The sequence below is a fragment of the Magallana gigas genome, chromosome 7 (assembly GCF_963853765.1).
Source record: "Magallana gigas chromosome 7, xbMagGiga1.1, whole genome shotgun sequence".
Taxonomy (NCBI): Eukaryota; Metazoa; Mollusca; class Bivalvia; order Ostreida; family Ostreidae; genus Magallana; species Magallana gigas.
The window spans coordinates 32313513-32457691 of NC_088859.1; the positions used below are offsets into that span (position 1 = coordinate 32313513).

General features: G+C 33.5%; 9 protein-coding genes and 2 long non-coding RNA genes across 22 annotated transcripts; 5 read left to right on the forward strand and 6 right to left on the reverse strand.

Moving 5' to 3' along the window:
* The first annotated feature begins 10508 nt into the window (after window positions 1–10508).
* LOC105344176 (pancreatic triacylglycerol lipase) lies at window positions 10509–25216 on the forward strand. Its single transcript, XM_011451844.4, has 9 exons — window positions 10509–10647; window positions 16149–16311; window positions 16741–16903; window positions 17553–17778; window positions 21970–22224; window positions 23866–24099; window positions 24521–24626; window positions 24709–24894; window positions 25078–25216. The coding sequence occupies exons 1-9, from the start codon at window positions 10602–10604 to the stop codon at window positions 25151–25153; spliced, it is 1455 nt and encodes a 484-aa protein (XP_011450146.3). The 5' UTR covers window positions 10509–10601; the 3' UTR covers window positions 25154–25216.
* Window positions 25217–25350: 134 nt separating this feature from the next.
* LOC105344174 (uncharacterized) lies at window positions 25351–30531 on the reverse strand. The gene is made up of 3 exons (XM_020073660.3): window positions 30269–30531; window positions 26249–26356; window positions 25351–25760 (listed from the first exon to the last, which is right to left on the reverse strand). The coding sequence occupies exons 1-3, from the start codon at window positions 30413–30415 to the stop codon at window positions 25617–25619; spliced, it is 399 nt and encodes a 132-aa protein (XP_019929219.3). The 5' UTR covers window positions 30416–30531; the 3' UTR covers window positions 25351–25616.
* A 3957-nt stretch (window positions 30532–34488) lies between these two features.
* On the forward strand, window positions 34489–55981 carry LOC105344173 (tuberin). 5 transcript variants are annotated; one of them, XM_011451842.4, is made up of 40 exons: window positions 34490–34756; window positions 35095–35181; window positions 35350–35460; window positions 35552–35631; window positions 35747–35811; window positions 35904–36036; window positions 36395–36443; window positions 36986–37111; window positions 37425–37501; window positions 37606–37729; window positions 38001–38144; window positions 38403–38558; window positions 38756–38859; window positions 38980–39061; window positions 39424–39579; window positions 39778–39915; window positions 41482–41610; window positions 41739–41851; window positions 42119–42254; window positions 42456–42581; window positions 42881–43024; window positions 43332–43521; window positions 43718–43811; window positions 43928–44030; window positions 44322–44455; window positions 44568–44723; window positions 45047–45483; window positions 45812–45969; window positions 46167–46329; window positions 47953–48006; window positions 48656–48699; window positions 49384–49956; window positions 50196–50282; window positions 50406–50592; window positions 50969–51108; window positions 51789–51867; window positions 52033–52047; window positions 53422–53448; window positions 55407–55498; window positions 55828–55981. In XM_011451842.4, the coding sequence occupies exons 1-40, from the start codon at window positions 34631–34633 to the stop codon at window positions 55975–55977; spliced, it is 5289 nt and encodes a 1762-aa protein (XP_011450144.3). In that variant the 5' UTR covers window positions 34490–34630; the 3' UTR covers window positions 55978–55981. The 5 variants fall into 5 exon arrangements, with proteins under 5 accessions (XP_034313760.2, XP_011450144.3, XP_034313757.2 ...); XM_034457869.2 differs by lacking the exon at window positions 47953–48006 and having other exon boundaries at window positions 34489–34756; XM_034457866.2 differs by lacking the exon at window positions 53422–53448.
* A 3753-nt stretch (window positions 55982–59734) lies between these two features.
* LOC105344172 (uncharacterized) lies at window positions 59735–60840 on the reverse strand. Its single transcript, XM_011451841.4, has 4 exons — window positions 60682–60840; window positions 60446–60519; window positions 60205–60336; window positions 59735–60106 (listed from the first exon to the last, which is right to left on the reverse strand). The coding sequence occupies exons 1-4, from the start codon at window positions 60782–60784 to the stop codon at window positions 59795–59797; spliced, it is 621 nt and encodes a 206-aa protein (XP_011450143.3). The 5' UTR covers window positions 60785–60840; the 3' UTR covers window positions 59735–59794.
* A 2385-nt stretch (window positions 60841–63225) lies between these two features.
* Window positions 63226–70238, forward strand: LOC105344171 (uncharacterized). Of its 2 annotated transcripts, none has more exons than XM_066066814.1 (6): window positions 63226–63512; window positions 65547–65786; window positions 66097–66197; window positions 68325–68424; window positions 68736–69233; window positions 69399–70238. In XM_066066814.1, exons 1-6 carry the CDS (start codon window positions 63467–63469, stop codon window positions 69977–69979), a joined length of 1566 nt encoding a protein of 521 aa, XP_065922886.1. In that variant the 5' UTR covers window positions 63226–63466; the 3' UTR covers window positions 69980–70238. The 2 variants fall into 2 exon arrangements, with proteins under 2 accessions (XP_065922886.1, XP_011450142.3); XM_011451840.4 differs by having other exon boundaries at window positions 66097–66198; window positions 68329–68424; window positions 69399–70237.
* A 1270-nt stretch (window positions 70239–71508) lies between these two features.
* LOC105344169 (sodium/calcium exchanger Calx) lies at window positions 71509–90110 on the reverse strand. Of its 7 annotated transcripts, none has more exons than XM_066066813.1 (14): window positions 89894–90110; window positions 87264–87477; window positions 82075–82829; window positions 80955–80984; window positions 79778–79810; window positions 79375–79439; window positions 77049–77225; window positions 75788–75984; window positions 75431–75669; window positions 74961–75193; window positions 74699–74804; window positions 73304–73482; window positions 72811–73140; window positions 71509–72494 (listed from the first exon to the last, which is right to left on the reverse strand). In XM_066066813.1, exons 3-14 carry the CDS (start codon window positions 82799–82801, stop codon window positions 72246–72248), a joined length of 2565 nt encoding a protein of 854 aa, XP_065922885.1. In that variant the 5' UTR covers window positions 82802–82829; window positions 87264–87477; window positions 89894–90110; the 3' UTR covers window positions 71509–72245. The 7 variants fall into 7 exon arrangements, with proteins under 7 accessions (XP_065922885.1, XP_034313762.2, XP_011450138.3 ...); XM_034457871.2 differs by having other exon boundaries at window positions 87264–87486; XM_011451836.4 differs by lacking the exons at window positions 87264–87477; window positions 89894–90110 and adding an exon at window positions 86947–87168.
* A 1869-nt stretch (window positions 90111–91979) lies between these two features.
* On the forward strand, window positions 91980–113984 carry LOC105344183 (tolloid-like protein 1). Its single transcript, XM_034457886.2, has 18 exons — window positions 91980–92361; window positions 95616–95886; window positions 96074–96336; window positions 98304–98424; window positions 99582–99760; window positions 102423–102656; window positions 104633–104842; window positions 105631–105744; window positions 106962–107107; window positions 107724–107919; window positions 108216–108338; window positions 108464–108624; window positions 109016–109199; window positions 109428–109553; window positions 110449–110790; window positions 111182–111359; window positions 111769–111841; window positions 112672–113984. The coding sequence occupies exons 1-18, from the start codon at window positions 92229–92231 to the stop codon at window positions 112822–112824; spliced, it is 3207 nt and encodes a 1068-aa protein (XP_034313777.1). The 5' UTR covers window positions 91980–92228; the 3' UTR covers window positions 112825–113984.
* A 1852-nt stretch (window positions 113985–115836) lies between these two features.
* On the forward strand, window positions 115837–120725 carry LOC105321270 (R3H domain-containing protein 4). The gene is made up of 7 exons (XM_034457887.2): window positions 115837–116000; window positions 116929–117089; window positions 117417–117532; window positions 118059–118215; window positions 118851–118936; window positions 119173–119314; window positions 119561–120725. The coding sequence occupies exons 1-7, from the start codon at window positions 115939–115941 to the stop codon at window positions 119665–119667; spliced, it is 831 nt and encodes a 276-aa protein (XP_034313778.2). The 5' UTR covers window positions 115837–115938; the 3' UTR covers window positions 119668–120725.
* A 2622-nt stretch (window positions 120726–123347) lies between these two features.
* LOC117684696 (beta-1,4-galactosyltransferase 4) lies at window positions 123348–133759 on the reverse strand. Its single transcript, XM_066067121.1, has 8 exons — window positions 133464–133759; window positions 132917–133035; window positions 131282–131359; window positions 130698–130927; window positions 124779–124969; window positions 124524–124646; window positions 123671–123766; window positions 123348–123498 (listed from the first exon to the last, which is right to left on the reverse strand). The coding sequence occupies exons 2-8, from the start codon at window positions 133029–133031 to the stop codon at window positions 123372–123374; spliced, it is 960 nt and encodes a 319-aa protein (XP_065923193.1). The 5' UTR covers window positions 133032–133035; window positions 133464–133759; the 3' UTR covers window positions 123348–123371.
* LOC105326559 (uncharacterized) lies at window positions 127142–128756 on the reverse strand. Its single transcript, XR_010707951.1, has 2 exons — window positions 127951–128756; window positions 127142–127727 (listed from the first exon to the last, which is right to left on the reverse strand). It is a non-coding gene; the product is annotated as an uncharacterized lncRNA (long non-coding RNA).
* Window positions 133760–136037: 2278 nt separating the features above from the next.
* On the reverse strand, window positions 136038–137734 carry LOC136270109 (uncharacterized). Its single transcript, XR_010707812.1, has 3 exons — window positions 137152–137734; window positions 136972–137038; window positions 136038–136824 (listed from the first exon to the last, which is right to left on the reverse strand). It is a non-coding gene; the product is annotated as an uncharacterized lncRNA (long non-coding RNA).
* Between the last annotated feature and the right edge of the window lie 6445 nt (window positions 137735–144179).

The window sequence follows — 144179 nt, forward strand, 5'->3', positions numbered from 1 at the left end:
TTTAGAACCATTTTAACAAGGCCTTGGACTTTCCGTAGGACGTAGCTATCATTTCTTGCGTCAAAACATGTTAAAAATGACGCTGGATTCAAGTGAAATATGCACCGATTGCGTAGTCTTACAAAACTGTAGCTCAAAAGCCAGACAAATCGTGTTGATTTCAATGAGCTTTCACTGAGTGGGCAGCAATGAAATAGACAGGCATACGTCACATTGCTGTTTGACACAACTACCCAAAGTCCAAGCTCCTGTTATAATGGTTTTATATAATGTTTACTGTTGTTTGACATGGGTGCTCATCCGCAGAAACTGAAAACTTAGAAAGGTGCAGCAATATGCTGCAACAATTTTGTCGCGGAGCTTCCAGATTTGACCTCCAAAGATTCATTGAATTTTGAAATGGGTCAGAATATATAACTAAAAGACGGGAAATTGCTAAACTATCTATTTTGTGAACATCAGTACACTTCAATCTTGTACCACTCTTGCACACACATTTTCAGAAAATATATATATAGCTTGTAACGAGGACTCATATACTTCCAGAATTGAGTAAAAAATACACTGAAAAAAATCATTTATTTCAGATGTTATTATAATAAGTAAATGGAATGCAGTAGTAACGGATATCGAGGTGAGCAGAAGCTGAGGGTCTATTAATAGCTCCCGGTCTGAAAAAATTCGGATGGACGACCTGGGAGCTACAGTGCCTCCCATAGTAAAAATCTGCAATTTACGGCGCACAAAAAATTGCGCTAGTTTTGGACTGATTAACCTTATTTACACACAAACTCTGTGAAAAAAAAATTAGTACCATTAAATTATTCATGCAATTTTCTACTGAAATCGTCTCTTTACTTGCCTCAGACTTTCCCCGAAATGCGGTTCCCGACCTGGGGAAATGATGTATGTTAAATTCACGTCGAGATCGAGAATCGTCATTTTTAAATGTAAACAAACTGCACCACTTCACTTCACGGGACTGTTTAAAAGAATATCAGAGGCAAGTAAAGTGATATCTGTAGTAAAAAGTCCGAAAAATTTTTTTGGAATCAAATATTTGTCCAGAATGTGATCGGAAAAAAGATTCATCAGTCCAAAACTAGCGCAATTTTTGTGCGCCGTAAATTGCAGGTTTTTTTTTTTTACTATGGGAGGCACTGTAGCTCCCAGGTTGTCCATCCGAATTTTTTCAGACCGGGAGCTACAGACCTGCAGCTAGGTGAGCAGCACCCATTAGCAGTTTCGAAGAAGCATTTCTAATAACGACAGTGCTACAAAAATTACAAAATATTTTCATCACGGCAACAATTGTAAAGCACTTTAATTAATGATTTATACAGAAGAAAAATTAACGATTTCAAATTGCGATATCGATTGCAATGTTTAAATGCTATATTTAATTAAACAGGTATCTGAATTGAGGATTACATGCAAAAGTTTTTCAGTTCATGTCAGTCCAGAAAGGGCGAGAAAATTAATTAGAACTTGAGTTCAAATTCATTGCATATTATATACGTATATACATGTAATAAAATATGTTTTAATCATTTTAATAATTAATACATACTTGCAAATGGTTAAAGTTAATACAATACTAACCTAATATGTTTTTGAGATATATAAAAATATCACACAGATATTCCGAAATGATTTGATACTTTTAATTTTTAAAGCTATATGAGCTGCAATTTTCATGTTGAAATTTTATGTTGTTATTTTCTGCTAAAATGACAAAAAATAAAATGGCTTTTAAATTTCTGTTTGCTTTATTTTTGTGGGAAAAGCTGTTATGAAGCCTTAATTGAGGCAAAATTGAATTATTGTCATCCTGTACAAAAATTGATTTGCTATATATTCCTTAGAAGAAAAATCTTTCTTCTGACAAAAATTAATGATTTTTTCAAATCTTATTTATCATTAAAGTTTAAATTACATGCAGACTTATCATTCTAACAGGTCTTTGAACCAAAATAATTTTTTTAAAAATACAGCTCATATTGCTTTTACAATTACAAATATTTAATCAATAAATGTCCAAGTATTTTAACGTATTAATAATTGACGCCTGATTGGTAAAAAAAAAAATCGAAAGTCTCTTCGTTCAATATTTCTTTTTATTTTGCCGTTTAGTTAATAACTGTTATTAACTGCCTTTTGTTCATAGAGAATATATATAAGAACAATGAATTTTTATTCCGTAAATTGATATAAATATGATCGATGGTAACATAGAAATTCTAATGATTGGAACGATATGGCGCATTGATGACGTCACAGCTATGCACTGCTGCCATGTTTGCATATAGCAACGCAGGAAGTCTTTGCACTAATCCACTTGAGATGATGGAGATACAAATTAAACAATTAAAACATAACAAAGCGCTAATGTTTTCACCTCGCGATCGGTTTTAGTTTGATCAATGACTATCATTTTTGGCAACAAAATGGCAGAATTTCTCGCGTGCGTGGGAGAGCAGATGTCACGAGTAAAACATCTAGAGATCTTACGTGCTCTCTTTTTTATATTTCGGTGTGTTAATATGTGCCAGTCTGCCTCGGTTAATTTCATGGTTCATTGACTACCGGATTTGCACTAATCACACGTCCTTAATTAACGAGACCAAATTTGATACGTTTTCCCAATGGACATTTTGTACTATGATGTTTACATACGGCGTTTGAAGAGCCGACAGATTCTTACACAAGAAACGCCTCCTCTGTCATCTGAACAAATAAAGCATTTCCGGTTCTGTATGAAGTAAAAAAAAACAAGTAACAAAACGTGTCAGCGTATTTTTTTTTTTTGGTTTAGCGTGTTTGTTCTGAAAATCTTTGGTTTTTCCAAAAATCAGTCCGGATGTTAATAAATGCTTCAAGGATATATTGCACAATAAGCCCAACAAGGGATGGATATTTCATCTTTAATTTAATATTTAAAAAAAACATATTGAGAGCAGAAAAATAACATAACGCATTGAAAGACTCCATTACAAATCATAGATATTGTTCTGTATTAAAGACTATTTGCAGAATTGGGTCTATTTTAACTGGAGGACAGTTTGTCCAAGGTCATGACGGGAAATCCGAACAAAATTAACAGTGTCAATAAAAATCTGTGTTTTCTCATTCGTAAATGTTGACTGTTAATTTTTCCATTTGGCACATAAGTGATGCTTTGAATTTGGGAACTACGTCATCTGAATTTGGTTATCGATAACAAAAGGCAACAAATGGCAAAAGAGCCAAGTGCGATATTGTCCATTTTTGATTTTGATTAGATTCTGTTACATGTTCAATGCATATTTGTAGCAAAGTTGATTTACATGTACAACGCGGGACGTGTGAGAAACCTTTAATCTGATTAATGTTCTAAAAACTTCGATACTGAATAATGAATTTATTCAATACTGATACAACCAAATGGTTGTTTAGGGTTTTTGTTGTTTTTATAAAACCAAATTTTGATATTTTTAATCAATAAAAATAATCTTTGCAATTTCTTAATTCCTAACAATGTTTTTTTAACTAAACTGACTGATAAGAACAAAGTTGTGTTTAATTTGAAATCATTTTCACGGCGTCTTTCCTTTATTTTAAGACTGCGAGAAAATAGTCTAAAGCTAATTTGCTCGTTTGTTGTTGTTGTTGTTGTTGTTGTTGTTGTTTGTACATAACAAGATTAAGTTTACTAAGATGATATTGTAAGAGGTAATCAATAATAATTCTATAAACAATAGATTCCGAGCAGATTTTGCATAAGCAAGTAAATTGATACAAAGGTAAGTGGATTACAATACTTCTATATCGTCTTGTCTGACACAACGTTGTGGCGAGGAAAAACCTGAGATCAAATCGGTGCGGAGTTACACCATTACTCATGGTCCCCGTTCTTTGTAATATAAGAGTTCCCATTACCGTGGATGCATTTAATTTTAAAAACGTTGAAACGCTTTCTTTGGTGTGTCTTGAGGATTGTGAGATGTCGAGCGTTACAGAAAACGCTACGTTACCCGAGTCTGCGGAATATTGATTTATTAATTTGATTTTGAATCTCTACGTTCCTTCATAGCCAACGTATCAATGTCGAATGTAAATCAAAATACTATCAAATATGAATAAAAAATTTTCAAATAGATATTAAATGTAAATTAGCAGGACTTTTAGATTGAATACAATATATAAATATGTTTGAAATTTAAGTCTTCATTGTTGAGTTAGTTTTTTAATATACAGTTTATATTGTTTCTTATTAAAAATGGGTATGGTCACAATTAGGGCTTAAAATCGTAAATTTTACGTGTTAACGATGCCTTATTAAGGTATTTTGAATTGGTAACTAAAATTTTAATGGCAGTTGTCGATTTTTGTAAACATATATTGGGTGTTACGAAATCTACATGTAAAGCAACTGTTTATGCTGAGTTGGGAAAGTTTCCTTTGTTTTACTACAGAAAATTCACATTAATCAAATACTGACATAAATAATTAATTGATATATTCCAACAACTATATTTTGTTAAATTGTTTTGACAAATTGTTCGATGATGTTCAGAATCATAAGAAAATCAGTTGGGTGTCTGATGTTAAAGACTGTTTGATTGATTTAGGTCTTAACGAAATTTGGAATGAACAGAGATGCAATGAAGGTGCATTATGTGTTATTAAACAAAGAATATTATCAAGCAAAACAAGAAATTTGTGCATGTAATGAAAATTCCAGTAAATGTTCATTTTATCGAAACCTTATTTCACAACATTGCTTACAATGCTACCTTACAAAATTCATACCTGCTAAGTTTCAAAAATGCATTTCAAAAATTAGATAATCTTCTCATAATCTTGCTGTTGAAACCGGTCGATTTAATAGAACCACCAGAAATCAGAGAACATGTATATATTGTAATATGAATTGTGTGGAAGATGAATTTCATTTGATATTGGTATGTCCTTTGTATGATATTATACGTAAAAAATGTTTAACCTTATATTTGGAGGAGACCTTCAATGTTCAAACTTAGGCAACTTTTAAGCTCAGAAAATGTCAAAATTATGAATCTTAAAAAGTATATAAAAATTATAGCTTAGAATTATAAAATGATTTGTTACCAAACAGGTTTGGTTTGCATTGATTTTATTATGGTTAAAGCTTCGTTAAATAAGATTTAATTTTCAATTAAACGCTTTTTTATTATTTGTCATATCTCATTCTGGTTTTAAAATGATTCTTGTATCTTCTATCAGCAATTTATACGTAAACAAAAACATAGCAAGAGCCTAAATTGTATGACTGTCATATTGTAAATTTTGAATTTACATGGTGGGTGAAATTGCAAAATTCACAATATGATTAATAGTGATATAACAAACAATATTCCTCTGTTTCTTGGTTGAAACTTGACAAAAAATATTTTGATTGACCATTTGAAAATCTAAATTAAAAAATTTGACTATGCCCTTTCAATCCATTGTTCATAAAGGTAGAAGAACTTCGACAGACGTCACTTTGACGATTAATTCTCGGATAACTTGTCATTTCTCTTGAATTACAATTTCAAACAAAACGGACGTCATCTCATTATTCTCATGCAAATAAACACGGATTCCTTTAGCATTAAAAAAATCTTTCATTAGATTATATTACCACAAAATGTCCCAAGGTATCCGCAAGGAGAATATTAACATCGACCGTACAAAATAGAGAGTAATACACAAACGTAAACAAGATGTTACAAACAATAAACAATTCAGGCCGTATACACAAGACCATACTCTCTCTCTCTCTCTCTCTCTCTCTCTCTCTCTCTCTCTCTCTCTCCTAATCAAGCTCGAAGATGTACGTCACTCCAGCGTTTGATTATTCTACCTAATTTGATCATCGGGTTTTTTTTCTCCACAGGTTTAGATGGTAGATAATTAATTTGCTACGTATCACAGGCTACTGACATTAAGCACCTACAGACAAGAGGAATGTTCTAAACATTCTCTTCTGATTACATGTGCACAATTGGATACTATAGATCTTTTGTTCTGAAGCTACATGTACTTTTTCATGTTCTTTTAACTTTAGTTTTTATTCAACGTTTATTTAACTATCCTAATTTTTGGAATGGATCATGTTTTGGTATATGCTGTCATTATCTTTCATTACCTTGCATGTTCTGATAATTCGCCTACGGATAAAGAAAAAATAAATAAATAAATGAACTTACATTCTAATTACAGTAATATTCTTTCATTAATGTTCCACGGGTGGGCGTGATACAATAACTCCAACATGAGAATGTTTTGTCCTCTCGGCTTGAACATATTTAATTATAACCTGATCATTTAGATGTGGTCTGAGAAAAGACATTTTTATATTTTCTCCATCTCTGCTCAACGCGAAACAAAACAGAACCCGAAGCTTATAAAGCAAGACTACCCTTTTCCTAGTATCGTCCTGGATATTGCAGCTCGCCATAATAATCAACTAACGAATCAACCAAGCAAACTAAATGAAAGATAAAATAAAAAGTTATTTAAGGAACATTTAGATATTTACTAAAGATTGCCAAAACTAGAAAATTTGAATCGTTACTAGTAGTCTGAGCTTTCATAACTATGAGAGATTGTCACGGATCAATCGAAATAATAGGTAAAAATAAGAAATTAGTTGAAAAACCATAAACATTTCTAAATCTTATTTTAAGAAATATGTAACGCGATGATAAAATAACCTGGGTGAGTCATGTGATTAAATCATGTATGTGAATTTCAAAGGGAGTGAAGCATTTATAACTGATATCTACAGACAATGAATAAAAAGAGTTAAATAAAAAAATATTGTTACTTTGGTTTAGAGTATCTTAGATGATACATGCATATTGTTATGGAAGCATTTTACCAGATTGGTTGTCTCAGTACTTCCCTGCATCCATCTCTCCTCCATATTTTGATATTCTTTACCAAACTTTATCACTTATATTCCGTAAAGTGAAGAATTCCAGAGTATCCATCCTTTAATAAGCCCCCAGTGTTTAAATTAGGTACATACTTTGTCAGTGTTTGGGTATATTTAAGCAACAGAATCTTGTATATTTTGTGACATTTGGCTAAAAGGATCAAAATACCCAAAAAACCAATGCTTTATCAATATATCAAAAATATGTGCAGGGTGTCCAAATTTAGTCCCGGTTGATCGGACAAATTATATTTGTTTTTATTCTGTTTACCTTGGAAAAGTATGGCATGAAATCGTGCATAACTTTTTACCTGTTAAAAATTTTTGCACACAGCGTATGAAATTCCCGCCATTGAAATCAAGGTTTAATGGCCCATAATTGAAGAGGGATAGGAGATAGGTCATAATTTAATTGTTTTACATTAATACTACAATCATTTGTATACAATAGTGTATATATTACTTCTATATAACGTAAAAGACCTAAGGACGCCCCTATATGAAGAGTGATATGAAGATTTAAGGTCTTTCGGTTGTCGCATGACGTCATCAGGAGCATTTCGGAATATTTTACCATTATCGGCTTTAATATTAGTGTAATGTGATTCATGGTTCTGTCAATACTTCTAGATTGATATTAGTTTTTAGCACACTTTACGTTATGAAAAGTGAAATGCCAATAATATTTATCACTTTAAATAGTTATTTGCGTTGGAATCGCTGAATTCAATGAAAATATGATAAAACCGTACATAGGCAAAAATGTACATGTACAGACACTTAAAATGCAACATTTTTTGCCCAATTTTTTAGTGAATATGAACCAATTTTCAAAAAGTGATATTTTCTGTTCCTAAACTTTATTTTTTCGTTGTCGAAAATTAAAAATGGGTCAACATGCACTGTAAATGTGATAGCTCTATATACTGGCAAGTTCAAACTGACTTAAAATGGTAAAATATATAAAATAAAGGATTATGATTAATTTCTGTAAAAAAAAATTGCTTTTTTGTATTAAAATCAGTAAAAAAAATATATATATATATATATGATGTTTGATTGGGGAGCAGTCGTCGCTATAATATATTAATTACTCTAATAGAGTACCTGTGCTCGCTCCTACAGCATAAAAAAATATTTGCAACATACCAATACTGTAGCTCAGTTTGATTCCTCAAATTTAGACCAAAAAATACATGGATTAAATCATAAAACATCAAGGGTTGAGAACCTTAAGGTAAAGGGTTTTATACAATCGTACTTCATAATTTTAATTTTGAAGAATACGTTCACATCCAGTTAACTGATTCATAATTAGTTACGTAATGTTAATCTTACTGCGCAGAAACGATAATTTCAGGACAAATGGCAGAGAAATAAACTTTGAACAAAAAGATCCTTCCGAAATTTTATCTGTAACTCACGAATTTAATAAAGTTTGCTAGATTTTAAAATACACAAACTGACGTATGATATAACCGCCGAAAAAACCCACTTATTTAATTGGTTGCATAACCATACTACGCAGGCACTAGGAACAGAATCTCGATATGGGAACAATCTGCAACGAAAAAATGTCCTGTAAAGAGACCATTGTTTAGCTGTATCAAAACAAACCATAACACTAATCTCATCAGTTTATTAAACTACTTAAAGAGTCAGTACTGTTTGAAGTGTTATATTATGTTTGGAGCCATCTGTTGCACAGTTTTGTAGTGTTTTTTCGTGTCGACCGTAGATCGATCAAGTAGAAATCATTGATAAATGCGGAAAACCAGAGGAACTTCCTCAGGTTAATGATAAGATATCACTGTAATGAATTTCGTGTCGGATTAGGACGGACAAAATATTTCCGGCGTGGACGATTGTCAATGGATGCACGGTAAAACCCGCGGAATGATTGAAGATGTTCAATCATGGCTGATAATTGCTAATATTTGAATTGCAAACGCCGATTTATTGCCTTCGCTTTGTGGTTGAGTTATTCAGGTATTGTAGAACATTAACATCCTTCCTTGAATGCAGTACACGGGAGCGACCCGGTGGATGGTCTATTTGTGCTTTGTGTGGGTGTTACAGAGACCGTACCTCTGTGATAGGTATCAATACTGAAAATAGAGCGTGTACGTTTTTGTTCTCGACAGGTTCATTTGGGGATTCGTTTAAAATCTGTTTAAAATCTTCAAGATTTAGCGCATTTAAAACAACACAACCCCACCAACCGAAACGATGCTACGTTCCTGAGAGAGAGAGAGAGAGAGAGAGAGAGAGAGAGAGAGAGAGAGAGAGAGAGAGAGAGAGTTTACTATCAAAATCGTGATCAATCCTTAAACATTGGAACGTGACCTTCTTTCATGACTTTTTGCGCATTGCACTTTTGCTACGTGGTAATTTTCATTCCGATTGACGTCTTCGAGAATTTAAAACAATTTTTAATTAATCGTGTCAAACTTTAATGATTATTTAATGTAACTTGATTTTTTTTTATTGGATAAGTCGCTTATATTTACGGCGCCTAGATTAATTACGGCATGACTCATCTTGATGAAACATCTTCAACTAGATTATCTTTCTAGTGTTCATTCATTCAACGTGCACGTTACTTTTATATACTTGAATAATTCTGATTCATTTGAAAATTTGATAACAATTTTAAAACCTATTAAAAACCATCCCTGTTTGCTCTCCCTTAAAAACGATATTTGAACAAAAGTATGTATAATATATTACCAGTTTTTATCTAAAAAAGAAAAGCTGTTGGTATCATTTACTATACTCTGTCCCAAGATATCCTCAATTCACATTTTGCCTAATTACTCGATATTTATAAATACCTCAAGGTTCAAACAATGTTCATTCCAAAGTATAAAATTTTTTCCAAAATTTCTCAGTTGAAACACCCCTGTTAGCTTATCAGGTATCAATACACGGCTAAAAAGTGTGATGTCTACGGGGATTTTGTATTGTAGCAAGCCCGGATGATTACGTTGAAAAATTGCGCGAGGTATTCCGAGTGACTTCCGAATGGAGAAAATATGTAAAAATTCCCCATTATAAATCTCCTTAAGAAATCGGTTTTCGTTCCTATGAAATCTTCCGAGTGAAAAATGATAGTGTTTGAATAAAATTATTTTGGAAATTTTCCCTTTCATCTATTTCAATTGTACTCCTTTCACATGTTTGTGTATTTTTATAAAAATCGTCCAAACGTATTATAAAAAATATCTTGGAACAGACTAAATAATATAAAATTAACAGATGCAATGACGCAAAAAGTCTTTAATACACCTTTTTAAAAGAAAAATACAGCGCCTTTTCAAAAGGATTAATAACACGTTTTTTCTAAAATGCATAATAACGCCTTTCCAAAAAGCGAAATACACCTTTCCAAGTGGCGTAACACGGTAAGCATTGTATCTAAACTAACTGTCGATACATATCGTCTTATATACATATTGCATTTGAATATAAGACCTTGAATTTTTTTTTAGTTATGGAGAGGGGGGGGGTGTTATTATTGCATATGGTGCACGCTCGTTGTAATGTACATGTACCAACTGTCATGATAAGAAATGTTTCCAGTAGAAAGTCAGTCTAACAGAAAACCTTATCTCTGGTTACTTTTGTCTACCTTTGCCAACAAGAACACACCGGGAACATGAGGACACTTGTTGTATCTGCGCTATTCGTTGGCTGGTCAGCTGGTAGGTCAAACTTTAGTGGAAAAAAAATTCAGTCTACTATATTACATACCGGCTCATATTTGTCTTTTCATCTATTAGGTCGTACATACAGAAGCTAAAGATATTTTTCATCAATCCGAACGTACAATTTCCAGTTTATCTTGGTTCTGCTCTTCGCTTTAGATTAAGGTTATTGAACTACTTTTATAACCAGTATTTGTCCGAGACACGTGATCGAACACGAGGTATCCAACTGCTACTAAATGGATTTGATGAATATACATTCTGGTTTGATTAATGGAAAAACTTCTTATTATAAATCGATTTATTCATTCAAATTGTATTCATCCTGTTCAGATTTACATATTTTGACCATAATTGTGCGAAGACCGTAAAATTCTCTGACTCAAGCGTCCAAACGATCAGCAGGTTGCATGACAAATTATCCAGAGTTTCAAGGCATAAACATTTCTACTGTGTCATCCTTTTTAATTTTTTTCTCTTTATTTCTACACGTGATCAGCCATTCTGAATCAAATTTAAAAAGGAATTCCCAATGACAGTTAAAAATCCCGGAAATCTGGTGACACGGCCGTTAATGAAATGCAATCTTACATCCGCTTCCTGGTAACATACAATATCCCGTGAATGAATTCGACTGCACAACATCAGCGAAATGTTGTTTATTGTTGAGATTAGCATGGTCGCAACAAATTGATTTCCGATGGTTGCACTATTGTTCTGGAGACTGTCTGTTGTAACTTTGCATGATTAGTCAATTCAAGCTCTGTTCTACTGTTTTCAAATGAAACATCCTGGTAAAGGCACTGTCTCTCCGAAACAACAGACGACCTTGCTTTGAAGTATTTTTTATTGTAGGTAATTTGCCGTATAAAACATAATTGAATTGCATTTTATAAGAGTATACAGAAACCTTGGGATAGGTTTTGTGATTATAAGTGTTATTTAAAGTAGATAAAAAAAGCGATGTGTGTGGGACAATGTGGTACAGAGAGAGAGAGAGAGAGAGAGAGAGAGAGAGAGAGAGAGAGAGAGAGAGAGAGAGAGAGAGAGAGAGAGAGAGAGAGAGAGAGAGAGAGAGAGAGAGCTTTGGAAAAAGGAAAGAGATTGAAGCTTAGGGCAGAAAGAGGAAAGGTAGAGATTACATGCATTTACAAACTAATAAACATATGTCCAAAAGGAATCGCAAGGAGTATTTTGTTTGGATATGGAATACATGTTGCTTTCCAACCCCGTCCAACCCACCCAATTTCTATGTTCCTGTTGAAATTCTTCTATATCAAATCAGTCATTATGTACGAGTATAGACAAAGGACCCTATCCTGTACTTAAAGAATTTAAAAAGAGGATTTTTTTTTCAAAACAATAATTTAGACTGATACACATTGATGAAAACAGTAATTAGTTGTTACAAATCTTACAAATTACACTCTTAGACAATTTTAACCTTTTTTTTTAAATTAAATACTAGAAAACTGAATTGGTTTCTTGAAATTTATCTGCTGCAGAAACATGCTTGTGAGACAACGTTAGCACTTCTAGAATAATGAGCATGCATAGTGTTTATCAACACAACAAAGATGAAAGCATGTTGACTCCATTTTTTAAAGTATTTTTGGGGAAGAAAATAAGATCCCCACTGTATTATCAATGTTTACAACTTGTATATTAAGTCTTAATAATTTGAAACAGAAAAGGGTAAATTTCTGTGAATTATTTATTTCATTGAAAATTAAATCATTATATATTGAAGTAGACTGTAATTCAAAAACATTCTCGCATTACAGTTCTGAAAGGTAATGTAATGAAAGAAAATATTCAGAAGTTTCATAAAGAGGTGCAAGAGTAATTGGTACCCATCCGACTATACTTGTATAACCCTATTCTCATAAATATATATTTTCTATGTCACTACCTTCATATCCCAAATGAATCAACAAAGAAAGCATTTTATTGTTTAAGTATACACAATGACAAATGCTTCATATAGAAAAAATGGAGAAGTTTTATAAACGGTTACATGTACTTTAAGTTGGGCTCAATGCGTAGGCAATGGATGTAGCAACGGCACACGATTACCTGATGCTGAATGCCCAGCAGTCAAAATGGTTCTTTGTAGAAATTGCATAAAGAAATGTGTGAGATTACTTTATGTCATTTTGTAAACAAAATATGATACCAAAACACATCAAAATATATAATGTGATATTGTATAAAGTTACACTCAACTTAAAAGTTGCATCAACTTGCTAACAGTTCCTACCCACGTTTAACATCACATTGGATATTGTACATATAGTTTTTGATAAAGCAGATCGAATGAAGAAACCTAAAAAAAAAAACCCAGAAAAAAACAAAACAAAACAAAACAAAAAAACAACCATTAACAACAACACAAAAAACAATTTGAAAAGAACAATCAGTATGTCATGATATTGAAGGTGTAAATTTACGTCGCTTAACTTGTTTGTAAGTCCAAACAAAAATATTTGAAGAGCCCGGTTTTCAGTATTTTCAGTACTTTGATTTGATAAATACATGTGATTTTAGTATCACATAGAGCATTCTATTAACAGTTAAAAAAATCTGTAATTTTTTTTCAGTTTTATACTATGAAGCCCATTGCAAAAGAAAAAAATGCAGATTTGATCGAATATTGTTTGATGATAGATGTATATCTGATGATTTTTTAAATGATTTTTATTTGATTACAGTTGAGAAAAAACAAAATTTGAAAATATCATAATATTATTAAATGGCAAGAATTTTGCAGCAAGTCATTTCTGCAAACTCCTGAGACGAAATCTTTCAACTTGAAATCGAAGTCGGGTTAACCAATTTCTAAAATGCGTTTTGGGTGCTGAAATGTGTCGCAAAACAGATTGCATTAAGGCGATTTCCTGTGTAGATACAGTAAATTGCGGTGTAACAATGACCCATTGAAAGGGGTACGGTTGCAGGAGTCATTAAACTAACCAATCAGTGGAAATAGTTGACGGGAATGACGTCACTAGAGTCTGAATAGACAGGGTGTGATTTTTTTCTTAATTTCTGTCTGCAGCATTCAATATACACAGAATAATGGAATGACGCATTGACTGTATATCAAGTACTTCATTCTGCAGCAGTTAGTATCGTATATCACCATTGTCACGAACTTCCGATTCGCTCATCAAAATTATAACAATCCAACATGGTGTCGTCTTTAACACATCTTATTTCTTACATAATAATATGTAATTTGCAAAAGGGTCTCATTTCCAAGTTATACAGTGCAATAGCAAGGACAGTGTTTTTTTAAATGTTCATGAATATAGGACAATGTTCTTTACAATATGCATGAAACTTAAAATATGAAGGTTCGATGGTCATCAAATTAACAACAAAATTATGCCTTAAAATATTAAGAATATTTTAATATGATATCTATTTTATCAGTAAAAAAAAAGATAAAATATCATGGCACGTTTATTGATTGTGTTCGAGACCGAGCACCTACAGCAGTTTTGCAACGTGAAACACCACGTTGTATGAAACGCGCGTTTGGAAGCCTAATTCTTTGATAATCGTTGGTAATTCGATCATGACTTTGTAACTTCTAATTCGTGATTGCAAATTATCTTTTGTGGAAAAATTCCAAGTTTAACAAGATAATTCTTAATGGATTTTAATTGTGATGTACAAAACATCACCCATCGTCCAAAATCTGAAATTGTGCCTGACATTTTGCTAAAAAATTTACTTGCAACAGCGAATTGCGAAGCGTTTAATACGTTTTACACACAGGAACTTCGTGACAATTTCAAGAAAGATACTGCCAAAAATAATTGCAACTTTAGGAAAAATGTAACTCTACCAAAACTTAAGAAAAGATGGTTTCACATTGAGGAACGACAAAAGAGTTAATTTGTTTTTCTGCTCAGGAGAGGCAGACTCCACTATTAAAGTAATAAGACTGCTTTGCATGAGTGCTGAAAATGATTTGACATAAAGAATATATATTTACAAAGATCATGGCGGGTTTTTGTTAATAACATCATTTTAAGCTGATGGCGAAGAGAAAGTTGAATGTACTGTCAGCCAGTTTTAGGAGAGATCACATGAAAAGATAATAATGCTTTTGATAAGAGTGCACAAAAGCTAAGCATATCAGCTCTGCCCTTCAACCCAATCGACAGAATTAATCGAAATGAGAATCCTATTATTCAAAGGCGTGTGTTCTTTCATCAGGACCAGTAACCTATCATCCTTACTCAGTGATCAAGGCTTGGCTATCTTATTGACAGGATTAATGAAAATATCTATGTCCATGATTCCGATAGGTTGTTTAGATTGACTTCCATATCTGCCCCGGTAATGGTTTTCACCATTATATTAAAAAAGAATAGAATTTCATACGAAGTTTTGTTTATAGAGGAAAAGTTATCTGTTTACGATTCCGTGAAAATTGTTCTAATTTGAGGTTTTTTTTCGTCAGTGACATTGAATTATCTTGAAAATCAAGAATTGTTTCCTATAGAGTTACTTGTATATTTACACGGGGAAACGGTAACTTTTAGTAGAACATGTATTATTATATTTTTCTTTGTACATTATAACTCGTCATTAAATAATTTCATATATTTCCGAACGCATTTGGAAAAAAATGAAAAATTCTCTTCTTACAGCTAAAGCCCGATGAACATTATGTTTATTTGCACATCGTCTTGAATCTCTACATTACCTATATTTATTCCCCTGCTTTGTCATCGTTTTATTTAACACTAGGCCGGATCGTTGTACTCAGCAGGTTGTTAATTAAGTTTACCATTTTCCTCTGAGCAATATGCAAAAGCAATTCATAAAAAATATATTGAGATTTGGCTGCGTGCGAAAATAAAATAATCCGGGCGAAATTACTTTTTTTGAAATATGAATTACTTTTCCAAGGAATTTTCTATAAAGAAACACAAGGTACAGCTGTTCTCAGCTGATTAGCTACTTCGTCTTTTGTTGGAGTTACGAAGACAAATAAAGAAAAAAACAGAATATGACATGACACAGCTGTTCATGTAATTTGCAATAAAGGATTAAATGCAAATAATAGGATACAGTATGTATAGATCTGCAGATTGTCGAAAATAACATTGAGATTATTTTAAAAAAGAAACAGAGAGAAATACATCTGTAAACACCACATCTGAAAAGAAAAATGGAAATGGTATACTGCATCACCCTTCTTATAAATATGACCATCATTATCAGATAGTGTGTTATTGTCTGGAACTAAAGAGTCGTCTGCATGGTATAACTCTATTTCAGCTGCGTCATTTCTGATAATGAGCATTGTTGCATGCATAAAAAATCCTTTTCAGTTCATAATTTTGTCCATGTGTGAAAAGAGGGGGAGGCGGGGTAAGGGTAAACTTAGTACTTTCACACACGCATGTATTACATGAACCACAATCGTCTGACCATGATAATTCCGGAGCAATCGAAAAGATTTTCTTTTATCATTTTAGGTTTCATTCTGGATAGTCTGGTCAGTAAGCTGGACCAGAATGTGTGTTTTGGAGATTTAGGCTGTTTCAGCACTGCTCCGCCATTCAGAAGTGTAGAGCGACCAGTCGACCTGTTACCAAAGAGCCCCACAGAGCAACAAATTAAGTTTTACCTACATACAAGGTACGTGTACACATATAACAGCAACCAGAGATCACTCATAGTTTTAAACACCTTTGTTTAATCGCATATATATGAAATTGCATTGACTAGATCAGTGCATTGATTGCGAGTGTCCATCTTAAGAGGGTTCGATGGTCGAGGCCATTTTTAGCCTGTATTAATCTCCTTTAGAAGAAGAGCTCTATAAAAAGATTTAGAAAAAAATACCTACATTTAAAAAATAAAAATATTTAGATTTTTTTCTTTAGTGAATAACAGTCTATATCCAAGCAAATCATATTTTAAAATGTTAGGATGATCACATGATTAATCTGTTGACCATCCAGCCTCCTTAATGACAATAAAAAAAATCTATGAACAATACTTTATATAGCATGAACTATCGTTATTGTTTTGTCTTTGTTCACAAAACTCGGTGTTTGGTTCTAGGGAATCGCCGTCCACGGCTTCTGAGGAAGAGATCCAAGTCGGGAGCGGGGTGGGAAGTACTCATTATTCCGGATCCAGAAAAACTAAATTCCTGGTTCACGGTTTTACCCATCATGGACATCGTCAATGGCTCCTAAATCTGGCCACGGCTCTCCTTAACAAAGTAAGCAAGGATTCCGCAAAATACAATATTGATAGTTGAATTTGGTTCTATGTAGAACCATTTTAACAAGACCTTGGACTTTCAGTGGGGTGTAGCTATCTTTTCCATGCGTCAAAAACAAGTTAAAAATGATGCGGTTTCAAGCGAAATATGCATCGATTGCGTAGTCTTAACTCAAAAGCCAGACAAATCTTGTTTATTTCAAAGAGCCATGGCTGAGTGGCCTTCAAGGAAATAGACAGGCCTACGTCACATTGCTGTTTGACACAACTACCCAAAGTCTAAGCTCTTGTTAAAATTGTTCTAATACACATTGTACCCCTTGAACGCATATATAATTGAGGCCTGTAATTGTTCATGATCAGTTTGATTTTAATCGACTTATACTGGTCAAACGATTTCCTTATCATTTAATATAAAATATTTTTAAAGGATATATTTTCTTTCTTTTACTATTTTAAATAGTGCTTACATAACTGAAATACGTTTGTATGCACATGAATTCTCCCTGATGACCATTGCAAACGTCGAACGTCACAATTAAACACAAAATTAAGTGATGGCGAAATAGATACTTTACTAGCATTGGTCTAAGGCCAATAGGATGTTTGCTGCTGTTGATTTTTTTCAGGTTCCCTTTTTGTTGTAGGAGGATCTGAACGTGATCATCGTTGACTGGGGTCACGGCGCTGGGATCCCGTACGCTCAGGCCACAGCCAATACCCGGGTCGTGGGGGCCTTGATCGCCCAGCTGATCAAGGAGTTGACGCTAGTGGGACCCTCGCTCACCGACTTCCACATCATTGGACACAGTCTGGGAGCCCACATCGCTGGATACGCCGGAGAAAGGTTACATACTTTGGGACAAATTACAGGTACAAAGCGGAACTACGGTAACCTGCCAACCTGTAGCTAGCTATCTGCAACGCTTCCTTTATTCTCCCACGTTCTATTGACAGACAGACTAAAAACTGAAACTTTAAAGAAAATGTAAGATGCTATATAGATCTTACACACGAAAGTCTTAAGAAAATTGAACTTGTTTTCCAAGTACATAATAGGAACTGTTTTTGTGAGCTAGACAAAACAAGAAAAGTAGAGAGTGATTAATCGATTTTCTCACTTTGGGAGATGTGCTTAAATCAGTTTTAAAATGGGACACCCACACGGTAATAAAACCATCTTTGATGAACATTTTGACAATTTTTTTGGCTAATTATTTAAGTGGTCATGATTGGTTTGATATAGCAGATTACAGAAAATTGTCGTCAAGAAAGCAGTAGATTGGCAAATTTGAGTTTCAAATGTATCTGCAAACTTGTTGTTTCGGCTGTGGCTGATAAACATTTACTTCAAACGGAGTATTTAAGTTAATGATACATGGCAAATGATTTTTAAGAGAAAAGAATTAAAGCAAAAATTTGCACTTGTGCATGTATATGGAATTTCCCTTTGTTGAAATACGCCATAGGAATGGTGTGATATGAACATGAATATATCAAAGTTCAGAATATGTATTTTTTTTGTTCTTTGAATAACCGTTTCAGTATGGTAGGTAATCAGGAGTTGGCCTTGGTGCTTATTTGAAATGTGAGACACATGGAAATGCCATCATTATGAGCCCAAACCACAGATACCTGACGTTATATATATTTTTCTCTTAATCAAAAACGTATACCAGCTTCTTCCTAATAATACAGGTGTATCATTAGGTAGAGAATATATTTTTTATTATGAGAAAAATATACAACGCCATGCAGGTGCCTGTGGTCCAAACAAAGTTTACGTCTAAAACTAATGCAGCGAAAGACGATATGCATTTGTATCGAATTAAGATGTTTTCTAAATAACTACAAAACCTAGATTATTAATAAAGATTCTTAATTTGTGACGACTGCAAGATAATAAGATTTCTCGCAAGCACAAACCTACCCTCAAGCACCAATTTGTTTGTAAAATGATACTCATTCCGTTCTAATAGAGCTTATGTGCTGTTGTTTATAGATTAAGAAAATTAAGCTTCGAATTCTTTTGTTTTTCAATAAGCAAGAGGAATCATCATAGTGCTGTCAGCTAAAAAGTCAATACAAAGCCATCTTACATGTATACTGAATATTTTTACACGCATATTTTATTTCATGCGTTTTACCAAGCTAAAACCGATATTTTCTTTGGTCATTGTATCCAAATATCAAGCATTGCACAAAGACAAAGAAAGCATGCGGACAACTGTATCAAATATACTAGTAACCCATACTCCAGGAATCACAACTAGAGATGATGCATTCCGGGTTACCATACAAGCTCGCGTAAATTGTGTCTTTAGCGGTTCTGTTTTTGTATAGATTGTTCGCTAAGTATGAATACTTAGCTATCCATTTTCCTGATCGGTGAAACAAGAGATGTTTAAGAAATTAAAATAATTCTAAATTGTTCTCCAACCACAAGTGTCGCGTTTCACTCATGAGTTTATTATGTACACCAAACCTCTTTGGTAAATAAATGCCACACATGCTTGACGTCAGTAGGCAAAGGACAAATCTTAAACCTTGGGGACACCAGTCTGCTATTTTTTCACACTTGGGATTGGCAATTTCTATTTACAGATGATATTTTGTTTAAAAAAAACAACAACACACAACTAAAAATTGAGTTTCAATACCATAGTAGTGGGACACAGGAGATTTTTCGTACGTACGTTTGCTACTGCGGCAAGAGGAAATATGATATCCCTTCGTTGGACATTTTTCTATCGACACACGTAAATCATCCTACATCAATGACAGTCGGCAAAAACAAAGGAATGTTTCGTAATGAAGGCATTTAGGGACCCCATTAAAGCAAGAAGGAAACTTGCCCCCGGATCTCTATGTGATTCAGCACGGGAAGGACTCGAGTCTTGCAGGAAATTCTCAATAACATGAGACAGGGACCTCTAACCAAGGCAGCAATTAAACATACACAAATTACTGGAAAATATTTTAAAAAGCTGCACTTTTGCTAATAATGACCTTAAATACAGATCGCTTTCACGAGGAAGCGGGTTGCAGGATTTGGAGACCATTTATCATGCGTTCTGGGGGAATCGGCTGTGCGTTTTATCGGATAATGCTTTTGAAGTCTTTGCACCCGTTTATGGTTCTTTGATGAGTTTATTCAAAGCAGTCGTTAAAATGAAAGAAAATGGTCTCCACTAGAGAATTTGCGAAATTATTCATGAACGTCGGTGTCAGCGCGTCTAATTGAGTCTAAAGAGGTCAGTCTCAAACCTATGAACGACTTGCCCATCACGATCAGCATACGCCGCTCTCAGATTGTTTGGTAAATTATTTAAATCTTTTCATTGCATATCGAGATGACAGAGTGCTAAACAATGCTGCATCCGTTTTGTACGACTGTTTAGCAATAAAACCTTATGTTAATAAGTTTGTTTGTGCCTGCAATATCCTGCATGTTTTGTTTAAGCTTTAATGGGAACGTTTTCGAAAAAAAAGTCAAGCTCGTTTTGAAGGGATGTGGAGATCTGTACAATGCATTCTTTAATATCAACTATGGTCTACTGAAATAACAACAGGTGCCATTTGCCTCTCCGGGAAGCAGAAAACTGTTTACTAAACCAAGAAATGACAACGTTACTTAGTATATATATATATATGCTTTGTCATGTATGATTATTAACGGTTTTGTAATATGATTACAGTGCAAGTCAAGTTCAAGTCAAGTGTCAACAGATACCCCCTGATTAAACTAGATTCGTTGGTCGCTCTTCCTGTACAGACATTCAGTTTTAGACGCGGTTTGTTTGATTATTGCATGGTTTTGACCATCGTCTTTGCAATGCATAATCATCGTTTTTTGTTTATGTCTTGTCTACTAAGTTAAGTTATCTTGTTTCGTTAAAGAAAACCCAAATAACTACTAAAAGGCATATATTCTGTTAAAACTTTGGAAACGGAATCGGCACTGCAATAGAACAAACTGAACAATTTCCCTCTCATAAGAATAATAAAAGTTGTGCCAATTTTAATTTTGATTGAAATTTTCATAGGTGAAAAGGGATATGGTCTGTACGTGTACGTATATATATTCATACAAAAATTGTAGAAAAATTTAGACGAATAATGTATAAATTGTAGAAAAAGTTTGACAACTAATATCATCAAAACCGCACACTAGGCATAAATATTCCTGTGTTTAATTACTGCTGATTATACAGTAAATACAAATGACTCGTAATTGACCTTTTTCATGTGTTAGAAGTTGATTTTGTGGCACTTATTGGCAAATGGAAGCAATTAAAATGGTCCGTCTGACCATGATTCTGGAGTGTGAAAGGCTTGTTCTATTTGCGATGCTTAATGATCCAGTCTTGTATTGGAAAGGAGCATCACAAATCCAGAGATGTACACACATCGCAACCAGCAATCGAGGTCGCCGTCTGGTATTTTTGTTTACTTTCCTACCGTTTAATATTCTTTTAATTAAACCATTTCTCCGTCTATTCTTAGGTGAATCAATTTCGAAGCTTTTGAATTACTAAGCCTTTCTTATTAGAACAAAAAAATAAACAGTGTCTATGGTTCTGGTCTTGGAGAGGCCCATGTTTTTCAATAAACAAACTCTGTCACAGTTCCCATGTACCGTGTAATGACTGAAAAGCATGATTGGGTGAAGTGGTACAAATAAGCAACTCGAGGTCACCAAAAAGCAAAATAAAAGCCAATTAACCTTCATTGGTTTTAATGAGAGAAACCAAATTGGACTTAAAATAGCTCTTCTTTGGACGACTCGTATGAAATATTGTGGCGTAGCTTTAAATTTAACAACTTTGATTTCTGCTCAGGTTCAATTCGATTATTAAATCAATTTCAATGACAGGTGAATGGAAAAAGGCGCAATTTGGGACGTAAATAGAATTTTAATCGATACGAACACGTCGTATTGGCTAAATTTACCGTTTCTTAATCATCGAGTCCACGTGTTCTTACCTAAGCATTCTTGAACTTGCACGCCAAGCTCAAGAAAGATAACTTCAGTTTGACATTTTGGTTGAAACTTTTCTGTAGGTCTCGATCCAGCCGACCCATACTTCCAGGGAACTGATGTCCGTGTGAGACTCGATCCTAGTGACGCAGACTTCGTTGACGTCATTCACACCGATGGCTCCAGCATTTTACAGCTCGGGTTCGGTACCATGCAACAGATGGGTCACGTCGATTTTTATCCTAACGGAGGTGCCCACCAACCGGGGTGTGACGCCGATTTTATGGGGACGCTTTCTCACACCGTCTGGGCTGCTGTCACTCAGTTAGACACCCTAGGTATCAAACTAGATCAGAAGCTACCTAATCACTATTGAATGAATATTTTCAACGCTAAGTTTTGATTGCATTTCAATAATCATTAACTGAAGGAAAACCCAATGACCAAATCCTTTTTTTTTTATTTAAAAAAAAAGGTTGATTGCATTGGCTAATTAAAAAGGGTGTGACAACCTTTTTTTTTTTTTTTTTTTTTTTTTAGATGGAATCATTCTTTATAATTTCTAAGTTAATTTAAACAGCTCATACGTTAACTATAAAGTGGTGATTTTAATGATAACGTATGAATGTCCATATTTTTATGTTAAAAATTTAACAGTTTAAGATCACATTGAGATCACGGCCAAGATGGCTTAGATAGCAGATAAAATATCATAAAGGATGAAATTTTAATAAATTATGAACAAAACACCCTACCTGTTAAACTGTAATTTGTATTATTATTAGATATTATCATAAATGAAATAACCAAACGGGTTTATGAAATATTTCACAGAAAAAATGCATATTTTTGAAATTGGTGTTTTTTTTTAGTTGATATATATTTAAACAAATACTAAAGTGTTATCTAAAATTAATCTTGCATAACCAACAGAAGACTTCTACATGTATATCTCTGATGTATTCTTCCTAACAAAAGTAATAACCGGATGTTCTTAGTTTTGTATAAAATTTAAAGTGGATGCGTGAGAGCATGACTCTTCCTTAAATTCATTGCTGTGAAATTTGGAATTTCAGAGTTACATACATGTATGAATCAATTCAAAGAAGATGGGTCGATAAGGCGTGTAAAATACCCATACACAGTCGGACAAGCTACTGAAAAAATAAAATATCAATAAATCTGATATTTTATTTGAAAAATCATTGAAAAATCATTTAAAACAATATAAATTTAACATAATTTTATCATTGGTTTTTAACCTATAAATATGTTCAATACTTGGAATATGTTGACTCAAACAGGCGTATACGTATCAAAACCTAGAAATACTGTTATTTTTTAGAACTTCAAGGCATTTTCTTTTATAGAGTGGGTCTGTGCTCCATATTTTTCTCATAATCTAAATAGGTCTTTTGGAAAACAATTCGATTTCAATCAACAAAAACGTGGAGATATGACCCACTATACATTAAAAATATCATTTTGTGTCCCAACAATTGAACGTTTTGAAAAAATAATACAAGTCCGTAAATTCGTGGTCAAAGTCACACATAATATTTAAACAGCAAACTTTGTTGTGTCTGAAATGGCTCAGAGGTTAGAGTACATGACATAATCTAACCTTATATATAATAATAGGGTTTTTATGTTATGGGTTCGATACCACAAAAATTTCAAGAATTTTTTTTTCTTATCTTTTGTTAAATATATTAAAAACTGAATATAGTTAGAAATTGTGCTTTTGCAAACTTGTATTATAATATATTTAAATAGATTTAATTGGGAAAAAACAAATTCAAAATTCTATCTCACTTTTAAGCCAAATGGGCATTTGCGCCATCTTATCCCCCCATCTTCTTTCTTTTGTTGAATTTTCTTCAAAAAGCTCGCAAAAATTGCAAGTATCAGTAATTATGGTCAAAACCAAAGATAAAATGTTTTAGGAGGACATGATGTTCACTTTTTTTATTTGATAGCGGCGGAGGGCGCGGTGGCCTGCAGTCACGAGAGATCCTACATCCTGTACACAGACTCTGTGAGCAATAATTGTCCATACACTGCCTACCCCTGTACCAGTGGCTCCGAATACGCCGCCGGACATTGCCTGTCATGTACCGGAACAGGGTGTTCAGAGATGGGATATAATTCCAACAACTTCTCCGCCCGGGGATCTTTTTACCTTGACACTGCATCGATCAGTCCATTTTGCGGTAAGAAGAATTGGCACAAATCAACTACTGTATATAACTTGTTGGTATTTATTTATTCATTTTTTAAAAATTGATTCGAGGTCAAGGGAAACGCACAATTTTGGGACAGGGGATATCTATCTTTACTTTTTATATTTTATGTTTTTAAAATCAATATTCAATTGATGTACCCATTGCGAGTTGAAAAAAAGATTCGAATTAAAGAGGATTTTAACTTTTTTGGCATTAACAGGTTATTTCAATATAAAGATTAGTGTATACATGGCTTTTAGGGGTACTTTAGCCCTGAATAGTAAATATAAATAGTATTTTTAGTAGTCTATGTCCTTGAAAGCATAAAAGAAATTCTGAATGTGTGTAATTTGAATACACATACGTAAAACATTAAGTGGATGTGTTATGATCAAGGTTTATGTTTCAGAGTTCCATTACCAAGTGAATATTACTGGTAGAAATAACATGGATGGGGTCATAACTCTAGTTCTGCAAGGCACCAACGGCAGATCTGCCAACATTCCACTGATGGCGTACGTTAAATACTAGCTGATGACGTAAGCATTCCAATTTGATAAGTTTGTTCTCATTTCATCACAACCATCTTATTGATAGGGACAACGAGGTACACACCAAAGGACATATTATCTCAAAGTTCATCAAAGTTCCTAATGACATCGGAACCCTGACCAACATCGCCTTGGAGTACGACAAGACCTCTAGTGTACTGACGGGGTGGGCGTATCCTGATGATTGGCAGCTAATGGGCGTGAGCATTTTCAGCGCCGAAGAACAGAGAATGTGAGTAGCATTAAACTACAACAGTTACTATAGTTTTCTACTTGTGTGATTAAATCCGGATGTAGAACTTTCCTTGCGGTTACTCTTCCGTTTAGTTTTTTTTATACAAGGACGAGGTTTTTCGTTTATACGATGTCTTTATTGCTTTTTTATTCATAAGTATTTGAAAATACCTTTTTTCAGGTACACATTTTGTGCCTACGGGAAAACTCTGACAAGTCACAAGCCAATAGCCATGGGACTGACAGGAACCTGCTAACTATGTGTGAATCATGAATGAATTTCGACGACATATCCATTGTATTAAATCTGAATAATGTCATTTTCCATAAACTTGGTCTTTTTTGGAAAGTTGTTACTCAGGGCACAGACTGACCTCATTTTCCGTAAAGATCATAAAAAACCAAAGGATTGTCGTTTGTAGCATCTTAACACTTATGTTCGCGTAATATCACAAAAATTTACTTTATCCATAGTAGTGGTTTTTCGCATTATTAGTTAAAATATGGAATAAGAATTAAGATAAAATTATTTGAAATTTTATACACACATACACAGAAAATATATATAGATATAAACAATAGAAAGTTGTGCGATTAGATTTACGTTATAAAGTTCAAATTCGTCTTACATGTACGTGAAAACATTTTAAGTACTGTAAATCTGTATTTAGAAAGATTCTCGTTTTGCTAAACATTAATACATGAAAAAAGTTTATAATTTCAATCACTAGCGACCTGCGTTGCACTTTGTGTCTCTTGGGTACCCATGCACTGTGGGTGGTAGATTTCTGTGTGGATCCCAGACTGACATGCGCGAATGGGGGACCTCCCCATGTTCACGCAGCGTCCTCCGACGAGTGTAGTCTAAATAGAAGAAACAATTTAGGAGGATATGTTTAAATATATATGTAAATATTATTTCAGAAACATGTTATTGATAAAAACAAATCATAAACGACAAAATTCCAGAATGATTTGGTATAAACTTAGAATACTTAAGAAACAGAGAAATAAAAAGTGATTTGGCACAAATTTGGATAGTCCTCCTACATATGAAATATATCAATTAACATTTAAAGGTATAAAATCTTGCATCTCATAATATTTTTTGATAACACGGCTAAAAGTAATTCATATGTCGATAAGCATATAATACTAGTATTCATCTGAGTTTCGTTCTATACGATCAAAAGCTTACTTTCATATTAACTATAAAGTTTTTACATATATATCAGGCAACTCTAGTTAAGATGAATTTTATTGTTGAAACTAACATCTTACACTTCCCATGCTTCTACTTTTTCGAAAGTCTTCGTTTTATTATAACATTCTACAGTTTACTGTCTACATACAGTTTCAACTTCCATGTAACAATTGACCTCTTCCGGTGTGGGTGTTCTGGGAATGAAAGCACGAGGAATATGCCTGGTAAATGCGTTCATATCAAAACCCTCCAAATCCTGAAAAAGATAATAATTATGTAAATTACAAGTAAAGGACCCTATGCTAGTAATCTAAAACAGACTTTTTTAAAATTCTCATTATAGAATTAAAAAACATAGGTAATCACAGATTACAAAGCTCACCGAGACGAGGCATCACCCTAATGAGACCACCTTTATCATATTATATGAAAATCATACTTTATGATCTTGGATATTCATGGATTCTGTTTTGACACAAAATCATATATCATCTGTTAAAAAATTGTATGATAATCATATGTTCATATATTTATCAATATAATAACATAAAATTAAATATTGCATCCTATCATACTTACAATATATATCATATAATACAATAAAATACTGTAATAAACAAAGATGATATTGTAAATATGAAATGACATTGTATTGTGTTAAACCTTATTGTATTTGATCACATAATACAACATTATTATATATAATACAATATTGTATTATATGAAACAATATCATATTACATAATACATCATAACATTGAAACATATGATATTATATTGTATAAGAAGTACAATATATTGTATTGTATGATATTGTATAATATTTGATAATTAATATGATATTGTATCAGATGATACAATATAATTTGATATAACATTGTATCATATCATGACAAATGATACAATATTATGTGATAAAGTAAAATATTATATAATACAATATTATACATACATATTGTATAATATGATACAATAATATATCATATTAACCAATATCATATTATACAATATCGTATGATACGATAATATATAATATTACAATATCATAAAATACAGTTTTGCATGATGTAATTGTAAATTACAGAAACCAATATCATATTATACAATATCGTATGATACAATATAATATTATATAATATTGTATCATAATATACAATACTATACAAAACAATATCATGATACAATATCATATCATAAAATATCAAAAAATTGATACAATATCATATCGTATCATATACCTTTTTACAATATAACATATGATATTATATTGTATCATATTAAACAAAAGTGTTTCATATCATACAATACTTTATCATAGGAATCATGTTATATCATTTAACTGTTCCAAAAAAACTAAACCTCATCCAGCATCCGAAACCTATGGCTCAGATTCAGCATTCAAGTCCGTCAGGTGCAGTATACATAAGACGCATCTCCATGCAAGTTTGGTGAAGTTCAGACCAGTAATAAGTCAGATCTCATCATCAGAGGGCACTAGCAATTAAAACTTAACCTGCTCCAGCATCCGCAACCTATGGCTCAGATTCAACATCAATGCCTGTCAGGTGCATCTGTATCATAAGACACACCATCCATTCAAGTTTGGTGAAGTAAAGACCTGTTATAACTAAGATATATTTTTTAGCATCCTTGATAATGGAGATCAAGCTCTGCACCTGAATCTTCCTCTGTGATTCATTCATATTACAGTTAAGTCAACTATGCAAGTTTGAAATAGTACTATCATCTATTAAGCATGTGACCTGTTCCAAAAAACTTAACCATATCCAGCATCTGAAACCTATGGCTCAGACTCAGCATTCAAGCCTGTCAGGTGCATCAGTATCATAAGACGCACCATCCATAGAAGTCTGGTGAAGTTAGGACCAGTAGTAACTAAGATATCATCATCAGAGGGACCTGCAACAAAAACTTTAACCAGCTCTAAAAACCTTAACCCCCTTCAGCATCTGTAACCTATGGCTCAGATTCAGCACCCAAGCCTGCCTGGTGCATCAGTATCATAAGACACACCATCCATGCAAGTTTGGTGAAGTATGGACCAGCAGTAACTTAGATATTGCTATCAAAGGGCACCTGCAACAAAAACTTTAACCTGCTCCAAAAACCTTAACCTCCTCCAGCATCTGAAACCTATAGCTCAGATTCAGCACTCAAGCCTGTCTGGTGCATCAGTATCATAAGACACACCATCCATGCAAGTTTGGTGAAGTACGGACCTGCAGTAACTAAGATATTGCTATCAAAGGGCACCTGCAACAAAAACTTTAACCTGGTCCAACAACCTTAACCTCCTCCAGCATCTGAAATTTAGGACTCAGATTCAGCATCCAAGTCTTTCAAGTCCATAAGTAGGTCCAGATGCATCATCCATGCAAGTTTGGTGAAGATAGGACAAGTAATAGCTTAGATACAGGACCTGCAACAAAAACTTTAACCAGGTCCGGACGCCGACGCCGACGCCGACGCCGAGGGTATAGCATAAGCTCCCCCTGACTTCGTCTCGGTGAGCTAAAAAGTAAGAATATATTATCAGTGAAACTTTTTTTCGAATCAAATAAGTTGAGATAATATTTGGATATACATGTATAAACTTTTTTAATTTCTTTGTTATCGTTAATTTTCCACTAAATTTGTCCTCTCAAGTACTGCGTGTTGATGTCTTATTCATTTTAAGAGCCCGAGTCAAAAAATTCCAAAATTATTTAAAAAACAATTAAAATCTACTTCTGGTAATTCCTTTATTAAATTACAAAAAATATTGAACAAGTGCTGGTCATAAAGTGCACGTAACAATTTTAAATCAGTGGGCAACATACTTTATAACTTTACCTCTTTAAAAATTCAATTCTTAGGAATATTTTTTAAAATCTAAATATATTAATAATTTTTAACCATTTTATTTCTACGTCGTTTTAAATTATATAGATCTTTCATCTTTTTTAAAACTGTTTTAAATCAAATTTGAAATAGATAAACTAAATTTTTGCTTTTCTTGAATTATGTTTTCAATCGAATGGCTTATAAACTACTTTTGGAATTAATTTTCGTTTATTTTATTTTTATTTAAACTCATTTTCATTTATTTCAATATTGACAAGAGCCGGAATGTCATAGCAATACAGTTCTGCTATCTACTAGTATTTATTAACCTTGAGGGGTAAAAAACTCTCTATTGAATTATTAAGAAAAGCATTTCAACCTAGATTCAATTAACAAAATTAATAAAATCTACTAATTTCTTTATCAATACAATATTGAAACAAGTGTTAGTCAAATAGTGCTCGTAACAATTGTAAATCGGTGGGCAACATTCTTTATAACATACCCTATTTGAAAATTTCTATTTTAATGCAAAGTTTTAAAAATGTTGATACTTTAATAATTTTTAAATTATTTTTTCTACATCTTTTTAAATTATAGCTATCATCTTTTAAAAAAAACTTTTTAAAATCAAATTTTGAATAAATAAACTGAAAATTTGCTTTCAATGAATTATATTCTGAATCGAATGACTTAAAAATAGTTTTGGAATTAATTTTGGTTTATATAGTTTTTAGTTAAACTCATTCTATTTTAATCTATTTCAATATTGACAAGGCCTAAATTGTAATGGCAATGCAGTTTGACGATCTACTAGTTTATATTAACCTGACGGGGAAAAAAGCTCTCTATGGAGTTATTTAAATAAGTAATTAAACAATATTTAATTTTAAAGACGGGTTTTTTTTAAAATCATCTCTAACTTTTTGTTTATGATTTTAAAATTCATAATGAAAAATTGGTTATCAGTTGACCTAGCGTTTATAAGACATGGAGTAACAAATATGTCAATTTCCTTGGAAATGATACTTATGAAAATAGTTGATATCCATACATAGAAATAAAATGATAAACAAAAAGTAATATCGCTTGCACAAACTGCTGTGAGTGACTTTATTACTAATTTCTTAATTTAACAGATTTTTTTTTTTAGAAAAAATTATATTTACAAAAAGTTTATCTAAATAAAAATAAATAAATAGATAAATAACTGAATAAATCTTGTATATTCATCATATCGTTACAGTTAATGATTAATTAACAAATAAAAAAACTTTTTAATTGTTTAAATATAGATTCATGTATGTTTTACTTGTATACTTACATCGATCGACCTTTTTATTGTTTTTGCGTCTTGCTTTTTGCTTTTCTGTGGCCTTTCAGCATCTGCAGCGTTTTCCGATCCAAACAAGTTCCCAATCATAAACACGAACAGAGTGAACACCAGAATAGATACGTTTTTCCACTCCATGTTTGCCCTGCGCGTGGCTTGACTAAATAATAAAATGTCTTCGGACTTCTTAAATTACTCTCTGAAAATTTCTTCTCTCTTTGAAGACCTAAAGGGGAAAGAGCTTGTGTCAGACGAAAGGGTTATTTATAACATAATGATTTATCCCAGATTAGGTTGTTTTGATTTTTGTCGTAGTCTGTTGAATTAAAATGAAAAACAATACTCTGTAAGGTATGCAGATTAGCGAAAATTAAGCGCTAGTCGATGGAAGCGATGAATAAGATAGGGAACCAAACCTACGCTAATGGGAGGTTATCTCCCTTGTGATTGACGGTTCACCGAGGAGCCGATGGCATTCTTAAGGCGATGGATGAATTAGCAGCCCAGAAATAGTTACGTTACAAAGACGGGTTTTGATTCCACTTGCACAGAGTTCATAACTACAAAGAGATGTTGAAAATAAATCTACACGAACAAAAGTCTGTGATCTCTAGCACATTGCGAGTTCAAGGCTGACAACTCCGTATAATTTGAGGGCTGGAAGAACGCGTAGTACTGTTGACGAGGTGCTCCGATATAAATATTGATGTTTTATTGAGATAAGTTTAATTAAAACAAAAAAGAGGCTGTTTGGGTGAATACATCATTCTTATTGCGGCGGAGCTGATTCGAGATCTTGCAGGGTACGAGCACGAACCTTTGTTTTTTATGCATGTCATGGTGAATCAATACATTATACAAGTCGGTGATATCGCCTGTTCAGCGAGATATCATCCGTATAATTCCTTTTTAATTGTGCTTTAAAGAACAACGTTAACAAATGATAGAATTGTTTACTGTCCCGCGCCTACCTTAAAGTCGTTTTTATTGTTGTTTAACTAGAATCTTTATTTTTATTTACATAGACAATTTATTTCATCAAATATGAATCATTAAGTCTGACAAAGAGAGATAACTCTGTAATATGGATTTTACAAATAGAACTATAGAAAACAAAACAATACCTTCAAACATCTTTCCATAATGTCAAAATAAATTTCCTTTGACCATGTATTTGATAAAAAAAATCATACTGAAGATTTTTTTTAATTTGAATCTTGTATTCAACTCAATGATTTAAAATCAACTCTTTTTCTAAAAAAAAAATGGTTTATTTGATGATTTATGCGGGTTATGAAGGTGGCAACATTGCAGAAAAAATGTATTTTTTCTGCAATGACCGCTACGCTCATAACCTGCATGAATCATCAAAAAAGGCATTTTATTGTTTATGATTAAAGGGACATGGTCACGATTTTGGTCAAATTTTATTTTTCTGTTTTTTATTATTTGCAATTCTTAAGAAATGCATTTCTAAGGATCAAATGAAATTTGGGTGCCAGTCGTTGGTTTTAAGCAAGATACAGGGTTCACAATTCTTCGTCATGTAAACAAGGCTCGTGCCCTGTTTTTGTATACATAGGTTTAATATACCAGTAAAAAATCTTTTTAAAGCTGGTTTGTCCATCTTATAATTCATTTTAAGCATAAATAAACAGTTCCTATATATTAACACATTTATTTTAGGTCTAAAACTGGAATTTTCACTTCAACATTCAAAATGTAAACAAACGCTTTGTTTACATAGCGAAGAAATGTAAGCTCTGTTACTCGCTTATAACTCATCAAATGACACTCAAATTTTGGTTGCCTATTAAAAATGCCTTACTGAAGCATTGTAAACATTAAAATCTAAAACATAATTTTGACCGAAATCGTGACCATGCCCCTTTAAATCTTTCTTTTAACAAATCAAATTCATAAATTGATTGTAAAATGTAAGTTAAATTAACTAAATTACTGGTAATTTACATCAGTACGTTAGCTAAAAGAAACAGCCAAATCATCTCCTTTGGGTATTTCGGGCAGTCCGTGATTTTCCTTAGGTCGCTACATAAACGAGGCGTACAGATTTCAGTCCTGTTAGATGTAAATGTATGTACCAAGGGCCCGTTTCATAAGGCATACTTAGGACTAAGTTATATCTTAGGAAAGAACTTTTTCCTAAGTTCATTACTTATCAGTTTCACTATTCTTGTCTTATCTTATGAAATTCCTAAGTTATGTCTTAATTTTAAGACAGGTAAATCGATGTCTTAGGAACAAACTCAATACGTCGACTGTTTATTTTGTATTGAAATAAATAACATGCACATTAAAGTTGAACAATAATACAAGAATACGCAAATCACTAGGACTTTTTCACTTTACTTCTTAACTGAAAACTTTAGAGCTATCAAAATATACATATATTTCTTGGATTAACGTCTCTCGTGTAGACTTTAATTTTAACATTTTTTTTAGATTATCTGGTCGCACGCGCAGATGGGTAGCAGGTATTGTTATAGCTAGTGCACTGATGATAATGAAATTTGTCATTCCCGAGAATCCCTGATATCTTGAGCAGTTTGATAAAAACAGGAATAAATACTAAGTAAAACTCAATTACAGAATGACTGAATGATTTGTCCTATTCCTCCACCAAATAAGCTTTTCCTTTACGAAAGAAATTTGAGGTGTTTTCTTTGCGGTGGGGTGAGGGGTTCTTTATTTCAGTTTTTGTTGGGAGGGGTAGGAGTGACCTGTAAGTGATTTAGGTATGTCGATGTTAAATCATCCATGGGATTGCTGTTTCATTAAGAAATTGTTGTCGTTTATCCTCGCTTACTCTATCAGTCAAGATGCATTTATTTGCGGTCTTTTGTAAAAAAACAAAAAACAAAAAAACAAACAAACAAAAAAAACATTCTTATATCAACCATTACAGGAATATACCGTATACTGCGATCTCTCAAATTAAAAAAAAAATACAGTTTTTAAAGAATATACGTATGGGTATATTACGTCATTTTTATCTACTCGTGTATGCATGTGAAGGTAAAATATTGTACATAATTTCAGTACATGCACATAGGCACTACACTATTTACACTCTATTTACACGTTTTAAATTTTTTTTTCTAATTTGTTTCTAGGTGAATAAGGGAATGAGTTTTTACGTTTACTTACAAAGTTTAAATCCGTGACATATTGAAAAGAAATTTACATGATCGATATACTAGTAATTTGGGAATAAACGAAATGATTTAAAAAGTGGCTTACAATGTATCTTAAGATAAGATTTAGTCAACTGCGTTACGCTAAGAAAGTTTTGTGAAACAGCTATGACAAATCTTAGGAACTTCCTAAGTTATAACTTAGGCTTATCTTAACTTCTATCTTAGGAAACATCTTAGGAAATCTTTGTGAAATGGGCCCCGGGTGTTTAACTTATTTGATAACAACTTGGTTTTGATTTGAAAAGGAAGGATTTTAATTTTTGTTGCGAAATTAGCTACTTTTTTCAAGCACCATCATTGCACATGGTGTTCATATTAAAAAATTTTTTTAGCAGAATATCAATTAATACAAAATAATGTGTACTATTTTAAGTATGTGATCACGAAAATAACGAGGGGTTATCAGTTCATGGACTAGGCAACGTATTAACCTTTTAAGGTATGAGTTTGACATCTATTACCAATAAAGGCGCTCAATTGATTTATGCATCGCAATATACATTTATGTCCAAATACTTTTGTATTTTTTTTTGATGGTGACAATGTACAAATGTACATTCACATGTAACATCAGGGGTTTGAGTATATTAGAAAGAAATATATAAATATATAAAAAGAAATTGATAATATAAAAAAAGAGATTTCGTGTGGTTTCAAGCAGCAATTATCAAATACATATGTAATTTATGTCCGTATGAATCTGAACAGCGATGTCCAGTTGATTTGATTTTTGTGAAAATATTCAATTGAATTTGCTTCAGAATTACGTGCTAGTATTGGAATAAAAAAGAAATATATTGCACAAGAACATGCAGCGTTCACCCGTCTGGTTCGTGAACACCTCCTTCCTGTCATTAGATTTATTACCGTATCACTACGAATGACTCACACAACATCGCAGACAAGTTCACGTTTTATTGGAAAAGTAAACTTTGCGATTAAATCATGGGATAACTTGATATTTATTTCATCATGAAATTATTTTTAAGTGAAAGGCATTTATCATGCAAAGATAGAATTAAGCGTGTACGTGAAGGTCCCTTATCCTCCATCTAAATTTACATCGGGATCGGTGTTCCTGGTATGAAAGATACTGAACAAATTCGAGATAAAAGAGGGGTGCGAAGATAATGAAATGGCAAAGGAGGAAAATTTTAAAAGCAAGTTGAAGAATTTATTTGGCATCAAAGAGAGAACTAATGCTGCATCATTTCACCGTCCACAGACAAAGGAATTATTATTTACTCCAGAGATATTAAAGGTATGCACATGCATTATATGTCGTATCTCATTATTCGACAATTTCGTCATCATGTAATGCAATCTTCATGTTCTTTTTAGTTGATTCTATTTCAATCTGCATTTTTTAATTCTGCGTATTTAAAATGAAGATTTGTCTGTACAAATTACCAAAGATTTTAAAAGGAATGCAAAATATGCTGACTTTACATTTTCATTGAGAAAAGCAGGGACGTTTAGTTAGTATATACGTCCATGAGAAAAGGCTAAATACAGCTAATAATTAATCTTAAAAAATACCAAAATCTTTATTCATTTATCTGACTTTTTCTCTCAACCGAATTGCTTACAATCCTGTAGGATATTGGTCCAGAGAGTCCAGCAAACAACAGACTGAAAACAATACGAGAATTATGTGACATTGTACAGCAAAAGAAACTTGAAGAGGTCAGGATCAAAAATGCTCATTACAATTTTTCTTATACTGTATACTGTGGTTTCCTTCAATTTAGGTGCTAAGTCATTTCACGAAATTAAATGGTCATCTTAGTAAAATATGTGACAACAAATTTTATTGAATGGACCATATTGTCCCGTCATGTATTTCTTTAACAGAATGCAATAGAGGCATTGTGGTTCAGTGTCAAAGACCTACTGGATCAATCGGTGAAAGCAGAAAACCGCCACACAGCTCTCCATTTCATTCAGTGCCTTGTCGAAGGACAGGTAAGACAGCCTACTGAGTTACGATTCTGCTTAAATTCTTTTGGTGTTATCTCATTCAAGAGAGTATTACATGTGCCTTTTTGGTTGACAGCTTCAATACCTAGGCATATTGAGAGCTCATTTCTTTCGAGTTGTTAGACAGCTGAATGTACCTTGTGACTTACCTTACAGGTAATTATCAGTCAAAACTAAGACTTTGATATTGCAGTTTTATAAGTTAATGACATAAATATATTTAAAAGATGTTGAAAGTTGCTTTTTATATAAAGTCAATTCTCTCTTACAGAATAGCACTGTTCAAAGTTTTAAGTGAAAATGGGAAAAATTTGCAAGAATTTGAAGAATCAGCAGGTAGTTGCTCTTTCCATGAATGTGATATCTGAGTTTCTTTTACTTACTTAGAATGCCTTTCAAACACATGCTTTCATATTTGATTTATTTAGGTCCCTTTCTGTTGGAATGGATGCCATCTGTTGTCAATACAGAGAAACTTGGGGAGTTTCTGAAACTCTTGGTCCACGTTATAAAGTACAATGCTGCGTACTTGGATGAGGAGGTGGTGGCAGGACTGGTCAAGTAAGGACTCTACATAGTACTTGTACATGTACTTACAGATGTGTTGTGTGTATTGATCAGTCTTCTGATTATGACTCATTCTCTGTTTTGTCATTGATAAGAGAGAGAACTCCTACAATTTATATTGAAATTAAAAATACATGAAGACATGTTGCTATCCAGTAGTCTGAATTCATGATTTTAAAGATGTATACATGCATGTATTTCCTTGAAATTCATTTGTTTGTAGAGGTTTAAATCATTTAAGATATATATATTTTTTTTAAATGATTCACTCTGTATACTTCATAACTAATAGCCAATAAATTGATTGATTATCTTATTTTGCTGAAATAATGACTGTTGTTTTTCTGAATAGGAACACATGTGTTTTGTTAAACAGAAGAAGACCTGAAGAGGATGTGACAGTAAGGATTCATTTGTAACACAAATTGTGTAGTATTTCTGACAATACACTATTTTAGGGGTTGATTAAGCTTTTTTAGCATTGGTGGTTAAAGTAATATTATCCAGACATATACTTACAAATTAGAATGTATTGATGTTTCAGTTATATACACTGCAGAAAAAGATTACATGTACTATGAAAAAAGTGTAAATTATATAATTCGCTAGTTATAGAATTAACAATTTTACTTACCGCAATACATTCACATTTTATAAGACTGAAAAAAAGATGCAAATATGTTGCATTGACAATATCCTAGAGTTGTTTAAATATATAAACTTTGGTTATCTTTTACTATGTTTTGTAATTTGAACCATCAGAACATTTATATTACCAATATTTTAAAAAATTGTATGAGTTGTCATTAAATCTTATATAGTGTGATAATTTTCAATAAATTCTTGTCATTTGGTTGTAAATTATATTACTTGGATGCCCTTTTGTTATTTTGTTACAGATTTGATGACATTTATTATGTAATTTCTCCCTGTTTGATTGTAGTTGTGTTTAGATGTCCTGGATGTAGTTCTGTGCTACAGTTACCTGCCCACAGAGTGTCTGGTCAGCTTTATCTCTGCTCTCTGTCACACTGTCAATATCTCCAAGTTCTCAGAGGCCAGCTGGGAGGTAGGTTATCACTGACAACACTTATAATTAGGCTGTTACTGATATCACTTGTAATTAGACGGTTACTGATATCACTTGTAATTAGACTGTTACTGATATCACTTAAGCTGTAACTGACATCACTTGTATTTATTGTACTTAATCTGTTACTGATATCACTTAATGTAACGAGGCTGTCACTGATATCACTTGTATATTTCATTTGATTGAGAATCTATCTTATTTACTGTGTTCTCCATGTACATGTATTGCTGTTAAGTGTTGTGCACTGTTTTCTAGTGTGCCTGGTATATCTGTCTCTCATCTGTTTCAGTTAATGAGAAAGTTACTTGGCACACATCTTGGACACAGCAGTATTTACAACATGTGCTGTATGATGCAAGATGTCAAGTTAGTCATTCTTTGCATTCTTTCATGTAAATCTGATTTACATATTGTATAATTTGTTACTGAAATGGTAGAAAATACAGTAAATTTGAAATTTCAAATTGTAGAAATGTCCAGGACCAGGAACTACTGAGGGGGGTGGTGTACTTTGTGGGCATGGCCCTGTGGGGCTACAGGAAGGTCCCCACCCTCAGGCACACCTTCTCCTCCGTGCTGCCATCTTTCTTACAGGTAAGACCTAAATACAGGTTTACATATCATACCTGTAGTTATGTACCAGGTGTACCGAACAAAAACTGCAAGCTCATTATTCTTTCATTTTGTTGTTGACATAAGGATCTATGATTGTTTATATAAAATGGTTATTTCTTTCTTTTCATTGACTTCTCACAATTAGGCAAAAATTTGATAAGAAGAATGACTGCTGTTTGATTTTCAAACAAAATGAAATGATCCTTTTTACTCACATGATAAACGTCCTTATACCTTGATCATTAAACAGGTGCTGCACACAAACAGCTTTATTGTGGCCCACGAGGTGGTGCTGAACATACAGCGACTGGTCCGTAAGTACGGCAAGGACCTTCAGCTTGTCACCTGGCACATTGTATTGGACATACTGGAGAGGCTGCTCAAACTGACAGAGGTACGCTAGGCCCTCAGTAGAAAGATCATACATGTACATGGAAATCTACTGCATAAACATAAACTCTTTTTGATGTGAAAAAGATCGTTGAATCAAAATTTGCAGGTTACATTAAAATCTTGATTTAATGAATGTGAAAGAGGTTATGAAATCTAAATGTTTTTAGTGTTGAAATTGATTTATTTTTTCTTGTATATGTGCATCCACTGCTAAATGTTTAGTCAGTAGCATTTAACAGATCTTATTTTTCCTCTGCAGAATCCGACATTTGCTCAACCATCCTATGACCCTCGGCTTCAGGCCGACCTCCATGACATTCTGACAAACATTGAACAGCTCCACGCCCAGGGACAGTTCTCAGGCTGTATCACCAGATTCTTTAAAATCATTGAAATGTGTGCCAACAAGAGACCGGTAAAATTTTAAAAATTTGTTTGATGTACTCTGACCAACCCATCAAAATTGCCCCAACCCAATAATTTTTTTCAGCATTTTGAATTTTCATTTTTTTTTTAATGATTGACCATATCATATTAAAAACACATTTAGAAATTTACTAGATTTATTAATAGACAAATTTAAATGTTTTTGAATTATTTCCCTTTTGACAGGAGAGCTCTGTGACCTTACTGATAGAACACCAAGCTCAACAAATCAACCCTTCCAAAGAAAACTGGGTTACACACCTGCATCAGCTGCTGGAGAAATACTTTAAGTATGTCCCATTTTCATTCTTGCTGTTTTATTCTTGTAGTTATCTATATTCCTTATCTGCTTGCATCTAGTTGGGGTTTGTGTCAAGTTAATTTTTATAATGTGGTTTATGACTGTACAGGAATGAAACCAGGACTCAGATACGGGTGAAGGCCCTGGATAAACTAAACCTGGTTCTCAGCATCAACAAACACATTCATGAGGTGAGAATTTGTTTCGGAAGGATTTAGAAAACAATATGAATAGTACTCCATATACATGTATTAATAAGTTTTAAGAGTGATGTTTAATGCTTTATAAATAGCCAGTCCAGAGAAAAGGTTGTCTAAATTAAAATAGTGGAAGTTGTGAATACTAATATTAGTTTCCAAAAACCTTTTAATCCTTATACTTTGACCATTGCTTTGAATTATATTTGTGCAATTAAAACCATCACATTTGGTACTTTTTGAGAAATTGTGAAATTTTAACACAGTGGAATTAAAACGACTTGCAGTATAAACATACCAGTACTGGAGTTGGACAATAGATTTGGTAGTGCCTATTCCTGTGATTTCTTTTGTAGGATGTTTTGATCAATAGAGTCGTGTTGCCCCACCTGTGCCATATAGAGGCTGATCCTGACCCTCAAGTCAGGAAGGTAGCAGCAGACATGTTGCTGTTGCTGGCTAATGGATGTACTCCATCTTGCTTTGTGGAGATCATGGCAATCATAGAAAAGGTTACTGATAATTATTTAGAAATTCAGTTCCCTGCTCTTTTGGTACAGCTTATAGAAAATACATGTTTTTCAATTGAAAAAAAAATTAACCAAACTCCATGGTTTTCTAAATGATTTGCACATACATTGTAAATTAAATTTTTATTTTGTTTTAACAATTACTTTGTCATGATTTGATGGTTTATTTGATTTTTTCAGTTGATTAACCGGCCCCTTTCGGCTCACCTTGCCTCGCCCTATCCAAAGGTGGAAGGGTCGGAGGTCATACATCAGCTAGAGGAACACCAGCTGGAAGATGTGAAGACAGCCATGTTGGGACTAGTGGAACTCTTCAAGGTTAGGGAAAGCAGAAAAGTTCATAGGGCAATATGACAAAATGGATGATGTAAATTTTGTAAAATTAAAATTTTCTCAGGACTCAAAATTTGTATGATGTTTTCCATATATGTGTACAAATATGTTTTAGTATTTGAATATTTACTTATGTTAAACTTGGATAACATCGCCAATTGATAATATATGTAGAATTAATATAATATGCCAAGATAATAAATACAATTAATTCATAAATCAAGTTTAATAAGTGAACATTTACCAATTGGCCTCTAAATAAAAAAAAATTTATTATGTAATTACTCCTCTGGGAGTTTTATTCATGGCATCTTAAGATCTAGATTTGAAATGAGGTCTTAGCATTGGTTATTAGGGCCCCGCAAGGATTTGCGGGTGCCCTATAGTAATCACTCTGTCCGTCCGTCCTTCTGTCCGTCCGTCCGTCTGTCACTCTTCCGTCCACAAATTTCCTGTTTTTTTCTAATAACTTTTTTTATGGTTGCCCAATCAAGTTCAAATTTGGTATGGTAGTTCAGTAGGCAGAAATACATATTTTGATGCTAAGTTTGGTTCTCTATGTCTTCTGGTTTGGAGCTGGGGTGGTGGGGTAGATTCCTAACTATGCATAAGAAGAATGGGCAAAGAGAGATAACTGCTGAGAATGAATGGGCAAAGAGAGATAACTGCTGAGAATGTTACCATTGTATACATGGAAGGCTGTGCAATATTTGTCCTTTGGGATTAATTAACCTTCCACAGGAAGAAAATCCTAAGCTTTATCTTTATCTGTCACATTGAGATTAATTACTGCACTGCCTGTGTCTGCAAATGAACTTTGTTTTGAAGTTAAGGTCAATTTTGAATGATGTGTAGTATTGTGTACATTCTTTGAAATATGGATTTGAAATATAATATTCATATTTTTTTTGGTTAAAATACCGTACACAATGATTTATGATAGTTTTATTGAATAGAGGCAAAGCCTAGGTATCATTGCATTGGTATCAATTCTTTGTTTTTTTAACAAATTTTATTTCATCCCATGTTAACCCACTTTATCCCGTGGATATGACTCATTGGATATTTTTTTGATATTCCACAGTTGTGACTTTACAATGGGATTTGCCTAGGCATAATGAAGTAAAAATAATGTAGAGTTTTATAAACAGTGTAAACATTGATTGCGGTGTATAAAATATGGCATAAATAGAATCTCATGATTTGTAGTATAATATGATTTTTATCCAACTTGTGTGTTTTATCCCCTCACTAAGGCTCAAGAAAAAAACACTTTAATTGTTGGATGAAAATCATATCCAACTACAAATCACGAGATCCTATATATTCCAGTTCTTTACATCTTCTGCCGGGCATTTATTTTTCATCATTGTTAATATAAAGAGGATGGAATTCAAAGTTTTTTTCACTTCTCTATATTAATTGTCATAGCGGGGCCCTTCCTGACTGGTCAGTTTTCTAGTTTGGAAGATTTGATCAAAAACCAATATAAAATTCACTAAATTTCACGATGGATGATCTTTGATTGGACATTGCTTGTTTGTCTTGTAGCAAAAATTATATACAGACCCTCCCAGCCATTGCTTGAAGATCTACGATCTGTTGCTGCTACACATGAAGCACCAGTACACCGAGCCCAAAAACTTCATGAGCCACACCGCGGTTCAGATCAGGAAAAATGTAAGCAACTCTTGTGCTGGTTGGTATATTTAAACCAAATTTCAACCAGAATTTAATTTTGTAGAATTTGAAATTTAACTTTTAGGCCTTATTCTATCAGAAATGGTTTTGTGTGTGTTTTTGAACAGGTTGTAGAAGTGCTGCTTTACATGAGAGCCGACAATCTGTACAGACTTGGATTCATAGACAAGAATGTAGATGCCCACTTAGCATTTAGTCCATACCTCAGCTGTGCAGAAGTGTAAGAGAACATCAGTACATATACATGTCATTGTTATGATCAGTTAAAGACACAGAATCGGAAAAAAAAGCAGCAATTTATTCATTTTGAAATATTTTTCATGAATGCAGATCATGATAAAAGAGTTTGCTCTAACCAAATTGAATGTTCTTTTATCAACATTTGAATGTTTTTAAGTACAAAGTAAAAGTTGTACATGTACATGTAGCATCAAGCGGAGCTGCTAAAACATGTACAAATATGAAAACTTTTTTTGGTTCATTGTAGACAACCAAACTTCAGTGAAATGGAAGAAGAGGAGAATAATTCCATAACCACGGACACCGTGGCATTCATGTGGTCAGAGTCCGCCTACCTGGACTATAAAAAGTCATTTAGTCTTTTCTTGTCCTGTTTAGAAAATGTAAGTACAGCAAAATTCAGACATGAGTGTTTGTTTGTATGTTTGTTAAGGTTAAAATGTTGGTTTTAACTTCATATGTCAAGGGTTATTGTACTCTTTTACAAGAAGGTGCTCTGAATTATGAAGAGGTAAATTTATGTGGAAAAGTATGCAATTCAACCTACCTGTAATATAGAGATGAAATGTACTTGTTGTTTCCAGGACAAGGACTGGGAGGTGTTGGAGCGAGTGCTGGTCAACCTGCCCCTCCTCCTCCAGAACAAAACCCTCATACTGTCAGCCAACCATGACCTCATCAACTCCCTCTGCCATCAACTCTGTGCCATGGTATGTCAAAACAATAGATGTCATTATAAAAAATCTTTACTTTAGATTGATACAATTACATCTTATCATAAAACCTGTCCATTTTATCTTTTTGGGATTTCATTACGATAGCCATTTTGTCCACCCAAGCTCATTTTATTCATTCTTCTGTAGCAGTGTCTGTTAATGAGCTAAATAAATCTGGCTATTACAATATATGCAAGTTTAAGATTTATTTTCATAATGTATTTTGAGGGTTTCAGTCATTGCTTTTCATCGACAGGAATATTAAAAATAAATTTTACCCCATTTTCATACAGGTTAATGACCGACAGCTGAATTTTCCTGAGAAGCTTCATGGAACCCCATCAGGTAAATTCACCCGGTCCGACTTCCACACCTTTGTATTCCCTGTGCTGGCCTCTATGGTTTCCTATCACAAATATCTGGACAGAAATAGAGCGGTAAGTGAAGGCAGGGGAAGGGGGATGTGTTTTTGTTCAAAGCTTTCTTTTGTAGAAATGATCTCTCTTTAAACACAACTTGGACTTAACTTTTCCTAGTTGAAAGAGAAGAAAAATCACATTCATATAAATAAAATTAAAGGTTAAGATGTGGTATCTTTAATACCATGATACTGCAGGTACTTGGATGTATCTCAAATTAATTTGATTTCTACGTTGAATTTGAGACAACAAGGTTTGATTGTATCTGCAATACAGCAATGTCTCTTCTGTTTGTATGAAATGAGTCTATTTGTGCATCAAACAGATGGAGATGATAAAGTGCTTGGAGTTTGGACTGGTGTCAAAGTGTGCCAAGACCTGCACCAACTCGCTGAGGATCTGTACCCTGGAGATGCAGGATGTGATGATGCGGCTCCTCCCCTCAGTGCTGCTGCAGCTGTCCAGAATCTCCGCCACCGTCCACATGGCCATTCCTGTACTGGCGTTCCTATCAAGTAAGGGGGGACAACGTTAACACTGCTAATATAAACATGGTATAATCGCAACAGAAAATGAACAGACTTTAAACTCTTGCAATTACATGTACGATAGAAAATCGTCAGATTCATTTGAACCTCTGTGCAAATGTAGAATTTTAACAAATACAGTTTACCTTAATCAAAGGTGATTAATTACTTTTTGAATACACAGGTATTGTAAGACTACCACGCATGTATGCTAATTTTGTGGAAGAAGAGTACCGCAGTGTGTTTGCTATAGCCCTGCCCTACACCAACCCCTTCAAGTAAGTCAGCCTCACTGTACACCATATCAATCACGTAAGCTAAAGATGAAGTAATCAAAATACTTATTAGATTTGATGCTCAGGTATTAAACATGATTTTTGGATCCTTTTTGCAGGTTTAGCCATTACACTGTGTCTTTGGCCCACCATGTTATAGCTATCTGGTTTATGAGATGTCGTCTTCCCTTCAGAAAAAGCTTTGTTAAGTTTATCCAAAAGGTAATGAGACTACGTAAATAGCCAGGAAAAGAGTATATACACAATTCACATGTATATAGGTAATTAAAAACAAAGGTTCAAATTTTTAAATATTAATGGGTTTTGAAACTTTAAAGATTAATGGGTTGAAATCGAGAGGAAAAAATATTACTTTAAATTAAATTTGTTCAACTCAAATTTATTAAGGAGAAAAACTAAATTAATACTATTTGACTTGTCATATCTAATCTGTCATGTTGAAATTCCATTTTGTGTGTCGCTTACAACAAGCTTCATCTTGTATTTTTTCAGGGTTTACAAGCCAACATCATACAACAGTTTGAAGAGAACGCCATTATTCATCAGCAGCAGCAGCAGCAGAATCAAAACCAGGATTCCAGTGACCGTAGTCGATCCAGCAGCTTCAACGAGGCCGCATATAGAAAGTAAGCTTCGAGTCCAAAACAGGTGTACTCATTCTGTAGATTCCTATTTAAACACTTTGATATGAACAGCGGATTGGGGAATTAAGTGCTTGCATAATGTTAACCTTCACAGCCGCAAGAGAATGTACTCTGGGTCGGCCATTTCCCGCCAGAACTACCAGGCACCTGTAGACAACAAGCTGTCCCAGTATCACCATGAACTGACAGAGACCTGTCTAGACGTCATGTCTCGCTACACTTACGGCAATTACAGTGCCATCCCAGCAAGGTAAGAGGAAGTTGGTTCTATGGGTGCTGAACCTAAACAATGGAATTTTTAATAACGATTTTAATGATTTTTTATAAAATGTTTCAAGATTGTTGTAAACATGTTATAAATGATGAGTGTATGGTACAATTGGTTAGTTTTTATTTAGAGGTTAGGGGATGGGGGGGGGGGATTTTTATGTAGACATTTAAAAACAATAAGATATACCAGTACTGAGTACTGGGTATGTAGATTTTATATATCTTGTGGCATCTGTTGTAGACTGTTTTCCAATCCTTATTGAATTTAATCTATGAAAATTTGTAAAACGCAATCTTTTGTAGATCACCTGTAGCAGAGTTTTTGTTAGCTAATGGCCAGTCTCAAACGTGGCTGCTTGGAAATAAGGTTGTCACCATAACAACCAGTGGGGGTGGAGGAAACAAGTCCAACAACGCAGGGCTGTGTGACAAATGTCTTGCTCTCTACCAGAACAATGGAGAGCCACCGGAACCAAAACCGGCACCACCTTCCACCTCCACCCGAAGGCGCCACAAGTCAGCATTTGTTACTCGTAGTGCTTCGACTATAGAAAGCAAGGCCAGTACTGACGACATTGGCATTCAGCCAAGGATGTCGTTCGATGACATGATGAACAGTCCAGGGAGTACCCCGGAGCATGAGGTAGCTCAGGTAGGGGTCCAGACTGGGTCCTCTCTCTCTGACCACACCCCCACAAAACTTGGACTAGAGACAGAGGCTATGGAGGCCTTCCTTATAGGTAAGGACTTCCTTTCCTTGTCCCTAAATATTTAAGAGTCATCCATACATTTTGAACAAAACATTAAAAGTGATCATTACCAAATCAATAATGTATCACAAACTTCATAGACAAGTGATTTCATTGAACCTCATCCCCTTGAATCATTAAAAAGTTAATTATCCATGAAAGTTTGCCCCTAAATATTTATATGTTTCCACAGTATTCAAATACATGTACACAATATACTATAAGAGATGTAAATTTTTACAATGTGCACTCCATTTATGGGTATTCCTAGTAAACCTCATATTTGATTTGAAAAAAAATCATTCAACTTCTGTTTTAGGTATACAGAAAAAGCATACCTCTGATGGCAGAGTGTTTCAGAACAATACTTGTTCCTGTTGGTGCACTGTATGGGCAGAAATCTTCATTCGAGGTCCAAGTGGCAATGTGGCCTGGATGATGCGCATTGAAAATGACCCATCTCACACATCCATGCAGGTAATAACTCAAATTTGGCACTATACATTAAAATGAAATAAAAGTTATTTATGCATCAACTGACATTTTTACAACTTTGACAGTGGGTGGAATGTAAGTCTTTTTGATTATCTTTATGCACTGAAGTGCCTTTGAACAAATACATTTAAATTTTACCACAACATGAATCCTGCTAACTTTATTTTGCCATCTGTTAGGAGTCCCAGGCCCCAGACATTACCATGTTATTTGCATCCGTTCAGAAGAAGGAGCCTGACCTGGAAAGTCTGCACAGCCGCATAGAGAGTGGAAGCATCGGGGAAGCAGAGTACGAGTCTCTGTATGACCAACATTTCCCATCAGACCACAGTCAAGATGGAGGTAACTTGATTCAATTTTTTTTGTATTTAAGGGTATGCTATGGGCATGTGAAATGGGTACATGGTGTGTTTTCCATGAATAAAGAATTAGAAATTCAAGACAAAAAACTAAGATGCATGTATATTTGAGTACTTATCAAACACCTAATTAAGTTTTCAAAATAATTTAATTGCTTCGGATTAAGATTTCCTACGGATTTTAATGGATAGATAGAATTTTCAGAAATGCATGTAGAATATCATATAATTGTGGCTTGAATTGTAGATAAATAAATATATGCTAGACATTATGATATGTGTACATGCGATCTCAGATGATACTTCTACTTGCCAATGCTACCTATCTACACATGCTGTGTTACAGTTAGAAACTCTATATACATATGTATATGCATTTAGTATTTGCATTCATAATTATATATGTGTGTATGTACATGTATTACTCCATGCAAGCATACACAAAACTCAATCAAGGCAAGATACTGATACTTTTAACATAGCACTCTATACACTATGTAAATCGCGGGGGTGTTAAGGAAGCATATGGATTCTGAGTTACATGTAATTTCGTGTAATCATAAATCTTAGTTATTATGTACATATTCAATTATCTAAGCAACGAAACGTAGACCAAAAGCAAATAAAAATACTGAAGTCAATTTTTTTCCAGAAATTAGTTTGTATTACGTAGATTTACACATTGATGACGTCATGACTAAAAGTTGAATGTCGTGTGAATTTGATCGGAAAGCATTGTAAACATATTCAAAATATAACTAATCTAAGAACTCTAATAAAATATTGTGGTGTGCTCTATTGAGAATGGAACATAAGAATACTGGGAGAGACACTAGTTTTATTAATCATTCGCTAAAAGGTATGTAAATTTGCTTTTATTTCTCGGCCAGGCTTTCCTCTGTCATTGTTTACGATATAAAAATCCGACTAGAACAACACTACCCCGCATATATTGAACTTGGAATTTTATATGTATCATTAGTTTGATCAATGCTTAAATTGAAAAGTGCTGCTAGAATCCCATGTTGTGTGTTGTTTTGATGCAACTTGCCGTTTTGCGTACAAACTTTATTAAAGTTGGGAAGGTTTTACGAGAACCGGATGAATAACTATTGAATTAAGAAAACAATAGGATTCTAGCAGCAGTTTTGATTAAACTGAGATGTTTTGCCTTCACTTAGTATATTTATTTTATTTTGGAAATTGCGGGGTAGTGTTGTTCTATCTCATTTTATGTTAAGGAATATACGTAAGCTATTTATAGTTGTCACGTGATAATGCACCAATGTGGCAGTAATGTACTACCCGATTTTATTGCACTGACATCTATTTCAAAGGATAATACTAAGTTTTTGATCGTATTCAAAATAGTTATTTAATTTCACTATTTTGAATATAACAGTCAAAATAAGACGCTAAATTGCCTATATGCTTCCTTAACACCCCCGCGATCCAGGCTGTATGACTTCAAAGGAGACTCTTATGTGTAGGAGTAATACATCTTCATGTTTTATATGTGTTTAGAAGTATAGATTATGTGTACATGTGTGTGATACTTTGTGTGTGTGTCCAGTAATCAGATGTGTGTGTATTGTAACTATTGTAGACCTGTGCAGTACTAATTCTATCAGGATTAGTATCGAGGATGACTCGGACGACGGTAGGTAGAGGGAATGATTAACTGTCAGCACTAACACTGTATCGGCTCTCCTGTGTTCATTCTATTTGACTTACCACAATCACTGATATGCTATATCACATTGATTTCTACTGTGTTTTTCAAATAAATGTCAAACTTTTTAGCTTAACAAATTCTACTTATCTCCTTGTTTTTCATTCTTCATTATTTTTTACAGCTTATTTTTATGACTTACCTACCATTTTGCTTTTTAAAAAAGAATGTTCATCACTGGATTGAATTAGTGTTGAAATATGTAAATGTATGACCAAATTCTGCCTTAAAAGAGAATACACGTATGTATTGATATGAAAATATCAATCACCTGGAGTGAAATATTTCTTTGACAAGATACTAGTATTATACATGACCTTGTATTGAAAATTCTTTGTAAATATGAAAATATCAGTCATCTGAAATTATATATCTTATCATTTGTAAAGTGCAATTAAACAGCAAACAAAGTGTATATTTTTGTACATGTATTTTAATGCCATTGTAAATATTTCATAAAAATTATCGGAAACAAGTTGTTGTAATAATGCATGAAAATTCAACTTAATTAAGATGTTACTTTAATTGTTTTATTAAATGATAATTAGAAGATTAACAAATTGGTCTTTTTCTCCAGGTCATGCAAAAAGAATGACCCAATTGTCAGAAGATGAGAAGAAGGTAATCATTGAGATGATAGATAATTATTAGTTTTTGAACCAGTAAAGAACATATGATATATATCAGGAAAAGATTACTATGCAGTGCCAATAATTTCTAGTTATTAGATATTAGGTAATTTTTATTCTTTCTTTGTTGAATTCTTACAAAAAATGAATGATTTGTTGTTATTATCTGATGTTTTAACATCATTGTTACTTTAAGGTTCTCTGATCCACATCCACAAAGTGTTTTTTTTTTCATCATAAAAATGTTATTTATCATTCAAACTTTATGAATAAAATTAAATAAAAAGAATTAAAAAAAAAAAGAATGTATATACCAGGCATTGGTGGCTTGAACCCCTTTACCTTTAGATAATAGGTCTCTGTGGAGCCACTAAGCCAAGCAGTTCGTTGAATAATTGTGTGTAATATCAACACTACAAGACTTTTTAAATTTGTCTATATAAAAGTCAAATTTATGGTACGAAAAAAAAATTCTGGATAATTTAGATTTATCGAACATTGGATTGGAGTTCATTAATGTTAGGATATGTTTTTTTTTTTTTGCCTGCAGTGCATTGTGATACTTGTAAAACAATTCAAATAATCTAGAAACAATCTTGCCTGCTTTCCAGTCTATTTTTCCAGTCTAATAGAACTACATTTAATGATTTTACATTAGTAAACAAATTTCATTCAGAGAGAAGAATCCGATCCTAATGGTCTGGCCATTCCTCCTCCTTCAATAAGCAAGGAGCAGCTAAAGTTCACGTCCCTTCAGCGCAGTAACTCCTCTCCCTCCCTGCTGAGCTCAAGTGGAGAAAACCTGGACCCACGGGACAGTCAGTCGGAAATAGTGATGATTGACAACCTGCAAATAGCGGAAAGGAAAGGGGAGATAACTCAGGACAAGCCTGAGACTTCCATGCTGTCTTCTAAACTTCAGCACCCACAGGATCTACCCCTCCAGACTGACCACTCCCACCCCACACAGAACCAGATCGTCTCCCCTGCCAGCCCCTCCCCAAGCTCTGAATCCTCGTCACTGCATGATGAGGTGAAAGAGCTACCCGACTTCAGGAAGGTGAGAGGTCACACCATATCTGTGGTCCAGTCCGCCAGGGATGGACTGAAGTCTGGGGGGTCAGGGGGCAAGGAGTTGGGGAAGGGAGGCATTAACCCCAGCTTTGTGTTTCTGCAGCTGTATTATGATGGAGTCTTTAGTTCAGCTACCAACAATTCAACTAGTCCTCTGGTCATACCACAAAACGATGTAAGTGGTGTTTATCTGTTGATCTGTTGTGATAATTTTTGTGCCCATGGATTCAGAAAAATTGATGTTTTAGACTGAATTTTTCTAGTTAAAAAACACAAATGTTTAGTAATTAAGCTTAATAGAATGTATATGATGGCTGTTTCAATTCCTAAAACTTGGGCAATCTTTGACTCATTGTAATCAGACACAGTGACACTGTACTTAGTCTAGTAAAACAGCACACAATACTATTGTAGACCACCACTCGAGCTTTGAAGATGTTGGACCACATTCATCCCTACGAGACTCATAAAATAGGTGTCATATATGTTGGACCTAGGCAGGTAATTAGTAAAGCATATTTCCTGATGCCATATCATGTAGGAGTTTCTGACTGGTTTGAATATGCTTTATGTTTCTTCATTTCATACCTGTATTTGTGTGTTTATATGAATGTACACTTGTAGACAAAAGACGAGAAAGGTATTCTGTCTAACCAGTACGGGTCGGAGCGTTACGCGGCCTTTGTCCAGGGTCTGGGTCAGCTCCTCCGTCTGTCAGACTGTAACCCTGACCGGGTCTATATAGGTGGGCTGGACTGCCAGGGCAAGGACGGCCAGTTTGCTTACAGCTGGCAGGATGAATCCATGCATGGTATGACCCAGTGTTATGGGGGTTAAAATCATAAGAGGAAGTTCAGTTTAGAATGCTTAGTTGTGTTACTATTCTCGTGATATATTTCATTTTTTGACTAATTTATAATAAGTTAAAAATATGATTTTGTAAGTACATTATAATTCCTTAGTAAATCAAAACATTTCTATGGTCGCACCTATGTGTAAAAATATACAGTTCATTTGAGATATTGTTGAGTTATAACAGTGTGGTGAAAGCTACTTGTACTACATGTACGGTTATGTGCCAGTGATATCTTTGAATGTATAGATTCATATACAGTAGTTCATTTCAATATGTTATTTTACTTTAAAGAAATGTGAGTGTTTATAATCTTTATGTTTTTTGATTTCAGTAATATTTCATGTGGCCACCCTGATGCCAAACAGAGATAGTGACCCGAACTGTAACGCCAAAAAACTACACATCGGGAATGATTACGTGACCATAGTGTATAACGACAGCAACGAGGACTATAGGATCGGGATCATTAAGGTGACTCACAGTATTATTGAATAACACTAACTACCGTATATCCCAATTTTTTGCGATTTTCACTTTTTTTTTCATGATCACTTTTATAACGCATATTTTTGAATATACAGAAATTATATCCTATATTAATTTATGTAAGAAGAAACATTTCAAATCGCAAAAACTGACTGAAACAAATAAAAATGTTACAAATTGTCCCCATTTTTGCTAAATTTGTGACACATGAAAAAAAAACGGATATATGGTATCAGCATTGGAAAATCACTTTATTAAGGGTCAAGCTTAACTTTCTTTTTTGTGAGCTTTCTTGGTTGTGTATTTTGCTCTCTAATGTTTACCGTCAGGAGGGGAACTTCATTGCCCTTTCCTAAGTTTTGGGGCTCAAGTATTTTACTTGTTAATGTTTTCTAATAATGTATTGAATACTATTTTAAATGCTAATCTGAATCTGGTTCTTGGGTTCAGAATTTCCCTTTCTTGGTAGAAATACATGTTTGATTTTGTGCAAAGACATGCTCTACTTTGCATTGTCTTTGTTGACTTTTAAAGCCTTTTTGTTTAGAAAATCTATCAAACAATTTTAGTTGAAAGACTTCAAAGATCGAGCAATTTTCATAAATGTGAAAAAAAAATTTTTTTTTTAATTCTTTAATTACCTCAAATTTTTTGTTGGTTTACAGGGACAGTTTAATTATGTGAATATTGTGATTCGTCCTCTAGACCATGAAAGCAATGCAGTCACCTTACAGGCAAAGGAAGGTACGAATTAAGAAAAGATCTAGAACTTATTTTATCGAATATTTAGAATGTATGAATTTATAAGTAGATATGTAGAGTCTTTTTTAGTTGAAATTACTACATCATAAAAAGATTTTATGTTTTGATCTTTTTATTGTAATTCATTTTACTTATTTTCATACACAGATTTGAGTGAATCATGTAAATATTAGTTTGTTAGATTTAAAAAGTTCTTACTGCTGTATGTTAATGGCTTTGTTAATGTTTAAGCACAGTTGTCATGCTTATATCATTTACGTCATAAACTAACAACTCTAGGATAAGCTTTTAACTTTTTAAAATCATTGCAATGTGTTTGAAGGATAAAGGTGATTATTAGAAACCAACTTACCTGTCTGTATATCGGTCTGTGATTTTGCTCACCCCAAACATTTGTATAAAAAAACATGCATGTGATCAAACCTTAAACTGCCATGAACTTATTCAAGGTCGTTTGGTAAAAGTCAAGGCCACATAACATCATTTCATTCATGGTCCTTAGTTTGATTTAAGAAAAAAACCTCTTAATGGTCCAACTCTGCAGATTAATAAATTATGGAAAAGCTTGATTATCAACCTCTGGGAATGCCAGCTGATTTAAAGTCAACTGACGCAGGTCAAACTTAAATTCAAACATTTTGGTCCATTTTAATGAAAAACATTTTACTAGTCAAAAATGGAAAAAGGCTGTTTATAACCTTTGGTTATCAACCTGTCAGCATGACACTAGCCTGATTCATTGTCATTTTGACACTAGCCTGATTCATTGTCATTTAATAACATTTAAAACAGTAAATATAATAAACTGTGAGAGGGACAGATAATTTAACACCCCAACTAAGATCAACTGTTGTACATGCTCTCAAAACAATTTCTGCAACAATCTGTACTCTAGGCTTGATAATGGTTAGAATTTAGCGTAAACAATGTATTCCACCACTCAGCATCTTTACATTTGAAAATTAAAGTATTTAGACTGTTACGAAGAAGAAAATTACCATGTAATGTTAAATGTATCGGATGTAAACTAACACTAATCACCTGACATACTTTACATTATATATTCTTCTTTAAGTTGAATCTACGTTTTTGTGTGAAGAATGATTTCAATGGTTGGTCCAGAACCATTCACCTTTAGCTTTAGCCTGGCCATTGCTTAAGTAATGAGCCTGGTTAAAAACCAATGTATTTCCCATTGACAGATCGAGCATGGTTTCCCAGTGGAATTGCTCTTTACCAATCTTCTTAAACACACAAATATAACTTTTGCTTCTTCTACAAAAATCTGCTTTGAGTAATATAAACTAATATCCAGGCAATCTTTTACAAAATGTATAGATACTGACAAATATTTTTCATAAAGTAATAAAATGATTTGAAAAGCATTCATATGAACATAATACCAAATGTTTTGTAAACATTTATTGTCACCTTATTCTGAAATCTAATTAAATCTGAATTATTTGATAAATGTATAAATAAATAAAGACTAAGATCGCCCCCCCTAAACACTGCTCTGTTTTCTCTTTATTGAAGTGCCTTTCAAAGACAGTATTACAACAGGTACCACTATCTTACTCGGACTCCTAATCACGTAGAACTTGCTTATGGTGTCTGACATCATCTGTGTGCTCTGCTTATCCTGGCCTACTCTCATCTCCATGGCAATATACTCATTTGTTTTATATATATACATGTATATCTAGTACCCTTTACATTACAGTGTCTGCTTTGATTTGTTCATGTATCTGTTTGGTGTCTGATGAAGGAGGAAAAGCACTCTATGGAATTTTTTAAGTGTTTATTTCTCAAATATATCATGGTACCTCAGCGGTCATAGACTCATAGCTGAATATTCTAATTAAAGGTTAAATGGACATATATAGGTGTAGTAGCCCATATGAAGTAGTTATAGTTGAAGTATGAAAAAAATTTATAGTCTTACATTATTTTTAAAAAACAACAGCTCTTAATATAGTCATTTTGAAAAATTAAAAGATATATCTACCTGGGAAATGATTTAATCATTACAAGTTCAACTTTAAATTGAATTCGAAATATTTTTTTAATAGTATTTCAGTGAGATTTATTTTCATCTTTATTTATGTGACAAGACCAGTTAATTCTTACCCTGTATGGTTTTAACAAAGGATTATTAATTTGAATGAAAATTCAGTGAGAGAGAATTTTTGTAGAGAATTTTTTCAGTGTAAATCAATTGATGATAAATAAGTTGTGAGCCAAACTTGATCATTCTACTAATTAATTGATATCATACAGTAAGGCATTTACATTTCATGTGTACATTCTACTTACATGTATCTGTGTGATTTGATTTGTGCGTGTGTGTTTGTATCTAAGCATCTGCTTTTAATTGCATTTCACTATTCTACGGTAAGTGGCTCCCATTTACACTTCTATTTCAGTTGTAATGAGCACATTATGTGTGACTTTTCTACTGTATTTACCAAAAACACAACCTCTTAAGCACTGTGCTCTAACTTGAGCACTTTGCTGTAACACAGCACTTAGATGTAACTTAAAAAGACTAGTGCTTTTTACTGCAGTAAAACATGGTTACATTAGTTAACTAGCTAATGGCAAATCCATGCTTACAAACATATAATAAACTTATTGGACACATTAATATGTTTAAAATGAATGAAAATTGTTTGTCTCTTCCACTGAAGTATAAGCCTGTTTTACTGTATGCAGTGTCTTAATGCTTCCTAATAATTTTTTAAAGCTTTCATAGTATATATATAGTACTAGGCATATAAACTAGATCTATTAGATAGATGGTGAAAAAACATTTATATTTTTAAGATAAAATTTTCATTGGTGTAATAAAAAATAGTAGATTTGTGAGGTTTTGTGAACATGACTACATCAGTATATCATGTTATCTAAAATTCATTGAAGGTAAGAGCTTGTAGAAATAAGCATGTATCAAAATCAATAAAAAATTCAGTAATCTCTGTATTTGATTCTGGAAATGTTTTCAGTCACCAATTTGAAAGTTCAAGTGAGCCATAATTTTTGTAAAATTTTCCAGCTGTTGTCAGTCTTCATCTTTAGAAATTATGTTTAAACTTTTATCACCTTGAGCTATATTAAATTGATGCATATTTAGAAGAATCTATCTTTGAGTAATTCTTCAAAGTTAGTAATCTTTGTGGGTTACAAGTTGCTCGGGCAAACAATGTTGCCTGTGAGCCTAAATATATGCACATGTAGCATTTTTATAAAATATGCTTTATGTGATGCAACTTAGTATGTGGATATCTTATATGCTATTGTATATATCATGACTTTTTATTTAGGTGTATGATATTTGTTGTTGTCATAATTATATACTACATGTATATTATGTATCCATCAAGGTTTAGATATTGATTGCATATTGAAGAAAAAAAATTGACGTCAATATCCTTCATGATTTTTAGAATAAATTCATTGAAGTTTGCATGATATAACCTATTTTTGATTATTTCTGATTGACTTTCCTTTTCTTGGTGCAGATATAGCAGACATTCTGGGTCACAAGGACACTAAGGTTATCTCCGACGATAACTTGGCTGCCCTAGTCAGACAGATTGCAGTCAACTGTGATGTAGGTGGCTTTTTTTTCAATTTCTTCTATCTTTCTTCACAAGAAACTTTGGTTTATCTCATATTTGCCTTAATGGTACATGAATATTGCCAGTGTGTTGCATTTCTATTTCATTTTCAAACCAGCAGTGAAATTTTACACAAGTTGAACAAAATCACTTTACAAATCAGGAGAGAGATACCTTCCATTATTCCCGATATATACGTAGCAACATCATATCAAAGGGAGAATCAGATTTGTTTTGAAGAAAATGAATTGATAGATTTGAATTTTACCAATAAATGCAGCAGCCCTCAAAGATTATGACTGGAATTTTGATTTGTTGACAGCTTGCCTCCCTGGTTCTTCAGAGGCAGCAGTCTCAGCCTCAGGACCCCTACGCCTCAAACTGGCTGGAGCGACTTCGTCAGATCAAACGACTGAAGGCCAAGGTCATTAGTAGCACAGATAAACAAAACCTCAGCGACATCATGGTCTAGATGCCTTGCCACTGCATATTGTCACCATTAACCTTAAGACACCTGTAAACAAATGTTGTGAACTTTGTTGATCTGTGCAGTTGAAAAGATTTTGGATTGTTGATGTAACTGTACATGCGATACAAGCTACAATTTGCATTTCCCAAGTGAATGTATTATGTGTACTGCTTACAGCATAAGTCCAAGAAAAATGATAGTGTGCTTTTAATTGCCAACAATCTTCAATTTCAAGCTATGAATTACATGGAAAATAAATCATAGCGTGAACTGTATTAAAGTGAGGTGTCATATAATGAATTGCTAGCAGTATAAAACATAACCAAAATGATGGCATGCTGTAAATAGCGTAAAATGGTAAACTTTCATGTCCATTTAATGATGATACTCTGTAAATTGCTAGCCTGTATTGTAAACTGCTTACAACAGAAACATACATTTGTTCTAGCATCTTGAATGTACAAAAGTGGATAAAACTGAAAATCAAAACCGTTGGGTACATGTACATAATGATGTCAACAGCCCTCAATGTGTTATATTTAGCATGTTAGATATTTGTAACAAAATGATTTTTTAATAAGTTAGCATGTATTTAGTGCATTTCATGAATCTTAATATTCATACACCTGTATGCATGACATTTGGCCATGTACAGGTAGTTGAATAAGTGAAATTTGCATTCCAACAAAATACTATTAAACAGAGTGAAATTATAAGTTTGGCAGAGTGAAAAATCATAATTTGCAACAGTTTTGTAGAACCCTAATATGTCACACTGTATGATATATATGACCTTTTTACATTTTTGGGTGATGAAGATATATTTGTTGGCTCGGGCTCCACCGTCACCAAAATTTTCAAATCCCTCAACTCATTCCTCAACTCAAATCGTGTAAAGAGAAGTGCATAAACTTGAGGTCAAACCTCAGATTTGAGGCTGAGTATTGACTTGAAGAAAATTAGTGACAACGGAGCCTGGTTAATCAAGTGCAGTAAAATACTTGAATTTGCTTTCTTTTATGGATTAATGAAATCATTGGGGTACCATTAGAAATGCATTGATATTTACCGGAATGCATACTAAAAGAATGCATACAACTTCAATAGTGTTGGATGTACGAATTTGATGAAGCCGACGTCTATAGGGCAAGATTTATTACATAACCTTACATTTCATGAACAAATAATGTTACTTTATATCAATTGATGAAATGGGGTAAAAGTTGCAAAATTAATGATAAAATGTCTTTGTACGGTAGTTTTATGATTAGCTTATAGCAATCACTTTTGATAAATTTATTTTCCAAATCCAACTACATGTATTATTTATTATAAGCAGAAAATACTTTTATGGGTAAAAATTGAACATGGGCATTTCAACTTTTCTACCTGAAGTATTTTTTTCCTGTGAATTGAACATGCCATTGCAGCTAATTTCATTAATCCAGTTATACTTTGTTTTATTCAACATTAGTCCCACCTGTTGGATTTTAACAAATTTGACATCTAATATGGTTTCTCAGTTTAGATTAATATCTTATCTGCAGATTAAAGATTGATATTGTTTATGTCATTTACAATTTAGAAATATTTAGTGAGTGATTAAAAGATGAAGGTGCAGGTCTGTGCATTTTTTGGTTGTTCATGTGATATTACACACATTTTCTTCCAGTGTTATTACATGTGTAGTTATGTTGAACATGTATTTTTGTTACGTGTTCATGTTATTGAGAGAGAGAGAGAAAAAAAATATTTATGTTGTTCATTTTTTCGTAAAATTTATTCAGTGAAGTTGTTTTAAAGAAATTTGTATCGCTTCCTTCTTTTAAATAAAGTTTGAGGGAAAAATAGAATAGGTACAATATGTAGTAGCAAAATTTTTTATTTATAGAATATAAAGAATTTCCGATGAAAGTTTATTTTATACATGTACCTTCAAAGATATATGTACATGTAAATAAGGTGTATAGAGTTTAAAAATTATCAGAAAATATGATAATTTGTGTGCCATTGTGATACTTGATTAAGACTATTTATTTGTTCATGTACATCAAACCGATGATTTTGATTTGATGAACTTGTATTTATATTGATAAATGTGATTTGATATGTGTAGAAGCAGGAAATATGTTTGCTGTTATTGTTGGGATGAATTTTCTTTAGTTTAGCATTGTGAGTTTTTTTATTTCTAAATTCAATCATTCCCAGAAATATTTAATCTCATTGCAATCCATATTCCATGATCATTTGTTCAGAAATTATTTTTTTCCTAAATGTAACCAAAGGAATTTTCCCTACAAAATAAGCTGCTGCTTCAAATATAACGAATTGTATTCAACCATTCAGTATTTAATTACATGTATTACACTTACACCATTTGGTGTGAATTTTCTCTTTCTGTATAAGTGAATTCTCATGAAATTGAATAGCATTAGATATATACAATGTATTACATTTGAAATTAATCTTATGTTTGATTGACAGAAGTGTTCATTTCAATGCATTATTGTTAACTCTAGTCATAATTTGCCAGTAGTTCAGCCCTCTTAAATGAACTCAAAATAATGACCTTGTCTAAATCATTCATTCAATGTCAAGGATTTTGCATGTACATGTATATGAATATAATTATGATTTTTTTTAAATTGTCATGCTCCATATAAAAGTAGCTGTTTGAAGTGTATGTATGTTTTTCCTTCATTGATTTCAAACATGACTTAGTTTTTTAAGGTCACGGTCAATATAGAGGAAAAATGAAAACCTGACTTAATTACGTCAAGACAAACCACTATTTACTCAGCTTACTGAGTCTTTGGCCTTATGTAAAGGTCTTTGATTGTCATTTTAGTCTTAGCTTCCATATGCTTGTAATAGAAACATTTTTAAAAGTGACGCTTATTCACGAGTTCTGTTTGATACCTGTCCCTTCCTTTTCTGAGTACAACAAGGTTTAATGTCAAAGCCTTTTGAAAAAAAATAATTATAAAAATAAACGAGAGGCTAGTAAAGTGGAATCACATCAAGAAGGTCATATCATGAGGTCAAGGTTGTCCATCTTGGATCCTTTCACATACAATGGTAGATATTGTCCATTATAAGAATGTATCCATCAAAGGCGAGGATCAACTTCTTTAGATAAGGAAATTGTGTCCCACCCCTTCCTACCCTCAAAACGATTACATTTATAGTATTCTTGTTTGGATGAAAGGTTTGGTGCTTTGCAAATTTGATTTCATTGTAAGGGATAAGCTATTCAATAATTTGTTTGATTTTTTTAAATTACTAGTAGTATTTTATGATTATAGATTTTTTTGCAGTTCCCAACACAAGGTACACGTATGAGATAATGTGCAGCTTAGTAATATATGCATCTTTGCATACAATTAATTTTTTTTTTGCTCAGTGATCCTGTTATCCTTTGTAATACAACCAACAGTGTTTATTCAATAAACGACGATAAAAAAAGATATAAATCTTATCTTGTTGTTTTAAAGGGAAGACAAGTGGATTTGTTGTTTAAAGTCTGTTTCAGAGTATTTCATTTATAATGATACACACCAGCAGTGAGCTTTTCAACGCTGTCGATATTTTTAAAGCACAATGTCCTTCACTATATTTATCGCAAATGACTATATATCTATGATAAACTGTTATCGTTGCCTTTTATTTCTTATACAAAATTGCCAATGATGTACATGTACTATAGCCCTTCAAAGCGATATTACTATGTGAAAAAGTACCGCTTAATTGATAGTACAACTATTTTACAGATTATTTATTCAATAAATCTTTAAAAAATATGGTATGATGGACATCTGATTTAATCAATTTCTGTTTCTTTATCTTCTTCTTCATCTTCCTCTTCGACAGCTGCTCTAAGATTTTCAACTGAATCTGCCGTCATATTTTCGCTGGCTAAGTCTTCATCCAAGTGATGTTCCGTAGATCCCTGAAAATGTACACTTTCGGTAGAGGAGGCGGGGCTTGTACTCTCTACAGACTCGTGGGTCAGTTGATTGACAACTGGAGCCTCCTGATGGTAGAACAGTCGCTGGAACGCGTCTAAGAACTGTGGTCCGTCACAGAGCAACACAGCTGCTAACATGCCGATGTTCACCGAAATTGCGTATAACTGTGCATGAAGGAATATAAATAATATACTTTCCGTTGACGAATACATCAGACAGTGTCCATATAAGGATTCATTTTGAATTCAATAAGCATATTTACCTCATAAGACCTGTATCCAAACAGCCGGGTCACCAAGAGAGCGGCCCAGCCGGCCAGAAGCGGAGCCAAGATAAAGACCAAACCTATGGTCACTTCTCGGAGAGTTGTTAACTCTGATCGCATTATTTGTACCTACAAAATCCCGAATGCAATATAATAATTTTCTTAAAACATTTCCTTGATCAAGCTATTTTATAGACTTTATAGACTTGTAAAGTAGATATACAATTTTTTCCAATACCTGATTCTGCAAGTCTCTGTGACTGATTTCATAATGTCTCTGCAGTTGCTCTCCATGGTCTATCACCAAGTAATCTAGGAAAGCACTTTACAATTACAAAAGAGCAAAAAGCTTTTTGAAAAACAAATAATTTTTAAACGCACGACGGCAAAACTTGAAGCTTTATTTTAAAAGCTATTCCTTTTAGGAAATGGTCATTGTGTCACTAGAAAATAATAATTTTAAAAAACTCTCACCTTTCCCATAGTTGGAGAACGAAGTATTGGTCGATACATCACCGCTATTAATTTTTTCTTGATAAGCTGAATCATTATTATCGTTGCTTGTGTGTTCCTCCATTGTTTACGTTCAAACAAAATACGGATGTGCTTGTGACGTTACATATATGACGTCAAATGCCGGGAAACGTCGCACCGAGTTTTACGCTATTCGAATATTTGCGGAAACTTGTGCTGTCAAACGATGCAATATTTAATCCGTTATTAAATCGACTTGCTCAAGTCAGTCGAGTGGAGTCACACGATACGATTTTACAATTAATTTTTGATTAATAAAACCTATATAATAATAATTTTATTGTACGGTAAAAAAGTCATTGTGACGTCACGATTCTCACCAGGATTAGTTTGAAAATCGGACGCACTTCAGATTTTCAATCGACTTTCAGACTTTCGACTTAGGTGGTACGATTTTATTCGAAAGCAAATGGAGAGGGAAAATCGGATTCAGTATCGCATCGTATGATCGCACCTTTACGAAGAAAAATAATTTAAGAAAATATGTAATGCGTTTTAAATAGTAACATTAAATGCCTCATCTCAAATTGCCTTGTTTTATAATATCTAATTTTATAAATGCTATTTCTTTAATATTTGATACAGTAATGACGACTGAAAAATGATTCAAGGACTTTTTATCCACAAGAAATGTTATTATTATTTTGCCCCTCTTGTTATTAGTACGATTAAATTGTTTATCTCCAATCAACCATTAAATAAATAGATAAACTGATCGACAGACATAGGAACGTTATATGCAATGTAACTACATATACATTGTATTTTCAACGGGGTCCAACCTTTCTTGTAAATTTGAAACATAGATATGCGCTTGTTTATGCAGCCTCATAAAAGAATTTATTAAGGCGGTTTGCAATCAGCCATAAACAGTGACAATAAGCATCGGCTACCATCAGTCTTCGTCTTGTGACTGCATTTTCAACCGCAACAGTTTGACGTAATATATTTTATAACCAATATTTTGAAGGTAATTGCCATTAACACTGGTGTATAGGGAGTATAACATTCAATAGCATGGACTCAAACATTTCTTTACTTTATTAAGACTGTGGGAAAATAAAACGAACTAATTATTTAAACAATTATTTCTGTGGAACTGTTTTGCAATTTTTGCTAATGCATGATTCAGAATAACCGGACACGAAACGCACTACTATATATCAATGTCAAAGATCGAAACTCTTTGTGACCTAGAGCTGTTTTCTGACGTAATATCCTTTCTGCTGATTAGTTTATACATGCACATACAATATACATGCATTTACAATAACTTCCAGTTCCCGTGATATATCCAAATCGGGGGAAGGTGGGGGTGCTGTCAGTTTTCGTAAAGAGAAACATTTTTGTTCTAGTACATTTGAAAACGAATAACATATTTTCTTCTAGCTAGCAAGAAAATCTGGCAGTAAAGACATATTATAATCTGTCCTTGTTCATCTTAAATATAAGATTTATGTCCCAAGAAGGAATGGGAATCAATTTTATGTCCCAAATAATTTGCTAGTCGGACCTCCCTTCCATTCACAATCAAATGGTCATTTTTTTTATTTTTACACAGTTTAGTAGCAGAAGACCAAGTTCTTAGTCATAATCATAAAAGGTTATAATCGGACAAATCAACGTAAAACATCAGCCATGCCGAGATAAGTAAAGGATATGAAAGAATTAAAATTTTGAAAATTAAGTTTTGAAGTACATGTAGATCCATTTAAACCGCGTAGAGCAAGTTCAAGTGCAAAGACAAATCGAACTCGGTAGTGGAGTCAATTTTCAACGTGTTGAGGTAATAAGGAAAGGCTTTTTTCAAATTGTTGAAAACTGCCCCCGGTTATATTTTCAGTGCTGAAAAAGCACTCCAGATCACTATTCAATAAACTCTGGGTTAATTTTTAACCTGGATCAATATTCTTCATTATACCGAAAGTGAGTTGAGGTAATTACAGTGTCACCAAGTTAATAAGAGCCAATCAAACAGTCCTTGGTCCTACTATTATGAAGGCAATGGACTTTGTGTAGTTTATGTGATAAAAGATCTTGACGCACACCTGGTTTTTTCATTGTTGGTCATTCAGTCATGAATCATAAACAGTAATAGCTGTGCTTTCGTTAATACTAATATTAAATCAGATAAATTCGTATTGAACAAAAAAGTTACATCATACGAAAAGTCAGCGTTCTTGTTAAATATCTGTAGAACTTTGGGCTCAAAGTTATTATAAAGAGGTATGAAACAATATAATTATGTAACACCAAATAACAATTTTCAATTGTCAAACAGAACATGACAATTGTTTTATTATTTATAGCTAGACACTGATTAGAATGGAAAAAGGCAGGACTTTTGCAAGCAGCTTGAAAGACCTTTTTTGAGAAATGTACTATTAGCATGGAACTTAATCCGTAAGCATGTTGACCCCTTTACACGTTTGACTTTTAAATGATGACTATCCGTTGTGGGTCGTAAAAGTCGTTTCATTTTCAATTAGGCAATCAAGGGGAACACAGCAAAGATTCCTGTTAAATGTCCTGTGTGTAATCATAAGACCAAACAAATTGTGTTTGTTCTGACGAAAGGCAGCTAGCGCCGTTTTTATGTTTTAACTTGACTTTGGATTGGTATGTTTTGCTTTGAAGAGCTAGCTATAAAAATCGACGCTTCGATCAGCTTTGCCTTGTTTAAATAGAAAGATAAGACGTTCGATTTGCATGTATTCCCTGTGCTATGCCTTGTGAAATGGCAGGAAGAGTCATCAAGGTGGAAGTTGACGGTAAGTTTTTAATTAGTGAATTAATTAACGCAAATATTGACTCAGAATAAAAAAATCTGTCTCTAAGCATTAGTTGTCTTCCAACACATATCGCAACTAAAAATATTGGTATTGTTGTCAATACTAGTATACATGTAATTTGAAAATGGGTTATTAGACCTTTGTTTCTTTAAGGCAACAATATTTGTAGAGTTAAAATCAATTGAGCTTGTTCTGTCAATGTATGCTTTTCTTTCCTTAAATGAATTCTATTTGACATTTCTTTTAACATGATAGTCCTAATTTGGACAATTACTGATCCAATGCATCTCCTCGATGTCCTGTTGTAAACATCGCATTTTTATCACATACTAATATGTTCATTTCTATCAAAATCCAAAGCATACAATTAATAATAATTCTAATTATTTTATTTTCTCAAAAAAATAAATAAAGAGTATTTCCTCCCTTCCCTTAAAACTTAACTTGTTGACAGTGCAAAAAGTTAGCCGTACACTTACTAATCCATCCGCAAGAGGATTACCGCCGAATCCCATTAGATTATCTAGGGATTGTTACATACACTTCTCATACATAATATAAAGCTTAATTGATTATTGTTGGTTATTTTTAACTTTAACATTTGTACATTCTTAAAATGTTGTGGATTTTTCTCCCCAATAAACCTTTCTTCAAATTAAGAGTGTCATTATTAAATCTCTGTGTGGGAATTTAAAAATCCATTATTAGATCCATGCATGCCTTGCTTTCTTACACTAACACCCCAGAGATACTTTTCCTACCAGCCTTTGCAATCCATTTTTCCTAATATCTCTATATTACCATGTTTTTTAAACCCCGGTCTGATGCACTCTTTCATTAACACGGGAAACATGATAAATGTGTATTGAAATAGAGTATTAGCGGATATATTCATTGATAACATTAGGAGAGATTTGCATACTGTCAGAAGGGATTTCTATTAAAGACAACCACTGAAATAAAACCCAGATTGAAAAATATAAAAGCAGACTTCTCAATCACACGGTATATACACTCCTCGCGCAAAATTTAATTTCATCTAATTTCAAAAGGTGCGAAACATTTAACTTCCTACCCATTCCAATGTTATTATATTTGCCCGTATATCTGGAGTGCAATAAATCATTAATATTATGACACGTGCCTCTACCTTTCTTCTGATCTTGTAAGTGCCCTGTTTACCGAATGAAATGAATTCCCTGATAAGTCCCGAGAGAGCAATCCAACATACTTCTTTGCCGTCTATATGCACACATGTACCTACTGGAAAAACCTGGCTCTAAAGACCTTATAACCACTGGTTGCATTTACCATTCTATTAATGCAAACATATTAAAGTAGTAAGCAAACACTGTTTTTTCAATGAACACGACAATTTGGACTGCAAATGTTCTTCATGGCGATTGCGGGTTCATTGGGGAACCTTTGTTTCTGCCATAATAGAATAAAGTAGCAGGCAGGGATCCAGAATTTTTTTCAGAGGAAGGAGGGGCACCCATCCTCACAACCCATCCCCTAAAAAAACCAACATATCCCCCCCATATTTCAAAATATTCCGTATTGGGGATATTGGGGGAGGATGATGGCGAGAGTTATAAGGTGTGATATACTGTATACAGTGTTATTTTCGCCCCATGTAATTTTCGCCACTTTACATCTGCAACTTTTTTCGCCCCGTCATGAATTCCCCAAGATGCACTTGTGTTAACAGAGATATTATTTGCAACATAGAAATAGTCCAGTCTTGAATTCGTCGGCTGACAACGAGGTCGAAACGGGCGAAAATAAAACGGGGGCGAACAGTTCCCTGTATACAGTACCACCAATACAAACTAAAAAGGCGATATCACCAATTTTTTAAAAATGTAATCAAAATGGCTAATAAACAGATTAAGTATTTATAACTAAAAAAGTTGTTTTGCTTTTGTATTATGTTTAATTGTTTTTATTTTGTACATGTGCTATATCTTAATCAGTACAATTCATTTTATCCTTTCTATAACAACATTTCAGATATTCGTGAAATTTTGCGCAGAGTTTCACCGTACATTGTTCGTCAGTGGAAAGAAGTTTGCCGTGAACTGGGTGTACCGGAAACGGAGTTACTCGAAATTGAGACGACTAGTTACAGTAAAAAGATATCGACCTTGGCGTATCGTGGTTTGTGTCTCTGGTTTGAACAAATGGGCAAGCTGGCGACAAAGGAAAAACTCATCTCTGTACTTAAGAAAAATGGTCTACGAAGAGCCGAAGGTAAATGAATATTTTATCTTCAGATTACATCTTAATAACCAAATATTAATTAATTACCAATGAACGACAGACTCAACAAGAAAGAACTGTTTAATTTAACAATTGATATATGTGATTTGTTCGAGTAAAAGTTACGAATCCTCAAAAACGGAATATTTGATCAAATACGAGATCAACAAAACGGCAAAGCGCGATCTTTTATTTTTAAATATGAGGTTACATTTAAATAAAAAAAACCTGAAATATTCTACATTTATTGTAGTACATTTTGTACAATGTTTGAGCATGTTTGTCGGGTTCTATCTTTCAGAGGAGGTGGAGAACCTCACGATCAAACAACTGACTGTCCGCCCGCTGTCGTCACCGAAGATCTCCACAAGGGTCCGGTCTGCTAAGAGAAGGAAATCGTCGGGTAAATATGTTTGTCCGTTATCATTATGAATTATTTCATTTCACTTGTCATACAATACATTGTATATATTTACATCTACCAAGCATAATTTCCTCTATTTCTTACGGAAACTTATAGCTAATTCATAGCTCTTTAGAAACAGCCAGAGTGAAATCTACACGCCCTGTTTATCGATTGGTCTGAACCTACAGCGACCTTAGTAAAATCCCGGACTGCACGAAATAATCATGACGATGCCAGACTCAAAGTCTCACAGGAGACGATTTGGCTGTTTCTTTTAGCAAAAGTACTTTTGTACATTAACAGTAATTTAGTGAATTTTACTAACTTTTCATAATCAGTTTATTAATTAGTTAAAGAAAGATGTTAATATAAACAATAAAATGTTTTCTTTGATGATTCATGCGGGTTATGAAGGTAGCGATCATTGCAGGAAAAATTTACATAACCCGCTAATTTACACGGATTATGTATTTTTTCTGCAATGTCGCTACCTTCATATCCCGAATGAATCACCAAAGAAAGCATTTTATTGTTTAAATGAACACCAGATTCATCCCTTCACAAGAGAAGTTTCTTTATGATATATTTTGGTATTTCTTCTCTATCAAAACTTTTTGCATGAACTTAAAATACTAGCATTTGGTAGGGTTACTTTCTACAAGGGTCGGGATGTTTCTTTAGCGTCATTTCTTAATGCGAAATCTACACACAATACAACATGAAATAGAAATAAGCGAGATACTCTGTAGTAAAATAAGAAGATCGAACCTTTTTATGTGATCACAGGAATGATAGAGAATGATATTTATATTCATAAATTGCTCTTAACAAGGGTATTCTGCTGGAGTGAAATTTTTTTTACCAAAGATTTTGCCATTATATATTTTTTATAAATTTTTAAATGGGAGTACAGACAATTTATGACCCTGGACAGGAAACAATACGTCTTTCCCAATTTTTAAAATTCGATATTCCGAAATGAGAGCTTTTGTTAATGAACTTGTTATGTAAAAGTCTCATCAGAATCGGGAAATGAACCCCGATCGACTACGCTCTCTCCCCCTTAATTTTCCTTTTAGATCCGTGCCAACGAAAGAAAAAAATGCTTTAACAATGTAAAACGGGTACGCTTGACTTGATAAGTTGTCACTTACATGTACTTTGTTACTTTGTGAACACAAAATTCGTTTAAAGGTTTCATGTTATTATTTACTAAATTGACAATGACAACCTTCCAGCCATTGTCATCAAAACTATACCACGTATAGCTGCAAAGATGTTACCACGTTAACGAATATGTCTCAAACGGTTAACGTTCACATAAATTGAATAGAGTTTGTTCTTCAGAAAACTCGCTTTCTCAACATGATAAGACATCTTTTCCTTTCTCTTCCAAATACCACATAAACCCGCTGTCAAACTTTACAAGAGGCTTCTGTAAAAATGACCCTTTGAAAAATCGATACATGTTCTATTAGCAGTCAATTCAAGGGAACTTTTAAACAAACTTTGTTAAAGTAATTCTAAAATTGACAAACATTATTCTGCTTTCAATAAGTGATTTAATAAAGCACATTTAACTGACCCGACTAGAGGTATTATTGCATTACGGCTAACGGCTCTCAGACATAATATCAATTTCCAATTGGCAACTCAATACAGCACAGTGCACTGCAATGTCGAATGTGAAATTGCCACCCATAAGCGAACAGGGTAAGTTAATTAATCCAATTCTGAGATTTTGTATCTCTAAAATGCATACCCGCGCGTCCACCTCTTATTCGTATAGGAAGTACATTTTAATTAACCACTTATAATAATTAGTCCTGATTCTTATTTCATAGCTACTGACTGCATCAAAACAATATGTCGCCATGTTTTTGTTTCCTGTACATATCCCGATGGTATAACTCCATGTTTCGGAATATTTCGCAAAAATCGATGCGCGATCGAGCTAATTTATTAACGTTTTTGAGTCTTCACAAACATCCAAGACACTTTCGAATATTTTTTTTCCCATTCGATGTACCCAGAGAATGTGTTTGGCGTCTCTAAGTAGCAGTGGGCTTAAATATAGACAAAGAAAACAGAGGTCTTGTGTTTACATATCAAAAAATATACTTGCAGGTAACCCTCCTTCTTTGCAAAGACTAAGAAGCGGCAGTGCCAAATGTACCAGAATCCGGTCGGCGAAACTTAAGTACACAAAGGAAGAAAAACCAAGTAATTATGTGATTCTATACAAATAAATGACATAAATTTTGTTTTTTTTACATTAAAGTAAGGTTTCTATCACATGCACTTGACCAATGAACCTTCAGATGCATTTTAAACTTGTCCCATATTTTGTATGTGTAATCGATACGGTATGTTTTGTTACTAATTTTAAAAATGAGTTCCAAGCCTATAATTATTGTTGGTATACGTTTTAATAGATGTGAAAAATATATCTATAGGTCTGGTAGTCGAGTTCTTGTTACTGATGATAGCATGCATACACATGGGTCTGTAACCATGATCCCTTTTTCCCATAGGTGACCTATCACTTCGTTTAAGAGTGTCCCAAATAGCTTCCCAGGAGGATGTAAATGGATATTGGCGGGAAAAGTGTCGAGACCTTTGTGAATCGTTTTATACATATGTCGCAGACAATTGTGAAGATTACGTCATTGGGTTGGAGCATGCGCTTGACATGTCAGACGTCGTTGTCAATGACGTCAGAAGAGATACCGTGATTATAGCGAGTGTTCAGTGTGGAAATCTGGGAGCGCTGGAATCGATCAACCAGATGTACAAATCCAAACGACTTACTTCCCTTTGTCAAGCAGTATTCATAAATGAACAAGTTTTAAAAAGTCTGGGAATTAAAAGTTTGACATTAGATTTAAGTATCGACCCAGATGATTTAGAGGAATGTAGGGACTATTTGTTATCAAGGAAGTTCAAGGAAAGCACGATATTTCATCCTACGGATGCGTTAGCTGCTCCGCGCAACGAAGAGCCAAGCATAGAGCGGATACCGCAATTGTCAGGTATGTTCCTTTACATTTACCATTAATATGCGTACACAAACTTAGTATTTAGAAATGCATACAGGTTAATAATTAGGAAAATCTGATTTTGTATTCAGTAGAAAATTGATACAGCGGTAAACATTCATCAAATTGTAACTTTTCTTGGATTTCTTTTTTTTCTAGAGAAACAGAAAAGAAGAACCAAAGATATGTCTGGATGTCAATCGCGCTTTATATTGAAACTGGAAAAATTGAAACGACGGTACACTGCTTTTGAAGAACATACCAACGAGTTTTTGAGAACACTGCAAATTGTGCTTCCGAAAGGCCAAGAGAGTATTTCTAACCTTGCTGGCCTAATTCGTCTCCATTCCTACTTATTGTCTTCATCAGGTGTCGGGTCAGGGGTTCGAACCGATCTAGTTCGCGAATATCTTGCCATAGTCAACAACATCCGGTTATATTTGGAGAACTTCCGGGAGGAATGTGACGAGATGCTGAGTGACAGTGAAAGTGATGACGGTGATTCAGATTATTCCGGAAAAATTGTCAAGTGTTTGATCGAAAATGTGGAAGACATGTTACAGGTGGACCACATATTTGAAGAAGACACCACAGTGTTGGACCGGAAATTGAGTTCTTATGAGCAGACATTTTGTGGAATGTTGTGTTACATTCCCCTTCTGTGTGAAAAATTATCCACGGTTCTTTACACGTTGCCAACAAATACAAATGTTCAGCCAAAACCAAGTACATGTACTTAATGAAGATAATAATATGTTTTACGGTGTGACCGTTGGGGCGAGCGCAGAAGGAACCAAACATCTCTCATCATTGTTAAATGCAACCCGTGGACTTGCCCTAACCAAAAAACTTTGGCTTTGTCTCGAAAACTTTTACCACCGCAAGGAATCCAAAGTTATCAAACTTTTATTCAAATGTTCCCTTCCTAGGCTTATACACTTAAACAAATTACCACTCAGTGGCGTCGGAAGCAATTTGAAAGTGGTGGTGGTGGTGGGGGGGGGGGGGGGGGGGGCATTGACTAATCCTCAGAAATCTTGAAAAGCAAAAGAAAAAAACCTAATTCCCAAAATCATGAAAATCCTAATCCGGTTTGGGGGGGGGGGGGGGTGGAAGTATACCTGTAGTTCCAAAAAATTGTTTAACTACCAAATCCCCCCCCCCCCAAATCATGAAATACTTAATATCATTCCTTTATCTTTTAATAATGATCATTAAAATCAGTAAACAATAGATTTTGTTATACTTTCATGTTAAATACTGAAATCTGATTGGTTAAGACGCAGTTCAAATTATGCGCGTACGGTTCGCTGTAGAATTCACGTTATTTCTATATGAAAGCAGTAAAATTTTCCTAAAAATTAAGACATTCAGTATAACAAAATAAATAGTGCCTGTTTGGGAGGATAACAGTTGAAATCGACACCCCTCGAAAACCATTGTCAACCTCCGCTTCGCGTCGGTTGACAATGGTTTTCTCGGGGTGTCAATATATAAATAGTGCCTGTTTGGGAGGGTAACAGTTGAAATTGACACCCCGAGAAAACCATTACCAACCGACGCGAAGCATTTTCCTTAGAAACGCTTCCTGTTCCACCATGTTGCTATGAACCGCAAAGGATCACTGGGATATGTAGAACTTTTTCACGTGGCCTCATAAAAATTTCTTTGAACAATGTGCAGATTTCAACTCGAATTTCCTCCGTTCGTACACGTTGTCTATGGAGCTCGCTACGCGAGCGGCGCTTTGCGCCGCCTCGCTATAATTGGTAGAAAATGTTTAGGACTGTTTCTGGTGTATGTATTCATTCGTCATAATAAACATTTTCTTAATTTGGAGAAGAATGGAACTTAGTTTTTCATAAAGTGAAATATTATCACGTCTACGTCAATTTGTTATAAGCTTCCTTAAGTGTGAAAAGGTTCACACAGTGACACGAACTATCTCAATCTTCATTGCGACTTCCATTTAACCCAGTATGTGAAATCAATCTGTATCCGTTGAATAATCATGCCTCTACAATTTTTAATTCTCTTTAAGTTCCCTTTTCCCTCTACCTTTGTGGGAATTGTAACGAATAACTACATGGCATACTTTATAGTATTTCCATTGTTTGTATCTCGGTTATTTTGTTGTGTTCGTCTGTTGTAGAGATTTTTGAGAGGTGGGACATCGCCTGGACTATAAAAAGTGTGTTTGAACATTCAGTAATTTTTTAAAATAGAAACCCAATTTAGCAACCTTAAATGTATCAAATACAAAGGACAAATATAAGATGATAATTTAATTTGACTGTAATATACAGAAATAAAGATAGCTCTAACCTAGAATCATTTATAAAAATAAATTGTAGAGAGTTAATACATATTTACAATAACTTGCACACAACCATAATATTATATATTTAGTACATGGAGAGTTACTCCAACATAGTACATGGATGTCTGTTTCCAAAACAAAGCATCAAACTAAAACGGTACACATTGTAAATTACTGAAGACGTTTTATATTCAAAAACCCTTAGTAAGAAAAATAAATCGTATAAAAGTAATAAAAGTGTATAAAAAGGGATTTAAACAGTTAACATATTAAGAGTCATGTATCAAGCGGTATTTGCATTTGAAACAAAATATTTTTTAAGTAAGTACCATACCAAAGGTTTACAAATGTACAGGTACATGTAATATGGAAAGAATGAATCTATAACATAACGGCAAGCAAAAAATCAAGTTCCATTTTTTGCCACAACGACCATTTAAGCCAAATACGAAGATAAGGTTTTCAAGTAGAGTTCGTTGCTTTGTAATTCTAATAAAATGTTATTCCTGAATCAAAATGTACTAACATCCCAATGTTCATAAATATAAAATAACAATGCCTAAATGCCATTTAAGTTGAAAAAAAGACATAAACCATAGTTTAAGTACCCAAAAACATTTTAATTTTGTTGGTAATCTTTTCTTTCTTCTTATTTTCAAAATATTTCCTAAATTTGAAAAATATAATTAGCCTCCAATTTGGACATTGATGATTTTCTTTGAATTTAAAGCGGACAATAGAACATAGAACACCCACAGAGACACCAAAATGATTGCACTCAGAATCTTGGGTCCTTTGGGTCCGCCCAGTTCGGCCTGTCCAAACGGCTTCAAGAATCTTCTGAGTATCAAGAGAATAATGGCGGCTATTGCGCATCCGGTGTAAATGATGACGGAGAATCCTAGGGATCCTGGCGGGACTGTAAACACTGTGCCCTGTAAAAATCACAAATGTGAATATCTTGTATTGTAATAGAATGGTATTTTTGCAGCTGATATTTATTATTTTCTAAAGATACATAATTTTATACAATTACAATGTAATTAAACGTATTTTGCGAGGTAACGTGACATAAACTATATACACTGTACAAACATAATTAAAATAAAAAAATAAAAAAATCAAGCTTTACAAGAAACATTTGATGATTTATTAATGGCTTTATATGCAACCCCCCCCCCTCTCTCTCTCTCTCTCTCTCTCTCTCTCTCTCTCTCTCTCTCTCTCTCTCTCTCTCTCCTATTTCTTTACCTGTGTCATGTGGTAGATGGACGCCATGAGCCAGGGCAGGCCCAGACCTAGGAAGACGTTTACCGAGTTACTCCCGTTTATATTCCCTATTGAGCTGTCTGCCGTCTTCTCGCCGACTGCAGCCTGTTTACTGGCAAACGTATCCGGCATACTGGTTCCCAAGGCAACGAGAGTAATGGCAGTAATACTGTCGTCCAGATTGACAAGACATCCGAACAGAGTAGCGAGATCTCCGATGATGGCGGTCATAAAACCAATCACTGCAAGGGACAGGACAAACGCAGGCCACCCACCTAGGTACTTTGGAGGCGGAACTAACGCAAAGAGGATCTGTCAACGAAATAAGTAAATCCAGTAAGTAAGTACCAAAAACAACTTAATTGACCAGAAAACCAAACCTTGTAGAATAAGAGGCATAATTATATTCCTCATGTATTTTTATCGATTATGGCAAGATAATTCATGTGAAGGCATGACTATTCAAAACATCTACCTTCCAAAAGAAGGTGAGAAAGTGTAACAAATAGTCGATGAAAGTGGCGTTCTCTATATCCCCTCCGTTGACATTCATAGCGTTTTTCATCTGGGTGACCCAAGTGGAATCTTCCAGCTGTAGAGCGTCCATGTTAGCTTTGGTCAGGTTCACAATCCTACTCACCAAACCGTTGAATTCTGGGAAAGTAAACAGTATATTGATATATAAGTTTGTAATTGTAGAAAAGTACACAAATCCAGGTTCGCTATTATGCACATGAATGCAACATATTGTATTAATATACTTTCATGTTAAATACTGAAATCTGATTGGTTTAGACGCAGTTGGTAATCCGTTCTATTACCCTCAGCGTTAGCAACACACTTGGCAACGGGTAACACTATACAATTATTTAATGCTTGAGCAGTCAATAGACCAGAATATTTTTCCCGAGGTGCAGGGAACAGCTCAGTATGATCTATTGACCGAGGCCAACGGCCGAGGGCAATAGATCATACTGAGCTGTTCCCTGTACCAAGGGAAAAAATTCTGGTCTATTGACTGTTCAAGCATTAAATAATTGTTTTATTACCTAATTCCTTTTTTAGTTTTCGGGGTTTACAATTTGCATATTGCAGATGGTTTTCGTGCCATTATGTAATATACTAAGATTTTTTTTTTCATCTTTTACATGCACAAAACCTGTTGCATGCATTACAACATCTCAATTTAATATTAGTTTACACAAAGAAGGGGGAGTCTTCAACCCATTAGATTTTAAATAGTCTTTTACCTTATATGAGGCTTTAAAACTGTTGATTATTTGATACTCTATTTTGATAATATTGAATTTGGTTTCACCAAGTACTAAAAACAGCGTCTATGTAAAGGAATATTCATTTCCTGAGAACTATCGAAAGAATGTAACATTAACATAACCGCGTTCTGAAATACGTTGCCGGTCCAATAGATGGCAGTCTATTGACCGGCGGTCCAATAGATCGCAGTCTATTGACCGGCGGTCTAATAGATCGCAGTCTATTGACCGGCAGTTCAAAATAGACGCAAATATTTAATTTGTAATAAAACAACAAAACCCCTTTGATTAGGTAATAAAACGAATTGTTACATGCGCGTAAATTATGCGCGTACGGTTCGCCGTAGAATTCACTTCATTTCTATATAAAAGCAGTAAAATTTTCTTTAAAATTAAGACATTCAGTTTAATAAAATAAATAGTGCCTGTTTGGGAGGGTAACTGTTGAAATTGACACCCCTCGAAAACCATTGTCAGCCTCCGATTCGCGTCGGTTGACAATGGTTGTCTCGGGGTGTCAATTTCAACAGTTACCCTCCCAAACAGGCACTATTTATATACTGTATCAAATGGGTAAAAATAATCATATTACATACCTTCATCGTTGACAATTGTAATTATCGTTTTCTTGATTTTTCCAAGCTCTGCTCCACCATCACATTCTCCGAGGTCGACTTGGAAACTTTCATCTCTTTCTGGTTTCTAAAAGAGCGACAACGTTTAATTGACAAATTGCACAAACACATGTATGCTTAGTAAAAGTCCTTGAATAAAGTACTTATATTTTTCAGAAAATGTATAGTCTTTTTTGTAAGTTACATGTTCTAGATATACAGTTTATTAAATATATGTATGTACCATGCTATCAAATATCTCAATGTCGATGGTACGGCAAGTCTCTCCGTGGTCAAACTTCAGCACCCCCTCTCCCCCCTGGTAGTCTTTTCCACTAATTGCAGTGATATCTTTTGTTTTCCACGCAACTGACACGTGACCATCGGCACCATTAATACGGTTGACTGGAATTCGCACACGTCTGCTGCTTTCCTTTGCAATGATGCTAGGTTTAGCAAACTCCAATTTCCCCGGCTCTGTATAGGAAACGTTACATACTGATAATCAACCTTTTCTAGATTTCTTCCAATAAAGAGTGTAATTTCATCTCGTTTTGGTCTGAATTATTACGATGGTTATTAAAAAATCCATAAGAATCGTAGTTTCTGCTCGCTACATCAGAATTTCGTGACAAGCAATAAAATGAGAATTATTTTAATCTTGGCAGAACAAATGATATATGAAATGAAAATGATATATGAAATCGGACCTACCGTCATCATTGATGATTGTGATTTGAGTAATTGAGATATTTCCTAGAACTATGTCCTCATTTTCCTCTTTTTCAGGAAGTGAGAGTTTGACGAAGAAGAACTCATCAGGCTCCCATTCGTTGTCGTCAATGATTTCCACGTACAGCTGGCGTAGTTGCTCGTTGACGGCGAAGTGTACATCTTCCTCCAAGTGAATGTAGTCTTCGGGTGCCGTAGCTGTGCCGTTTATTGTTTCAACTCTGAAACGATCATACGATAAAAACTCTAATAAAGGTCCCACAACTCTATTTTAATAATACCTAAATTGTATGCAGACAGTCTAAAACGTTGCAAAAGGTAACGTTAGTGTAAAGTTACCGGACTGTAGCAGGGGTGTCCAGTTTGCCGTATCTTCTTATCCCGATGCGGACCTTCTTTTCACTCTCTAGAACGGACACTGTGGCGGCTGTGAACTCCACTACCGCTTTGGTTCCACCTGCGGTATGGTCCTTTGTAGTAAGAGCCATTTTGCTGTCTGCCTTTTCATCTTCTGGCAACTGGGTGTGGTCATACAGCTAAAAGTCCATATCAAAACGAACATTGGATTATTTGTGTTAAAGATCTATTGCTGGAGACACTAGTAAACTTAGAATTATCTTAATTTACCGTTGTTTATTAAATATCAATGTGTATTGTAAAATAAGAAATTTATTTCAAAATAGAATTCAAACGGCGTAAAACTATTACAGTGTATTTGTTTTTAATAATCATGCCTACAGCATAATTATATCAAAAAATTCTAAAAGATTGCTACTGAAACAAAATAAAAGTGTCTGTTTACGCCTATAGTGGTGCAATAACGCAAAATAAAAACATAACAAATATTTCTGAGGAATTTTCTATACGAATACTAGTACATATATACCAAGAAATAGGTTCATGCAGTTTTAATGATTGCATGTCATGGAGAAAAAATCGATTTATCACAACAAGAAAAATAGATATCTGACTCTTGCATAGAAGAGGTAAGAAAATGTATCAGGCACTGGTTGGAAAACACAAACGAATGAGTACAAGTACATTTAAAATAGGAAAGTTTTCGTTGAAAGAAGAAATATTTCATAAGACGCACGCACATGATCGGACTAATTACGCAAAAAGAAGGTATCCCCACCCTTATGTAGATGAAAACAAGTCAAAATTGTACTCGTACCTTCTGTTCATGGAATGAAGTGAAAAGAAATCAATAAAAAAAAATGGAAAAGTTGTTAACTTTTATCAATTAATTAAAATACTGAATGATAATCGGTATTTTACATACGTAGCTACTATTGAGGCAAACATACGCGGACATATGTCATTTCTTTTATGGCTAATTATTTCTTGAAATGTGTGGACTTTTTTGTCACTTTTGAGTTTAATATATTTCTTGAAAAAAATGCGTCAGTTTTTTTAAACAAAGTTTTCATACATGGATATACTTTCGATGTATTGGATATTTGTGAAATACTAGTAGGGGAGCGAGAAAACTTTGTTGCATATTGTTTTTTCTTAATATTAAGATTATAATAATAATATGAATTGACAGTTATAATAATGATTACGTAATAGTGTAGACTCAGGGGTAATTATATCTTACGTCTTTGAATGCTGAGAAAACTTGTGGCGTGAGTTTCTTTCCACCAGACATGTTTCTCGTGGCGTTGATTCGGTACCACATCCTGCTGTGGTGCTCATTTTCCGACAGTTTTGCTGCAACAATCTTAGCGGCTTCCTCGGGAGGTATTCCTTGATCCAAGGATTCATGTCCCAATTCCTGAATTAACACAAACGATAATTTAAAATGAGACAAATTTTCTTGCTTTTATGTAGCTGTCGCAATTCTCTTTGATTTGTGTAAATCAATGCTAGATTACAACAAAGATGCACATCTGTAAAGTTGCAAACAATGATGTTCATTTAACGCAAAAAAAAAATCTATATAATTGTGTAATTTAAAGGAGAAAAGTAGCGACGGAGGAACTGGGCTGGAACATAATTGAAATACAAAACATTTTTATATCGACATTCCGAATGCATTTAAAAAAAATCATGGACGAGAAACATGAGTAAATGACTACTGTTGACACGACATCCCCAAACAGTCATTAATTTGAAAACTGGATCAAAAATCGACACAAAACAGTTTTAATGGAAGGCTCCCGATGATTAGAATCTATCTCAATAAATAATACAAAACAATTGTCTTTGCTTCTTCACATGCCCCATTCAATTATTACTACAGACCGCCAATAACGTATCATTTCTGCTTTATGCAATGAAATATTTAACTATCTTTTTTTTTGCAGATAGCGTGTCTCCACTGGGGAACCCAAATCATCCATACGTAACGAACGAGTCTCCCGGGGAAATTTTATTTATATCCTTGACAAAGCTTTAGCAAGGATAATTTTTCATATGTTCTTCGATTCTATACCATTTGAATTGCGAGTAACTTTTCAAATTTTGTTCTCGTTAACAAATTGTTGATAGTTGGTAATTTTCTTTGCAAATAGCAAATATAGATCTCTACTTTCCAAAATAATTCTGCCCCTAACATTTCCCAAATTCTTTTTCTTTCAAGCGATTTTGTTTGAAAATACAATGACTAGCGTTGCTGAAAAATTGCCATATAAACCTTTCATTCGGCAAGTCAACAACTTCCATTCCTTTTGTACAAGTGTAATAGATACTGTTTCCTCATTTTCTGGAGATAATTTGTAAAGTATTCATTCTCTGATGAGAAGTCACGCTAATGGTTTGTTGATCCTGCAGTCGAGAAAATCAATAGGGTTCACTCTATCCCAGGTAAATCAGGTAACGAAAACCGTGAATTTTTTCAGATTGTTTGTGAGGGTTGGAAACAAAACGCTTTCCCCCCAATCACGAATTTTCCAGGGTAGGGGGTAACAAGAGTTAATGTAATGACAATGGGCCTTGGAACCTTTACTCCAAACTCCAGAACCAACCAAGAAAAATAAACCCTCCATCGGAACAACCTCCCCCCCCCCCCCCCCCTTCCCCTAGGAAAATTTTCAGTTTCTGCCTCTTTGCCCCCATTCCACATATTTATTTACACAGACAGTTATAAAAATCTGATGACTGGCAGGCATCCGAATTCCTAAGCTGTGAATGTTTTGTATCTTTCGCGATGTTACATCACCTCTTAACAATTGAAGTGTATATCCACGTGTGTGCATGGTAGCTTGAAAGAGACTATATAATGGATGCTTCTTTACCTACAACTCTCAAAGCCAATTTCACGTGTTTTGAAATAGATAGACCGAGATATGTAGAAACAGAAAAAAAAGTAAAAGCATCTCTCCATCTGATATTGTAACTAATAAGCTCTTGGCCTTTATCATGCTTGTAGATTTGAGAATGATAAACAACCTATGATTACTGACCAATATGTTCGCCGACTGAAATACTAAAGTAAATATTTTGTATTTAGAAATGAAAAAGGGAAAGATTAATTATTGATAGGAGAAGTTTATCCTTCTTTTTACCTATATCGGCGACTAAATACAAACGTTTTCTAGACCCGTTCCTTCGAGAGTCCCCCCTCCCACATCAACACGTCATTACTCACTTAAAGAACGTCTCTCTTGAAATAAACTCAGAAAAAAGCAATGTGTATCTTTTCTCTCTAATGTCCCGATGCATTTAGACTGAACGTTCGGGTTTTAGACGACCCTATGTTTAGCAACAATTCGAACCCACGCTTTGTCACAATATCTTCTAAAAATAACAGTTAGATCTCTGTAAGACTGGATTCAACCTTTGAAAATTGCTCAAATGTCTCATTAAAGAACTAGCAAGTATCAGTGGAGTCACACCTTAATTTTATCTGACTTGAGAGGATGGCTTGGTCGACAGAAACATGCACATTCGGTGGGGATAAACTTGTGTCAGTAAAATGTTACCTTGGCTAGTTTCAGCAAGTTTTTGTGCGATTGGTCGTGGTCAACGGGGGTTTCTGGTTTTTCCTCTAGAAATACAACAGTATATCATTATGAATTTTTAACCGGTTTCATAAACTATCAATAAAATTAATGATTGACGACATGGCAGATTAACAAAATCCCAGATGCACACTTCCATGAATTATTTGTTCAAAATTATTCTTTTTAAAAATGAAATATTCTATACATGTGTTCACATCGCACAGAAAATAATATTAATTTGACCAACCCAAAACAATCGAAAAGCAAATATAAATGTTAAGAAATAAACCTTGTTACCTTTGATAAAACAAACAGAAAGCAACCATTACTTTATGAGAAATAGGGTTTTCTGTAACACACGAGATTACTTTTCGAACATTACCTTTAGGCATGATGGTAGCACTTGAGGTATCGCCTAAACCATTGAATATGAAATGACAGACTAGATTAGCACACATCTACATAATTTTTGCATAGATTATCAAATTTCCCATTTATTTTATTGAGTTTAAATTAAAAGTTAGATTTGACCGTCAAATTTCAATTTATTCCAAATTAAAATGAGCTATTTTTATTTTGTAAAAGATACGTACATAAAAGATTTTTGATTAATAGTTTATAGAGTACATGCTAATATTGGTATGCAAATACGTCAATAACTTATTTTTACATGTATCTACGATACATGCACATTTTTATTCATATTTACGCTATATTGCATAATTATTTTTTTTAGTGGTTAATACATAAAAAAATATATATGATACAGAATATCATTAATTCATGCAACTGTAGATTGATTAAATTACACGTATATCTTTTAAGATCGGGGAACCCTATTTCTCATTCAAGTTTAGTGCAACATCAAAATGCATATTAAACGTTAACTTTATGCAACATATGAAACAAAGAAGCAAAACGTGCACTCCAAGATTTTTTTTAAAAGAAGCCTTGATTGAAAGTTGTCTTCATACAATTTTTGTAAGAAAAGAAGTTTTCTTTTGAAATACATGTACTCTAAGTCGTACATACTACTTTTGAAATTTATAGAAAAGATTTATTTACATCAAAACTTCTGATTCATTTGACTTGAAATGCGTTTTGTGATTAATGAAGATAAGAGATGTATCCAAAATGCTGGAAGCCTTCTACCAGCGTAATGGATGATTAGAATGAATAGGAAAAGTTATGGGTGAGTACAATTATACAATAATGACGTCAATCAATATGTGACGTCATTCTAGCTTTATTGAAGGTTACTAGATACTTCAGATATTACTGTAAAAGATAAAATCATAATCAAGAATTAAAGTTACATGTGAGAAAGTGGCGAGTATTTCCGAAATAAATGAAAACAAAAAGTTTCACAACTTTCTCTACAAAATATTTCTACTTAAAAAATTAATTAAATTCAACATCAAAAGCATTATTAGCATTTTTTTCAAAAAACAAGTAGAAATATTTGGTGTAAAACAAAGTAGTATGAGTATTCTAATATGATAAGTCTTCTATCCATGCAACTCTGCAACCAAGTCACGTGGACGAATACGATTGGCTACCTGTATTTAGTGGCTCATTTGCATAACCCTCTAAAACAAAAAGAAAACATTGCAGTATTAATTAGCAGCAGTGATACTAATAGATAAGTAAGTGGGACCCCACGTCTTCGTTTTAGTGTGAATTGAATATGGGCGAGCGACAAGCAATTTTTGCTGCATTTTTTCCCCTCAATTTTCATTAAAAAACATTATTATCAACAATGCATGCATTGCCAGACAAATTCGTTAGTGTAGCTAGCGATCACATATTGGACAGTTAATTAGGTCACAAAACACATACACGTGCATTGCACCTGGACAATGTCCAATGAACAGAGTTTTCAGAAGTCTTCTACGTCTATAGTTAGAGGGCTCTGAACCTGGTTTTGCTTGTAGTTGTTTCATTTTATCATCAAAATGCTAATAGTATATTATATAAAAGCTGACAGTAAATATAATTGAGAGACGGTAAAAACTGGCAAAACATAACAGCCGGATTGACGCAGGAAACTAACGACACTGGAGACCTCCACTTGGTGTAGTTGCACGAAAACTAGGGTAATCACTGATCCATCAAATCTAGCCATGTCTTTAGAAACATAAATTGTTGACAATAAAAACTTATACCGTTATGCGGTTTGGTTTTTTTTAATATCAAATTGAAAACAATGATATGCTCTTATTCATCAGGTTCAGAATGTTCTCCCAACACGCACAAAATTAACTGAATACTGAATAAAAAGACGAACAACTTCTAAGCTTAATTAATTCGTTTTGCCATGCGTCCAAGAAACTAAATGATAAAGGGATTGTAAGGAGGCTTACGCCTCAAAAGATCGAACGTCTTTTGGGAATAATTGAAGCATGAAACATTGTATTTGCAAGGTATAATTTAGCTAATCAACAATTTTTCGGCGGAAAACAAACAATCAATATAACCCGTTGAAATTGATGCGACCACATCATGGCAAACCAACTAGCAGGACTTACCCGCAGTACATACGACGAAAATAACGGACCCTGTAATGAGCTAGTTTGTTTGATATCTTAATTCGTGTTCGTCTTCCCTCTCAAGGAAATAAAAGACATTGATTACACATACTTTAGTTGCGTTTAAATACGGAGGATAACTCGAACTTACCCAAAGAAATTCCAACCATTCCATTTTCCACTACTTCTTCTTTCTTCATGCATGGCCTCTTGTCGATCAGGTATGCCCCGATTATGAGAGCAGGGAACATCAAAAAGGTAATAATAGATTCAGCAAGGTCCACCACGCCTGGCGAAATTACAAGAATGACCAGAGACAACCAGACGTACGCCCAGATACAGCTGAAGGTTGTTAAACCGAACACTCTCATATTGGATATTTTTCGAATTTCCCCATCTGGAATCGAAAATATGCATATTGCGGATATCACCAAAAGATTAAAAGCCGCTGATCCAACAATTGTCCCTGGACCCAACTCTCCTGATTCGAAGCCCCTCCCAATAATTTCAATGACCGACAGCAGAATTTCAGGTGCGCTGGTGCCAAGTGCCAGTAGACTTAGATTCGCAACAGTATCGTTCCAAACTTTGACCTCAATCATCCTAAAACCGTCCGGCTCATTCTGGTCGGGAATCCGGACTTTCGCTGTTTTGGATGTAATCTTTTCAATGGCACACATGAACACATCAGCAATAAGGGCAACTCCAAGGAAGCACCATACCATAGTAAGCAAATACAGAAAGGCTCTTGTTCCAGGGGCCCACGTGTACTCGTTGATGATGGGCAAGATGAATGCAGACGAGCACGTGTAGTTATTCACATCCAAGGTTGCGCATCCCGGGGAGATCACGGGCGCTGCCGTGGTGTTGTTAGCCATTTTGATTCAGTTTCTGTGTTTGTCTTTACTGCAAGAGAAAAGAAGACATATCGTTATTGATTGTATACAAAATTATAAGATAAACTTTCTCTTCTATGATTCTGTATCTAATTGCCCTCAATATTTCCCTCGAGAGAAGTATCAGGCTATCAATGCAAATGGATTAGGTCCCTTCTATAGACATGACAAGACAAAGAACCTTGTCATTTCAAAGATTGATGTTGAAGGCATTCAATTCTCATCATAATAAGGTTTACCAACCAAAGTCTATTAATACATATTACTAGTAGTTAATAAACAACACTAATTAGGTATATTGTTAATGAGAGGTATGGGTTCACGGTTGAAGTTATTGTCGGATGCATGCAACGTACTAACGTTCTTTATTTCTAACAGAAAATCTAATCCTAATTTGATTGGACCCGGGTTGAATGGACCCAGGGATCGATGCACATATTATGACACTTTTCCTGATTCTGTTGTCGCCAACGCCAAAAAAACAGTTGAATGAGATGATCTATTCTCAGTATGTGAACAAAATATGTTTCTCGTTATTGTGGTATTCGCAACAGGAATAATCGTACAGGAAGTAATGGTCAGCAATTATTTCCCAATAGACATAGTCATAAAAATTCCCGGTAATGTGAGTACGATATGGAATAGGAACTGTCGATATCTCCCGCAGGCGAACACAATAATAGTGTGGGACTCTAATAAAAACTACTTAGAGTAAGACAATATCATTTTGCGAATGTTAATATACAATCAATACACGCTATTGTTTTTTCAGATAATAATAAAAGGGTATTCTATGTTTATTGTCGTCCGGAGTCCATGTACTTTGTATGTATTTAGCCATTTTATCATTAAATGACGAGACCATTTTACACAGATCCTTTGGTAACAATCAAACAGGATGTTTACATTTACCACCCATTGTTAAGGTGGTATGGGACACCTGTCGATATTAATGTATATAAAAGTACATTATAATCAAAGTACTTTCACCGTTTTAAAATTTTCAAATTTTACAATATTTACCCCCAAAAAAATGTTTCATGACATGCAGATTTGTAGTTAACGCTCTATATAACCCATTCGGAAGTACGTCACAATATGGTGGTGTCCCATACCACCTTAAGTTCTCGATTCGCTTTAACGTTTTTACAAAATAATGCAGTGTGTTTAAAAAAAGAGAGAGAAAAAGAAAAATTAAAAATTAAAAAATTGATATGCGTAAAACAAAACTTTGGACTCGATAAAAACAAAATTAGAACGAGGCAGTATAGGACAATTGACCAAAATGAAATTACATTATGTAACATGATGTAAATATATCACACTGCAATATAAAAAGGGATTCGAACTGTAAGGAAATACTTGTTTACAGACAAACATGTACACCAACAGGTACTGGTTGCAAGCAGATGAATTTCATTTTAATTCAAATTTGAAAAGCAGTTTTCGATTGATTTTCTCGTTTCCTTGTATACGGCAGTTATACCTGAACGTAACAGATGGATTTGTACATGCATATCAAAAATCTGTGTTTGCTCTCTCATTGACAAGTTTTACCTCCGGACATCTGCATTACTCTGTAAAAATGTTGGGCATGGATTTTAAGCATTGACCCATGCGTCATTTCTCAAATTCATACGAGAATCATGAAATAATTTTTGTCAAGGTGACATGAGTATTAATTTGCATTCCTTAGTCAGTTAATGATCCATTAATTCTGTTAAAACATTCAAATTTGTTGCAGGTCTCTTTTTTTACAAGCTGACGACACCACATGATGTAAAGCAGCCCTAATTCTTAATACATGGGTGCACTGCACACCGTAAGCAAAATCTAAACCGAATACGCTAAGACTATTTGGTTTGGTGTCTCCACCTTAATACGGTCGATAGATTGCACTTGACGATAATGATATGAATATATTTCAGAAATGTACACACGCCCCCGCCCACAAAAATCATGTTTTATCATATGTCAACAAGGAATCTAACTTTCTCTGATGTCGTCACATTGTCAGTGACCCAAAATGCATAATACTTATCTATTTGATCCCGGTAAGTATTGTGAGAGCCCTGGCACTTTTGATGATCGATGGGGGTGGTTATATTAACTGTTTCTAGGGGTATAAAACTATTTGAGGTTCAAAATAATATAATAAACGTGGGCTTGTAAACTAAATGCACACGTGTACGAGTACATACATGAATAATATAGGTATCTAATTCATCACACGCCTTGTTTTTATACTGCTTGCACTTTATAGGGCCAATGTAGAAAAGATATATACAGTGTATATAGCCTATAGCTTAAGTGAAGATTTTTGGCAAAAAACTAATAAATCCACGTTTTTTCAACGCCATTATTACGTCTGTCAAGATAGGCAATCGTTTGATAAAAATCAGTTTCATTTAATTTGTTACAAGCGATTACATGTAATTGGCAATCGTTTTAGCTAACCATATGTTACAAACAATGGTGCTTCCTCGGAAATGGAGATATGGTTGGTCAGTTCGTATCCATCAGGGCGGAAAATTCTGATCGTATGGGTCATCGGCAACTGAACGATGACGATTATTAATAAAACAAGAAAACAAGTAAGTAGTCCCATCGTCTGTAAATCTAGGATTGTTGACTCTGGTGGGCAATTGTATTTTTCAAAATTTTAATATCGTTGAACAATAACATTGTCATGTCATAAGAGTTTTCTTTACTCTCCCCCCCCCCCCCCCGATTTTTCATAACAATTGAATAACATGGCATCTCCTACCATGCATAACATGTACTACCAAATGAAGGGTAATTCCAGAATAAATTAAATGATTTAAAAAAAAACGTTGTAATGAACAGACAGGGCCAGAGGAAACACAGCGCGGAGGATTCCTCCAGGTAATTACTGGGCCTTTGACCCAGATTCTAGGTTTATTACCTGGCTTGTTTGTTTGTGTTTACCAGTTGATATAAGGACAGGTGTATGGTCGGCACACCCGTTCTATTCGTATTGCATCCCCTTAGCAACTCCCGCGTTTGTAAGTTCAACATGCATCCCACCCCCACCTTAGCCCCTCCCTATACCCAAAACAGTGACTTTGTCGTAACGTACATACACGTAATTAAGTCGCAAAGCTTTGTATTTCAACAATTCTACACCCTTCCTAATGAGAAAATATCATTGAAGAAATGCGTTTACACATGGAGTAGGCAAAGGATTTAAAACCGTATCAAATAAACGAAAAGATTTTTGTTTACATTCTGATGACGTTAAAGGTAGTACACAAAGAGACCCACAAGACTCCGTAATCCTAAATGAAGTTATCTTACTGTAGTAACTGGAACCAAAATCAATTACGTAATAGGTACACAGACTACGAACGTTAAATGAATGAGTGGTTAGTCTTGCTTCGAAAGATCTGTTCGAGTGATTCAGGAATGCGAGATATTGGTAGGATTTCTGTAAAAATCCTGAATTACTGAATATCTAGGGCGGCGGTAGATAAGTTTATGTACATATGTTCTGATTGATGTCAATACGTTTCATACATGGTATTAATCAATCTTGGTCTAACCAGAAAATTGAATGAACACGATGATTCATAATAAACATGAAAATAAAAGCATTTGCAAGCTACATGTAGTACACTATGCAATTGCAATTATATAGATGTGTATACGTAGGTTAATACATACATACATGTACATGCAGCCAAAAGGGCGTGTCCGTACCAATGTAGCCGAACCTTAGTTATAGGCTATCAAATACATCGTACTCTAACAAGCACCGACCGACATCATCAAGTAGTAATGCAAACCGAAATAGGAATGCAAACCGAAATAGGAAGCATAATTATTGCATTGTGCGATAATCTTTACACAGTCGTCAGACTGTTGTTATTTCATGTTGTATACATAAATACCACAGTAACACGAGGAAGTCCATACAGGAAAACTACAATAATCTAGGTCCTTGTGTATGGAAACAAGCCCACTGATTGTTGCATATTTCGCCGAGATCTACAGCATTCTTGGGTGGCAATTACGAATCAACGATGGTTAAAGTTAAAGTAGCGTTAATTTTTTGACGTCTTTTTTCTTTGTTTGATTTGTTGTAAAATAAAATTAAGACAACTTACCCTCGGTTCTGTCAAGTATTCAACTAAACACGATAAAAAAACATTGCATCTGGGGAGATTTTCATCAATGTTAAGCGTCACTTTTTAACTGATTGTAAACCGAACTAAAAACAAGATCCGTTCATGGAGAAATAACAAAATATTGCCGTGGCTCTCAGTGACTAGCGTATAGACGGGGGCGTGGTGCCGATCGCTGCAAACCGACGCACGAGTCAGCGACGACGATATATCGTGCGGGGGAAGAATCCCGATACGAACCTTAAAAACTTATCAGCGCATAAATAGAAGATGAGTAAGAGATTTCAATATTTTCTTACCTTATAAACATTTAAAATTAAGCCTTGCTTATCGGACGTATCCTGCTAGCCGGTGAGGGCGGCTGACAACGAATGGTGACGATGCGTGTGTGAGGTGACAATCTGTTTGATCAACTGATCAATACTCTATGCCTAGGGGACGCATAAGATAATTCCAGTTTATGGCTATGAGGCGTGATGCTGCCACCCAAAAGACTACTATTTTACTGCAGGTCTGCAAAACCTGAAAAACATGTTGTCGTCTGATTTAAAAATATCAAATCTCGTAGATTAAAAGAAATTTTATCAGGGTAGCGATCTCTCGGGGATATCTATATCTATAACAAAAGTGAAAATCCAATATTGAACAAACGAAATTGAAAATTCTATGCGAAAATAAGAGAGAGAGAGAGAGAGAGAGAGAGAGAGAGAGAGAGAGAGAGAAAGAGAAAGAGAGAGCTTTAGTAATAAAGTGAACAACCACAATTAAGCCCTAGATCAAAAGAATGATCACATCGTCAATATTCCTTAAATACTTCATCCATAGCCCAGCTATTATTGACTTTTATAAAATTCAATCTTTAATGGAAAGTGCCTCTTAATTCTCTCGTTCATTTTGATTTTAGCCATATCATAGTTCAACATGTATTATAATAAGAACAAAGATCATATATTATCTTCGATTTGAAAATGAAATCATGCTGTAGTTTTGGCTTTTGTGATTGATGTTTCTGAATAAGTATATAAAAAATGTCATGGATCGCTGCTAGAAAGTAAAATCACTTCAACCGCGCCTTGGCTCAGAAACAATGTAATGGAGAATCTTTTTTAACGGTGGAAGTTTTGAAGTCTTGGCGGGATTGTTATTTCGAACAACCATTGTGGAGTAACAATAAGATAAGAAGTTGGTGTAAAATCTACCTGGCTTAGGGAGCTTTCTGGTAGAAAGATTCGCGACCATGCATACATTGAAGATCTGCCGCCGATAGATCGATAATGTACTGAGGTGGCTATTTTTACAACGGTGCGTGGATATATCACACTCAATATCAATTATTAAAAATGATTTCTGCCATCAGTAGATATTCATTCATTGATACAGACACACCACTAAAAAGTGATCAATAATCGGTTAGCACTGACTTTGAGTATGTCAATACCAGTATATGTATATTTGTATTTCTGATATGCAAAAAATTGAGTGGCGTTAATAGATGATCGACTGGATGAAGTGAGTGAGGGTGTTAAATTGTTTGCAATTGGACGGGCATTTTCAAAATAATTTTCTTAGTTTTGTACAGACCCCCCCCCCCTCTATGATGCAACTACATGTAGTAACACACATAGATTAGTAGAGACTTCATCTACACATCATAATAGTCAAATTGGAGAAGTAACGTACCCGTGGGCGATGTTATCTATTTGACGTCGATGACAAAGTTGCAAACAACGCAGGCTAAATCACAAGAATCTCCATCAGATATCACTGTTATACTGGCGAAACAAAATATTATATCACAGGACCCAGACAAAAAAAAATAAAGCACATTTCGAGAGTTTCCAATCGAACGCGCATTTTATTGTTAATTTCTATTTTTTAAAAAGTTTATATAATTTATATATAAGTAATACATTTCCCTTTTAAAAAATCTAACTGATCATTTTTCCTCTGTATCTATCTTAGCGAGTGTGATTAACATTTTAATTATTAAAATCTATGTGTATAATTAATTATCTTCAAATTCCATCCTACTGATGTTCACCTTTTTGGCTTTTCACTGCTGTTTTTAAACTGATATTCGTACGCAACCTTCCCCTACAAAACAGGAGTTGCTTGTAAAATGTAATACCCATCCACTCTATTGATTTTGTCCCGTAACGTGAATAATTTACTGGTGATGAAAGATTTGAAAATCCATTATATCCCAAATGAACATACAGCGTGTTGCAAGAATGTCCCGTCAGCTTTTGTTGTCAATCAATTCTTGATCAACAAATCTAAGTCAATTTGCACTAATTATCTTGCGCTGACAGCATGCTAAACATGTTAGTCTTTTTAACTATGCATGTCCAAAGAGAAATCTCTCTGTGATTAATGAGGATGCTCTGTTTACATATACATCATCTAACTCACACTCGTTGAAAATTTAATTTTCAAACTTTCACTGCGGTTGCTCCCGGAGCTCGTGGTATATGACACTTAATTCATTCTCATTTCTTCTCATTAAAGGCTTTGGAAATCTTGTAGTTATCGTCAGAACTTCTCCCGGGAGCTCTTATTTTTAGAGTGAAGACATAAAAAATTACGGAAGATGTGACAAAGAACTTGGACTCAGTGAAAAAAAAGGAGAGAGAGAGAGAGAGAGAGAGAGAGAGAGAGAGAGAGAGAGAGAGAGAGAGAGAGAGAGAGAGAGAGAAAGAGAGAGATCTACCGGTATAAAGTTCTGTTGCTTTTCGCCAAAATTATATTATTTGGTATTATAACTCAAGCGAGCACTCGTAAATGATCTTAGGAGTTTCCGTTCTCCAACCTTAAAAAATGTCTCTGTCCTCTTAAGACAAAGAATCTGCCATTTGAAAGTTATACTTTCTTTTGATAACTATTTCAAACACACATATATATAAAAAAACATACTAGTACATGTACTTACTTTGTTGTTCACCTAAAAGTGACCATAATCATTATTTCCTCCAATGACTGTCTTACATGTAGCAACTCTTATAAATGACCAGGAAACAGACAACTTTGGAAACTTTCTTTAGATTAGATCTTTCAGATTTAACCACTTCCTAAATGCATAGAAAAACTTCCCTATTCTAAAATAGCATGACAAATTACCCTATTTGTTAGAGATAACCGACTGTCAACTACATTTAGTTCCTTGGTTTCTTTTTTGCAAAGGGACACAAACATTTGTGCACGTCAGAGAAAGTTCACTTTCCTTTTTAAATGTAGAATTAATGCAGTGGTTTACCAGTAATACAAAAGGCAGATAAATCAAACGTAAGAAGTTGTTTTCTAAGCATCCTTCCCAAGTTATCTCGCTTTTTCTCAGAGAGAGAGAGAGAGAGAGAGAGAGAGAGAGAGAGAGAGAGAGAGAGAGAGAGAGAGAGAGAGAGATATCTCGCATTACAAACATGTCATTTCTCTATGAAAATCCTAAAAGAAAGTTTTGCACTTGAAAATAACAATTGTATATAATATTTTAAAATATGAAATATCTGAACATAATTCTCGAGGATGCAATGTCATCTGTGTTGATAAAATGGGTTCTGGATCTGGATTTCCCTTTATACTTTTAACATATTTTATACCTATATCTTTTCATTAATTATCATACAAATTATTTGTACATGTACATGAATTATTTAGTTTAGAATAGCGATCAAAAGAGCAAGTATGAGAAACGGACAGTATCAAAAGAATTTGAAATAAATATAGTTTTATAGTTTTATCAGACTTTAAATAAACGTTGAACATGAGCATAAATAAAAATCACGTAAATTATCTGTTCTTTTGCATAATTTATACACTCTAATAAAAGGCAAAACTTACATAAAAAATTGATCACGAACTCATTACTTACAGAGCACTAGCTGACACTTAACAGACCAAAATTCACTGTTCAGTAGATGTAAACAACACCGTATAAGATATTATAATATAATATATTATATTATAATACAATATTATACATTGTAATTTCATAGTTCTTTTGTAAGCTACAGACTTGAAGTGTCGATATCCTCCTCCTCCATTAATTTCCGCTATTCTCTAGAGGTTGTCTCTCTTGATAAGATGTGTTTCTTTAACTTTCATGTCAAATCTTAATGTCAATCAAATCATACGCTGCGTGTGCAATATTTATAAAAGGTTAATTGTATCTTAGTATATGCTTTTATTAAATTTGGTAGTAAAATACAAAAGAAATCTACATTGTCGATTTGATTTGACACTATTTATATATGTATGTAAATATACAAATGTATCATATTCTGTAAAATCGGCTCTATCCGTTGACCTTCTGATGATAATCAATTAACAAATAAATTCAATATTGAAATCATCGCACACATTCAGGCGTAATTAGAAAATTGATTTAAAATTCTGTGATAAATTGTTACAAACGATTTTTTCAGTGATTTCGAGCGTATATGGACTGAACCTAAATATCAAATCCCCAAATCTGGTTTGCAACCTCATCCCCAAATAGAAGAAACTACCTCATTAAGGACTGGTGTTCAATCAAATTCAATATTACAATTTTTTAGGTGTAAATAAATTGCATATCAGATGAAGGAACGAGACCATTCAGGTTTCTAAAAATAAAAATACAAATGTTCAGAATTTCTTTTGAATAAATCGATATCTTCAAGGTTACAATCCCACATTTGTGAAAGTTTATTTTTTTTTTATGTATTGACAGCAATTTGTCACTTGTCTGTTAGATCGTTTGATTCACTTACTATAAAATACATAACAATTACAGCGCCATAGGAGCCTAATATTGATGTTTCGTATCAACAACAAGATTTAATCATCCATGTATAGGCCCAAGTCCGAACTATCAATGAATTATAAACAAACTCTTCAAAATATTTCTTTGAAAACTTGATTTATTACGTTTAACTTAACTGACGTAATAAAACGGTAGGTTTTCATTCATAGAACAAGACGCTTCTTCTCATTGGTTCTATTAACTTGATAGTCATGAATATTCATGCAAATCTTAATGCGTCTAAGCGCGTGAGTCGGCGCGGGTTGTTTGGAGCATTGCACCTTTTACTATGTTTCATAGTAAAGAAAATGAGGTTTAGATATTGCCGACTTCGTCACTGTTAATCAAAGCCATTAAACCATTTTAATTTGTGTACGCAAAGATGAATTTATACGGAACGCCTCTAGTATTATTCAGTTGAGTGCAAGGCTTTCATGTTATATACTTGGTGGTGCTGTAAAGGAGCGCGTGTTTTTAGTTATTGAATATGACATTTTCACGGATACCTTCTGTGATCTCTTCTATTGTGATAGTACTTTTCGTTCAGGAAATAGATGGAATTCTACGAAGTATACCACACAGAACATCAAACGATCGTTTCTTGGATCCTTGCAAAGCAGGTTGGAAAACAGATTTCTCTTTTTTAGAATAGAGTCTTTGATATTTCTATATATTGGATAAAAAGTATATTATTATGAAGAAACCGCCCTTTCCACAAAAATAATATTTATCTGATAGAGGTGAAGCTGGTTTCTGATACAAATCTCTCGTTTCTCCCGTTGAGGGCTTTAACATGTGTGTGTTTTTCTAACTTTCCCCCACTTTAATAACCCAGCAGGACGCCCATGTTTATTTCTGATGGGTCCGTGAAATCTCGCCACCAGTGATCCCCCGTAGCGACCCGTCTCAGTACGCCCTCTTTTACACTAATTAGTCAATTTAGTTGGGAGTTTTTGAAGGTTACAGGGTTCTTTCTTGAGTCTCGCAGCTTTGTCTTTCTTTCCTCTGGCGTTGCATTGTCTCCGAGCTTTAAATTTTTATTCCCTCTATTTCCGACTTAATTAACAGGTGACCCTATTACACCACGGGGTATCGCACAATCTTTGATAGATACGGACACATTTAATGGCCATTCTGTTAATTAAAGCACCTCAGAAGTTAGAATCATTCTTTGGAATAATACTTATCTCTCTCTCATTTAATTTGCAGCGGTGTTCAGAACCCCGTAATTCCAATGATATATCGTTGACTTTATCTCACATAGTACTTAGTAGAATGACATACAACAAAACGATGAAGAAGTGTTTCTTTCCGTGCAGTCAGATAATTGATACAATTTTATCCTCCGTCATTCTTCAAAGTCAGACGACAGCGACGAAGCAGAATTTGATCATTAAAGGCTTTAGGTGGCAAATGTGTGTGCAAGTTTATTACAGTTTTCAATTTGAAAAGGGGGTCGTTCAACAAATTTTACAATGAAACTTTTTACCCGCGATAGGATTCAATTAACTTGCATTGACACTGTAGAGACCAGAACCACCCCCTGTGGTCGAATGGCAAAAGGAATTAAGAAGTCAAGTTCAAATGAAGTAAAAGATGAATGTATTGTGTGAAATAGTGAGGAATCGTTACGTGGGGCCCATTGTTAGGGCTTATCATCTCACACGTTTTGTAACCTATTTGATTATCACTATTGGGCCCTGTGGGTAATTCACGCCCCTCCAGAGTTTTACAAATCACTTTTTTTTTTATGAAAATGCGCTAATATCTGTCTGCATGGGGGATCCTCTAGCTTTCTCCCGTGTCTTTGATAACAATTTACTTTACTTACTTAGCAAACATGCATTTCGTACATTCGCATGCATTAAATGATGTCAGATATAGACATTCTTATTACGCTTTCACGAGAGTCAAATGAAATACCGCTTAACAAAAATTCTGAAATTGGATTTTTTTGGTTAGAAACATATCGCAAGTTTATGTCGATAAATATCAGTCAATAAGTTAGAGTTTTGATGGTTATCCTTTACAATATTCTTAAAAATTAATGTAATTAAATTAAATTTAGTTTTCATGTGAATATGACACATCTTAACAGATAAACCTCAAAACTATATTGCAATATTAAAATTGCAATATAGTTTTGAGGTTTATCTGTTAAGATGTGTCATATTCATTTTGGTCTCGCTAATTACATTTCTCATCTATCGGTAGAGCGAATCAATAATATTACTAATTTTCGGCCATCACTTTGTTGTTTTTCGAAAGAAAATTGATAGTGTGTCATGTTATCAACAAATTCAACACCTCGCTTGGCTTTGGAGGAATCTCATTACTGGACATTTCCCGCGTTTACCAGACGTGAAATTAAGCGCAGACGACAGTGTCCTCTGGAGAGTGCGTTCGATGACACTTTCCAAACATCCACAAGTCAAAGTGTTGCATCCAAATAATACAAACTCAGTTAGATTTGTTTTTCATTACAGACGAACTGATTACGTTTCGTATTAATATAATTCAGTCTCAGACTTATATGTATTTGTCAGTTCGTGGTCAAATACACTTCATATACTTCAATGCTGTTAAGGTAAATACTCTGTGAAAAGCGGCAGATGTTAAGATTACTGGAATTAAATCTGACACTTGTAGAAGGTTTGGAGACAAAAAAAAACCAAAACAAATTATCAAGAACAATTTAAACGTTCAGAACTTTCCGGAATACTTTGCTTTTGCAACACTTTTGCAATACTTTTGCAACACTTTGCTGTTTTAAAACGAGGCCGGGTCTAATTTGTTCTGCCCTAGATTTTTGGATTAAATTTTTTACATGAATTTCTACTGATATAATTATTATTTTAAGATTAAAAAATGAGACATTTACCACATTGTTTGTTTAGGGGGTCATCTCAAATTTTGTTAATCTTTAACATAGGCCCCTATGGGATTTTGCATGAAATGTATCAATTTTTTACATTTTTTTTTAAACTTCTGCCCTAGGGATTTCTTTTTCTGTTCTACATATTAAAGTTATTGCTAAAAGGCATCAAATGGTCAAATAAAAAAACCCTTTTACCTCCTGGTTTGTTCCAGGGGTCTTATCAAAGTTGATTTTTGTATGCCCAATTTCCCAGATTCGTCAGATAATGGCTATTTTTTATTTGACAAAGGCGGAAAAGGTGATCTATATAGTATTATTAAAACATTGAGACATATTTAAGTAATAAAAAGATATATAACATCACATATTAAGGGTCATTAATATAAAATACATGGTTACTCTCTTGAAATATATGAATTAAGCTATATTTACTCGGGTTAAGAAAACGTGACAGAGGGCTAGGCTTGCTGAATCCTCTTCACGTTTTCGACCCGAGCCGAAATATACTTATACTTCGAGACATTTATGTTTATTCCACAATATAACATTAATTTTACGCATCAAACGAGCTATTTTCAACAAACTTTGCTGAATATCTGCAGTTGAAACTATCACGCCATGGCGTCAACCAAGCAAAAATATGACGTCACAATCCAAATGAAACGCTGCGCGAAAGCGTGCGTACTCGTTCTGTACTCGGCCTCGTTAAAAGGAAATGATAATTGTGTCGTTTTGTATCTTTTCGCTTGTTTAATACATTCTTTAATTAGTAAGATTTTGAAAATAAATAAATGATTAACCAAACGGATACTTCGTCTATCTAGCTCTATGATTAGGAACCCCTTTTACCTTGGATCTCTTAAAGAGTGAAGATCGAAATAATTGCACTGCACTATAAACATAGTTTGGCACTTCGCGTTTCTTTTGCTGCAGGTTGCACTTAACCTTATGCATGTTCCATCTCGAAGATAATTCTTTTAATTCCCTTTGTTGCAGTTGCATTTTCCGGCGATATATCATTAGCTGATGAAGACTTGCTTTACGCCAGAATTTCACAAAATGGCAGCAGGGATATATTCGACGAACTTCAAGTTGAAGACCCTGGTGCTGCTTCACAATATAGTGACAAAGAATATTACTCTAGAATAGAAAAATATCTTACTCGAAAAACTACAGATTTGTTAGATAAAACAGAATTAGTCAAAGGTAAAGAGGAAAAATCAAAGATAGCACTCAAGAAACACAAGAAGCATAGATGTCCAAAAGGGTGAGAATTTTCATCATTATTGTCATCATTATTAATCTCTTTTCTTTTTTGGTCATAGTAAAGTAATTATCTGATTCTGATTATGCAATTTCTATATGTATAACTTTTTTATGAAGTAAAAAATCAAACTCTAGAGTTGTGACGCACAATGATAAAGGGTAGAGTATTATGTATGTCTTGCTTCTAGTGATAAAAAATGCAGAGAATTAAGAAGAAAACAAAGAAGGGAGGAAAAACTGAAGAGGAAAGAAGAGAGGAGGCGAAGAAAACTTCTAAAAAAACAAGAAAGATCACTCAGGAAAAAACAAAGGCTTTCAAAGTCAAAATCAAAACGAGGTTCAAAACTTGAAAAAGTTGCTAACACAAGGACAAAAAGAGCAGCTACTGCAAGACCAGAAAGACTGTGGGATTATGGGGTTATTCCTTACGAAATTGAGGCTAATTTTAGTGGTAAGCATACAGTAGAACAATCAAGTTATATTCACTATTTCTCATTAAATTGAGTGAATATAACGCTGTGTGTCCAGTAATTTTTGCGATGGTCTAAATTGCACATTTTTTCACGGTGACTTTCATTTCGCAAAATATCAAATACGTAATAATCATACCCGTTACAGTTTGCTATAAGAAACTTTTTAAATCACCAAAAATGGCAGACGCAAATAAAAAAAAATATACATTTCCCCTATTTTCGCAAATTTTGTGGCACTTAAAAAACCCCCGATATACAGTACATAGGCGTCGGAAGCAAATTGAAAGTGGGGGGGCTAGACTAATCCTCAGAAATATTGAGAAAGAAGTAATTCCCAAAATCATGGAAATCCTAATCCGTGGGGGGGGGGGGGGGGGGGGGGGTATACCTATACTTCCAAAAAAAAAAAATTACTTACCAAATTTTTTTTTCTCAAAATCATGAAATTCTTAATCCGTGGGGGGGGGGGGGGGGGGGGGGGGGCTAGTATGCTTCTGAATCTAACCTCTCAATCTTTCAAGGTACATTTTCGAACAATAGTCTTTCCTGCGAGAAAAAGTGTGGGGGGGGGGGCTGAACCCTCTATCATGCTATGTTTCTAATGGTTAGGTATAACTTTGCAAAAAAAAGTGGGGGGGCTAAGCCCTCCCTAGCCCCCCCGGTTCCGACGCCTATGCAGTATTCTAATCGTGTTCATGGTATTTTATACTTTGGGGCGTTAAAACTCCTAAAATATTATAAACAAGGCAAAGTTTTGTGCAAGTGCTTCATATTAGCACAAACCTGCTTAATATATAAAAACCGTTTTGATCGACATACATTTATTGTATTTCAATGAAACCATATGGTGTAGACAGCAGTGTGTGTTCTCTGCAAGATGAGCATTACATCTTATATCTATATTTTCAATCTCTGTTATGAATCTTTTAACATTTGAAGATCTTGCATTTTGCTATCGTTATTTAAAATCTTTGAAATTTCTTTCTTTTTTTTTGCATCCAAGATCTAATAAAAAAATTACCTTGCAACTTCTTTTTTTCAAAATCATAGGAGATTCAGAGAGGTAGATAAGGCCAATTAGTCTGTCCAAGTACGTGCTGAAAAGTGTACTTTGACTTCCAAGCCCTAAATCATCCTCCTGAATTTTCTCTTGTCAGTAGCCGATTAAATTATACCTCCTTGTGTTTTATCCTTGTTAACAAGATGCCAGTGTTGATTTCAGCTGATAAACCTTTCAGCGATAGTTGAACATACGTTGATAGTCGAACATACATGAGGCCTGATGGCCCAGACAAAATGCTTTTTCCATGATTTCAAAATAATCAGCTGAAACTTTTTTGAGCTTAGGTGTGAGACGTACACCTTTGTGAATGAATGTACATCATATTCTAAATAGAACCACTGTTCTAACAAGTTAAAATTGTACAATAGCAATATTTAACCATTAAGATTGCTTTTGATAAGTACTTAAAAAGGAAAAATATTTCAAAGCCCTGGTAGGTTTCTGCAAAATCATTCTTTGGAGATCAGCAGCTAAGGTGTTATCCTATTTTGCTATAAGCACTAAGCTGTAATTTACCATATCAATATTGTGAGAGGAAAAGAAATATATCTGTTATTTGCTATATAGTTACTGTTACTTTTAGGGTTTGTTTTGAAAAAAAATTATATCACAGTAAACAGATGTCCAATATCTTTCTAATTAACATGGTAGTAATGAGGGATTTTTTTCTCTATTGATTCCATTCATTGTACTAAGCAAGGAAATTTAATTATTAAAGTCTATGTACAAGATTCTTTGCATGATTTTGTTTCACGACAGCTAAAATTTATACAGAGAGCAAATGTAAATCATAAAAATGTGATTTTAATTTTCTTGTAGATTGATGAATTTCTTCGATCTTCAATAGTACACACTAACGGTATTATTCTAATTTCTGTGTAGGTCAACACAAAGCATTATTCAAGCTGGCCATGAGACACTGGGAGAACTACACCTGCATATCCTTTGTAGAGAGACAACCTGAACACAAAAACTACATCAAATTTACAGAAAGACCTTGTGGGTAAGACATATCAATCAATATCAAATATTCCTGTCTAGAAAAAGTTCTTTTTGGGACTCCAAATGTTGCATGTGTACATATATGCAAGGTATTGAATCATGTACACATGTATATTGATCATTGAAATTGACATTAGATATTTCAGTCTTTTCAAATAATTCTTAAAGAAGGTGGCCAATTATAAGAGAAGGAAGGGAGAAATGACTCATGAACTAAAAAGATGGGGGTGCTTTGCTGTAGAGATTTGCAGAATTCGAACAGACACATGTGAATGAGCTTAAATTTTCTTTTCTCCTGGGGAAAAAAATTGACATGTTTTTAATTATGTAACCAGACTAGAAAATTTACCCATCCTCAATTCATGATTCAGAACCAGAGAAGTTTCTTATGTAGGGTATATGATGTTCTTACTGACCCAAAAAAAATTTGTAAACCTACATAGGAACCTAGGAATATATTATAGAAGTCTTTTGATTCTTCAAATCTGCTTGGTATTTAATTAAAGGAAATTGACTTTCATGATTCTTAATGATCTGAAGAAATTTGAAATCATTTCAACCCGCTCAATGTTAAATTACATGAAAGGCAGTTGCCATATGGCAAGGAGGGCATTATGAAGGCATCATGGCCTGGAAATTTAACCTTCATGCCATATGGCTTCCTTCAAAACTGTTCTGAGTTTATAAGAAAAAATTAAATTTTACTGCTCTGTTGCTCTTGTAAATAATTATTAAACAAAAATTCAGATTAGTTCACTTGTCAATCACTCTCGCTACATATTTCAGGCTTTGCTATAAGCCTGATAGGTTCCATTCAGATTCACCAAAAATTAGGGTGGACAAGTTGATCATCAGACTGCCAGAGCTTGTAAATCTCGCAGAGAGGAACATTGTATCAAATAAAAATTGGCTCGATTATGTACCGTGGCGCAAAACTGTATTGATGGCTTATTTTGCGATGAATGTAATTGAAATTGGTTGTTTGTAGGCAGTATGAATGTACATGATGTAATTGAGAAAGGATGATGTAAATGGCTTTGTTTTTATATTTATGTCAAGCGTAGATGTTAAGGTTTGTTTATATAATCTTTCACAGCACCTCGCTAAATGAATCATTTGTAAACATGATAATCGTAACACATAAAATCTGTCTTGTAGGTGTTGCTCATTCGTGGGCAAGCGGGGAAACGGTGCCCAGGCCATATCTATTGGGAAAAACTGTGACAAGTTTGGGATTGTTGTTCATGAGTTGGGCCATGTGGTGGGATTCTGGCATGAGCATACTCGCCCAGATAGAGATCAGCATGTACAAATTATCTACAAAAATATCATGCCGGGTAAGATCATACAATATTGAGTCACAAGTTCATCAACCACAAAACAATAACCTTTTTTTTAAAGCAAAAAACCTGTGATGCTGACGTTGCTATCTTAAAGACGAGATACGTAAAGTTTGTTCTCATTGCAAATAACGTAAACTCGGCTATAACCTAATGATTCACTGCCACACCAAAAAGTTCATTCGCCAAAAAAATGTTCTTTTTTGTAAAAAAAAGCATCTCAAAGCATTCATGGACTTTAGAGGCCGAACAAATCATTTCAGTACTCTTTTTTTACATAAAACCTGTACATACTTCAAGTGAACAAAATATTTTTGAAGTTTATCCTTTGCCTCCATCTTGAAGAATTGAAAACTGTAGTTGGTACAAAGTGTCTTGCTTCTTGCAGTTGAAGTTGGCATGTTCCTATCTGTAGTGAGCAGTAAATCTGACCCAATGATGTAACCACCTGTTTCTGATGTATCGGTTTCACTTCTGATAACAAGTGTAGATTGATGGTAAACAATAACTCTGCTAGGGTAGTTGGGAGATAAACTGATGCTGAATAGCTTCTCCCGTGATGTCTTCATTGTGTGCAGTCTATGAGTCGAAGGTGGACTTGAAATAAGTAGAGAACAGTGGTGTTATTTGATGTCCAGAATCTGGCGATGGATATGCCTGTTAAACTTGAAACTATAAAAATGTCTTTGTAATATTGCTTACGCATGGTACAATTGTATTATACTAATATCCTTACTTATTTCAGTACATAAATACATCGAAGTTATACCTTTCAATTAGACAAATTAAAACTACAACTGGATTTGGAGGTTGCATGGATGATGATCAATGAATGCTTTATGATATACTGCTCCGAGCAAACATTTTCACTGTATTCAGGATTAACTGTAGAACAGTATATTTTCCCCAAAACAGTAAAACCTGTCTCATCTTACACCTGAGTAATCTGACACTCTGTCTAATCCTTCACATATCTATGACACGTACCATATAGTTTTGTTCTGTATTTAGAACTAAAGTGACATCATTTTTTAATAGATGATAGAATTATTAAGGCAGATTTTAGTCTACGTTGCATATGGTAGCTATGACACATGAAGGATTAATAGAAAGTATTTCTCAAATGACAGCAAAGAACATTATAAGTAATTCACAAGTAAGCAAATACCCCTGAACACAGGTGTATTTTCTGATCCATCTGGAAATGATATTGTTCTTTTTGAAGCCTAGGCAGGAGTATCTGAGAAATGTGAGTACCACAGAGGCTTCACCCAAGTAACTTGACTGCAGCGGTAAACATTAATGTTACTCACTCGGGGAGGGTTGTGGGGTGCAGTCATTAATGTCTGGAGTTGGAGGTTGCAATGTTTGTGAGATGTATAGTACACAAAACACCGGCCCCCACTCGATCGTCATGTGGATTCTCCTACGAGGGAGAGTGCCCTCCATAATGTAAACCTCTCAGTGGTAGTTTTGCCAAAGGAACATTATGACGTTAATTAAACTGAAAAATACATAAACCTACACACTGTTTACACATTAGGAAGGTTCACTTTTTTGTACCATCTGTGAGGATGTACTTTGAGTTTGTAAAAAAAAGATGAATATCATGTACTCAGGTTAGTGCATGAAAGTTGCAAGCTAGATGCTAGCTCTGATGGAAATTAATTTCTTGTCCTGAAACAGAGCAATCCTTTTTTTTTTTTTTTTTTTTTTAATTTTCCCTTGAATTTGTAAGGACCGATCATAATTTCTAGAGTTAAACTGATCTGCCATTTTACACCACCACTTTCCTGGAATGCCATCAAGATAAGATTTCAGTATCAAATAATGGGTAAATTGTCTTCAGCAGTGGAACAGATCGAGATTTATTTCTAGTGCATAATGCCAAGCATTGAATAAGTTTATTTTTGTCTTAGAATCCTAGATGGATTTGAGTATAGATTATAGTCATTTTTAACATTGTTGCCCTGAAAATGGACTTACTAAATCAAGGCATTTTTATATAAATAGTATCTGTGTTTTTATGTTTGCTTGTTTTGTCATCAAGGTATCTGAATTAAGAGGTAGTAAAAGAAAAAATTGATACCTCTTTCTTGTAATTATAGAACTTAATGTTCCAAGGTTCTTGTTAATATGTGATATGCTCAACTTCAAAGAAACTGGAAGTATCTTCAATTGACAAACCAAGTTTCTTTCTGTTTTTATGGTCATTTCTTTGATTTCTTTTAGTTCTCAAATTGAAATGTCACTTGTAATGGCAATTGCTCCATTCATTTATTGGAAGTTTTTGTCTCTCCTAATTTTATGCTTTTATCACACAACACATCGATTTTGAAAATTCTTCAAACTGTTTTATTGATATATACCTACCTGTACATTTATTTATTTATTCATTATCTATTTTAATCTATGGTTCTTCCCAAAGGGTTATAAATTTATTAACATTTAATAATCTAAGAAATTTCAAAGTCATAAACTGTTCATTGACAAAATAACCATATATCCTTCCAAAGAAAGGGAGCCAAGGGGCCAAACAATGAAAAAAAGTTCACATTAGCATAAACATGTATTTATAAACATTTCTACTCAGTAGAAAGGCATTTTGACAACGTTCCAATTGCTCATATTGTCATTGTTTCTTTAAACTTATTTCCAGGCCAGGAGTACAACTTCAACAAGTTGACAGAGAGTGAGGTGAATTCTCTGGGCATGGGCTACGATTATGGCAGCATTATGCACTACGCTAGGAACACATTTGCCCGAGCAACCTACGTAGACACCATTTTACCTCGTAAGAAACCTGAAATGATCATCCGTCCAGAGATTGGTCAGCGAGTCAAGCTCAGCCCGGGGGACATCGCCCAGGCCAACAAACTCTACAAATGTCCAGGTATATTGAGTTTTTATAAAAGAAAATTTAAGTATGCAGCATAAAGCATTTACAATTATACATTAAAACATGGTTATGGCAAAAATGCTTAGTACATGTACAATAAATTCAAGCTTAGAACAAATTCAGTTTCTTCCTCCTTAACCTTAAAACATTAAAAACTCAATTTTTGAGTTGTATATATTGAACATTATATCATATTTGGTCAAGTGAATGATCAAGGTCAGAGGTCAATGTCATTGAAAGGTCATTGAGGTCAAAATTTCCTCCTTTGGACTCTTTCAATTCATTTATTTGCCTTAATTTATTCTGATTATCACTTATATGTACATATACTAGTATATAATTAGTAATTATGGGGATATATTTAACTTTTAATCAGGCAAAGACAAAACTAAATGGGAAGTTCCATCAATGAAAGATTGAGGAATATATGAAGAGAATATCCCAACTGCATGTGTAAATGCAATTTTTCATTATTCTCATAAATATAAGTGGATGGTCTACCGCATTCCTGAATAGAAATAGACTCAATTATGTATGAATTTTGTATATACATGTACCTGCAAATTGTGTAAGATTAATGTCATGTAGAAATAACGATTGGCTTTAAAACACAACATCAGCAAGTCTGTTCCTTGCATGTGGTTAAGTTCAAGGTTCTACTAGGAAAATGTATTTCTGGTTTCAAATGTGCATATTTTTTGGCTATTTGATTTGGGTATGATAACCAATTTAGCAACTGCCTTCATAAAATTAACTCATGCTTCACAATGAGTTGGATATCTATCAAAATATCTGGAAAAATACTTTTAAAACATTCACCCTGTACAATATCTGAGACAAAGTTGTGGTATGCCTTTGTAACTGACCCCTTCTACATCTGTTAGAGGCAAGATTAACTCAGTGTGGATTCAAGAGCTAGTGGATTTTTCATGTGAAAAAACATTTTGAAAGAGAGAAACAGACTTGTTTAGAGATTTTGAAAATTTGTCAATGTGTCATAGCCTTCTTTTATTTTCCTGTCATCAAAAATGTTAAAAATGAAAAAAACAGAGATCTTAAACATCAACAGTGAACTATGTTATCTTGGCTTACAATCTAAAGACTGTCACCCATAATGGCCTCTGCCAGGCGTAGACCAAGCAAGAGATGAATAAAGAAATCACAGGTTCCTCATTTTCTGTTGGAACAGCAGTGAACCAGTGACCTAGTATTGGGAGTAATTTTCCTCCACACCTAATTTGGTACCTATGTGTGATCAGTACACCTAATTAAACTCTGCTTAATAGTTAGCTAATGGGACTTCCCAGATAAATATTGTAGATAAGTATCGGGTGTCCTGGTACAGTGTATATATACATACATTTATTAGTGTATGAATATAATTGCTGTCCTGAAACATGTATAATTGTGGGTATGAATTTTAACTTGGCCAGGACTCTTAATCGTATAGCAATTACTTGATAATGTAGATGCACTCATATCTATCGACTAAACTGAATATCATTTACATGCATTCACCTCTCAGTTTAATTATTGAAGAACTGTGAATTCTCTTCTATCATTAGTCCATACAAACTCATATAACATGCCGTTACAAGCCAAGATCTGCAGTGGCTCTACTTGTAGATTTACTAAATTATCTTGTTTGATGGTTCATTGTGACATATTCAAGTCCATAGATGCAGCCTGAGAGGACACATGTATACTGCAGCATTATTGCGCAAATGGTACCATGTATATATCAACAAACCTTCATAAAAAATAAAAGCTGTGCTTCGATCCTAATCAGAAAAGGATCTTTTTTTCATTTACATATGTATAATGAAGAAAACTTGATCCATTTATAAAATCATGGTGGGACTAATTGAAATTTATTACCTGAATCCTTAATTTTCCTTTCTTAATTGTCCAAAAATATTACAACAAACATTATATTCCAGTGTGACATTTTTCATTTTTATCATTTTTAGCGTGTGGGCGCACACTTCAGGAATCCATTGATAAATTCTCCTACACCCCCACCCTGGGGCAGTCTGCAACCTGTCAGTGGAGAATCTCTGCCACCCACGGGGAGAAGATTGTCCTGAACCTCACGGAACTTGACATCCCTGAGTCCTATCAGTGTGAGAAGCACTATCTAGAAGTCAGGGACGGACATTTTGTCATGTCACCTCTCTTAGGTAAGGTCAACAAAGGTCAAGGTTAAATGGTAGGTACAGTTGTACTTGAGATCCCATATTGTTTTTCTATTGGTAAGCTAGTGGAACATCAAGTGCTGTATTTGTCGCAGAAAATACCAATCAAGTTAACCTTACAAAAATGTTTCCTTTATCAAAAGCTTTGTCTGATGCATGTAGATGGAGGAAAAAATTCTCTTGAAATAAATTAAGACTAGACAAAAAACAGATCAATCAAGCAACCCAAGATAGAGAGATATGTGTAAAGGAATGCTTCTGATCTATTGGAAAATAAAAATAACAGCTGAGATTGATCAGTGGCAAACTTAAATGCATATATGATGTTTGATATCTGAGACATTCAACCCAATCGGATCCAAATTTCGTCAGATATCAGCAGAGCAAAAAATATATTTGGGAGCTTTGACATTTATATATAGTATCCATGGTTTTGACATTTGACACATTAAGGCATATGGTTAATGTTTTGTACATAGCAATTATGAAGAATATTTGATATTTTTTAATCCATTCATTATACCTAGATTTTGGATATCTCTTGAAAATATCTTGTAATTTTTACAAATGTGGTAAATAAAATTTTTAATATATCTCTTGCTCAAAATAAGTGGTAGGTACATACAACTGCGATTGTAATAATATTTGATATTGCAGCATGATAAGAATGCATCAACAGCTATAGATCGAGATTTTGTGGTATTTTTCTTAAATGGTTGATAGAATTCTTTATTAATGGCATTGTGTTTATTTGTGATATCTGATATCTATAGGGCGATTCTGTGGAGACAATGCTCCTGCTACCTTGATATCTTCAGACAGCAGGATGTGGCTTGAATATCACAACTCAGATGGACAAGGGACAGGGTTTTTGGCTCAGTATGAAGGTAGGATTTTAAGTTTCTGCAAGCATCCTAGGATGAATTGATGCAACCAACCCTAGCTACTAGCTAGAACCAACATTGTTTAAATGAGGAATCACCTGTAATACAATGAGGAATTATTTCCCACAATTTTCTCTCCAAGATATTTCAAGAATGTTGGAAAGAAACATCTATTTAGAAACTTTGGCTCTGCGTTTTAGCTGTAGACGACAGGTAGTCAACCTAAATAGATATCCCCCAACCAGGAAAGCCCTGTCAGACTCATCTGTCGGCAAATCACCTGAAAGTTTCATCACAACAAGGTACTATGGTGGTGATGCCAAATTCCAGGTGCTCCTTGCTGGTTTATTTTGCCATCTGCGGCCACATTGCTTAAGTAATATCCTGTAAAAGTGATGATGTCTTGTTATCAGGCTTTTGATTGGGATGAACCCCAGAGGTATAGGCTTAAGTGCAAATTACCCTTCTTCTTGATCCTTTTTCCTACAGGCCAATAGCAATGATGTAACAAATTACTAATACAAAGGGAAATGTACTGGTGTACAGGTGTTTTATAGGAGTTTCAGACTTTCCTCATTACAAGCACCTGTTGTTTAAACAATCTGAAATGTTAACCATATACATGTATTAGATTTCAAAGGAGATAATATTTTAAGATTTCATCTTACAAGGTGTAAAAAGAAATTATGAAAGAGTAATTATGGATTGTGCACTCCGTGAAATTGTTCAGAGCAATAGTTTAAAAGTTGCATGGTAAACAAGATAGAGAATTTCAAATGTATTTTGGTTTGTTTACAGAAGTTCATTTTCGTGTAGGTTAACCATGCACCTAAATAGCTCATTCACTCACTGCGAGTTGATAATGAAATTGGTTCACCCAGCACCATGAGTTTAGGATTTCAGTTTTCTTTTGATTTGTGAAACAGAAAATTTCTCTGCATACCAAAATCTTTTGCTTTTCCTGTCTATTTTTAGCATATTTCAGCAAATTACCGGTAATTCCTACAAATCAACAAAATTAAACACAAAAATATGTTTTGATTGGAGAAACCCTTGCCATTTGGAACAAACTTTTGTTTCTAAGCAACAGTTTTTTTTACTATAAAAAAACAATTAAATGAACCCTTTATTGTTTAAAGAAAGTATACCATTAGTTATATGGTAACCATGATATGTAATTATATAAAATATGAAGAAATTTGTAATACATGTATTTGCAGCCATTTGTGGAGGGGAGATTCAAAAAGAAAATGGACAGCTGACCAGTCCTAATTACCCCGATGATTACAAGTCCAACAAGGAGTGTGTGTGGAAAATCACAGTGGACACTGATTACTCTGTGGCGCTCAAGTTCCATTCTTTTGAGGTGCATTAACAATGAAGTACAACAGAGTTACTCCCCTTGGTAGCAGCATGATCATCTTTGATTTATTCAGAGTTTAAACTTATTATATGCATGTAGATAAAGAATCATTAGAACTTAAGAGAATTTAGGATGATGAAACTGAATTTGATTTAACGATGAGCAATTTCCAAACACATACATGTACTTGCAAGGAAGATAATTTATTTTGCATTTTTTTTTTTAAAACTTGAAAGCTCTTTCAAAGCAATTGAAAGAACACAATTAGCTACACAAATGTATTTCTTTTTCAATCATATTTAAAGTGAATGAAAATGTGCCAACTTTACAAATTTTTTAAAGGATATCAACAGCATTCAGTAATTATAATTTCAAATTATATATTGATATGGTTTGCAAACCAATGTGTTTCTTTTACCTTAATGAAATTGAAAGATTTAAAAAAAGTAAAAATTCAGAAAGTTAGTCTTTTTGAAGTTGGTAATGGTAACATATTACTTTTAAATTATATTTTTTTATTTTTTATTTTTTTGGGGGGGGGGGGGGGGTAGAGGAAATGAGATTCAAATGAGAAACATACCAGGTATATGTCACATAAACAATGATGAATTTTCTACAGATTGAGAGCCATGATGACTGTGTGTACGATTACCTTGAAATCCGTGATGGTCCTGATCCAACCTCAAAAGAGCTTGGTCGCTTCTGTGGATATAAAATCCCAGAGGATGTCAAGTCCTCAGGAAACACGCTCTATGTCAAGTTTGTCTCAGACGGCTCTGTCCAGAAACTAGGATTTGCAGCATCTTTTGTAAAAGGTATGAAATAAATTTTGTTTAGGAATTTTGTAAGCAGTTTCTCTCTGGTAATCCTTGCTCAACTTCAAGCAATGCATCCCTTAGTTTTAGCTGATCATCCATTTACCTAAATTGATAAATTAAAACATTGATAGATTCCTGTTTAAGACAAGAAATGAAAGTCTTAGCAATTGAAAGAGATGTAATGGTAACTGAAAGTTTGATTGTACGTAATCATGAAGTCAAAAGAGTGAATGCATAGCAGCATGGAATCTGTGGTCCTGTGTTTTACAATTGCTGTGATGTGATTCTTGCAGAGTATGATGAATGTGCTACCGACCACCATGGCTGTGACCACATTTGTGTCAACACCCTGGGCAGCTTCAAATGTGAATGCAAAATTGGTTATGAACTTCATTCTGATGGCAAAAAGTGTGAAGGTAATTATGTTTCTGAAACCCCCGCCATGTGATCATCATTACATTAATTTCTACACTGTACCAACCGTTCCGTTTCAGGGGGCCCTATATTCAACAAGTTTTTCACGTATAGACCTGTATTGTAGATGCCTGTGGAGGGTACATTGATCAAGCCATTGGGACCTTACAGAGCCCCTCCTTCCCTGACCTGTATCCCCCCAACAAGAACTGTGTCTGGCAGATAGTGGCCCCTGACCAGTATCGCATCACCCTCAACTTCTCCCACTTTGACATGGAGGGCAACAATGTATGTACAGTTCTACATGTATTTTAAAAAAGTGGATTCAGCACCTCCACAATTTCATATATTTATGTAAGAATGTACCTATGTGTATTTTGATGATATTTACTGATACCGGTAATTTTGTTGGCAACACCAATGGTTATATTTTTCCAAAGCTTATATCAATTGTCAAATTTTTTATTCTAGATAGGTAAATTTATTGCTATGAATTCAAAAATGTTAATGAAGACTTGCCTCCTTTTTTTGACTTTGTTAGTTAAAAGGAAAATGCTATGGATAGATTCAGAGATCAATATAACCGAAACAAAATTATTTGTACATGTAACAATACATAAATTTGGTACAAGAAATATATGTTTAAACATTCAGATTACTGGTAGATTTTGATTTATAGCAAGACTGTGAGTATGACTCGATCCGAGTGAGCAGTGGGGTGGGACGAGATTCAGTCGTCCACGGAATTTACTGTGGATCAACTCTTCCATCCTCCATCACATCTGAGAGCAATACTCTGAGGATTGAGTTCAATTCAGATAACTCAGTCCAAAAAACTGGATTCCATGCTCTTTTCTTCACTGGTAAAAATCATTTATAATGTATTTTTTGCAATTTTTCAGAGAATATGACTTGGACATGCAAATGCAATTTTTTTTTTTTATTTTCAAAGTTTACTGTTTCATAAATGTAGTTCATTAGTGGACGAGGAGGTATTTACTTGCTTAGTTAGCAGAAAATATACACCAGATAAAATCATGCTAATTTGTTTTAATTATCATAATTGAAAATTTTGCAAATTGTTTTTCCAGATAAAGATGAGTGTGCAGTAAACAATGGAGGTTGCCAACATGTGTGTAAAAACACAGTGGGGAGTTATGAATGTGCCTGTCATAATGGATTCACTCTACACGAGAACAAACACGACTGCAAAGAAGGTAAAATACAGGGATTCATAGAGCACAATGTGAAGGGAAGTAACTCAGAAACACTATGAATAAAATAGAACAGCCATAGATAGTAATTCTCGTTTTTGACTTTTTTTTTCATTTAGAAGGTGGTGGTAATTTAGTTATGACAATTACACGCATTATTGGAATATATTTTATTGTTGATAGGACATACCGGTAATTTATCTACTGGAGAATACGAAAATGTAATAATTATGCATGGGAATATCATTTTAACGATTTTCTTGTGTAAGTGTTTTGAAATTAAGATTTATCTAAGTAAAACTTCCTTGGTATCAAATGGGTAGGTAAGATTACATCTTATATGAACTGTCTCAAAAAATTTAAGTTGTATATGAATATCCTCAATATGACTGGGTTTTCATATTTTATGCATGCAGTCTAATTAATATTCGATGAAAAAGTTGAAGAAATTCATTAATTCCTTTTTTTTTTTAATGAAACAGATAATTAACTAAAAATCATCTAATGCTCATTACAAATATAAACTCAACATAATTTTGATGATTTTTTTCTTTGCATGTTTTTTGTTTACATTGAAATAGGAGAAGTGTAATGAGTAGTGAAAGGCTGATATTATAATGCAAGAACATTTTTGTCAAGGCCAGGGGAAAAATGAGAATTTGTAGATTAACACCAATGAAATAGATTTCATAAGATGATCAATAAGTATGAAATAATCAGTTCCTGTTTTTCTTATTCTAGCCATCGATCTTTCTTTCAAACACCCTGTCCAATAGATATCAATCAAGTTTTTTAGATGATTCCAAGTATTGATTATAAGTAAGCTACTGCTGGTTATGAGTATATATAAGTTAGTTATTTGATGGGTTTATTCTGGGCACAAATGTTGTATGAGTAGGTGGCTGTCAGCACAAAATCAAGGACCCTGAAGGTGAAATCAGCAGCCCAAACTGGCCCGACTTCTATCCGAGCCGTAAGGACTGTGTGTGGCATTTCACCACCACCCCAGGGCACCGCATCAGACTTACCTTCATCAACTTTGAACTGGAGCCCCACCAGGAATGCACCTATGACCACATTGAGGTCTTCGATGGCAGAAACATCAACAGCCACAGCTTGGGGCGGTACTGTGGGAGCAAACTGCCACACCCCATTACATCCAGTGGAAACCAGATGTACATGGTCTTCTACTCTGATGCCTCAGTCCAAAGGAAGGGATTTCATGCAAGCCACAAGACAGGTATGTATAAATGGCAAGTCAAGAAAAGATCACCAGGTCATATTTTTTTCATTTTATTTACAACAATAAATAAATAAAAGGCAACTTTTGAAATTAAGTTGAAAATTTCTTATGTTAATTCATATATTTATCTTTAAGCCTGTTATTTAAACAATAAGATGCTCTCTTTGGTGATTTATGCAGGATATGAAAGTAGCGGCATTGCAGAAAAAATACATATTAACCACGTTAGCGGGTTATGTAGATTTTTTTCTGCAATGATGTTAAAGTTTTGTGTGAGAGCTACATATGTATAATGTGTAAAACACATTGAATTTTCTTAAGAGATAATTGCGAACTACACTGTAGATGTAAAATATACATCCTGGATTTTAATCTTGTTATTCTGCAGTATGTGGAGGTGTGTTGGTTGCCACGGAGACCCACCAACGCCTGTTTTCCCATGCAAGACATGGAGATAATAATTACAACAATAAAATGGAGTGTGAATGGGTCATCATGGCCAGCCATGGAAATCATGTCAAATTTAATTTTGATACTTTTGAGATTGAAGACGAAAGTGATTGTGGGTCAGTTAATTATGTCACTGAATTTCAATTCCATTTTCTGTATTAGAAAAAAACAACATGAAGATATTAAAACAAATTATATATCTCTTTAAAGATTGAGTCAAATCATTTTCCTTGAGACATAAATACAATGTACATGTATAAGAATAATTTACTGGTAAACAATGAAATGAGAGTCATTATAAACCTAAATGTTTGTTTGCAGTAAGACATAATCACAGCAAATTTGTTGTAATTTAATTTGTGAAGTTTTCTTGTTCGAAAGTTGTTTTACAGCATCCTCTAATGGTCAGGATAGGGTATATTATAAATGACATATTATTTAGCTTTACATTTCATACTAAGTGATATTTGAATTGTTCATTAATTAATAATTATTATTAAGTCCCTATTTCCCTCTCTCTTCCAGCTATGACAATGTGGAGGTATTTGACGGAAAGCTGGACACTGACCCTGGACTTGGAAGGTTCTGTGGCAGCAAGGTAAGTTCTGACCTCTACATACATGTACCCTAGCTACTATACTCAAAACAGTTTACTCTAACATGTATATTGAAAGATGTAATTAAATTTATTACCTAATCAAAGGGATTTTGTTGTTTTATTACAAATTCAATATTTTCGTCTATTTTGTATGTGTATTCAGATTTGAAAGTGCTCTATTGAACTGTCTGTCAATAGACTGCGATCTATTAGACCGCCGGTCAATAGACTGTAATCTATTGGACTGTCGGTCAATAGATTGCGATCTATTGGACAAGCAATGTATTTTAGAAAAAGTGAAATTGCTATAATATTAAAAGATAACTTTATTACCGTATGTTTATTTGACTATTGTTCTTAAAGTTTATCTTCATGGTATGAAAACCTTCTGTAATTTATAATTGTGAATACAAAATACTAAAAACGGAATTAAGTAATAAAACAATTATTTAATGCCTGAACAGACAATAGACCCGATTTTTTCCCTTGGTGCAGGGAACAGCTCAGTATGATCTATTGCCCTCGGCTGTTAATTGGCCTCGGGCAATAGATCATACTGAACTGTTCCCTGCACCAAGGGAAAAATATTCGGGTCTATCGACTACTCAAGCATTAAATAATTGTATACTATTTAATTTGATAATAATCTTTCAAAAATAACAGCCAGATAATTTATGCAAATGATATCTGGTTTTGAATACCACATACCGGTACATGTATTATTTCTAAAATTGCAATGTCGTAAGCATTTTACTTAAAGTATGATACATTTGCATTATAATCATCATTTGAATTGTAAATATTTATATAAATTTTTGATATATTCACAGATACCCGCTGAGATTGTTTCGTCAGGACAAAGTCTGCTGGTGAGGTTCAAATCAGACGACACCATCAACTGGAAAGGCTTCTCTGCCACTTACGAACAAGTCTCCTTGCAGAGCCAAGGCTCTGGTGTAATAAAGCCCCTCCCTATGACCTAATTAATCAGGGAAAGAATCAGAGTGAGAGACCACCTGATATCAATGTCATAAATGTAAAGAATCAGGGTCCTGGGCTGTCTGACGTTTGAATCGTTTGTAAACAGAATTTAGTATGAAAATTAACTCTCGTGGTTCTGTTTATAATTACGATTCAGAAAGAGCAAATATTTTTTGATCTGTGAACATTGAATACAGTTACATATTATATAAACAGTTTATTGTTGAATTGTGAACCTCTTAAAGCATAGAACGAAGTCTACATTTGAAGTATATTATTTCAAATGTTTCAATCTGTTCTGATCTGTATGACTATTGTGTAGAACTGGAATTAACTGTTGTTGAAAAAATAGCTACATGTAGTTTATATAAATGTAAAATTCTGTATGTGTATATTAAATGATCAATGGATCTAGTGGTTGATACATATTTATTGTGTTGCTGTTCAATAATCACTTAAAAACAAATTCAGCTAGAGTTCAAAGTTTTTATCCTCTTTTTCATATTTTTTAGTCTGTTGTACAATAGTTTCAATTTGTATGATACTACGGATAATTTGTATAACAAATATTATTGAGTCTTTGCCTCTGTGCAAAGTTTGACTGACAAGCTGATTATAAGGGCTTGTTTGTATAACCTGGAAAAAACATTAGTTAGAGGAAAAGTAATTTTCTTTGAAAACACTCAGGTTAAGAATGTCACTTAATTTACAAATTAATGTACATGAAATACAGGTTTGCTTAAGCTCATTGTTTTAGGAGCATTTGTCTATGAATAAGTAAGATTTGTTGATACGTACATGGTTTTTTTTTGCAAATGAATCTTACCTGTTTAAAAATTTGATTTCAATTTGATATGCATCATGATGATTCTGAAAATAGTTGCAATATCATGTGTTTAGTTTTGCACAAGGTTGAGATGGCAGTTAAAAGAAGTTTGATTTGTACAATAAAGTAAATGTTTTAATGTCATAAAAATTGTTTCATAAATATTTATTTTTGAAAACACAATATATGTTTTGTTAAAATTCAGATATCCCCCAATCTATATACTTTTGTAAGTTTAAAGTCTCAAGAAATCATATGTGTTATCTAACAATTTTGTTTTGTAGACTGGTGGTGTATATTTTTGAAACAAAAATAAATTTATTTTAAAAAACATTCTGGGATGCTGTTATCTTCTTTTTTTTTGGTCCATCCAAACATTTTTGATCACATGATATCATACATACATACATGTACATGTATATGTCTCTGTCTGTTTGTAAAATATTAATATTTAAATCTTATATTCTCTTTAAACCACTGTGACACACTACTGTACTTCCACTTGAAAGCTGTAAAAAAAAAAAATCAAAATTAAAGAGATGCAGATTTTTATCTTAAAACTGCATGAGACCTACTTAAAAGCTGGCATATGATATTTTTGTAACCAAGGAAACCTTCGTTAGAAGAATCATTATTTTTCCTTATGAATGAATATAACCTCTCTCTCCAAAATACTATCTGATATGTTTATTCTAAAATAACTAATTCAATTCTTATTTGTAATAAACTATTTGATTAGGTAAGATTTGATTAGCTAAGATGATAACAGTATTTGGGTTGGAAAATGTTTTTATTGTTGGATCATGCCCGTATTGATTGGTGAATAAACATACACACATATAAGGTACATGTACATTGTATTAAGGATTGCAGAAAGGAAAAAAAAACCCACAACCAGATGAATGCAATGATGAATGGAAGAATGATTGATCTTCAAAGAAAGCAATTTAATATTTATTATATCATCTTTTTAAAAAAATCATTAACCAGTGTTCATTCAAAGGGAGTAAAGGTACGTTGTCAATTATAGTATGACGTTGCATAGAAATTTTAAATCTTCTAAATATGGATCAACCAATTTTAATTAAATCTTTTATTTTACTGTTGAAATGAACTGAGTTAAAATTGTTTACTCTTTTTATTGTAGTTAAGACTTTTGTCTGTTCATCATAAAATAAACATTTTAAATTTAGAGTTCTGTGGCAAAATGTCTTAGGGAGGAATAATATAGTGTGTTCAAGGGGAATAACTATATTTGTTATACTTTCATGTTAAATGCTGAAATCTGATTGGTTAAGACGCAGTTAATAATATTTTCTATTACCCTCCGCGTTAGATACGCACTTGGCAACGGGTAACATTAAAAAATGTTACATGCGCGAAAATTATGCGCGTACGGTTCGCTGTTGAATTCACGTTATTCCTATATAAAAGCAGTAACATTTTCTTAAAAATTAAGACATTCAGTATAACAAAATAAATAGTGCCTGTTTGGGAGGATAACAGTTGAAATTGACACCCCTCGAAAACCATTGTCAACCTCCGCTTCGCGTCGGTTGACAATGGTTTTCTCGGGGTGCCAATTTCAACTGTTACCCTCCCAAACAGGCACTATTTATATAATATATATATATATATATATATGGATTTACCCTGGTCATTTTAATGGAAACCAATATTTATGAAATCAAGTCTTCTGATTTGTTACAATTTGAAATAAGAAGGCCTGAATATGAATTCAAATCATGACCGCTTTTTTGTAGCTAAGAAACATTTACCTTAAAAGTTTACAATGTCATTAAAGCAGATTCTTGCATCCAATTTTCAAAGAAGCTAGCTGAAACTCAGAAAACAAGATCTATTACAGTTTGATTTATCAGTTTAGATTTATGCATGTTATACTTTATTTTATTCTTTCTTTTGTATCCTCTAATTGTTTGGCGATTGCAATTGAATAACTTATGAAAAAAAAATCCTCTTGTTTTGGACATTTATGGATATTCTGTTTTATGTATGAGTGCATTATATGTTTATGTACTGTGCAATGGAATCCATTTTTTTTTCGCCATGGATAAGACGTATTAAGCGTATAGTTAAGCGTTCCCGTGTTGGTTAGTCTGAATCTGCATCAGTTTTTTTTTTAAAATCGGGATCTGTAGAAGCCATTTCGATCGGGTTTGATATTTTGGAGTATTGGGCCTTCGTGACGCAATATTTGGTTCCGTCGTCGAAACAGATTGACAGTTTGTTTATCAACAGAGGTGAAATTTGCATCTAATTCTCGTTGATAATGGGGGTTACAAAGAATAAAAGAAACCTGTTTTACTTTGGAATCATAGAGGACGAGCTTGAGTAAGTAAAAAGAGTGAAAGTTTCCTGGTTTTCGCGACTATAACGTATAGTACAATCATATAAATTGAAGAGAACAAATTAATTAATCGTTTAAAAAGTACACTTATGTAGTTTAACAATTCTGCAATTTTTTTTTATAAGAAATATTGCATGTAGATGTTTGCACTTTGATCTTAGATCAATGCATATAGTCTGTCGACCAGGATGAACTGTCGACCTTGTCCCTGACCTATTTATTTCGATTTGTGTTGAAAGTGTCCAAGATAAAAACAAATTCTTGTCAAGGCCATAATAATAAATTTTGTAGATTTTTTTTCTTGCTGTATAAAGTGTCAGTGGTCTTGAAAGGCCAATCTCTTTCTTCCACCCCCCCCCCCCCCAGAAGGTAACTTGTGTTTATTTTTAGACATACAACTTCTACAAGAGAACTTGTTTCCAAAAATATTTGAAAATGTAGATTATTAGTGTATTCAAACAGGGTGAGTGTAAAATCTCATTGAAATTAATGGAGATCATATGATTTACAATGTACATCAGACCTATATTGAAATGATTTCAGTAAAATGTCCAGGGCCACAAATTTCGAAAACCTTTATCACTTGCACCTAGGCCATGGTCTTTTTTTAAAAGATTACTCATTATTACCTTGATTACATTTTTAATAACAAAATTATTTAGATAAAACAAACAAAATTACTATTTTCACTTAGAATTAACGAAGAAACTTCTTCCCCAAATCAAAGAAACATAAGGAACATTAAGTCTAAAATAAGTACCTAATTGGAGAATTAAGTTTTCAAGGAGAACTGGCATCAGTAGGCCTATATCCTTATACAATATGTGCAAATCATCAGGAAAAAAACCGTGGTAAAAATTAAAATCAATCTAGTGTTTTCTCTGGTTAAAATGCAGAAATTCTCCTTTTCAGACATCTGGAAGATAATCTGGAAAGTGAAGATGAAGAGGTTGCAGAAAGGCAGAGGAAGCTTAGAAAAGGGAGAAGAGCTGGATACCATGGCTCATCAAGCAGTATAAACGCTATGGGCAGGAAAAGAATGGGAGCCAACAAAGCCCGACGTGTTGAAAACTGTAGGTTTATTGTCATGAAAAGACGATAGATATGCTCTTGATTTTGTAATGATATAACACAATGTACATGTATAAGAAATATTTTGATAGGGAATGAGGTCAAATATATTCAGATTATGTCACATTTTATTATCAAAAGAGAATAAAATTTCATGATTCAAGAATTCAGAATTAATGTTGCAATGATATTTTTTGTTTCTGCTTTTGTTTTGGAAATAGACTGACAAGAGAATGATATGTTTCTTAGTGATTATAAATAAACACAACAATACATCGTAGTCACTACTTCAGAGAGAAAGATCTATTGATACACTAACTGTGTTTCAGTGAGACATCTGTTGGCTTTGGCTGAAAAAGAGGACTCGATTGACCTTGATTTTGATATTTTTGAGCCAAGCATGTCAGCATTTGCAGAATTGTTCAACGAAAAAGAAAAAATGCAGGTAACCGAGGATATCGAAGATAAAAAATGATTAATTCTAATTAGAACCCAGAAAGTATGCTAAATATGTTTTATAGCTCCTTTTAAGATATCTTGATACATACAGAAATAAAACCTACTATTAAAACCAGACAAAACGTATTCATACATGTATCCAATTTTTTAAAGTTTTGCTACAATCATTTTGCTTTGATTGAAAAATGCAAAATGCATATTAAGTCCTTGAACAAATGGTCACAGCACATGTTGCTAAGCATCATTTCATTACTTAGAAATAAGGCATAACATCCAATGTATTATAACTAAAAGGTTATTTTTAGTTTCTATAGAGCTGTGAATTACAATCAATTCTGTATCTGTAAATCCGTAAGAAATAAAGGTAAACATACTTAGTGGATGTAGATATAATATATTAAGCACTGGCCATTTCATTATTTAAAAATTCAGTAAGGTATCATAATATCCGTTGTAATGTAACTGAACAGTTTGTATTAGGATCATCGGAAGGTGGTTCTGTATGCTTGCAGGTATGGAATGAATTTGTGAACAGCTCAGAGGAAGAGCAGGAAAGAATCATCAGTGGAAGATCTCTTCCAGACACCATCCTGGAAGAAGAAGAGGAAGGAGAAGAAGGCTTCCAGATGGTCGATAGAATGCAGGGTGATAAATCAGACAAAAGAAAATGTAAGAGGAAATTAAGAAAGTATCAGAAAAGAAATACAGAAGGTTCCATACTATAAGAAAAGTAATAGAGTGGTCTTCTTCCTTTAGTAATATCGAATCTATGTTTCATATTGCCAGTATTTGATAAATTGGAATAAGGACTTTTAAACTATAGAGTCCAATACATACCATATATAGAATATACAGATGATTAAGTTTTCTAGAAGATGTACAGAATTTCATTTTTCTTAGTATTAGAGTAAGCTTATACGATAGTTACATGTAGTGTAGGTACAGCAAAACTCGGTTATAACGAAGTCACTGGGACCTAAGAAATTACTTCGTTATATCCGTAATTCGTTATAACCGTATAAGAAATTCATTAAATTTAGACAGCTGGGGATCCAAGATGTCTTCGCTATATCCGTGAATTTGCAATATCCGTGTTTGTACTAAACGAGTTTTACTGTATCTACATATATATACATGTACAATTAAATACATGTAATATTATATTTGTTTTATCAGAATTCTTTTTTACCTACCCAACTTTAATATCATGTTTTACACAAAGTTGCATGCCATCATACCTCATATCGAAGAATTGTTTCTTTTGATTAATTGGTCAATATCTGATTTCAAACAAATTATTCTAGATCATCCATCTTATTCTGCTGAGGAATGCTTTCAAAGGATTGACAAGAAAATCAGAGTCCATTTGAAGAAGAAACATGTACCACTAGTATGTTCTTTATCAACAATCTAATAAAATGCTTCCATAAATACAATGAAAATATTTAGGGGTATAGCTTGAAGTGTTTTATCACATTTAAGATAAATATACATATTAATGAATATAATGAATTGATACAATTAAATGAAAATTTGAAAAAAAAATTAAAATTTTGTTAAAAAAAAATTTAAAATAATAAAATGAATATGATAGATCAGTGGTTTGATGAAGTGAGATTTTTGTAGGAATTGCTGTCCAAACTTGAGGAGAATGTGATCGAGTTCTTCCAAGCCTGGCCTGACTCTGTGTATGTCCAGTGCTTGAATGGTGGATTTGAGAGAATGATGATGCATGGAGTGTGTCAGTACCTTGATCTTCAGTCAAAAAGTAAGACATTGAAAGTGTTGGTATCCTCAGGTTTCTTCACTGTAGTAATTTTTACTAGTGTCTTAAATAGTAATTAGCACCAATATTGAAGTAAAATTTTTCCATTCTTTAATTACCTGTACTATCATATGTTCAAAATTTTTTAGGAGAAGTGAAGTTTTATCATGCATTGCATTTTAAAATTTTTTAACAGTATCTTAAAATTGTACGAGAGACACTTACATAATAAGTTTTGTTTTTATTAAGGTATAGAAAACAATGGGCAAAGGCAAACACAGGTAGAAAACTTTCATCCTGTATTCATCCCACCCACAATCTTACTGTCATCTTACCTCCAGAGATCATTGTCATGACAACCAGTCAACAGAAAAAATTCCCTGTTCATTGTGTTTTAGGTTATTTGGTATTCTTCTTGTGTTTTGTATTGTTCTTTTGAAAGTACCGGTATATGGACATTATTTGAGCTTGAAATTTTTGAAATTTTATTTTTCAATTTTTAATATCTAGAATATTAACTGGGCATTTCCAATGCTTTACTAATTTGTCAAAAATTTAGGTGACATGTGAAATACAGAGTTTAGAATTTGTTGTTAATGTATGTAAATTGTTTACTTTATCTTTGACAAAATGACTTGTGACAACCAAGCTGAATTGTTTCCCCTTGTTTAAGGATAACTTTGAAAATGGAAAAAACAAGATTTAAATAATGATTTCATTAATATAACACAAGAACAAAACAAGGTTCAAACTTTTTTATTTTGAACTTTGCATTTTGGTTTGGACTCAACTAAGTCAATTTTTTTCTGAAGCATTATAAAATGTCAAAATTAATTCTAAAGGAATAAGGCATTCAAATTGGAAGATTAAATTTGAAAATTTGAGCTTTAATTGAGTCTATGTCCCATTGAAAAACGTGTTAAATTTGAATTTTTAACAATTTCAATATTTGCTTTATTTATGAGGATATTTTGAATATGCATGTATATATTTTTGGAGACCTTAATGAATGAATTTAGGATATCTAATTCCTGATATTAAAGTGTAAGTAGGTGTTTTGGTGCAAATTGATTAGTGCCTATCTATGCAACGTTAATGTGCAAACTTTTTTTTATATTCTTTGCATAAAAAAGATAAATTATTTAGCCACATAAAATTATTGCGGTTTCATTGCGTTTTAGCAAGAATATTAAAACTTGTATGTCTTCTTGAAATCTTCGTTTAATAAAATACAATTAACAAAATGTACAGTCAATAAATGAATAGTTTAATTAACAGGATACAGTTAACATTAATTTTTTGTTAAAAAATTAACAGATCTTCAACTCGATAAGAGCAACTAAGAATGCATGTATTTTGCCATGAATAAATTGAAAATTTGCAATTCCGTAAAATTATTAAATTTTAAATTTAACCTTGTGTTTTGTTTTATTTTGATTTTACAAACTCAAGGAGTGCAACGAATTTTAATTTGGGTGAAGTAATATACAATTATTTAATGCTTGAGCAGTCGATAGACCCGAATATTTTTCCCGAGGTGCAGGGAACAGCTCAGTATGATCTATTGCCCGAGGCCAACCCGAATATTTTTCCCGAGGTGCAGGGAACAGCTCGGTATGATCTATTACCCGAGGCCAACGGCCTCGGGCAATAGATCATACTGAGCTGTTCCCTGCACCTCGGGAAAAATATTCGGGTCTATTGACTGCTCAAGCATTAAATAATTGTATACTATTGAATTGACTAATATTTAAACAATAAAATGCTTTCTTTGGTGATTCACGCTGGATATGAATGGTGACGACATTGCAGAAAAAACACAAAACCCGTTAGCCGGTTACTAGTATTTAATTTTCCATCGCTCTGATCGCTACTGTCATAACTCGCATGAATCATCAAAGAAATCATTTTATTGTTTATGTTTACATTTTTCTTTTAAGAAATTGATAAATTGATGGTAAAAAGTAAGAAAGATCCACCAAATTGCTGTTTATGTACATCAGTACGTTAGCTAAAAGAAACAGCCAAATCGTATTCTATTAGGATTTGATTCTGATTACTATTACTAGTATTTCATGTGGTCCGTGATTTTTCCTAGGTTGCGGGAGGCTTCGACCAACGGGCCGTATGATTTCAGTCCTGTCAGTTTCTATAGAGCTTTAAATTAACTATAAGTTTTCATAAGAAATAGAGGGAATCATACTCTGAAGATGTAAATAAATACTTTCTCTGCAGAAAGTCGGCGTTTTTATCGTAAATGCGCTACTTTTCTATGTGCACTGGCAGTCATATTTTATGAAACTGTCCTATTTATATTTACAGTGCATTTTTTTATGCTTCGTGTGGATATTTCGATAAAAAACGCATTTAAAAGAAGTTAATTTGTAAATGTGTTATATTTTAGATCTGCACTGTCAAGCAATCAGTTATAGGGATTGTAGAATACACGAACTTGAATCACAATCCAGATGGTATCTAAATGAAAGATGGTTAAATGGACAAGCCCATCACCAATTTTGTGTTGAAATACTTCCTCAAAGTCGTACTTTTTTAAACCTTAAAAAAAAAATATGAAAAAATAAGGAAATTAAAAGTAATATTAATTGAAGTTATGGGTATATACCTCCCCCCCCCCCCCCCCCCTCCACCCCCCGGGAATAAGATTTTCATGATTTTGAAATTTCATTTTTTTTGGTTTTGGTCTTTGGTCAAGATTTTTTGAATGAGTGCCATGTTGTAAATTTTAAATTTTCTGGATGGGTGTAAATGAGGGTTTTGTCGCGTTTTCAATTGTTTTTTATGGTTTTATATTATATTTGAAGGTTAGCTTATTTATAGCTTTTTCTGATCTGTTTTTCCACCAAATAGTTTGGGTTTCACATAACGTCATAGATCCTTCGGAGTCGCTACACTTTGTGAGAAATTGCTCCTAATATGATGGGCTTTTTGTAGGGATGCAAATTATGTAGCTGCAGGTCTGTAGCTCCCTGTATAATTCGGCTGGACGGTCTGGGAGCTGCAGTTCTTTACGTTTTAAAAAGTTTCAGTTTACCACGCACAAAAACAAAAACAAGGTCAGTTGATGTATCTTAGAACTAAGAATATGATGCCCCCAAGATCTTTTTTTTTAGCTCACTTGTCCGCATCAGTCACGCCGTCTGTTTGTCCATCTGTAATTTTTTTTTTTTACATTTTTGACTTCTTCTCCAGAACCACTGGGCCAATTTGGACCAAACTAGGCACAAAGCATCATCGGGTGAAGGAGATTCACGTTTCTAGAAAAACTGTTACTATAATGAAAGCAACCTTAGAAGTGTAGATTCAAGTTTGTCAAAATCTTGATCTTCGGGGGCAAGGTGGAGCTAGTTTAGAGGATCGAATTTTACATTGGGAATTTTTAAAAAAAATATTTTCAACTCGCACGCTATGATGGTATTTCTTATATCCAAGCATATTGGCATATTTTTTTTATTATTAATTCTTTAGAGCGTGGCCCCTTGACAATTCTTCGGCTACACAAGGGACTCAAATTTTTATGTAGGTTTAGATGTTTAAGATCTTCATGAAAACTGCTATGTTCAATATGTGATATGGCTATGATATCGCCCTGTTACAAAAGGGGCTCAATATTTAACATGAGAATATCCGAAGAAAAATTTGAAATCTTTTTATATAGGATCTATTCTACTGCATTGTCCAGATAGTTTGTATAATTATGACTCCATAAAGCTGATTTTATTATAGCAATTGTTGCTCAGGCGAGCGATGTGACCCATAGGCCTCTTGCTGCATTTATATTGTTTTACTAGAAATTCCCAGAATATATGAGAAAATTTGCAAGATTACAGTTACTTAGAAGAGTTTAATATTAAAAAAATTCGAAAGAGATACAAGAACTTGTGTTCGGGTGATCGATATGGCCAATGGGCCTCTGGTTTATTCACGTGTGCACTTCATGTTGTCAGAATTCTAAAAATATTGACTCACTTAGTCACTATAGGATATTTCTTTATAATGATTGAATTCATACACACGCTTTCATAAAAAAGTTTTATATTCGCTATTTAGAGATTTTTACAGACACATGAATGTACAATTTTTTGTTTGTCTTTTGTAGTGTTTCATATTTCAGAGTGTTCAGTCCATCTTTCCACATACGTTCTTTACCTTTGCTTACTATTTCATGCCTGAAAAATAATAAGACAGTTTTTATAATGCAAAACTTGTAGCGTATCTTGAGTATGAATAAAATAACATTCGTAATTATAGATAGATAGATAGATAGATAGATAGATAGATAGATAGATACATGTAGATAGATAGATAGATATTTGGATGGATTGATGAAGACAAATAAACCTCTGTGGATTTGCTACTGCTGGTTTGTGTTCCAGAGAGGAATATCTCCCGACATCGTTTATTGTTCTATATATGGACATTTTCGACCACATTACTCTGAAAAAAGTATACATTAATTAAAGTAAGAGTTAATACTTTGACCAGGAAGCGTATACTCCTCACTAATGCCCAACATTGACCCTAGCATAAATTTATTATACTTAATTACTAGCTTTATAAATCCCAACGAAACGACATATGATCACATCTTTAATAAAAAGAAATGAAAAGTAACATTGAATATTCCATGTTCAAACATTGAAGGTTGCTTCATTCTGAATCTCACAAACCCGAGCCTTCAGTTGTGAAGAATTTTTTTCTACATAATTCTACGTATACATTTTTGAGAAAAAAAATGAATTTAACAAACTATTTATTTTGTATCTTTTTTTTTAATTTAAAGTTCTTGCATAAATTCAATCACTATCCAGTTTAAAACTTTGAAAAACCATAATGGCTACCATCTTCCGTAAAAATTTTACATTTTTTTTGTATGTTCCTTTGAAAAATAAGGAGAATAACTTACAAATGCTTTATTTTTACAAAATTTATTTAACTCATTTGCTCTGGCGTTTGACTGCTTGGATAAATGAAATGAAGTTCATGTAGCAGTAGACTGATTTTTGTTGAACGTCATTTTGTTACACGTGGACGACACTTCACATTTCCCCTTAAATATTTTTCGTCACTAACGTCACACGAGGTTGAGCATAGCTGCCAGTGATGCTAATTTATATCACCAAAAGTGTACGTTTAACTTGTACACAGCTTTCCCTTTTCAATGGAATTTTATTCATTGATTAATATAACAAACCTGTTATAAAAATCGTCATCTTCACCGCCCCAACCAAAGAAGCTATTTGAAAATCCATTGATTGCTTCATATTGTTCTCTTGTCAAGGCCGAAACACCACCAAAATATGACGTATATGGCAACCTAAATAAGAACAATATTTTAAATAAACAATGCTTAGACATTTTCTTTTTTCAATAGCCAATAAAAATTACAAAAAATTCCTGTATTTCAGATGGTAGTCAATTTACAATTTCTAATCGCATTTATAGTAACCTGTATTGCCATTTCTCGGAGGCAACAGCTAAATGTTTTGGTTGGTCAACAGGGCAGGTGTAGATGTTGTGGTCGTTTTCCGGGAGAAGATCCACATCGTGAAGCACAAAGCAGTCGTAGTCTGAGTCTTTGAGAGCTTCTTTAAATCCAACATTAAACAGGAAACCTCTATTGAACTCCAGGCCTTTCGCCTGAAAATTATATATATATATATATATATATATATATATATATATATATATATATATATATATATATATAATTATATATATATATATATATATATATATATATATATATATATATATATATATATATATATATATATATATATATATATATATATATGCTTACTGCAATTGCTAAATTTATAAACTCGAAGGAATGGGTAAGATTTCCATCTATATTTCAAGGAATTCTTTGACATTTAGAGAATTTTAAAACTAATGCTAAAATTACAATTACTGTTCATTAATATCGGTATGAATACAATATCATTGTTTTTGTAAATGGTTCTAAATTCAATTGATTAGTTTTCAAAATGTCGATATTTTTTTCGAATTGTGCAAATACACAATGCATGCGACTGAAAATCTCTCTCTCTCTTTAAAATAATATGTAAACGGTGTGACCGTTGGACCGAGCGCAGATTTAACACAGTGCAGTTTGATTTTTGTATAATAAAATCTATTTAAATCGCACAAAGTAGGATCCGCCAGCATGGTTGCCTACTCAAATCATTCGTCAAAGTTAAACTAAACGTCGCGTGCTCAGTCTACATTATGACGTCATATTTCAGACGTAAAACGTTCGAGTTTTGTCTTCGGAAATAGCCGAAGAGAGTAACGTGATTCCGAATTTTTTTAAATTTCTTCTTTCATTGTTCATCAATTTAATTCATATGAATGCCAATGTAATAAAATTTAATACTTTATTCAGAATCCAAAAGATCCGTTTCTTGACGTTTAATGTTTTTATTTTCCATCTGATAATTTGATAAGACATACATAGAACAAGTCGTGTTTCTTGATTGAAGCACTATTGGAACTTTTCTGGTATCCTTTTTAATTTCTTTTAATTCAAATTACCTTCTATTGAAGCACTGGACTTATTTAATCGAGTTATGGGGCAATAAACATCGATAAGTACCACTCAATCAATGATCGAACTAACTTTTTAAAAACAAAATGGCTGCCAAGATGGCGGCGCCCAGAGCTGGAAGAATTTTTTTTTGGCCTTAGTACCCCTGATTCAACTTTCATTTTTCACTGATTTTTTCATATATACGTGTTACCATTAATCCTCGCTTCGCGAGGCGGGCTTCGCCCGCCTCTCGCTGCGCTCGGTATAAACCTGAAATGGAGCACTAAATAAACACTATAAAGTAAAGACAAGGCTCGTTTAAAAGGGATCTTTCACATAAATATTGCTGAAATTGTAGTCATTGCAAAATACATGCAATTTTGTTTGAAAAGTATGCAAACAAGAACAGGACAATGCCTTTTTAATCACTCAGAACAGCTATCGAACTACATAGCTACAAATTTATTTTGAAGATTTAAAAATCGGAAAAAATATGAAAGAGGTTCATTGATGTCCTCTCTACATCCATGTGTTGAGAAAATTTTTCAATTTTGCTCATTTAAATGGTAGCTTTGCCTCCAAATAGGGTACCCTATTTTTATCAGTCGGCATGGGATCTATTTTTAGAACAAGAAAAATCCAGTACATACTTAGAACTCCTGTGTCTATGGAGACACATTGACGTTATATTTTCATAGTAAAAAAATGATATAGATCTCTATACCTGTCCCATGTTTGTTTTATGGGGATTTTTTTTGTTCTATAAATATAAATTAGAATAAGTTCTTTTTAGAAGTGGGATAGGGGAAAAAAGCGATTGTCTTAAATCAAAAAAAGTATACATCATATTTCAATGAAACTATTCTTGCAATGTACCTCCATAGACACAGATAAATATATCTTGTGATTTTTTAGACCCATCTTAGGAATAGGGTTCCTTACTCTGAGACAAAGTTACAACCTAAATTAGCAAAATTCAAACTTTTTCTTAACAAATGGTTTGTAGAGAGGATACCAATGAACTCCCTTCATATTTTTTTTCGATTTTTAAATCTTCAAAATAATGTTGTAGCTGCGCAGTTCGACAGCTGTTCTGGATGATTAAAAAGGCATTGTTCTGTTCTTGTATGCATCCTTTTCAAACAAAATGGCATGTAGGACTTCATATTCATTGCTTTTATATCTTTTGGCAAAATTTTTGGCCAGTGTCACAATTTGTGTTAAAAGGCCTGGAAATTCCCTCGTTTATAAACTGAACTTTGAAAAGATAAAGAGGCAGAACCGTGAAAATAACTTTATTTACAGTGTGAAGAAAAAATATCAAGCTAAAGCATACAATCCTCTCTAAACACACATACACTCATACATTCAATTCACACACGCAAATAGCTGAAAAATCACACAACGCATTCGCACAAACAATATTAACAAAAAAAACTAACCCCCTAAATACCCCCCAACATATATAAACAAAATAAATAACCCGACTTTGGCTGATGTCACTTATGAATACCAAGTCCGGACAATGCTTTTGAGAAGTTATATTTTAATAAATAATTTCACCCGCAGCAGGTACGTGCACAGTTGAGACCACAATTCTTGTTCATCATTGGTGGTAAGGGTACATCACACGTTCATTTATATCGCATAAACTGGTACACGTGCGTAGACACACTGTCATGTAAACCAAACCTTTCGTCACGGATGTTACTGGACTATATCACCAGCTCATATAGTGCCCGTGCGTCCGCGTGTGTCACATGTCCCACGTTGACTATGGGTCCACTATGGTTAGCTTGTCGTTGTCCTGCACCCACGGATGATACCGTCATGTATATAACCAACCACACCCACTCAGCTAGTCACCTAAAATTCAATTCATTGTCGGGTCCTCAGTGAAAATTACACTACACTGTTCAAAACACACATTAGATTCAACCGTCGGGCTACCATATTTTAAATTCTTATACAAACAAACAAAAATGTCATAAAAAACTTAGCAAAGGACAATATAGATATATAGACAATATAGATACTTAAGTATGCGCATTCTAAATTGAAATGATAATGAAAAATACTTCTCACTTACTGCTGTTCTTTCTCAACACGGTTTATCGTACTTTCACCACACAGGAATTCTATTCAAACACTCCACACAGGATTAGACATAGGCCACACAGGTCCTAAGACATATTGTCAAACTCCACGAAGGTTCATACAGAAGGACACACCTTCTCTCATCAACGACCTGGCCGGAACTACTAGTAACTCATGCACGAAAACCGGTCTAACAAACAATGACTAGCTGACCGTGGCACTCTATGGAGCGCCGTTACTCACAAAAATTAATAGACTAATAAAACTTTAATTGAACATATATAAAAAATTGTGACAGCCAGTTTCGGGCTGAAACAAGTAAGCTCAAGAAATGTTTACATTCTTATCCTCAAATGTACAAGATGGCCGCATTCCCCCTTAAGTTGCCTCTTTTTTTATCATGGGATATGAATTTGTTTACTCTGGACTTCAATAATTCACAAATCTTTATACAGTTTCTTGTTTGCTATGCAGCGTTTGTAAAGGGAACACTTTATTGCTGACATTAATGTTGCTGTAAACTTTTTTAAGATCGATGTCTGATTACGACTGTTAAGAGAAAGCAAACATTCAAATACATATACATGTATGTATATGGATGCAAAAAAACGTTTTATTTTCTTAACTTATGGAATGTGTCGTTCTGACTTTTGTCAACAATTTTACCGAATTAATAAACATTTCATTGAATACTTATTTTAAAAAAATTATTAGTAGACTGTCGAACAAAATGATTTAATAATAACTGTTTAGATATCATTCTTTACATGTTTTCGTTAAATTATTTTTCAAAGTACAGAAACAAACAAATAATTCTATGAATAGTTAGTTAGAAGCAACTTATCACATTTGTTTAAGTATTATTGATACCAACTGGATTATCCCATACTCGGTACGTAATGCAAAAGAATATTTTTTCTATGGTTGAATTCAGTTTGTTTTTCAAAATGTGCTTTGTTTTTCAAAATTTACTTTCAAATCCATAGGTCATTTACTATTCATATTAATTCTACGTTTGAATATTTTCAAAAACTTCGTGCTCATATATTTAATCTTGCTTAACCAAACACTCGATCTGAGTATAGTTTGAAAGTGTTGTACAGAAAAACAGGAGATGTTTGTGAAACACTTATGCCCCCTCCCGTGGAAACCTCTGCGAAGAAAATGAACGGATACTGCAGGTCCAAGGGGCATACCTCTGTCAAAAATTGCTCGATCGTACCCAAAATCAAATTTGACCTAGAAATTCTTATGATAAATCTATATACCAAATTTTATTTTAGTATGTGTAACTAGATATTATTATGATCAGAGATGGGACAATTACATTCAAAAGTAATTAATTGAATTACAATTACTTGCTAAAAACCTTCAATTAAATTACCATTACCAGAACAAGGATTTTTAAAAATATAATCAATTAAATTACAATTACTTTGCAAATATAATAAATAAATTACACATTACATTTGAGAAAAATACATTTATTGAATTAACGCAGATATGACATGTACAAAATTTGTCGTGAAAATTTATTAATGATTTAGCTACAACACCTACACATGTTAACACTTTCATTTAATAGTTATTAATTGTTCAGTATCCATGTCCCTTAACCTAAACCTATCATGTGTTCAAGTCTTTTCTTGAACAATGAAAGAAAGCATTTATCTCCTTTAAATCCTTTCTTTATACATTGGATAGATACAGGTTAGTTAAATCTGTGGTAGAGAGCAGACTATAATTGTTATCAAAACAAAATTCACACCCATTGGTCTATTTGTCATTAAGGAAACCCACCAAGACAAAAACTTAAAAACCATACTGAGGCCAGAGCTCTAGATCAAACTGGCAATTAAAAACTATGACGTAATAGTTTATACAATTCAAAAAAATATTGATTTTATTTGTAAAAGAAACAATATTTTTAAAACAAATACAATTCATAATTGAAAACAATAATTATTCCAATTAAATAATTAGGTAAAAGAGCATATTATCAAAATTAATATTTGGTCCCTAACAAATTGATAAATATTTCAAACATTGGTATTCATATTTTGCATAATTTTAAGGAACTTATGATTAGATAGTGAATCAGTGAAAAGGTTAGAAAGCTACTTGTAAATTTGGTAATAGTTAAATACATTAAAGTAATCTTGCTAATTTAATCTTGTATTTGTATTGTTTTATACTTTTGGACTAATGAAAGTGTGAGGTACAATGGATAGTGGACAGCTTTATTATTCATATACGTACATCAGTGTGTAATTGAAAGTAATTCAAAAGTAATTTGAATTACATGCCTTTTTTGAGAGTAATTAATTAAATTACCATTACATATAATTGAAAAATAGATCAATTACACATTACTTTCAATTACATCAAAATTAATTACACTCAATTACCATTACCCTATCCCTGATTATGTAAACTATATTTAATTTCCTATCAGTATGTACATCCGCTGCGGAAAAAAAAATGAACGGAAACTGTTCGTGGACCGATCGACCGACCGACTGACAGACAGCAGCAATGCAATATGTCCCCCTTTCTTCAAAGAGGGGATCGGGAGGGTGCATTACAACGTCTGGTTGAACGAGATTGGTTCACTATAGCTCTGCAGATACACATGACTACTTGAAACTTTAATATTACTTTCAAGCAGCCTGTAAAAAGCATTAAGCTTCCATCTTTCAACCACACAATCATGGCACCGTTTCATATAAACATAGTTACCTGTTCTACAACGTAAATTGCATATTCCAGTTGCTGTTTCATAAGAAAGGCGTGTATGTGGTTCAGAAAAATAGTTAGATGACTTTCCCTGTCTCGAAATGGAATGAGGATGGCGACTTTCTGACGAGCCGTACAATCATCAGGTTTATAACGACCGTCTTTCACCATGCTATATTTTCTTTCACAAGCTTCCCATGTCTGCCTAGTTTTGTCTATCTTTAAACTTCCAACTATTGCACAACATAATAAAATTGAGAAAGATAAATTGTGCCAACAAGGTTAATATGGCGTATATTTAATGATTAAAAGTTTTTGCATGTTACTATGACAAGAAGTTAACTTTTCTGCAAACTGCTTAGGGCGTAACGACCATATTAATTTTTCGACTCGAAAAAATACAATCAAATGCTTTAAATAATTTTGCATAAAATTTGGCAGGTGTTGTGCTTTTTATCTGTTCAAAATAACAAGAGAAACCTAAACCAATTAAAATACAGGATATTTTATCTTTTAATCGTTTTCATGTACTTTTTTTAATGGTGTTTGCATGATTACTTGTGAAATGAAATGAAATATACATGTACCTAAGTTAAGTGGAATAAGTGGACATTTTTTATGTCTCCCCTTTGCTTTCTTTGTCACTGTTATAGTTTTGTTCTCTCCTACAAAGTTTCCAAAACTTATTTTTAGATAAAAGCTACATAAATAAAACATACATATAAACCAAGTAGATATTAAGTCTTAATCAAGGACAGATCAAAATTCAATGCTGCAACTGTAATTACATATACATGTAGATTTAAAAGACCTGACATTTTTGCTAACAAAAGATGTAAAGATCATTATATTATTATCAATTCATTTTTAAAAATTCGTTACCTTATTTGTCTGAAATGTATATTTCTTTTAAGTCGTCAATAGAAGAATAGATTTAGAAGGAATATATATTACAATAGTCTATGAGTTTGAATGTTTGTACATCTTTTTGCCTTCGATATTGTTCGATTCTACCTTTATGCCAGAATTGAAGCATATTTTTGATGTCATAAAGCTTTTAAGGTTATGAATGTTTGTTTATATTATTTGTGAATATTTTAAGTGGAAACCAATAATACCATGGTAATGATTTTAAAGATTAAATCATTATTGTTATATTAAGATAATCCAATCCTCTTGAAAAGGGACCCGAAAGAACTATAGGTTTTATCAAATAGGTGTAGATTTTAAAGATTAAACTTTTGGAAGTATTTTTAATGTTTTTACATTCAAATAAAATACATATTATATGCAGTTCTCGCGTATTTATAAATTGTTGCATAAGATAAAAGAAAGGAGGAAATAATATGTTTGTGAAGCAGTATTGTTCATACGTGATGGTAAAGGTTAACGTTACTCTTCTTTAAAAAATCTATGTTTCACCAATGAAAATTTTAAGCTGTTGAAGTTTTCTGTCGTGAATTTTTGTGAAGTTGTGGTTAGCCCGGTAGCATGCCACTCAGCTTTCTAGTGAAATACTACCAAACTTTCACGAACTTATCTTGTATCTAATTTTATTGTAAAATGTAAATTGAAAGGTCAAAGTTTTTAAAAATCCATACGGTGAATTCAGAGGAAAGCTCAGTTCGTTACACTCGCTCAAGTTCAAGCTGAATAAAAACTCCAAAACTAAACAAAAGTTCAACAAGTTATATTTAAGTTAAGGAAATAAACGGTTCATGGTATTCCAATCAAAACCAATTCTCGGAGTTCCGAGAGAACAACTTATTAACGTGTGGAGATTCCAGCACAGGCAGTCCGATATAATTCGGTGTACAAAATCGACACTAACGTGCGGAAATCCAGCACAGCTAGTCCGATATCACACACACTCCACTAACGTGCGGGGTTCCAGCACAGTTAGCACAACCGTTCTCTTCCAGATCTTAAACCATTCTCTCTTACACTTTTTTTTGACTGGCATCGCCTTTTTATGACAAAGGGATAGTAACTGCATGCCAGAAAAGTATACATTCGCACCGTTACGATAATGTCACACTTCTATTGCCCAACAATTATATAATTTGCCTGGAGATTAAGTAAAGAATATAAGTTTAGAAATGTAACATATGCACACACAGTTCTAATTGTTTGTGTTTTAGCTGAAGCTACTCTAGCATAAAATGGATAATTAATTTTGATCAATGAACCAGGAACCAGGAAGCAGTACTTAATGCACATACTTTTTGATAATTGATGCGTAATGTTGTTTCTCCTATACAAATTCATCCACACACAGATAACGAGCAGTTGAATGGTGATGAAAGCGTACAGCAGGAATCTGTTGGTAATGGACATTGTACTGCAGAGACAAAACAATCACATAAAAATAGGACGAGCTAGTGTGCTCTATATTACTTTCGATAAACTATTTTATTTACTTTGCAAATTGATAATTTAAATTAATGGAATATAACATCATAAGAAAATGGTTTTTGATAATTTATACTAGACATGTAAATGTTTTCAGTAAGTTCATATTTGCAAACATGAGTAAAATTTTAATATTATATAATAATAATGCTAGCAATAATACTTCAACTTATACGAGTTTATTAATTTATTTACTGAATTATTCACTTAATTAAATCAAAACGTTCTTTATTAGCCATTGTATTCGCGCATTTGAAACAGATACCACGAAAAGTCGTTATTACAAATTAATAAATGAAATTATATACAAAATGTATTTTCAAGAAGTCTGTAAACTGATATTAAAGCATACTTTACCTCAGATGTTTTAATATTTATCCAATGTCGATAGATAATGACCACGGAGCAGTTCTGGATAGTAAAACTACAATACATTACACGGAACAGGAAGGAAAAAATTATGTTACAAACAAGATGCATACTAATTATATATAAAAGAACATAATTAAAAGGGAGAGTATTAAACCTCCATAGGACATGAATCATGTTTGACTTCCTTGCAACATCTTGTCTGCATACTACGTGTACATTAATCTTAAATAGGGAAGCTGTCAATTGATTTAAACGATTAGTTCAAAACATACATCTTGGTACGGTAAACAACTTGGTATATTGTAAATTCTCATTTGATTGAGTAAAACTGATAGAGAACCGTTTAAAAAATGTTACCATAGCTGCCGCTAAGAATTACTGAAACAGTTTTTTACGAATGTTTTTTAATGGTCGTAATTGGTATTTATCTACTTTTTATATCTATCTCTATCAATGTCAATGCAATATACCTTTATTTATAAAAAAAAGTTGCTATGGTAACAAGATCTAGAAATAAGGGAAAATAAGATGATTTTGTTTTTTTCTGATTTTAGAGAATTTAAGATTTTTTTTTGTACTTGTTAAAAATCTGCATAAAATTTCATAATATACTACAAAAAAAAACTCTGATGTGTTGTTGCGATAGATAACCCCCCCCCCCCCCCCGAAATTCTTTACTTTTTGAAAAGCAATTAATTTTAGCAAAATTCATTTTTTTCAAAATGAATTAAATTTGAGGACATACTTGGTTTTTTCTCAAAAAATTATTATAAGTAATGTTTAATATTTGAATAATACCAATACAAAAATATCTCAAACTATTAGAATTTTCCTTCTTTTCAGTTTGTTTCCATAGCAACGGCTGTGAAGTTTCATTTTGAAGGTCTTTATTGCACAATGTGTAAAAAAAAATCAAGATTTATCTTATTTTTTTATTGAATGAAAAAATCATATTTCGAGAATTATGTGTTTAATTACCAGGGAAACACAAAATTTGCGTTTCTCAAGATCTATAAATGTTTTTCTTTCTTTCGGAAAAAATGATAATTTTTTTCCCATAGTTTTTTCTACCTTGGAAACAACAAATTTGCCATCACTTATAATAATTACTTGAATAGGCATTAAAATGCCATTTTGACAATTGCTCACCTTTTGATTCTTACATAGAATTGATCTTAAATATTTTGTTGGTGTGATACCAGGCACGTAGCATCAGCAGAAACGATCCGATTGAATTCTAAATACCTTGATTTTGAACATACATTTCACTTTCTAGTTCAGAGCGAGTGAAGCGTGGTTTGATAGCTGTTGCGTGGTCGAGAAATTAAGATGAGTGTAAAGGATTTTGAAGTGAAATTTTTAGGAAAAAACGCAATTGACGTTAAAAGTAAATTAAATCTCGATTGCACAATGGACATTGTACTTCCGTGTGAACATTCGTATCTAGTTCCTCAGCAAAACAGGCGACTCAAACCGTCGAAATCACGATGCCAAAATAGATGAGCTTCAATGTGAAATGATTTGTGTTTGGGAGGCAGAATGCACCACAGAATACACGTAACTGGAACAGCACTGGAAAAGGGATTGGAAAATTTTGGCATCTAAAAAGCTTCACATATATAGTACAGCAGTGGGAAGAGGGTCATGCAGTGTACTTTGGAATTTCAATTTGTTGAACACGTTTATATGTACATTGATGGTTAAGAAAATGAATGACACAAGTTATTCAATAATATCATGTATTCAATACTATCAGCATACTGTTGTCTTTTTCACAACTGAATTACATATAAAAAAATATCTTACTTTATCAAGAATCCATTAACTTATTTTGTACTTATATTTTGTAGAATATAATCTGATTTTTCCGATCACAACACTTTGGTTTTGCTGAATCCGTTTCAGCACTCTTTTAAACAGTTGACGTCGTAAACGACAGCTTTAGGTCAAGATCTAGTAAACGAAAGATGCCTATTGTTTTATGAAATTCAGGATATACAATCTCTCAAAGATGCTCCACAACAATAGCTTTATTTGACAGGGTGTACCGGGGCTTAATGAAAAATCATTTTTTTAACAGTTATTTTACATGTAAAATGAACGAAATAAGTAGCAAATCTCGGAGTTTTCAATATAGGTATTAGTTTACTTTTTCCGTGGCTTGATAAAGAGTGTGAAGAAACTTTTTTATTTCCTACTTATTTCCTTTAAAATAAGGTTTACGGATCGAATGCATTTCTGTTGTATTTTTAAGAATTGTACCAAAGTTAGAGCCATTTTGTTAACTAGACCAGTCTTAACCAGAGGGGACTTAAAGATATGTATAAAGATATCAATGGCCTTAAAGCAACAAATAAAGCTGTCAGGTGTTTAGGTATTTTTATAGGACATGACAATATTACTTATTAGGTTTGATACTGACTCTTTACAGAAATTTGTGGGGTCGGTAAAGTCCATAGAAGGCTCGGCTCCGCCTCGCCTTCTATGGACTTTACCGACCCCACAAATTTCTGTAAAGAGTCATTATCAAACCTAATAAGTGTTTTTTTTTGTCGAGGACCTAAAGTTTTATATGTAAACAAACAAAATATCATCTAACAATTGAATTCATTTAATAGACATAGCTCAACAATGTTCAATAAACAAACAAATTTTCATTAAAATAACAATTAAATTTATCTAATGAACGTTAAAATCTCAACAGTGATAAACAGTTTTTAACATTTTTGTTTTGAAGAAAAACAGCCACATTTATTTTTGATTAATTGTAAGTTGATGTATGGTAACAGAGCAATTGCTGAACATGGAGGCTGGTTAAAGGCTGGTCTTATTTACAGAAATTGATTGGGTACATGTGATTTCCTGACCCTCAAAATCATTAAACAGCTCATTCATATTAATGTCGGTCAGCTCAAGATCAACATTTTGAATTTCCTGGAGAGTCTTATTTTGGTGACGGACAGCGCAAGCTAGTGATGCGGGCCGAGGCAGAATAGCAGGCTTGTTTAAGTCTGGCAGCGCTAGCGCTGGCATTGAAGGCAGGATGTTCCTGGTTAAAGAGTCGCCCATCATCATTTTTTCATCATCACTGACTCTTTGGTACACACTCAAGCTTTGAACCGATGTATGCCCTGTGACTACCATTACCTGTGACGGACCAAACATGGACTTTGACAAAATGGACGCACCGGTTGCTCTAATTGAATGGTTGGTATAGATTTTAGAAAGGCCAGCTGCTTTACTAATTCGGCTTAGAAATGTGCTGAGTTTTTTTTCACCAACCCGTGCGTTATAAAACCAAACACTGTCCGAGTCAACAAACGATTCTAGTGGTCGTTGCCATAGTCTGAAAAAAAGATTCGACGTGTTAATCAGGATGAATTTGCATTACTTTTTATTTTTATGAAACGTGTATTGAGTGTGTTAATTTATAATTTAAACAAATATATACTTTTGATCTATAAATCTATTTTGTTTATTTTTTTACACTTACTTGTCACACTCTGGATGCAACTTTGATATATACATCTCATAGGAGAGTACTGGGCAAAAAATGGATCCTAAAAATATGATTTAATATCCATGAAGAAAGAACACTTAATAACAGTTTGGTGTACATTATTTGAATATGATATTTTTTATAATTCAAAACAAAGATGAACAGTTCATCTACCTGGCACTTCTGGCATTATTCCTGAAGACGATTCTTTGTCAATTTTATGGTTTTTCGTTAGCTCGTCCACTACCTTTTTCACGTACTTTCGGCCAGTTTTGTCATCGGTGAAAACTTTGAAAGTGTTTTTTGTCATCCCGTGCATATTCATTGCCCCTGCGACAGAAGAACATCCGTACATCAAACTGAACTTTGTTGAACAGTCCTTGTGGAGTATTTATGGAGAGGTGCATGCTTGTGTACAGTTTCTGTATATCAGGCTCTGAAATGATGGGGTAGTGCTGAACATCCCCTTTTCCGACACGTTTTGTCTCAGCAAGAACAGCTTTAAAACAAGTATTACTGTCAGTAAAAGCAGGGTCCTTGATTATGTCATATTTCTTGTTGAATGGCGGACTTTTCAGGTGTCGGTTTAGTCCGTGACGAATGCCCTCAAGTGAGTTTACCTTATAGTGACTGCCATCCACTTTCCTGAGATCCATATAAAAATGGCCAAGGCATTCGTCCAGTTTCACGTTGTCAAATGCTTCAAAATCCACCGATTCTCCTTTTTGTTGTAAATATTCTTTAAACAATTTTCTGAATTGAGCTTAATTCTCTTATTTTTTCGCTCCTCGTCCGTCGTCTGCACGAACCTGCAGCTGGATGCCATTGTGCGAAATATTATTACGTCACGGGTAAAGGGGGGGATCACTCTAAATATTTTGGGGCTTAAAAATTAAAGGTATGGTGGACCGTTTGTGTAAAAAATCATCTCAACTAATGTTACGTCCGCCATGTTGCCGTATAAATTTTGACGTTTGCTGTGTAAAGAGATTTATAAGGCAATCACGTGACGCGATTCGTCCAATGACGTCGAGACATTCTAGTCCGAGGCAAAACAAAGAAAATTGTTACAATAAAAAATGGATGAAAATATATCACGACATTGAAAAGTTATTTGAATCGTGGAAACGTAGAAAACTAACGGTGTTTGGTAAATCATGTATAATCAAAACATTAGCAACTTTAAAACTAGTTTATATTGCATCTTTAGTGTGTATACCAGATAAAGAATATATCCGTAAGGTCCAAAGACTCTTATTTAATTTCATATGGGACAAATCTGAAAGAATCAAACGAAGTACCTTGATAGGCGATGTAACAGATGGAGGTTTATCTATTATTATAATAGATATTGAAAGTAAGTTCAAGGCTTTAAAGGGACTTGGACACGATTTGACTTGATATTTTCAAATTTTATTTTTCCATTTTTCAATGTTTTTTCTGATAAATAAAGAAGTTTATAATGCTATGCCAAAATTTGAAAGTCAAATTTCAAGTTATAAGCAAGATACAGAGTTCCTAATATTTTGTTTTGTAAACAAAGCTCGAATATTGCCATTTTTTTACATATGTGTTGTATTGGTGTAAGTCTCAATCAAATGTATCTTTCTTTTGCTGATAATAGTATCTATGAAAATATTGAATTAGTTTAGATTGTTTTTTACATGTCATTTTGTCTAAGAAATGTCTACATTACAATTTTTGTAAACAACTTTAAGACCAGAGCTTTGTTTACATAACAATCAATTCTTACCTCTGTATCTCGTTTGTAACTTGATTTTAACATTCAATATTTTGGTAAATCATTTAAAATGCACCAGTAAACCATTTTATACATAAAAAATAAAAATAAAATGTTTGATCTCAAATCGTGTCCAAGTCCCTTTAAAAGCAGCGTGGATACCGCGATTGTTATCTTCTAAGGGCACTTTATTTGAAATCTAAAGCTAATTAAATCTTAATTACGTCTTACATATTTCTGAAACTAATTTAAATGCACTGGATAGATTAGGCAAATTTCCAATTCTACAATTTTCCACTTCTACAAACAAATTCTAATATAATATATATAATAACAATATCAAAATAAAAGTAGAAACATTATTTCAACAACTGGGTTTACAGTAATATACTTTACTAAAAAGACTGATAACGGGAATAATAAAACACTACAAGTGCTTTCAACTGTTATTAAGAAAAAGTTTAACTGGCTTTAATTTGTGAATATAAAACTAAAGGTCATTATTATCAGTAATAAAACCATTGTTTAAAAAATAAAATTTGACAATTGTAAAATATTTGAACAGTAAAAATGAAATGAAATTTCATTTCGCAACAGGGGTGTCATGCCTAAATGGTATAAAATGCCAATTCTTATAGAAACTTCATACACAGGAAATTTGTTAAACCGTATAATCAAACTAAACTTTCTCAAAAGTTTGCAATTCAAATGTATGGAAAAATATATACTTGAGAAAAATCAAAGATATAAATGAAAATGAAATAGCTGAATTTAATTACAAAATGCTACATAATATTCTCTGCAACAATGCATATTTAAGTAAATGGATAAGGGGCAAGGGGGTAACTGTAATATACGCAAAACAATTGAAAACGCTAAGCATTTATTATTTAAATGTAAAACTGTTAAACATATTTGGAGAAAACTAGGATCCTTTTCAATAATCGATATAAAATGGAAACATATTATTTTAGTCTTTTATTTAGAACCCCCCCCCCCCCCTTCACACACACACACACACACACACACAAAATTGAGTTTTTGAATTTATTAATTTCTTTAATTGCTCATAAAATATATAAATACAAAATGTACTATAGAATTGAATCTCTGCAAAAACTGAAATAGATGTGTGTAAAAGTGTCAAAAATGTCTTATTCATTATTCTTCTATATTTCCGTCTTATGAAATGTAAAAGTGTCAAAAATGTTCTTATTCAATATTCTTCTATGTTACATCTTATGAAAAGTGACAATCAACGTCTTTTCTCAAATTTTGCTGATATATTGTGATATATACATGTATTTACATGTTTTGTTTTTATTTTGTAAATTTATAAAGTAATTAGCTACTTTGAGAGAACAGTCTCAAGTAGCATCGCCGACTGGGGAGTGTTTGGACTTTTTGTGTTTTAAGGACCCTGGTGGACCATCACTGTCAAATTATATACCAGTACTTATATTTGATACTTACACAATGCAATACTATGGTTAAAATATGATTTATCCAATAGATGTATATTCAATGTTTGAAAACAAAATATATTCTACATGATATACAAGCTATCTATGTATTAATCGTCAAATATAGATTTAAGTTTTTCTAGCTTATTCCTGTATCGTTTATGTATTATTGTTATCTGTATAAAAACTGAATACCGAGAAATCGGAAAAGTACTGTCTTTTGTTTCATATATTTAAACATCATTGGTACTTGATGATTACCAATTTGTTTTTATTTTGTCTCAATCAAGCTTTGCTTATTAATAATCAACGTAAATCCATTTAAAAAATCCGGAAATCATCTGAATTTTTTGGATTTTACAATCTTGCGCATGCACATTACATTCACAATAAATCACGGGAGGCTCTTTAGTTTATGATTCCATAATATCACATTTGCATGAATAAACTCAGAAACGATAATACAAATACGTGTTAATTTTCATTGAAAAGAACTATATATGATATTAGTCAAATTTGGCCCCCGTAATTCGCTATCTTTAAAATGATTCAGGTACATTAATTTGTTGTGTTATTTGATAAAAGAGTTGCCATAAAGTATGTTTTCACCTATTTATTTGATTTGTATGTACTCACTGGCAGAATATGACGTCAGAAGTGATGCTATTTTTAAAATTCAATCAAAATCAGTAAAAAATTGACATATTTCTTATCTTTTTTCGAATGGGATATATAGAGCGACTCTTTGAACAAGAACGAACTTTTTGTCACTTATGAGTATTGGAGAGATACATCTTTGGTGAAAATATTTTGTTTGTTCAAGCAGTCGCACAATGTTTCCTTAAAGAAAAACTGTTTCAAAACAAGCCGTTTAATACTAAAAATGAGAAAATGGCTGTAAAAGGTAAACTTTATGATTTCATATTTTAAAATTGTGGGCACTAAAATCAAAATGAAAATGATGAAAAAACTTCGAATGAATATTTGTAAAAATAAAACAAAGAATTACAGTAAAATGACAATGTTCATCTAAGGGGGCCATTTTAGTCTCAAACCATATATAGTCCTTTGTCATATATTCTGTTCATAAAAGGAAATACGGGAGAAAACTCTAACTCAGTGCATTTCATATGAAAAATCCCGGAAGTTCACGAAACTTTCCTAAGATATGACCTAAGTGTGTTCCTAAGATATGACTAAGGAAAAAAGTTAGGAACATCCTAAGATCCACTTAGGACACGTCTTAAGATGAAGTTCGACGGTAACTTAGGAACATCTTAAGTTAGGATATCCTAACCTTCTACAACCATGCTAAACCATTCTAAAACCAGTAATTTTTATGTATACATTTTAAAAATTTACATTTACCTAAATATATATCAGTGACCAATAACAATTTAGTTTGTTTTTGTTGGGTTTTTTTTAAATGAAACACCCCCCCCCCCTCCAAAAAAATGAAATATTGAAATAAAAAATATCACAAGCCCCAAAAACTTCAAATAACTGTTCTTTTTAAAAAAAAGAAAATATGTATCAGGACAGAAATGGCTTACTATAGCATTGAATCATGATTTTTTGAAGTATGCACTCTCATAACTGCAGCGATATGTGCATACAAATTGAGTAACGCGCGTTATGAAAATTTGTATGCACACACCGCTGCAGTTATGAGAGTGTATACTTCAAAAAATCATGATTTAATGCTTATATTTACATTTTTTTTCTTCTTGCCTTGTCTGCAAATGTGATTCATACTTTAAAATTCCTATCTTATCCGAAGGGTAAGTTAATATTAATGGAAGAGCCACAGTAACAGCCACCAGCGTGAACTTTGATTTTCGCTTGTGAAGTTGCAGTTTACAGCGTTCAACGTTTGTGACGTCATAATCAAACTCGTCAATTTGACCTTTGACTACTTGTTACATTTAGAGGCATTTGAAGATCACAGACTTTAATGGAAAACACAGTAGAATGTAAATATAAGCAGATAATTATGTAAACAACACGTGTGTATTGTCATTAGATAATCAACATTTGAGAATCTTGTCATTCAAGTATATGTAATATACATGAACTCGCGATTTTCATAGAATTTGAAACGTTACATGAGGAGACACATGTACCCTTACAAACACAGCCAATTTCCCTTTAATCTGCAATATACAGAATACACGAACATGTTAAATAAGAAATAAGTTGTAATATACATGTATCTCGAAAATATATATATACAATTCATTCAACATTACAAATTTTTTAAAGATTGTTTTTTTTTCAGAATAAAGTGATAAAAATTAGGAATGATCACGCATGGCTTATATAACCCGATGTAAATTTACTTTTTAGCAAAGGACATTTAAATAATTGTTATCAAAAATTATTAAAATCAAAACAATGAATGTAACGCATTAAGTGTACAGTGTAGATAGAAAAAAAATAAGTGAATAATTTTCATTCGTCAAACAGAGATAGTATTTGCAAAAAAAAATTCTTAAAAATTTGTCAGCTGTCAGGCAGGCATGTAGTAACGGGGAAGTGGTGAGAGTTCGGGGTCCCCCTCCACGTCATTTTGTTTAAATGAACACACACGATAGAATAAATGACTATGCCCCCCCCCCCCCTTCACGGATTAGGAATTTGATGTCGAAAATGCTGGAACTGTGGAAAATATTGCTTTATTATACCGGTCTTAAGAAAAAGGCTTCACAACATCCCAATATCCCCCAAAACGTGATTTTATAGCTTTATGATGGTCTTAGGACAAGGTAGGTGTTAGGACAAAGTTATGGCGGTTCCTAGATTTAGGATAGCTTCGAGAAACAGACTTAAGACTAAGACGTATCCTAAGATGTACTTAGGACGCAAATATCCCAATATCCCCAAAAACGTGATTTTATAGCTTTATGATGGTCTTAGGACAAGGTGGTTATGGCGGTTCCTAGATTTAGGATAGCTTCGAGAAACAGACTTAAGACTAAGACGTATCCTAAGATGTACTTAGGACGCAAATATCCCAATATCCCCAAAAACGTGATTTTATAGCTTTATGATGGTCTTAGGACAAGGTGGTTATGGCGGTTCCTAGATTTAGGATAGCTTCGAGAAACAGACTTAAGACTAAGACGTATCCTAAGATGTACTTAGGACGCAAATATCCCAATATCCCCAAAAACGTGATTTCATAGCTTTATGATGGTCTTAGGACAAGGTAGGTGTTGTCCTAAAGTTAGGACAAAGACTGATGCAGGCATGTTCACGAAGCTATCTTAGGACTATGGTGCGTCCTAAGTACATCTTAAGATACGTCTTAATCTTAAGTCTGTTTCTCGAAGCTCTCCTAAATTTAGTAACCGTTATAACTTTGTCCTAACTTTATGACTTCACTTACCTTGTCCTAAGACCATCCTAAGGCTGTAAAATCACGTTTTTGGGAATGTTGGAGCAGTTATGAAGATTTTTCTTAAAGCCGGTCAAATAAAGCAATATTTTCTACAGTTCCAGCATTTCCGACAAACCTCAAATTTCCAATTGGGGAGGCAGAAGGGGTGCAGAGTCATTAATTCTATCATGTCTGTATTTTAGTTTTAACAAAATTATGTGCAAAGAGACCCTAACCCCCCCCCCCCCCCCCCTTTCCCCGTTGCTACATGCTACATTTTTTCACAAATACTGTCTTTGTTTGGCGAATGAAAATTAGTCACTTATTTTGAATATCTACTATGTACACTAATTGAGTTACATTCTTTGTTCTGATTACTTTTCAAATGTCCCTTGCTAAAAAGTAAATTAACATTGGTTTATATAAGCCATGCGCGATCATTCCTAATTTTTATCACTTCATTTAAGGAATGAATTCAATATTTATTTGTTTTATACGATATAAAATGGTTTGGGGCAGTTTACGCTTTATAAACCGCGAAGCGGTTTATAAAAAAGCGTAAACTGTTTCAAACCATTTTATATCGTATAAAACTAATAAATATTGAATTCATTGCTTA

Coding starts and splice junctions, on each gene's coding strand:
- LOC105344183 (XM_034457886.2), top strand. CDS start 92,229: ATGACATTTTCACGGATACCTTCTGTGATCTCTTCTATTGTGATAGTA. Junction 95,887..96,073: donor AAGCATAGATGTCCAAAAGG/GTGAGAATTTTC, acceptor TCTTGCTTCTAG/TGATAAAAAATGCAGAGAAT. Junction 108,625..109,015: donor TTGACATGGAGGGCAACAAT/GTATGTACAGTT, acceptor TTTGATTTATAG/CAAGACTGTGAGTATGACTC.
- LOC105344171 (XM_066066814.1), top strand. CDS start 63,467: ATGCCTTGTGAAATGGCAGGAAGAGTCATCAAGGTGGAAGTTGACG. Junction 63,513..65,546: donor CATCAAGGTGGAAGTTGACG/GTAAGTTTTTAA, acceptor ACAACATTTCAG/ATATTCGTGAAATTTTGCGC. Junction 66,198..68,324: donor CTAAGAGAAGGAAATCGTCG/GGTAAATATGTT, acceptor AAAAATATACTT/GCAGGTAACCCTCCTTCTTT.
- LOC117684696 (XM_066067121.1), bottom strand. CDS start 133,031: ATGTCCATTACCAACAGATTCCTGCTGTACGCTTTCATCACCATTCAA. Junction 130,928..131,281: donor ACTTATTCCACTTAACTTAG/GTACATGTATAT, acceptor GTTGTGCAATAG/TTGGAAGTTTAAAGATAGAC. Junction 124,970..130,697: donor CAATTTACGTTGTAGAACAG/GTAACTATGTTT, acceptor TATAATTTTCAG/GCGAAAGGCCTGGAGTTCAA.
- LOC105344172 (XM_011451841.4), bottom strand. CDS start 60,784: ATGGAGGAACACACAAGCAACGATAATAATGATTCAGCTTATCAAGAA. Junction 60,337..60,445: donor ACAGAGACTTGCAGAATCAG/GTATTGGAAAAA, acceptor GGGATTTTGTAG/GTACAAATAATGCGATCAGA. Junction 60,107..60,204: donor TTGGATACAGGTCTTATGAG/GTAAATATGCTT, acceptor CTTCATGCACAG/TTATACGCAATTTCGGTGAA.
- LOC105344173 (XM_011451842.4), top strand. CDS start 34,631: ATGGCAAAGGAGGAAAATTTTAAAAGCAAGTTGAAGAATTTATTTGGC. Junction 35,461..35,551: donor AGTGCCTTGTCGAAGGACAG/GTAAGACAGCCT, acceptor TTTGGTTGACAG/CTTCAATACCTAGGCATATT. Junction 36,444..36,985: donor GACCTGAAGAGGATGTGACA/GTAAGGATTCAT, acceptor GTTTGATTGTAG/TTGTGTTTAGATGTCCTGGA.
- LOC105344176 (XM_011451844.4), top strand. CDS start 10,602: ATGAGGACACTTGTTGTATCTGCGCTATTCGTTGGCTGGTCAGCTG. Junction 17,779..21,969: donor TACTTTGGGACAAATTACAG/GTACAAAGCGGA, acceptor ACTTTTCTGTAG/GTCTCGATCCAGCCGACCCA. Junction 24,100..24,520: donor ATCGATCAGTCCATTTTGCG/GTAAGAAGAATT, acceptor TTTATGTTTCAG/AGTTCCATTACCAAGTGAAT.
- LOC105344174 (XM_020073660.3), bottom strand. CDS start 30,415: ATGGAGTGGAAAAACGTATCTATTCTGGTGTTCACTCTGTTCGTGTTT. Junction 26,357..30,268: donor CAATAAAAAGGTCGATCGAT/GTAAGTATACAA, acceptor TATCTTTTTCAG/GATTTGGAGGGTTTTGATAT. Junction 25,761..26,248: donor GTTACATGGAAGTTGAAACT/GTATGTAGACAG, acceptor TCTTCTATTTAG/ACTACACTCGTCGGAGGACG.
- LOC105344169 (XM_066066813.1), bottom strand. CDS start 82,801: ATGGCTAACAACACCACGGCAGCGCCCGTGATCTCCCCGGGATGCGCA. Junction 80,985..82,074: donor AATGGTTGGAATTTCTTTGG/GTAAGTTCGAGT, acceptor TTTTTGTTTTAG/AGGGTTATGCAAATGAGCCA. Junction 74,805..74,960: donor TTGAGATATTTGATAGCATG/GTACATACATAT, acceptor TCGCTCTTTTAG/AAACCAGAAAGAGATGAAAG.
- LOC105321270 (XM_034457887.2), top strand. CDS start 115,939: ATGGGGGTTACAAAGAATAAAAGAAACCTGTTTTACTTTGGAATCATA. Junction 117,090..117,416: donor AGCCCGACGTGTTGAAAACT/GTAGGTTTATTG, acceptor ACTGTGTTTCAG/TGAGACATCTGTTGGCTTTG. Junction 118,937..119,172: donor AGAAGAAACATGTACCACTA/GTATGTTCTTTA, acceptor AGATTTTTGTAG/GAATTGCTGTCCAAACTTGA.